This window comes from Saccostrea cucullata, unplaced genomic scaffold (genome assembly GCF_032062105.1).
Source record: "Saccostrea cucullata isolate Sc308-1 unplaced genomic scaffold, CSIRO_AGI_Scuc_v1 ctg4502, whole genome shotgun sequence".
Classification (NCBI taxonomy): domain Eukaryota; kingdom Metazoa; phylum Mollusca; class Bivalvia; order Ostreida; family Ostreidae; genus Saccostrea; species Saccostrea cuccullata.
Genome location: NW_026940682.1, coordinates 1 through 125,050, shown reverse-complemented (window position 1 = coordinate 125,050; position 125,050 = coordinate 1). Strand labels below are relative to the sequence as shown.

Sequence of the window (125,050 nt, the reverse complement as noted above, 5' to 3'; positions counted from 1 at the left end):
AGCTTTGTCGCCATCGAGAAACGAGAAAAGGTAATCACCTCTGAAATCTAGTTATTAGTAACTTTTTTATCTAAATTTTCAATTTTCCATCTAAATTTTATGGATCTCACGTCAAGAAAAACAACAGATTATGATAATCAAAATATTTTAAGATTATTGTACAACATTTCTTTGTTATGATTTTATAATCTGAAAGTCCTTTTGAGATTAACTTAAGTCTATACAATGTAATTAAAACTGAGAACATCAACATCTAAATGTAGGCACTTCCTTCTTAAAATATATATACTCCTTTGACTTTTAAATCTTTAAGTATCTAATATTTTAGCCATATACACGTACATGCATTATAGACACCATTTTGAAATTCACACTTCATGTTAATTTTTTAATGGACCCGTGGATTAATTAATTTGTAGGATGAGGTGATTCCAGAGGATGCTCCAGACGTCTGGGACCTCCTGGAAAACGAGGACGTGGATCAGCTGAAATATTTATCCTGGGAAGGAGAGGAGGTACATTTAATAGAATTCGCAGAAGAAAAAGTCACATGACCACTGATTTCTATTTGATATAGTAGAAATTTATCGCTGAATTTGCATCTCGCTAAAAGAAATACGCACGCTAACTCTCGATTCTCGCCTGCATTTGGAACCATTTAATTCAATATAAATAGCAATTTGGCCATAAAATTTTTGTTATTATACAAAGAACAGTTCAATGGTAATTAAATAATTGTCTTAATACCAGCGCTAAAGTAAATTATCCATAATTCCAGCTCTTGAGAAAGGGGGGGTAGACGATATTATTCACTAAAATCGGAGTTTCAAGCATCACCATATTTTGAAATAGTCTTGGAAATGATTAAATGTTCCTTATATCTTTTCAAATGTTCTAGACAAATAAATCTAACATAAATATATCAATAAGATATTATGTTTCAGATGTAAATCGCTTTGAAATTGGTGGAAAATACCGTAAAATCCCGAGTATTGGGCGCACTTTTTTTCGTCAGAAAAATGTTCAAAAGTAGGGATGCGCTCAATACATCGTAACAAAATTCATCCCCCTTTTTTTCAGGTCACTTTCTCAGTGCCGAGGACCATTTTCCTGATCCATTTGAATTGATTACCCTTTTGTAACCAATTACGTCAAAGTTAATCGAATTTTAGAGAGTTATATGCATAAGTCCTACCTGTTGTAGAAATATACATATACCCTAAGTATTGAAATAAAGAAAACCGTTTCAAAAATCAAATTCTGATGAAAAACGATCTTTGTTTATATTTTATTTCCATTGCATATTCCGCCATTTTGAACTACCGTCGCTTATATCATCAACGAACAGCATGTCGCTTAAGACATAGATGTATTGAATTAATACCTATAAATGAGTCAAAAATAGATTCCAAGTGCTAGAAGGATTAGAAAGTGTTGACGACATCTGGGAAAATATGATAAAAGGTTACAACGAGACAGCAGACAGCATACTTGGGGTAAAAGAAAAGGGACAAAAACCATGGATAAGCAGGGAGTCTTGGAAGGTAGTAGAAGAGAGGAAGCAGCTAAAACTCCAACTTACCAACAGCAGATCAGAAAGATTAAAAAGAAGTTTAAGAAATAAATATTCAGTTAAAGACAGAGAGGTAAAACGCAGTATGAGGAATAACAGGAGAAAGTTGACAGAAGACATGATTACAGAAGCAGAAAGAGCAGCAAGTAATGGGCACATGAAAACAGTGTATGAGATAACTTGAGTGCTAAGTAATGAGAAGAAAGGCATGACAACAGCAATAAAGGATAAAAGGGGAAGATCCTGAGCAGTCAAGATGAAAGAAAGAAAAGATGGAAGAAAAATTAAACCGCCAACAAATTAACCCATACGAGAAGTTGGAAGCGAATACATGTAACGAGTATTAGATGAGATGGATACAAGTCCCATAGGGAAAGAGGAAAATGTCAAGGCTATAAAGAAACTGGAGAATGGAAAAGCTGGAGGAGTAGATGGGATAACAGCTGAAATGTTAAAAGCAGACACAGAGACAACAGCAAGATATTTGGAAAAACTATTTTCAACAATCTGGAAACAAGAAACTATACCATCGGTTTGGAGTAAAGGCCTGATAGTGAAGATCCCAAAGAAAGGTGATAGATCGATATGCGATAATTATAGAGGTATAACACTTTTGTCTGTGCCAAGCAAAGTATTCTCCAGAATAGTAATACAAAGAATCCAAGATGGAGTGGAAAAACAGCTGCATGAGGAACAAGCTGGCTTCAGAAGAGGGAGGAGTACAACAGAACAACTATTTACACTCCGTAACATCATAGAGCAATGCACCGAATGGAATTCAACATTGTTTGTAAATAATGTTACTCTGAAAAGGCATTTGATTCCTTTCACAGAGAGAGCCTTTGGTTTATCATGAAGTTTATGGCATCCCAGACAAACTGATCAGAATGGTGAAACTCCTATATGAATCATTCCAATGTGCAATCCTAGAAGATGGGAAAAAACGGACTGGTTCCGGGTAACAACAGGAGTGAAGCAGGGTTGTACAATGTCTGGATTTCTATTTCTGTTGGTTACAGATTACGTAATGAAAAGAACTACAGAAAGAACACCAACATGTACAAGGTGGAACTTTACAACAAAACTCGAAGATCTAGATTTCGCAGATGATCTTGCCTTACTTTCCTGAAAACTTCCAGACATCGGCAAAAGACACAAAGAGGCTCAATGAAATTGTTAGACAAGATGGCTTCAGAATAAACATCGAGAAAACCAAAGTGATGAAGCTCAAGTCTGACATAAAAGAGGCAGTCAAGATTGATGGGCAAGACCTAGAGGGTGTAGAAACATTTACTTACCTTGAAGGTGTAATAACAACAAAGGGACGAGCTGACGAGGACATTAACACTGGGAAAAGCTAGGTCTCAATTTCGAAGGCTCAGAAAAATCTGGATCTCATCAAAATTTTCCATCCAAACAAAAGTAAAGTAATTTAACAGCTTAGTCCTGCCAGTCCTAATGTATGGAAGTGAAACATGGAAAAGAACAGAGAGGAAAAAAGGAAAATTGACACCTTCCATAATAGATGCCTTAGAAAGATCCCGCGAGTAAGATGGCCTGAGAAAGTGTCAAATGAAGAACTCCATCGTAGAACAAAGACAGCTAGAGGAAGTGAAATAATAACCCTCAGGAAGTGGAATTGGGATTGGCCATGTTGTAAGAATGGAAAACACCAGGATATGTACCACTGCATTAACATGGCATCCAGAAGGAAAGAGAAAAGTAGGCCGGTCAAAAACAACTTGGAGGAGGACCACGGAGCAAGAGAGATTACAACTGGGGTGGAAAAGCTGGGCGTCAGCGAGGGCAGCAGCCAAAGACAGAAACAGGTGGAGACAGTGTATTGGGGCCTTATGTGCCAGCGGGCACGAAGAGGACAGGTGAGGTGAGGTATAAATGAGTCAACAGCTATAATCTTTTTGATGTTTTCTGATTTATTCTTATTTCTATAACTTACTTTTATGTTTTTAATTTAAGATATGTGATTTGAGTTACAAATTGTTAGCAGTTCTATTGCTGCGTCATTGCAATATTTAACTTCAGTCTAAGTTGTGACGTAGGCCATGAGTGGCATGACCATTGTTTATATAAAAATTATCACTTCAACACCTGCGTTATTAAAACACTAAGCAGTGGAAGCACATATAAACATTTTTGTTAAAACGGTCAATTACAACCAAGAAAATTATCAATGGATACCAAGAGCTGTTTAATTACTAAAGCCAACTTTTCGACATTAATATCGCTTGGGTATGACCCAATTCATAACACGCTTGGATTGGAAATAATTAAAAAGAAAATAATCAAGTTTTATTACCTCTTGTTAGATAACTATTACAAAGATCAAATTAAAATGTTCATTCATGCACACTTGAATATATGTAAAGTGAAAAAAACTGACGTTCTACTCTCGTTTGTGATTCGTAAATTTTTTATTTTATTTTAAGTTAATGTACTAAAACAAGTAATGTCACATCCGATTTCTGCGTTTTTGGGATGCGCTTTTTATATAGGACCAGCGTTTTTTTCAGGATTTTTACCCCCAAAGTTGGAGGTGCGTCTTTTACAACAATGCGCACAATACTCGGGATTTTACGGTAAGCATTTCTATCGATTTTTGTCAATAAAAATATGTTCCCCCCTGTGTCACACAAAAAGTTTTCGTATGAATTTGTGAAATAACATTTCAAATTACCTGTAAAAAGGAATTTTTGTGACACGGAGGGGGGATGTTTTAAAAATATTTTCCGTTTTTCCGTTAATTTCTATATTGAAAAACACAAGTTTTACCAAAATTTTAGAGCTATCTCTCTTTGTTTTCCCAAATAAGTAATGTTTTATGAAAATCCATATAATTATCTAAAAAGAATATAAAAAATTAATCAAATATATTAACTTTTGAAAATTGACTTGGAGGTAGGCGGGAGAACAATACTATCGTTCGCAGTTCTTTCCACTTAATATACGGTAAACTGTAAACTTACTTTTTTCCATGGGTCAATCATTATTTCGCTAAAATTTTCACTTATACGATATACTGTAAACTTACTTTTTTCCATGGGTCATTATTCAACGGGATCTTAATTTGTGTTGAATCAGCGTGTAGAAAATCATGCAGATTTCTTAGACTGTTACTACATGTATATACTGTACAGTGGACCCTCATTTATCCGGATGCTTTGGTTCCCAGTCCTATTTGTCCGGATATGTGAAGCATCCGGATATCTGAATCACCCATTAAACAAGACAGAATAACATTTAAAAATTTCGTTCCGATAAAAAATCGTCTGGATACTGAAGCATCTGGATATCTGGCGTCCGGATATCTGAAGGTCCACTGTATTACCTTTCATTTATATTGAGTACGCTTGGACAAATTTATGCCGAAAATTTGTTACCACATACATAGTGTAGATTAATAATACCACACAGAAAAAAGTACTTCTACAGTATTTATTTTTTTTCTATTTAGGATGAGAGTTCAAGTGATGAAGAAGAGATGGAAGAAGAATATTCGTCCGCCGAGGTAAAATTCTTTTATTTTCATTAAAAACTAAAACTAAGTTAAACAATCAAGCATTTCTAACAATTTAGTCATAGTCAAGGAAAAGGTAAAGATGAAATTATTTGAAGGGGGTTAAATATTCAGAAAAGTTTATTTTTGGTGGGCGAGGCATTTATTCCATGCCTGTATATTATATTTACCCCACCTCTGATAATTTTTCCGTGAAATCCTGGCTTACGATTGGTTGAAGTATGTCACGTGAAGGCGGTGGATTTCTTATACCCGGTCAGTTGTAAATCCATACCCGGTCAGTTGTAATCTATACCCGGTCGATGTATTACGTCACAAACACAAACGTGACGTCATAAGAGGCATAGTATAAGCGTGATGAAGGATTTAGCAGAGAAAACCATTTATAAACTACAGATAAAACATAAATGTTACATCGGTGGGGTAAATTCGTTACACAGTCTTTTAGTGACAGGGTATGGGATGATACCTGGTTAGTAAATTTCATACCTGACTCGGCTCCGCCTCGCCAGGTATGAAATTTACTAACCAGGTAACATCCCATACCCTGTCACTAAAAGACTATGTAACTAATAATATCCTGTTCTTCCTGTATTGCAATCAAATATGGCTCCAATATATGAAGAAAAAATGCAGTAACTGTTTTAATTAATTAGATTTTGTGAGATACATGCATCAATAAAACAATTTTTCATTCACATTGTTAAGATGTAATACCCAGAAACAAAATTCTTAAATTTGCATCATGATAAAAACAAAACCAGTACAATTGGAATTATACCTGTTACATGTTCGAGAAAGAGAGAGAGAAAAAGAGTTAAAGGGAGTGGGTTAATGAATTATATTTAGACCAGCTTAGCAGTCAGTCATATAGGGCTGGGCAAAAATATCAATATTTCAATATATTGTGATACCATTATGACAAAAAATAACATATTGCAATACGATTTTGTAATATCCATATGAAATTGGCAATATGCTTAAATTAAGGAACTTTATCATTTATATAAAAATGGACTTTATGAAAGTTGGTTTTTAAGCCAAACAGTAAGACAGAAGTTGTTTTGTGGGAGCATTTCAGAGCATTACTTACTGTAAATCACTTTATTCGCGAGAACTTTATTTTCCCCTAATTACGTGAGACGGAATGCTCGCAAAAATTTCATGCTCGCGTATTATAGAATTCCTTAAAATTATATAGAGTAATGACCACAATTCGTGAAAATATTGTCTCGCTAAATAAAGAGGCAATGACTATCTCCCGAAAATAAGGTGTTGCGAAAAATGAAAATTATCTACAGTAATTGATATCAACCAGATTATTTTCAGGGTTGGTTTCATATCATAGGTATGTACATTCTGTATGTAAATTGAAGTAAATAAAGTGATAAAATGTCTTTTTAATTACTTTTAAAATATTGCAATACATATCACAAATATACACTCAGTTAAAAATATCGCAATATATCTCAATACCCGCCCTAGTTAGTCAGAAGTATCTCTGATTAAACATCAAAGCAGAATGAAGAATTTATATGCAGCATGCAAGTTCAGTAGTCCTTGAAAAGAAGTTGAAAGTGTGAAAAAGTATACAGATAACACATGACAGACAAACAGACAGGAAAACATACTATTAGGAAACTGAACAAAACAGCTCACTTATGAGCCTTAATTTATCTCAGTTGAGCAGATCAAAAGCCAAATCTTCAATTGTATAGAGCCTATTTGCAGCATGTACAGACATCATGAGGATTATATTGACTTTGACCTCTTGACCTCTTTACAGGAAGGATCGGGAACAGGAGAGGAAGAGGAAGAAATTTCGAGGAAGAAGGAGTAAAAATGAAATTTTATCGTCGCAGTGCAGAGGAGGAGGTTTTGTCCAGTGAGTTCTTATTACTGTATAAGCAGAATTTTTAGCAAGGAGTTAATTTTGGCACTATTAGTGAGGGTGCCAAGAATGCTAATATTGAATATTGCTAAATATTAATTGCATTTTATTTGTAATAGCCTCTTTTGTGAGCATTTTAAAATCGCTAAAATTACTTATTGCTAAAAATAAAACAACCATTTTTAAGGACAAATCGCTAAATTTGTGTCTCGCTAAAATTTCCACTGATACAGTAGGTATAACACCACTTGTTCCATGATAGAAGTTAACAAAATTTTCAACAGCTAAATTTACTTAAAAAGAAGTTATAGTTAACATCATGTTTGGCAAGATTTCGGAATACACAGCATCCAGATTAGATAAGTTTTACTGTATGTACAGTTGAGCCATATGAATGAATAGGCTTGTTTTTCTAGAGTGAATTGTTTGGTATTATAATGAACCATACCTTGTAGCTCACCTCAGCCAAAGGCTTATTAACGTGTTGCTGGAGCAAGAATCTGTACCTATTAATGTTAAAGCAAAGACCCCACCCCACCCTTAGGCTACCTAAAAAAATCTTCAGTAAAAATTCAAAATAAATTGACTTCAGTTAGTTATATAATAATGATGCTATATATACAGGAATATTTTGAAACTCTCCTGCTCAAATAAAAGTATTGAAGTATTTAAATACTGTAGCAGCACAAATTTTCTTGGGCAAAAATTTCATTATTTTGTCATCAAAAATATTTTTATGGGCATTTAATTTCATTGTTTTGAGACTAATCCTATTCAATATATAGTCATATAAAATTTCATGTGGGATTTAATTTCGTTAGATATTGTTAACAACGAAATAAATGAAATTTAATCCCCTACGAATATATGTGCTTTTACAGTAGATATATTCATGGGATCAATTTTGTTCAAATCAAGGCCACTGGACATTATAGGGTACATGTACAAGATTTTTAATATAACGCAAAACATTTTTTTTTTTGTATTTTTTATTATAAATAATAAAGAACAGTAAATCTAGATTTTCACATTGTGAAATACAGAAATCTGGCTAATTTTGGATTTCAATGGAGAAACTTGACCAACACTTTTCATATACAGGTTTGACTCTGCCAGAGTATAAACATCCAAGAAAATTGAACCCAAATCAATTTCTCTCGGTAAAATGTCTTAAATGAGAAGGATGGAGTTGTTTTTTAATCTCTCTGTTAGTATTTTATCTTTCTTTTCTTGTGTTTCTTTGAGTTCTGAAAAATGATTGACAGAATTTGTTCAATCAAAATACAATACTTGTATGATTTATTCAAATATGGAAGTTGCTTAGAAGTTTTCGGTTGTTACAAAAAGTTAATTTACCCAATGGCATATTTATTTTTATTTAATTTTCAGGATGATCTCGAGGTTTATGAAGAAGCATATGAAGCCTTTGAATGTGCAGAACCTGCTTCCGAAGTATGTTAAGTTAGAGTTATTCATTTCACTTTTCATGATTATCTGTGGAAACCTGAATATAAATGTAATTTAAATCAACTATTATTTGCGTAATATTTTTATTTGCGATTCATGAATATGAAACCAATTTGTAATTGTCACAATATATTTTCATGAATGATGAAACATACTAAATACCAAGCAAAATAAATGGTTCACAGCAAGTAATATTCTTGAGATTATAGTAGGATGCAACACTTGCTGAATAGATATTTCTTGCACACAAATAAAAATCGTTTACAGTAGAAAAATGTATGTTTGTAACAAGCAAAAATAATATGCTTTGAATAAGTACATACATGTATATTGTTCCTGGATCATACTGGTCAGTGCATATTCTGAAAGGATAGCTTAATATAGACGTTTTGACAACACAGTGGCAGTCATTTTTTTTTTTTCAAGATGAACATTATTTTAAAAATTATGTTAAGGATTTCACCATGATTTAATATTTATAAGACAATGTCTGAATGTTAAAATTATAATAAACGATCATTAGCTGTTAAAAACAGATAGGCCAAGGATACAGGGGTCACCTTCAGAACACTGTATACTGTAAATGTATTACATTTAGTGCGTACGATATTTGGTGGAAATTGATTTTTGAATGAGTTAGCATAGATTTGATTTAGTGCATATATAAATATATGAGCAAGACATTTAACGTTGTACTTTAATAAACGGAAGATCCTTTCCGCCAAAAACGCTAAGAAGAATACACAGCCAAAAGTAATATGTTTACAGTAATTATCATCATTTTGAAGAGGCAGGGGCTCAACAAAGAATTTACCATTACATACATGTATAACTTAAATCTTTAGAAATGATAAATGTCTCATAAGCCATTGAAAATAATTTGGCAAAGAAAAAATTTCATCAAACTTTTTACTTTTAAAATTTGATCCTTTAATATTGTTTATATCTTTAATATAGAGAGCTCTTCTTTTAAAGAGATCAATAAAGTCTGGTGGCCACATCCACCCAATCCTCTAAAAAACCCCAAAAGGTTCAATTAATTTTGTAAAATTCCTTTGACATATTTTTACCCCAAATACTGGCTTATAAAGGTTAGGTTTTCTGATACAAAAGCCTCTTTCATCTATATGTTTGTAACTGTGTAACATTAATTGTTAATCAGTCAACTTAGTGACACAAAATATGCACAGTGGGGAAGAATTAGTAGTTCCTACACACGGCAGGAAAAGTAATGAAGACACATGCAATTATTTCAACCATGACCAAGAAAAATCTACTCAATGACATATACTATTTGGGCTAGAGCATATTAGTGACAGCTTCATAATGTCTTTGAGATCTAATTTAATTGTTGAAAAATTGAATCCAGGGGACAGAATAAGGGTGAGGTATGATGTACAGTGGGAAAAGGTAATTCTTTTGAATCCTTTTTAGAACAGTCAAGGCAAAGTTGCACATTAATTAGGGCCCCGCTTGGCGGGCGCTCTATAATGATCAGTCTGTCCGTCCATCTAGCTGTCCATCCAATATCTCTTGTCTGGAGCATATCTTCTTCTTGGCCCAATCTGGCTCATACCTCACCCACAGAGTGCTTTTGGGTAACTGGTGTGCAGTGACTTTGAACCAGATATCTAGGTCAAAGGTCAAGGTCATAGCAGAATTTTATGAAAAATCCTTGTCAGGTGCATATTTTCTCTCTCTTGGCCCAATTTGGAAATTACTTCACTCACAGAGTTCCACTGGTCAATGGATGTGCAGTGAGCTTGGTTGAAGTGTCTAGGTCATGGTCAGAATTAGCCTCTCTGTTTAAAATCTTTGTTTGTTGCATAATTTTTCTCTCTAATTCCAGTAAATTTATATAACGGGGGATACAAGATAACTTTGATTAATATCTGTAAATACGCAATATCCGTGAAGTCGTACTAAATTACTTTTACTATATTACACAAATGTTCCTCTTCAAAATAAACCCTAAGGCTTTTAGTCTACCGGTACCTTACGTTTTCATGTTCATTGTTGAAAGCTGGGTCCTTTGAGATGGCCACCATCTCAATGATATCTAGTTTTCTTTGTTCTGCAGCATCAGATTGCTGAAATCTTGGCTCATGGGATTGGGATAGGTAAACACTTTTTAAAACAAAATTTTTAAACAAAATTTAGACATCCGTTGATAGAAACACATCTCAAATTTCACCTTTTGATGAACAAAATATTGGTATTTTCATTAAATGAATGTTCAAAATATGACATTTTTGATTAATGTTAATTAAAGACTGCTCTTTAAAAAATTTGTATATGTAACAGGTCAGAAGTGTTGCAATCTTCAACAAATAATATTTAAAAATTAGGTAAATTACAAACATTTGCCTTAAGTCAACGTCACCTATCTGCCAGTGGGATGTATGGTTCTTGGTTTAAAGTTGTAGATTTATAAGAAAAGTCACTTTAGCTTAAGAGGCAGTCCACCGAAAAACCAGGCAATAGGTGGCACATGGCATGCCATGGATTTTAATTATTTTTTGCATGTAGACTTCTTTAAGCAAGTGTTTACACATGACAACATCAAAAATTTTTTTAGTGATCCTCTAGTCCTATTATTGGTAAATGTCTAATTTTAAGTGCAAAAAGGTCAACATTAGGGTATAAAAAATACTACGTTTTTATTTTGTTTTATATGTAACAGATACTCAAAAGCTAAATGTGTCAATCAATATTATTTATAGGAAAGACTCTTATCTTTTATTTTATAATGAATAAGACTCCAAATTTTATTTCTTTAGAAAAAAATAATGTGGTCCAAAATTGAGTTTAACAAGTGACTTTTTGAATTCAGTATCCGATTTTTGATACTTTATAAAATCCAATACATTATTATGACAGAATTTTTTCCTCATGTTATTATGAATACAAAGTACAAACTTTTGAGTCACTTCATAAAATTGGTGGGAACAGGTATATTGAGGGAAATAAAGGGAGTCAAATTCACCTATTATGTATTATTTTTTCCCAAATTAAACCGATTCCGATCGGAATTATATAAAGAAGAAAATACTATAATTGTATTGTTAAATTTGGCTCTTTTGTTGTTACATACTTCAAAATTTACTAAATCTATTTTTATACATGTCTTATAGGTGGCAGTTGCCTTTAATTTGATAACTTTACAAATTTTGAATTATTTTCGATCGGGATCAGTTTTATTTCAATCGGGTGTGGTTTTTAGGAATATTTCCTAAACATGGTTTTTCATTTTAATTTACCAGAGAAATAATATGCTTATCTTTTGTTTCTTTTCAGTCAGTAAAATGTTTTAGAAGATTTTGTTATTATATTCAAATGTATATGTATATATCTAAATTCCTCATGTCTTTTACGTACGAGAATTGAAGATTACAGTGTGCATGTAAAACATCTTTGATTTCTTGATACTCTGTATTAAAAAAAGACATTAGTGTTTGTACATGCATTATGCAGCAGCTGAGAGATCATTAAATATCTTATTTCCAAGTAATTTTTTTTTCTTTCATTAATGTTTTCTCAGGAATTAATAAGGAGTTAAATTCTATTAGTGGGGCACGTACCTACAGTGTAAATACAGAAAATATTTTTATGTGTATAGTCTCGGGTTTATCCAAGTTTTTTCAACCCGTCATCTGTTAATCCTTTTCCCCTATATATTCTTTCACAAAATCTTATTTTATGTAAATAAAAAAAGTTCTTTTATACACATCATTATTTAAGAGCCCATAAATCGCAAGCAAAAAGCACGGGGGGGGGGATCATGGCATCATTTTTTCAAAAACTGGTTTCATGAATATAAAAAACGTTTTAGAATTGGTCAACATAGCCACATATTTTAACTCCATATTAAAAGTGAGTGTGTAATTATTTCGATCCCCTAATTATAAAAAAAAAATAATAAAAAAAAAACAGAAACGTTTCACTGAACCATCTTCCGTTTTAGTGTCAAATTGAAGTGGGGAGTTCAGCAGTAATCTTCCGTAATAAATATTATTGTAACTTAAATTATTTATCAGATTTTTTTTTTCATATTTTCCGCTGCTTGTTTATTTTTATTTGACTGCAAAGATAAATATATTAAAGATATTACAAAAAATGTATCATGATGTAAACATCTCAACTTCGTTAAATTAATTTTGCGTAAATCTAAAATATTCACGATTCCTTGATAATCAGGAAAAAAAAACTTTCACATCCCAATAACATAAGAAATATTTGGTATAAACACTATAAAAATTAACTAGCTTTGCGCATATCCTAGTATTAAAACATGTATATGAAGATATAAAAATATTATTTAACATTTTGGATAATGCACTGTGTAGAGTAATTGAACAGAAAAGGGGAAATTACTTATTTTTAATTATTTTTCTTAGCACTTTTACGCAGAGAATTTACAAACTTTTCTGGAAGTCTTGTAACTATTTGATTGTGACGCAGTATTAGTCAGGCATATGACGTCACTGATGCATCAATGGAAACGTGGATTCAACCTGAATAATACAACCCATTTTTATCCAAATATTACGTTTGAAGGCGTAAATGAGTTCTATTCTGAAAATAAAGTAGTTATTTTTTGTTTAATAATTTTCTTTAGTGTGTCGATTCTAAATATTTCTCTTGGATTCCGATAGTAAGGTGTGTTTCAGATTTACCGATTCCACGGGAGATAACTCTTGCACTGCAAAATTTCATAAAAACGTCTATATATTTTGCCAGAAAACTAATTCAAAAGTGTTTTTCCCACCGATTTTATTTTTGAAACAGAAAGATGAAATATTTCTAGATTTAGTTCAGCGTGAATTATAGTACTGTTAAAAATGTATTGGAAGTTACAGTTCTTTGTTTCTGACCTAAATTCAATGGTTTATATAGGGGAACCCAATAACACGAAAGAAACAGATATTTTACTAAATAAGTAATTTTCAAACAAATCTTCGATTACATTATTCCATTTGGACTACATTGATATTGTTTTCAATAAAATATCAAATATTCCTCACATTCGATGTGCCGCCTATCAATACAAAACTGCCTGGTTTTTCGGTGGACTGCCTCTTAAATGTTTTTTCATTCTCTTCCCAGGAAGAAGCTATGGACGTTGATGAATTGTGTGAGGAGTCTGTGGTATGTGTTAATTAAGATATATTTATTTAGTCCCATGATTACTACATGTAAGTGAGATTGAGAGTGTATAGAAACAAAATTTGTTCAATCAATTGAAACCAAAGGAATACTTTGCAGTATATATAGCTAAGTACTGTAGTTAATACCTGACAGATATTTGTTGCTTAAAAATGACTGAATTGCTACACAGTGAACATGCTGTAGGCCATATTTAAGGTGGACAAAGATTTGCTGAAAATATTATCATGCTTGTTTACGTAAGGGATAAATAAGGATGAAAAATAAATTTTTAAAAATAAATTTCTAAAGGTAAAACTGAAAATCAGATGGAATATTTGTTAACAATTGAAAAGAATAATTTCATTGAGTTGAATGATCAGCCTTTTTTTCAAAAGCTGATCATGATTGACAAGTTGACCTGTATAAAATCATATTTTACCTTTTTAATCAATAGACATAAACCGTACAAGTGGAATTTTTAGTGATGATTTTATTTTGGCATTATTAGTGAGGGTGCTGTTGATCACTAAAATTAAATATCGCTAAAAATTGATTGCATTTTATATGCATTAGCTTCTTTCGTGAGTAATTTAAAATCACCAACATTACATCTCGCTAAAAATTGAATGCCACCATTTGAGAACAAATCGCTAATTTGCGTCTCACTAAAAATTCCACTTATACCATAATTATATCTTAATGATATTTTGATGGATCAATTTGTATCTTACAATCATCTTAAGATTATTATTGATTTTAAGGTAGCTTACATGTAATTATAAAGAAACCTTTCTTCACTGCGCACTAAAGAGTTCTGATTCTATTGTATTTGTTCTGCAGTTTACTATAATTATAATGTTTTATTTTGAATCCATAAATTTCAGATTGACGATATCCACTCTAAAATGAAAGAAAATGTAGAAAAAGTACTAGAGAGGGGTGAAAAACTAGACAATTTAACTGAGAAATCACAAACACTTATGGTTAGTTGATTGCCTGTTTTATACCGTATAAGTAGAAATTTTAGCAAGGATTTAATTTTGGCATTATTAGCGAGGGTGCCGAGATCGCTAAAATTGAATGTCGCTAAAAATTAATTGCGTTTTATTTGTAATAGCTTCTTCAGTATGCAATTTAAAAACGCTAAAATAACATCTCGCTAAAAATAGATTACCAATTTTATAGGACAAATCGCTAAATTTGTGTCTCGCTAAAATTTCCACTTATACAGTATTTGCATGTTTGTTTTCCATTTAACTGGCCCAGGGTCTGTGCTTGTAAACATGAATTTGCCACTGTGGGATAACACTACTTTCATCAGAAAGCCCGATATTGTGGACAATGCAGAAAATATTCATTAGATGCAAAATAGTTGTCTTAATATTGGACTGATGAAGAATAAATTATTTAATAAGGATGCCTCCCCTGTTATCATGGACATGGGTTCACTGTTTATGAAGGCGGGGTTTGCTGGGGACGACGCCCCCCGAGCAGAATTTGAGACAACCGTTGGACGTCCTCGACATCAGGGCGTGATGGTCGGCATGGGACAGAAAGACTTGTACGTCGGAAAAGAGGTCACAGGTTAGGATTCTTGTAGCTTAGATATTAAATTTTTCTTATAATTGTATAGTAATCCGAATTCAATAATAATTATCATTTAAGACTATTTTTTTTATCATTTTGAAAAGCTCTATTAACTTATAAGTAGTATATGTATATACTTTTATTGAATTCTATTGCTCACTCAGTCTTATAGTTTTCAGGTTTTTTAATATTTTTTCCCTTGAAAATTTGCAAAATTAAAAAAACTTACTAATATAAGGAATTCAAAAATTACCCATGGCAAATTAAAGAACAAATGATATTTTATTTATGAATTCATCACACTTTCCACAACATAAATAAGAAAAGGTTTCCTGTCTTGAGGATTGATTACTTTTTTTATAGGAGCAAAACCTGTGTTAGGAAAAGTATTGGAAAAGCTTTCTTCATCTTTGGAAGGTAAGACTAGATGAGTAGTAACAAACCCATGTCACCATGCAGCAACAAAATTAATATTATGAACTTTCAAGTTATAACTTAAACAACAGGGATCATATATGAGAATGGATACAAGTGATTTTATGAACCTTGCAAATATTGGCCATGCACCTGAACAAGAAATGAATTAATATTAACAAGAACACAAATAATTTAATAATAATTTTTATGAATGTCAACAATTTAAACCTGAAAATAAAATGTTACCTAGTACACTATTTAAAAACAATTATTTACAATACCATACTGACTATAACATAAGCAAGAAATGAATTTGGCACCTGAAGAGTTATGCATCAAATACTGGGGATTTCTGCATCAGAATCGGGTGAATTCATAAGAATGCTATGACGAATTAAAATGGAAAATGTTTGCAAAGAAATGTGAACATCTATGATAATGAAGAAAGCTTAAATACATAGCACTTAATGTTAATTAGTTGAGTCCATTTCAAGTGGGATTATGATGGCTTTAGCCTGAGAAACCCTGGATACATGAGTCATTTTAAACCAGGCTCCAGGATCATGAAACGAACTTAGACTTAATTAATTCAAATTTTTATTCCCAAGTAAAATATTTATTTATTATTGAATTATTATACCCTATGCAACTATTTGCGTGAGGTATAATGTTTTTGACCAGTCCGTCAGTCAGTCCGTCCGTCCGTCAGTCAGTCAGTCAGTCAGTCAGTCCTTCCTTTTTGTCAGCGCAACTCCTCATAAACCACTGCACAGAATTTCGTCAAACTTTGCAGGTATATAGGACACAATGTGTAGATATGCATATTACCAGGAAATTCTGATACCATTATTTTTTTCACAGAATTTTTTGTCAGCGCAACTCCTCATAAACCGCTGCACAGATTTTTGTCAAACTTTGGAGATGTTTAGGACACCGTGTGTAGATGTGCATATTACCAGGGAATTCAAATCCCTTTTTTTCTGGGAATTTCGGCACTTTACAAGTTAGATTTTTGGGGATATCTTGAATGTAGTGGTGAACAGTTTGTCAGCGCAACTCCTCATAAACCGCTGCACAGAATTTCATCAAACTTTGCAAATATTTAGGACACAATTTGTAGATGTGCATATAACCCGAAAATTCTCCGATTCCTTTATTTTTTTTCCGGGATTTTCAGCACTTTGAGTTTTGGGGGAGCGTGGGGTATGTGAGCCTGCTCACTTTTTCTTTCATTCTCTTAAATTGTAGATAACAAAACATTTGTAAAGCAATATTGACAAATAGTATAGTTTTTGTCTGCTTGGCTTATAAAACATTTTAGAAAAAATGAAAGATTTAGACTTAAGCTTATAATGTTTCATGAATCATGATCCTGGGGCCAGACCTCTAGTGACTTTCTTAACATAAGATGTAGTATTAGTCTATGCAGAAATCTTTTCCGAGCAGGTCTGAGATTAAGTATACCAGTGCATGGGGAATAGGGGCTCCTAGGCAGCTATCAGTTTTTTTGGATTGTAAGATGAACATAGTTTCATTGATCATAAAAAAATGCTTTCATTGATAACAAAGGATAACTAGATCTCACAACTTGAAGATAATTTTTCCCTTTTTTGTCACTTGTTCAGTTAAAGAGAAATTCATGTATTAAATGATTATGAAGTATTGCATGATATTCTGATTACTTTAATCTAGAATCTGATGAAGAAGATGTAGACATGGGATTTAGTCTTTTTGATGATGATGATGAGTCATGTACGTATCACATAATATCACTGATACATTTAGTAAGTTTCAAAATTTTCTAAATTGTATTGGATAAAAATCTTTCAAAAGTTAAATTATTTTCATTATACAACTTTTTCTTTTCTCTACAGTTGAATTACCAAAGAAACAAGCACCACCAAAAGAAGTAAGTACTGTGTTTTAATTATGTTTTTATCAGAATTTCCTGGTAACAATTTATATTTACTCGCAATCAATAGAAACGCAACACCCTAATTTTAGGGTGAAAATTATATACAGGATAACTATGCACCAAAAACAAAAAAGTTATGACATCTTTTACTTTGCTAAAACTGTTTAACGGTTGAATGATTTTCATTCCATTATCATGATTATCGGAACCGAAGTTGCTTTTTAGCCCTCTTAACAAAAATCAAAATTTTGCAATTTTATTAAAAAAATTAAACAATATTTTGGGTTTTCAAGGTTTTCTATAGGCATTAACTTACAGATAAAATAAATTTAGTATTTATATACCCCCCCACAAACGAAGTTTAGGGGGGGGGTATATTGGAATCACCATGTCCGTCTAGCTGTCTGTCTGTCTGTCTGTGTGTAGATGAGATTTTGTCCGGACGATTTCTCAAAAACTGTTGGAAGGATTTGTCTGAAAATTTATACACATATCATTCACCATATGAAGGTGTGCACCTGCTTTTTTCATATTAATTGGATCATTATTTTGAATTTTGCGGGTGTTTTTTTTTTCATTTTTATTTTGTGGTCTTGTGCAGACCGTTTCTCACAAACTATTGCAAGGATTTATCTGAAAATTTGCACTCTTATTATTCACCATATAAAGGTGTGCACCTGGAATTTTAAACTTTATTTGTTAATTTTTCTGCATTTTACAGGTTTTACTTTTTATTTAAATTGACTTGTTCATTTTGGGCTCATTTATAAGGTTTGAGAGATAGAATCTAGAATATCTGTACAAAAATGTGAACTAGTATAGCTTAAAACAACTCATTAAAACTAAAAAAAAGAAACATCATCAAGTGTTTAAAACAGTTTTTACATTACATCGAAGATAATGTAAATTCATTTGTCTCTTGGGAATAATGACTGGACATGCATCCAGTTACAGATAAATTTATGAGTTTGGTGTTGGAGGTTGTTAAGGCATATCTCTTATCAAGCGTGTGTGTGTTATCAAATCTCCAGGGAATAAGGCACAAGAATTAAAGATCTCTCTTTTCTTATTCTTTTAATTGTAATTTATTGTCTGTCAAAGCACTTCATAACCGGATGACCAGCTTTTTATTTTCAAAATGAATTTGATATATCAAGATTAATTTGATTTTGTATAATGATTATTTTTTCAACAATTAGTTTGCAGAGTGTCATGACACATAATTGCAATATATTTCTTTAATGCAGAAATCAAAAGAAATGTTACGATTGAATTACAATGTATTAGTATTGATGTTTCATTTGGTTGCACTTTCACTTCACTCATTAAGAAACATAATGAGCATTAAGTCTTGTAAATTTTTGTAAGTAAATAGTGAACACCTCTAGATCCATAAGTATTTTTGAATTGGCACCTTCTCTGAAAAACCCAGCGGGGGGTATTTGTCCCTATTGGACAGTTCTAGTTTTTTTTTTACTTTTCTCTGTTTTATATCAGTCAGTGTGAATATTGAGGTATCTGCAATATTAATTAAGTTATTTGTAGTAATTTAAAATTTAAACAGTGCAAGATATTATAATCCCTGTTTTGTTAAACACAAGGGTTTTATCATACAAAAGTAGAAGTATCATCCTTTTAGTTCATTTAGGGATTGTTTCAAGGACACATTTGCAAAAGATATATTTTGATTTCATTTTATCATGAATTTATAAATATATAAATATTTATATATATCATAAAATAAAAGTTTCAGAAAAGAGGACCAACTGTTCGTCCTCCCCATCGACAGAATCTTACGAAGGTGTCACGACCACCACCCTCACTACCTGTATATCTTCCCAGAGAACAGGTGCTTGAGAGGAGACCACCCCCACCAAGGGGGGTTATGGATGACAAATTCTCAGAATCAGATGATGAAGATTATGAAAGTTTGTAATACTGCTTTTTACCATGAGATATTTTTCAAAATTATAACGATCGTTTAAGAATTCTTGAACTTTTTAAGCACTTCCATTGCACAACAAAATCTATGCTATAACTCATTTTAAAATTATTGTCTTTCTAAACAGAACCTGATGTTTTATCAGTTAAACCTGTCTATACCAGAGTTTCAATGGCGATGGCAGGAGGGATAGAAGGTATGTGTTATTTTGTGTGATTTATTATGGTAATTTTACTTTTTAAAGTAAAAATTCAAGGCAGATTAGTAGAAGTACCCGGTACACAGACATTTAATTTTGAATTTCTTACTAATTTCTTGGAAGAAATATAACATTTAATGTATTAGGAATTTCTTTGTCCCAAACACAATTTTAGGGGTAAATATGTTCCCCATATTAGGAATTACTTTGATTACAAAGTAAAACATGATGTCTTTAAAACTTTGTTTCAACTTTTTTGTGTGGAATCCTGTTTACAATCAAAATGTAGATTGATTTATTTTTATGATGGTAAAACTGTATAAAAAACATAAAAAATCTGTCTCAAATTATATACTGTAACCATGTTTTAGGTTTGTATGTTGTTTAAAATTCCTTGAGAATATTTTCAATCAAATTGAGATACCACCACTTGCCAGTGTAGAGCTGCAAATTTTGTCCTATACTGGGCACTCAGGGCCATTAAGCAGAGAGGGATCTTTTTTGTGCCAGCACGTACTGTGACACAGGACCTTGATTTATTGGGTCTCATCCAAAAGCTTCCTCACATCCCACAGTGGAATTCGAACTCTCGATGAAAAGATCAACTTCTTACCCTGCAACTCTAGAGCAGATGTTCTAATCCCTGCTTTACAGTTTGCAAATAATATGGAGTAGATTGTTCTTACAAAGTTATCTCTTTAAAGCTCTTTTGTCTTTGTTATTTAAAAGTGAGAAGTCTGTAATCTTATGTAGCTCACAAGGTTAAAATTTTCTTTCTCGTTACCAAATGATTTTTTTGATTTTGAATATACTTAAAAGCATATAAACAATGTTATTCATACAATGTAAGTAAACTAGCAACCTTTTTTGTCTTTGCCTGAACAAATGGTTCAATTTCTATTTTACTTTTACATTTTACTTTGATTGGTTTGAGTTGATCTTTTAGCATCTCAAGTTTGAATTTTTTTCACTGAAATTAGCTTTTAGTATATTTATAGCCATATAACCAACAGTGTTTTGTTTAACTCGATTTTTACATAAAAAAAACAACTAAGGAACATTCAAAAACAGCATGGAAATGTGTTTTTTCATTATATTTAGACTATAACTACCTGAATCCTTGAAAAGGGACAAAGATGTACAGTATCTGGTTATGCTCGCAGTCTAGTTTGAATAGTTTACTAAGAAACAAACATTTTCATCGATCACATAAATTTTTTCATAAAATTTTCAAAATGAAAAATGGGCAACTTAAGAACAAAATGGGGGTAATCTTTTGTATGACAATAAAGGATAAGTTGATGAAATAAGATCTTACTGTAATTATAGCAAGTTCATAGTTTACTTGCTTAGTTTGAGAAAAATATTGATTGTTCTGATTCAAATCTAGAATTTGAAGAAGAGGAAGACCTTTTCTTTGGGTGTTTTGGTGATGAGGGACCAATTATGTATCTATATAATTATATAGTACATACTCTGATAAGTTATTAAATTTTCTAAATAAGTAACTTTTAATTAAAATCTCCCAAAAACTGAATTTATTGATTCTCCCTAGGTGAATTGTCAAAGAAAGAACCATCACCTATAACAGTAAGTACTTATTTAGCTTAATTGTTATAATGAAACAAAATATACTACAAGCATGATAAGGAAAAAGATTTAGTGTGTGTTCTGATTAATTAATGTCTTCTAGGAATGCAGCTACAACTGTATTAATAACATCACTGGTTTGATTTTTTTTTTTTGCATAATGTTATATTTTCATGTGTACATATAAGCTATTTTCAAATTTACCCTACCTAGTATAATAATTTTCACTATATCATGCTATATGTTACACACATTTTATATATTAAATTTCATATAATCTTTATATGAATGATTTCTAATTTCTACACTGAAAAGTAATTATTGAACATTTCTGCTGATAATTAGAACTTAACAAATAGCATAAGATATGAATGGGTCATTATGAACAGTAAAAGAAATCATCTCGAAGCTCTCATCTTAAGTTTGATAATAAAAGTCATCTGGTAAGGATATAAGGTTCTTCAATTATTATAAAAAAAGAATTTGTTATTAAAAAAAAGGGTACATGTAACTTTCGAGAAAGCTCTTTTGACAATACTAGTGAGTGGGTTTTTCTCTTGCACGTTTGGATCAAAGATGTTATATTATTCAATCATTAATATTTTTATTTGAGATCATATAGTGTAATATACATTTATTGAATATATTGTATCAGTCAAAAGACCTGAATATTTTTCCCAAGGTACTTGAAGCAGCTAGATGTGTTATGACAACAGGGGATGCTTACTACTCCAAGACACCCAATCCCACCTGTTTCCAGGGGCCCCTGTTTTCAGCCCTCTTTATATTTGCATAACTGTATAAGTGGAAAATTTATCAAGAATCAAATTTAGCAATTTGTCCTTAAATAATTGGTATTTTATTTTTAGTGAGATGTAATTTTATTGATTTTTAAAACCTCACTTAAGAAGCTATTACAAATAAAGCGCAATTAATTTTTGATATTAATTATGCCAAAATTAAATCCTCGCTAAAACTTCTGCTTATAGGGTACTTATATACCGTAGAAGTACTTTTTCCCATGTAGTATTAATTTACCCTATGTACGCGGTCACAAATTTTCCGCGGAAATTGTCCAAGCGTACTTAATATAAATGTAAGGCATATAGTGACAAACTTAGAAATCCGCATAATTTCTACCCGTGGATTAAACAGAAATTGAGATTCCGCGGAATTATGACCCTGTGAAAAAAAGTATGTCTACAGTATTTATTTTAATATCAATTTTTTTAACAGTTGTAAAAATTAATGTTTACAGCAACCTTCTCCAAAACAGCAGGGACTTGTTCATCATGATGAATTGTTATTGAAATATTCTCATGTTTTGTGGACCAAAGTTCATTTTAAAACAATACCCATTTTGGCTAGGAAGTGGCCTCAATCATAGTTTTTCATCAGAGATAATTTGTTTTGGAAATTAGAGTAGGTTCTAGTTTAGCATTTTTGTCATTGGACTATTTAATCCTTAAATACATAGAAAATATTTTCTTGAGTTTTCACGAAGAGTATAAGAACATTCAAGAGCTTTGTATTTAAGATCAAAGACTCTAAAGACTCCGGTGAACAATTACTTGACTTGCAGAGTAGACAGCTCAGAGAACTCAATTACTGCGCTGAATGGATCTCTAATGTTTAAAAACACCGATTTAAACCTAAAGTTTACAAATGGACAGACAGCTAGACAGACAGACGGACAAAATGTGATCAGAAAAGCTCACTTGAGCTTTCAGCTTAGGTGAGCTAAAAAGTAAGATTATATGTTGAAAGAACTTTTTCTAAGCATGTCAGAATTTTTTTTAATTCAATCCCTAAATATTTAACTTACGGTGTCCAACTTCTTCCAATTTTCCAAAGAACTAGTATTTTATGTACGACATGCAGTTCTAATGAAATATAATTTCCCGTTCTTAGTGCACTTGCCAAGTGAATTTAATCTTGCTCCTTGCAGAATATCCATGCATTTTGTGATGTCAATTCCAAAAGTCTCCTCCAAATTCGCACCAAATTTCCATAAATTGTTCTGTTGAGGAAAAATGTATTTTGAAACTAAACACATTTAACATGTGTAAAACATTCACAGTCAAATATTAATGTTCATGTAGTCTAAATCTTTATTTCAATAATTAATAAAATGTTAAGAAAGATTCATAATGATTGTAAATTTTGCAAATGTATGAAATATTTTTCACCAAATGTACATGTACCTTACATACATAATTATGTACAAATGTTAAAGAAGTAAATTAAATAACAGGTACAGTCTGAAATACTGAAGAAATTCTTTTAAGTTCTTTATATTGAGGGTCAAGCTAATGGTCAAAGGGTGTGTACTTCAGAATACTTCTTGCATGGCTATACAATGTACAAGTTTTGTAAATATTCCTGTTTTAATATTGATTCTGACCTTTATTTGTTAATGCTTCTATACCATACCCCCACCCCCACCCCCCACCCCCACCCACCCCAAAAAAAACAACTTTGCATACATATAGCAGTGGAACTGCAATATACCATTATGATCAAAGAATGTTTTGTTAATTTATAATGTTAAATCTACACATATTATGAGTTACCTCTTGAATATTAAACATGGCTTGTAGTGAAGATATATTCAGTCATGGGGTCTCCTTTAGAACATTACTGACAGAAGATCCAATACCATAAGTGTTAACATCAAAAGCTGCCAATGAATACAAAAGATATTATCGTATAATTATCAGAATTAAACAGTCCTAAAATTTGATTGTAAATGATGCCATTACTTTGCTTTCTTTAAATGATTATCACCTTCAGTTGGTCATTTTTCTTAATAGTGTATATCACCTAGCTATCTTTTGACTACAGTAAGAGGCCTATTGGCCACAACATCCTCTTTACTAACACTAAACCCTATGTGATGATTAGACTATTCTACCTTTTTTTTACAAAAAATGTAAAAACTGAACTGCTGCAATCAAACTACCAGGATCAATATAAAGAGAACTGCTTTTCTTAAAAAAAGATTTTTAAAAAATTGTTTCCATGCACAACTAGAATGTAAAAGAGGACCATTTTAAGGTGTAACCAAGACATGAGAATTTAGCTGAATTGATATGATTACATGCTTATATAATTAGTTAAGAGCAAAATTATTCTGCACTACATTTATCAGAATTCTCTTAAAACACTTTCCATAATGGTCAGTTTTTGTTATATCTTTGCTGACCCCACGTATGTGGTGTCACAATATGAAAAATCAAACTCAATGTAGCTTTTTTAATGCCCCATCGCTCATTAATTGCTTTTTATATGACTTTTAAAAATTGTACGATAAAGATCCCTCCCTGCAAAAAAGGCCGTAAGTGCTGAGCAAAGGCCTAAATTTGCAGCCCCTCACCCTCAATGGTGACGTCTCCATATCAGTGAAATATTCTGGAGAGGGATGTTAAACAATAAACAATCAATCAATCTAAAATTTTTATTTTTAAAAGATTATTCACATTGAAAACAATTATGCATAAGAGCAAACTAAAGTAAGAGGCTTCCAAGTTACATGTATAGAATCTTCGTGCTTTTCAATTGAAGTTCAATTGAAGTGTAGTTTCAACAAAACATTAATTTTGCAAACGATTTTTGCTTTCATTTAATTATGAATATTAAATAAAATTTAAGTTTCAGAAAAGAGGACTAGCTCAACCTGCTCGCAGACTACCACCTGCTCGTACACTACCACTAAAAGGGAGGGCTCCACAAGCACCACCTCAACCACCTCGGAGGGAACCACCACCGCCACCACCACCACCAATGGAATCATCTGAGTCAGAACAGGAGGAATCATATGAAAGTTTGTAATACTGATTTTTACTGTGAGATTTTAATTATCATGATACTGTTAAACAACTTTTATTCGCAACGTTTGATTTTCACGACCAAACCTTTTTGGATCAGTTGTTAAAAGATACTGTAAATCACTTTTTATTCGCGAGAACTTTATTTTCGCGTAATTACGCGAGACAGTGTGCTCGCGAAAAATAAGTTCTCGCGTATAATAGTATTCCTTAAGATTATATAAAGCAATAACCACAATTCGTGAAAATTTTGTCTCGCGTATCAAGAGTCAATGACTCTCTCGCGAAAATAAGGTGTTGCGAAAATTTAGTGATCTACAGTATACACATTTTAAGGATCGGTTCGCGGCGAGAAATATTGGCATTGACAAGGCTCTCATGAAATTCGCGAATATTTTTTGCACGCGAATAAAAGTTGGTTTACAGTATAAATCTAGAATTCCTTTACTTTTTGATGCACTTGCTTTGCACACAAATTCTGTGCTATAACTTTTAAAATAAATGTCTTTTTTAATAGAACCTGATTTTCTATCAATTAACCCTGACTATGCATTACCACCAGATGTCCCATTGTTGAGGGCAGGAGGAGATAAGGGTATGTATTATTTTCTTCATTACAGTTACTTTACTTTCAAGTAAAAACTCAAGACGGATTAGTAGAAGTACACTGACTTTCAATTTTCGTGATAATTTCCTGAAAGAAAAGTAATAGATCTGATGTATTAGGAATTTCTTTGTTCCAAACACAAATTTAGGGGTAGATATGTTCCCCATAAAAGTATTAGGAATTTCTTTGATTACAAAGTAAAACACAAGGTCTTAAAAACTTCGTTTCAACTTTCTTTTGGTGTTGAATCCTTCTGTTTACGTTGTAAAATAAAAATAAAAATTGACTTAAGCTTGCATGTATATTTACACCATGGTAAAATTGTATGAAGTACATGAACATTCCTACTGATGATTATTCAATCATGTTACTTACTCACTTAAAGTAAAAGATAAAGAATGAGGCTGATTACAGTTTAAGATGTGACCAAAAGTAGTAAGCTGTAACCATGTTTTACGATTTGTTGTTACTTAACATTCTTTGAGAATATTTTCACTCGTATTGAGATGCCACTTCTTGCTGGTGGAGAGCTGCAAATTTTGTTTTATACTTGGCACTTAATTAGGGCCATGGAGCAGTGAGGGATATTTTTAGTGCCAGCACCTACTGTGACACAGTACCTCAATTGGTTTAGATAAGTTATCATAATGATTTATTTGGTATCATCCGAAAGACAGGTCTCCACATCCCCCAGTGGGATCTGAACCCGGGACATGAGGATCAACTCCTTACCTCATGACTCTTGTGCAGACACTCTTATTCATGTCTTACAGATTTCACGTAGTATAGAGTAGCTTGTTCTTTCAATGTTATCCTTTTAAATCTCTTTTTTCTTTAAATGTGAGCAGTCTGTCTGTAATCGTATGTAGCTCACAAGGTTAAACTTTTCTTGCTCTTTACCATATGATTTTTATTGCAGCCCGGAGGACCGGGCTGCCCTGTACAAATAAGTTTTAAGTGTTGGTGTATGGGGATTGGGGTTTGAGTAGTTATTTATAGAAACAAAGGTTTTCTAAACATTGAAAAGATTGTTAATTAGAAGTTCTTTCCATTTATAAATTACGAGATACATAATATTTTACTTCCATAAAGTGAATCTGTAAAAATATATTTGTTTTAGCTCACCTGAACTGAAAGCTCGTGAGCTTTTCCGATCACATTTTGTCCGTCGTCTGTCTGTCTTACTGTCCGTCCATCTGTAAATTATTCACATTTTTGACTTTTTCTCAAGAACCACTGGGCCAATTTTAACATAACTTGGTACAACACATTTGTTTTACTTGTTTTAAGAGGCCACCTTTGGGAAGTCTGAAAACTGGCCACTTAAGACAGGTGGCCTCTTATTCCAGTTTGCCCTCGAAAAGGACATTTGGTCAATAAATAAACAACATTAAGCACTACAGTTAAATTGATTCATCATAATTAAACAGGTCAATTTCAAAAAAGCTTTTTCATGTATATATATAATAACCCAAGCTCATTTAAAAAGAATATTAAAGAATTCGAAATGTTAAAGGTTTTGTGTATGTGTCTGTTCCTACATATTAGTTAAAAATCTTGCATTCATCAGTGTGCTTTGGTAACATTGAAATATTAAATAAATTCTTTTAATTTTTATTTGAAGAAATACCGACAGTGCCTGACTATTATTCTTTTTTTATAAAGAAAAAAATACACAAAAATACAGTTTTATGGTAAATAAAATAAAGCATAGAAATTTAAGTAAGAATATATTCACTTTCATATGTTAAAAAGTGGTCAGCAGTGAAACACCACACCCCCCTCCCAACTTTATAAATAGGTAATTAACCTACTTGCTAATGTTTTTAAAGTCTGGTTAATTTTATTGTTTATAAAGCTGTCAGAATTTCTATGTAACATACACAGACACACAAGTAAAATTAACCAGTTGACCAGAGAGGTGTATTTACGCAGTTGAAAATCATTCCATATCACAGGTGTCACGTGCAGTAGAGCGTCACTAATCCCTATCGATCGTCTCTTGATAGTGAAATTCACTAGATAATCATGGCACATGAAGCACTTTGTTTTCACAAGAGTAACAATTAGGGCTTCTTCATGGAATCAAAATCTAAAAGGTGTGAAGCTAGAGGAAAGTATCAATTGTAGTTAAATTCTTTTAATTTTTCAATCGGCGATCTTGAAAAATAATTACAAATTGGTCCAACAGGAGAAATATTTTTTTTCATGAACAGAGTTCAGCGTATCTAAAAGCATTTTTTTTAAAATTGCATTAATAGATTAAATTTACTATCATTATCATAATATCAGCCAATGCGTTTAAAAGATGTAATAGGACCGCAACAAGTGATGAAATGGCCGCCTATTACAGTGTCAATATGGCTGTTGGGGGAGGATTTGGGTGGCTGCTGGCCGCGTTACACAGGTGGCCGTTTATTCCAGTTAAAATATATAGGAAAAATCGTCGGGGGGAACTGAAAGTGGCCGCTGACCGCGAGTGGCCGTTGATTTCGGGTTGCCGCTAAGACAAGTTTGACTGTACAAAAATAGGGTGGGTTTATTAAAAAATCTTCTCAAGAACAACTGGGCCAGAAAAGCTGAAACTTATGTGGAAGCATGCTGGGGTAGTGTAAATTCTAAATTGTAAAAATTATGATCCCGGAAGGGGGGACCCGGGGGGTAGGGGGACCACAATAGGGAATCAAAGTTTTACATTGAAATATATAGGAAAAATCTTCTCAGGATCCACTGAGGCAGAAAAGCTGAAAATTATGTGGAAGCATCCTGGGGTAGTGTAGATTCTAAATTGTTCAATCATGACCCCCTGGGGTTGGGCGGGGCCACAACAGGGAATCAAAGTTTTACAAAGAAATATATGGGATTTCTTTTTAAAAAAATGTTCTTTTGAAGAACCACTGGGCCAGGAAGCTGAAACTTATAAATGTGGAAGCATGCTGGGGTAGTGAAAATTTTAAATTATAAAGGTTATGACCCCTGGGGCAGGGCGGGACCACAATAGGGAAACAAATTTTTTACATAGAAATATATAGGAAAAATCTTTAAAATCTTCTTCTCAGCATCCACTTGGCCAGAGAAACTGAAACTTATGTGGAAGCATGCTGGGGTAGTGCAGATTTTAAATTGTTCAAATCATGACCCCGGGCCGGGGTAGGGCAGGGCTTCAGTAGGGAATCAAAGTTTAACCTGAGCCAAAGACTCAAGTGATCAAATTTCTGATCAAACCTGAGCAGTTGTCTTAAAATGAGTATTCTGAGCAGTTGTCTTTAAACGAGCAGTTTTCTTTAACTAAGCAGTTGTCTTAAAACGAGCAGTTCTCTTTACCGTAGCATTTGTCTTAAAATGAGCATTAGTCTTATCCTGAGCAGTTGTCGTAAAATGAGCATTGGTCTTATTCTTTGCAGTTGCCTATATATCGATATTAGAAAAACATTGCAATAGGATATTTTTAGTCAGTTTACCGCAATATACCAAAATATCGATATAATTGCCCTGCCCTAGTCTTTTGTTATAAGTAGAAAACAAATATAATTGAGTATTTTAGCACCTCCATAACAGTAATTGTAATGAATTCATGACCCTGTCACTACAATATATTATTATTTTGGCTGTTATCTTTTCTGGACAGAACCATTGATTTTCCTCAGGCATTTAAAGACGTACAACACACTGGGGAGATAACTCTTGCGATTTCAATCGAACGTTTGACGTGACGTGAAATTAACGTCAAAAATAAAGCGTCAAAATGACGAGTAAAACGATCTCGATGTATATCAATCATGAAAGAAAAATGGGATATGGGGCTTGGCTGTGATTATGCATACCATACTCAATCAATAATTATTTTTTTAATTAACCCGATTAAACTCCGTAAAAAGCAAGACATAAAATACCATCCCTTAATGTTTATTTCATTTTATTTTATATACAATCAATTGTAATCATGATCAAGGCGTAGCATTTTTTTTTAATTCTGAAAATTTTATTTTACATTGCCGAAATTCTTATTATGTACAATTGGCTATATAACATTCCGATTAATGGTCTTCATTACAATTTGTGCATTTACGATATAAATATTGTTTTTCTTCTTAATTAAATAAAACAACAATAAACAAACAAAAACACTTTTAACAATGTAAAAATCGATGTTGTTCTCGAACCCTTACTGATCAAAAAGGAACAACTCTGAAAATGTAGGGGATGTTTATTTTCCTCCCTTTATTCATGGTTTTCCACAAAATCAGATACATTTACAGCAAGACCTGATAAATCCGAGAATTGAATATATACTATAGACCTCATATACACAATGTAAGTATAGAATTGAAAAGAATTGTTCACTAGTACTGAAATTATCTGCAAATGTGAATATCCTATTGCAGCAAATCGTTTGACTTTTTGTCCTGTCAACAATGTCGGTTCGCATTTCCTCGAATCAAAACAAAATGTTGCCTATAAGCATGATAAGATTTTTATCAAATGAATGTGCGATTTGATACGAATTGAAATAGACGAAGAGTTTAATGTTTGATATTTTGAAGTTAATGTGGATGAATACAGAATTTTCATTTTAACTTTAGAAGCAACGAAATTGAAAGAATGCGTACAATATGAGGGGTGTACATCTATGCAAATGTCGATGTATCCCCGGCCCACAGTCACATACTGTCTCGTTTGAAATAATGACATGAAAGAAACTACAATTATTCCATTTATATCACAGGAGAGTTGAACATACACCATTTTTTTTATAAATAGAATTAAAGAAATAAAATTAAAAATCAACATATTCAAGTTCAACATAACTTGAATTCGTATCCAGGTTTCATGTGATATGGAATGCATAACGCATACATATATGGACTAAACACTAAAATCCTTGATGTGTAATTTTTTCCTGATAAATATAAAAACAGTAGTCAGTATTTATTCTGCATTCATGAATTAAAAAAATTATGCATACCTCCGGGATTCAAATGACGAAATACTAGTTTATTTGCACTGTAAACGACATTTCGTCAAAAGCTAATGGTCTGCGACGCAAAAAAGGAAGGGGTGGGGGTGGTAGGGGTATTCAAAAATTGCCTTAAAATCTACATTTAAATACGCTTTACATATGAGAACTTTTAAATTTGTAAGTTGATATATTTTTGAAGCAAAAGCAATATTCCAAATTGATTTTTTTTTACATGTGTATTTGTAGATTCATAGCAAAGTGATCGACCCCCGTCTGAAAGACGCGCGGGAACGCGATTTTTTGAGAAAGGGGGAGGGGGTAATTTTCCGCTATTAAATCAAAACTGGTCGAACAAAAATTCTACAAAAATTATGAAGATTATTTTTACTACCAGCTACCTAAAGAAAGTTTTTTAACAAAATTAAACGACAGGTTTTTTCACAAAAAAAATTTGAATTTGAAAAATACACAATTTTCAAGGCTTAGATAATACATAGTATTTCAGTTTAAGGTCTTTAAAAGTTGTTTTGATGATATGTATATTAAAAAGATGACTATGTTTTTGTCTTAAATGGTTAAAGGAATAAGACAGTGAAATTTGACATTTACCGGTATATCTATTCTGGCTTTTTTGAAAATCAAGGTTTAAGTAGTTCATTGACTAAAAATTTTCTCTCTTTGTAAACAACTAAAGGGGGGTAACTTTTGGAAGTTCCTGTCCAAAAACCACTCGAACGATTTTGTCCAAAATGTGCATACATCAGTAAATATATTCATGTACTAAATATACAAAAATAGCGAAAATTAAACGACAGGAATTTTTTGGGGTGGGTGTGTTGTACATCCTTAAATAAAGAATTAACCCTTCATTTCATTTAATGTATCAAGAGACTAGAGTGCTGGCTTCTGACAACTTACAGACTTTTGTATAAATGAGGTGAGATTCATCTGAGCATCGTGTAGAATTAAGGTTTAGGTTTTTGGCTATATGTATAGGGAATATGTATATTGGACTTGGTGGCTAAGTGGTTAGAGCACCTTACTGGTAGAAGGATATGGAGATAATGAACAGTATTCAATCTCAAAGTCCATAAAACAATACAAATTAGGAGCAGAGCAAACACAGACCTCCAAAACATCAGAAGTGGGATCAGGTGCCATGGACTGGTGTAGGTGTCCTACCAGGTTTGTTTCCAGGTCCAGCCATCAGTTTTACCCTTTCCTATTTCATGAGGTGCCATTGACCACTTCCCAATAAAAGCCCTACCTGACTAAAGAATATTTGGCTTTGTGTCTTTAGTGATGAAGACAAAATAAGGAAAGTAATGACTCTTTGGACCGTGGATATTATGGTCTGGGTAGCTGTTAGAACACTTAACTAGTAATACAGGGGTCCAGGGTAAAATTCCGAGTCCAACCATAAATTTTCTCTTTTCCTGTTACAATTAAGTGTAAACCAACTTTGTGTACCTTCCCATCACAATGTTCACAGTCATATAGAAAAATAAAAAAGTAATTTACTTAATATATGTTTGTAATGAATGCAAATTGTTGTTTGGAAATGCCGGGTTACAAAAGTAATTCATTGTGTTTGCATGTGTTCAAATGAATACAAATATATAAGAGTTTATTTACAGTGGACACATTGAAATACTTGAGACTTGCTAGTTTTTGCAATATGAGTTTAAATAGAGATGATAACATTTTAATTAAAGAATTTTCCTAGTTTTTTTATTACCCAAAACAAGGAATGTTTACCAAACAAGAAATCTATGAATGTACCAATCTCACGTTGATTACTTCCTGCTTAAATTTAATGTTTACATTTAGAAGACAAACCTGAACCTCCCCCAGAACAAGCTGAGTTGGAGATGGATGATCTCTTTGAGGAACTCCCCGAGGAACCAGTACCACCCCCCTCAATACCAGCCAGAGGGAGACCACCTCCACCATCAACACAGGCTCACAGTAAATTTCATTCTTAAACAACTTATTGTTAAGTTTGTGTTTAAAAAAAATCTTAAGAGGTACATGATATGAAAAGTATTGAATGGATGATTTTCATGTTTGATGTTACATATTTAAGAGAAAAAGTGCTAATTTTAAAGATCTTAAAGTTTATCTTTGCTGTGCCTTGTAACAATGATTTGTTCATGATTTTTAGCTCACCTGAGCTGAAAGTTCAAGTGAGCTTTTCTTGTCACATTTTGTCTGTAGTCCGTCTAGCTGTTCGTTCATCCATCTGTCTGTAAACTTTCTACATTTTTGACTTTTTCTCAAGAACTATTTAGCCAATTTTAATCAAACTTGCCTCAAATCATCCTTGTATGAAGAGGATTCAAGTTTGTTCAAATGATGGGCACATTCATTCAGTGGGAGATAATTCATAATAAGTGAACATTTTTGGCATGATTTAATAAAATTCTTCTCAAAAACCAATGACTATGCCAGGAAAGATGAAACTAATGTGAAAACATTCATTAGTACTGTAGATTCAAAGTTGTTCAAATCATGACCCCCGGGGGTAGGGTAGGGTAGGGCCACAAAGGACGCCACAAAGGACGATCAAGGTTTTACGTAGATTAATTAAATATATTGGAAAAATCTTTAAAGATCTTCTCAAGTACAGCAAAGTCATTATTGCTCATTTTTAGACATACTCTGATAAGTTTTCTTTAATTTTCTAAATATAAGAATTTAATTAAAATCTCCCAATATTGATTTTTTTTGATTGACTTTTTCTTTTTTTCCGTAGTTTTTCGGTCAAAGAAAAAAGCATCACCTAAAGAAGTAAGTAAATGGTTTAATAATTACTATGTTTTAATGAAACAAAATATACTGTAAGGAAAATAGATTTAGTGTGTGCGTGTACTCTCTTTATTACTGTATTTGGAATGCATTTTCTATTTAAGTAATGGCATCACTGTTGTTGTTGTTAGGTCTTTCCACCTTTCTGTGGAAAGACCTGTTGATTTTCTTCTGTTTCTTCTTTTCCTTTTTTTTAGCTCACCTGAGCCAAAGCTCAAGTGAGCTTTTCTGATCAAAATTTGTCTGTTGTCTGTCGTTGTTGTAGTCGTTGTCGTCGTTGTTGTTGTCGTCATAAACTTTTCACATTTTCATCTCCTCAAGAACCACTGGACCAATTTCAACCAAACTTGCCACAAAGTATCCTTGGGTAAAGGGGATTTAAGTTTGTTCAAATAATGGGCCACACCCTTCTCCAAGGGGAGATAATTATGAATTAGAGAAAAATTAATGGCATTTTGAAAAAATCTTCTCAAGAACCACAGGACCAGGAAAGATGAAACTCAAGTGGAATCAGCCTCAGGTAGTGTAGATTCAAGTTTTTTTCAAATCATGACCCCCCGGGGTTAAAATTCAAGCTTCCCCCCCCCCCCCCCCAGACTCAGTAAACTTTTAGTTTTGATCTGATATGTGCTTTTTCCTAGCCGATGTGCTCAGGTGAGCGCTGTAGCCCCTGGGCCTCTTGTATTATTTTTCCGCCGTGTGATTTTGCGTTTCAAGATTTATCGAAAAGATTTTAAGATCATAAGTATGTACTCCGTAAAAGATTATCACATTTGACCCTGTGTAAATGAACCTTGACCCCTTTTTCGTGGTTATTGCCCCTTTCGCAAGAAATGCTTGTTATCGCTACTCCTCCAAAACCATAAATCACAGAGATATAAAACTTTTACAAATGTCTTCAAGTAATTGAGGGGACTCTCCAATCTATGCATTGTGAAAGTATTCGGTGACCCCTTCAATGAGTTATTGCCCCTCAAACTTTTTGAATTTTACAAATAATTAAAAATTTTCAAAACAACAAGTCGTAGAGACATGGGACTAACTGCATAAGATTCATTGACCTTCGACCTTAAAAATTCATGGAAAGGTCAAAGGTCAAGGTCATTCCAATAATGAGAAATTTAGCATTTTATATATCTCTTTTGTCTCTCAATATATACTTAATGTCTATGCATCATTAATATGTACTCTTAAAACTGTTTCAAAGATTTCATTCTTGTCCCCTAACATTAACCCTTTTAAAAGTTATTGCCCCTTGAGCGAAAAACCTTGTTATCACTACTCCTCTGAAACGGTAGAGACATCAATCTTTCATTAATGTCTTAAGGGTCTTTGGAACTAACTTCACTGTATAAGTGTGAAAGGATCAGATGACACCTTATATGAGTTATTGCCCTTTAACTTCTTTGTACTTACTATTAAACCTTATAATTTGGAAACTTAAAGTCATAGAAGAATGGGGTCAATTGCATTGTACATGTAACCCTTGACCTTGAACATTTTACAAGGTCAAAGGTCAAGGTCATTCCATTTTTTTTTTTATTTTTTTTCTATGCTTTGAGACATTTTTGGTTTCTTTTTCATGGAATTTAATTTTAAGAAGTCAGATATAAAACAAATTTGAAATTCATGTGTACATGTATCAACTACTTACACTGTAAATCAGATTTACATTTACTAACTGGTATAATAATTTCTGCTAAATTTTGCACACATTATAATGTTTATATGAATTATTTCTAAATTATACATTGAGGAGTATTTTTTTAACAAACACTTCCACCCATAATTAGAACTTAACAATCAGTATAAGATATGAAAGCATCATATATAAGGAACAGAAAAAGAAATCATGTCTTTGTAATACATCCATCCATCTGTACACATATTCTCTTGTTTTTAAAAGATAATTCTATTATTATGTAGAGATTTGATATTTTGATTCTGTTGACAGTAAGCCTGAGTCAGGCATTTATTATCTTAATTAATTAGTTTGTTTCTTTATGTCATCTGTTTAGGATATAGGGTTGATAGGAAAATACCACTTTTTAAATGTGAATTTCTGGATGTGATTGATAGACACATCTTGCACTTTCAAAAATTTTCACTTTTTTCCTTAATACTTCAGAAAAGTAACAATTATGCTGTGTATTAATGAAAAATATTTTAAAAATAATTAAAAAATAATGTAATCCAGAAAGTTCAGAGTAGAAATGTGAAAGGAACCCTTTCACTGGTATTGTCAGTCTGTATGTGCTCAGTGATGTGTTTAGTGTTTAACACTTGAATACATCCTGGGAAACGTAAACTTTAACAACAACAGAGCTCGTGCCCTGTTTACAAAAACAGTGTACACTTCAACAGACAGGTGTTTTCAATTTGTGAAACTCTGTACACAACACTGAGCACAGGCTGACCAAACCAGTGAGTGGGTTTTTCTATCGCAATTTTTTTTACTTTAAAATTTCTGGATTATTGATGTAATATAATTTATTAATATTTTTATAAGAATTCATTTAGTGTGATAATATACACTGATGTGATATTTTATAAATCAAAAGACCTAAATATTTTTCCCAATTAAGGTGCTTGAAACAGCTAAATGACTATGTTTTAATGCCAAAAACTAACGGCCAATAGCAGTAGAGCACATCAATCTGTTTGGCACATGTTCATGTGATAATAGTCCACTATATCACGTGCTTATGGTGTTTATGTCCAGTTTATCACTATTTTGTTAAAGAGACAAAGACTATTCTCTGTAAGTTTACTTTACAGGGATTTCAATAGCCTCATTTAAAGTCAGAGTTTCTCAAAGTTCATGGTAGTTTTAATAACCTTGTATGCAAATATGATTCTTAATAGTTGACCTCATTTGGCTACCGATACATGTATCATGTTTCATACTTATTGTTTAGACTTTTTATATTGAATTTGACTATGGAAACCTCTGTCTACCTGAACAAAACATAGGTCTCACAATGGATGTGACTGGTCAACAGGGGGTGTTTACTCATCCAGGGCACCTGATCCCACTTTTTTCTAGGGGCCTCTGTTTTTATCATCTCTTCTTAGTCCTATTTATATTATTTATTTTATTATTTTTTTTTATATCGATTTCTGTAACATTTGTAATATGTTTACAGCAACATTCCCCAAAGCAGTGGGGTCTTGTTCATCATAATGAATTGTTAAAAGTTTAAAGTCATCATTTCTTAAATTCTATGGTCGATACAATGACCTTGTCAGCAAATACAATTTATCATTGAATGAAATGCTGACTGACGTTTTTCATACCAATTGTTAGTCCATTATTTATACACTGAATTTACTAAGGATTTTTTCTGTTATTTCCTGATTATGACAACGGGCACACGGCGGGTGTGACCGATCGGCAGGGGATGCTCACTCCTCCATGGCACCTGATCCCACCTCTGATGTTTCGGAGGTCCGTGTTTGCTCTGCTCTTATTTTGTATATTGCTTCATGGACGTTGAGATTGAATACTGTTCGTTATTTCCATATCCTTCATTGAAATATTCTCATGTGTTGTGGATCAAAGTTCATTTGTAAATAAAGTGAATCCAAAATATATTACAACCACTAGAAAGAGCGACGTATTCATGGTTATTTTAGCTAGAACATATGTACAAAAGCAATGCCTTGTTGCCATGAATCAAAGTTGAAATAACGATACATTAGTGTCGTCTTCCGGAATTTTACATGTACCCGGAGTAGTGTTTAGGTCGCGCTATCAATATTAATAGGAGGCGGGACTATCGATCAGTGTCATTGTTGATATTTCTCTCTCTCTCTCTCTCCATATCTCTCTCTCTCCATCTCTCTCTCTAGAAATTCGAATACGTGTTTTGAATTTTACAGGGATGTCATTATGATTTTAAAAAAAACTAGATAATTACCCGCGCAAGCACGGGAAATTGAATTTATACATAGAACTTTACCATTTACAACAGAAAATTAAATATAATGTAGTTGGAAGTTGTAGATTTTACTGACAGACTACAGACTTATAGAGGGAAGAAATTCTTTGTTCAAAACAATCATGAAGGATAAAAGCAACGAATATACATAATATACAAATAAATTGATTTTAATTTAATTTAAACAATATTTTATTATGAATGAACATAATTGGACTGGACAGCAGGCACTGCCTATATAAGTCCTTTCCACAATACAAGGTCAAAATCATACATGTACAAGTAAACATTATTAATATAACATTGAACATTATAAATATATACATGCATTTATTCAGTAGAAATGTATATGACAAGGCAAATTAAGGAGAACAAAAAAAAAAGAGAAATATATGAGCTGATAATATAATCTAAGTTTATATTTTAACATATATGACTGGCAATTATATTAATAATTGTATAAATTAAAAAAAAAATGAATAAAAAAACATAAATAGGTTTTATATGTATAGTTCTGTGATTTGACAATTGAAAAAAAAACAGATAGAATATCATGCAAATCGCTTTGTAGTTGCAATAAATTCTTGAACAAGTTTAAATATTGCAATATTTTGGTTGTATGTAAGATTATTGTTTTTTGATTTTGGGGAGTTGGGGGAGGGGTAAAAATTCACAGGAACTTGGGTCTTGGTTTATAATTATATATGTACCCTTATCGATACGTAAAAAGGCTCCCCCCCACTTTTTCCCCTACCAATACTTTTGGAAATGTTCAATGAAAGGCTGGTTGCCCCCCCCCCCCCCCCCCTTAATACTACAGGAATTCATATAAGGGAAATATAGTGTTGAATACCAATAATTTGGTTCTGAAAGAAGTTGGCATTGGAGAAAAACTTTTTTTTAGAGAGAAAAAAAACTGAAATGTCTTTATTAAAGCACGAAACTTTATAGCTGTAATTAATTGCATTTGAACAATACCTTATTCGTAAGTTTTCTCTCTTATTGAACGCAATTTAAGTTGATTACAAATTGTACGTCGGGTTAGTTACCACGATGCTCCCAGTACGGAAAATACATTTTTTACCGATAAACTCATAACAAAGACATATATATGCACTACATATCTATTTTAGTCTTTCGATATATGTATTTCCTGTATTTAAATTATTTTCAATTGTCATTCACTCGTCATCGACTTTTGATACTTCTCTATCGGATTGCCATGAATTGAAATCGTATACTTTTACTACCCAAAGTTTGACCATTTGTGTACTTATATAATCCTTTCATCAATAAATATTAGTGTTTTTTCTGGCAATAATATGTTTCTGATAAATTTCAAGCATATTTTGCTCGTTTTTACAAAACTATTGTTTTTATTGTATTTTAATTTATATAACACCATTTGTTGTAAAACTATTTAATCAAATAACCCGATAATTACAATATTTATAATTATTTCTTAATTAAAACAATGTAGCAAAAGGGACGTGATGTTCTAGAAGCTTCTGTCAATATTGAGATCGGTGATTGACGAAAACAATTTACACTTTTCACTTTTTAATTGGTTACCACAACTTATTTCTTTTATATCAATTAAATCAAGTGGTGATTGCATAATTCAGTGATGACATTTTATGAAATAAATAATAGATTGTTTGTTGTCATTTTCATTAAAATTGGTCAGTAGCTTAGATCCGCCAACCAGAAACGCCACAATACTCATGTTGATGCTATTTCATGGCTGTTTTCAGAAAATTGAAGTAATTACTTTTAATTTTATGTACGATACTTACTATCTGAGTGAAATCTAAATATAGTTTACGGACATCATCTTGTATGTAGTGTAGTATTAGAGGGGTAAGTAAGAACTCTTGTGCACCCGTTTCGAAGTTTATTTGCAAAATTTATTAATTTATAAGTATAGATGAGGACACGCAAAATTACAACATTTATTGTGCTAAATTCTGAAAACGACACCAAACATAGTGATTTTCATCTAGGTCAGGTTGAAGAATACAATGTAACTGTTTCGACGAGTACATTAGCAGGTGGACATCACATGATGAATTGTAATATTTAACAAGAGGCCCCTGGGCCTTATAGGACACCTGAGCATTATTCAACAACTTCCCAGTGACTGAATTTGATCCATGTTTAAAGCCAGATGCTATAGCATTTACAATCTGGTCATCATACCTATACACTTAGCAGTTCTTTAGTTTGTTACTTTATACCCATAGGCAGGGTAGGGGAACAAAAAATGTATTTCAACTAATCAGTAATATTCAGCAATAATCAGTAGTGCCGCTACCACACATGAACCCTTGACTCTTAGGCCTAGATCCACACATTGCACTATTTTCGGAAAGGCATACTTGCTTTTCAAAAATATTTGATTAATACCAAGGAGCACATTTCAAACAATTCATTCCCCGTGGGGATCCGGGTTAGAATAGGTCCTCAGTACCCCTTGCTCGTCGTAAAAGGCGACTAAATGGGGCGGTCCCTCGAATGAGACCGAATAAACCGAGGCCCCGTGTCACAGCAGGTGTGGCACGATAAAGATCCCTCCCTGCTCAATGGCCCTGAGTGCCGAGCATAAGCCTAAATTTGCAGCCCTTCACCGGCTATGGTGACGTCTCCATATCAGTGAAATATTCTGGAGAGGGACGTTAAACACTATACAATCAATCAATCAATCAAACAATTCGTTCATTTTCAGTACATAAGTACAGCCTCCCCCCCCCCCCCCCCCACTATGGTACAACTGACCCTGGGGCCTTGAAATTTACAATTCTTGAAGATTAGGGATTGCTCATAACTATATAGGTAATTCATCTGCTTAAAACCTAGGAGCAAAGAAGAAAATATTCAAAGATTTAATGTTTTTTCACTAATCATGTCAGTTGTATAATCAATACAGCCCCGCCCTAACACCAGAATCCCTGACCCTGGGGCCATAAAATTCACAATTTTGGCAGAGGCACTCTTGTTCATCATAACTATGTACTTAGTTAGTTTATATAGTTATAGTTATAGTGTGTAACCTAGGAGCAGAAAAAAAGTTTATTTAATACCCAGGAGTAAAGAAGAAGATTTTCAAAGAATTCATGTATAATTCCTCTATATAATCAATAGAGCCCCACCCTGACACCAGAACCCCTGACCCTGGGGCCATAAAATTCACAATTTTGGTAGTCGCACTCTTGCTCATCATAACTATGTACTTAGTTAGTTTATATAAAACCTAGGAGCAGAGAAGAAGATTTTCAAAGAATTCATGTATTTTCACTACATAATCAATAGAGCCCCACCCTAACAACAGAACCCCTGACCCTGGGGCCATAAAATTCACAATTTTGGTAGAGGCACTCTTGCTCATCATAACTATATACTTAGTTAGTTTATCTAATACCCAGGAGTAAAGAAGAAGATTTTCAAAGAATTCATGTATTTCCTCTATATAATCAATAGAGCCCTGCCCTGACACCAGAACCCCTGACCCTGGGGCCATAAAATTCACAATTTTGGTAGAGGCACTCTTGCTCTTCATAACTATGTACTTAGTTAGTTTATTTGATACCCAGGAGCAGAGAAGAAGATTTTCAAAGAAATAATGCATTTTCACTATATACTTATTTAGCCCCGCCCTAGTACAAGAACCCCTGACCCCAGGGCCATGAATTTCACAATTTTGGTAAAGGACTCAATGCTGATTGCAATCATGCAAACAGTTTGACTGCTTGATGTCCAGGAGTAAAGAAGAAGATTTTGAAGAATGCATTAATTTTAGTGGTTTTGGCCCCACCCCCCAGGCCCCAGGGGGCAGGGATCATGAAATTCACAATTATTGTTCCCCTTCACCCATAGATGCTTTGTGCCAAATTTGGTTGAAATTGGTTCGGTGGTTGCAGAGAAGAAGCTGAAAATGTTCAAAAGTTTACGACCGATTGATGACGAACGACGTACGACGAACGACGTACGACGGACGACGACGGACAAAAACAGATAGCAATAGGTCACCTGAGTGACTCAGGTGACCTAAAAAGTCAATCGAAGTCGTAACAATGGAAGCGAGAAGTTTGTTAAATTAAGTGTCAGCGCACGTTTGTCGGCTCATCTCCTTTTAATATGACATTATTTTGTTCAATATACAACTACAGTTTTCGTAAGAACAGCAGACAAACATGCGCTGACTATGTATTCAGACGATGGAAAAATGCGTGACCCTGATTATCTATTGATATTCAACAAATCTTCAGACACCATGGCTCCGATATTTATTTAGTTTACCTCGAAAAGAGCATTTTAAATTCACATCCGTTCCATAAATACACAGTTAAGATATTGGCGGTTTATATGATGGAAAAAATTAACATTTTATGGAACATAAATTTGCGGCATTTTTTTCTGGCCAGTTAAGTCCACCCATTCTTTAGATCGTATGAAATATTCTTAAAACTATGAACCATTTAAGATTGTTTAAACGATGAATATTTAATTATTCTAAAGTCTAAAATTTATATCAATTTACATTACCCATTTTGCTAGGAAGCATGGCCTCAATCAAAGTTTTTTTTTTTTTATCATAGATAATCTGTTCTGGAAATTTACGAAATTAGATTACTAGTATAGCATTCTTGTCCCTGGACAATTTTTATGCTTGAATACATAGAAAATATTTGCTTGAGTTTTCACAAAGAGTATAAGAACATTCAAGAGCTTTGTATTTAAGATCAAAGACTCTAAAGACTCCGGTGAACAATTACTTGACCGGCAAAGTAGACAGCTTAGGGAACTTACTGCGCTGAATGGATCTCTTATGTTTAGAAACACTGATGTTACGTAAGTAGAAAATGTGAAAAATTAATAAAGATAATAGAAATGAAGTATAAAAATATGATCATTTTTAGCTCTACTGGTCAGAGACCAGAACAGCTTATGCGATAGTAATGCGTCCGGCGTCCGTCCGTCTGTCTAGCTGTCCGTCTGTCTGTAAACAATTTTTCAAAACGCTACTCCTCCTATAATTTTAATCTGATTTCAATATTACTTGGCACACAAGTAGACTACACTAAAATACATAGAATAGTGCATCGGTTTTTGATTTCGATGAACTTTGTTACCATGGTTACTAAAAATAGAATTTTCTGTGAAATTCCTTTAAAACACTACTCCTTCTACAGTTTTGGTCTGATTTCAATATAACTTGGCACACAAATAGACTACACTAAGATACATAGAATAGCGCATCCGTTTTTGATTTTGATGAACGGTGTTGCCATGGTAACTAAAAATTGAATTCTCTGTGAAATTCTTTAAAACGCTACTCCTCCTACAGTTTTGGTCTGATTTCAATATAACTTAACACACAAGTAGACTACACTAAGATACATAGAATAGTGCATCTGTTTTTGATTTCGAGGAACGGTGTTACCATGGTAACTAAAAATAGAATTTTCTGTGAAATTCATTTAAAACACTACTCCTTCTACAGTTTTAGTTTGATTTCAAAATAAGTTGGCACACAAGCAGACTACACAAAGATACATAAAATAGTGCAATGGTTTTTGATAAGTACAAACCAGTAGAGCTACAGTCTCAACAGAGACTTCTGGTTTATAACAAATTAATATTTGACAGGCACAAAACATAATTATAACTTAATTAACATATAAATACCTTGTTATATACCAAAGGGCAAAAAATCGAAATAAAGTGTAAAAAGAAATATATATATATATATATTGTTTTGGCTAGTTAAAAAGACATACATGTATTCAGATGAACACAGAACCTGAAACGTGCTAACTAATCCCGTGAAAAAAAATGTATGCTGTTCTGCTTCGTGCAGACCATAGCTGCAGCATTTCAAATAAATGATATAAATATTTCAATAAACCAAGCAGCTTTTCTTGTTAGCTTTAAAGCATTTTGTGCTAGGCATGAAGCATGCATTAAGCAAGTATTACATTGTAATTGTGAGAATATTGTTTGGATTTGAATGTTGACTTTTCAACGTTTTATACAACCAGTGTTGTACGTATGAGTACTTGGAAGTTGATATCATAAACTTTTGAGATATGCCAAACTTATCTATCAGCAAAACAACTATTTCATGCCGAAAAATTTATGTCAACTGCACTGTATCTTACAGCTTGTTTTGGGGGTTATAGTTGCATTTTTCACGTCTCTAAGACTTGAAATCTCGGAATGACTAGAAAATTTGATATTTTAGACGTGATCCCTCTTTCTCTAAGAAGGCTGCAATGGATGATGAGGTAATACTATAATATACATTATTGTAATTTCTCTATGTTGATTAGGCCTTGGTGTTATGATATATTCAATTGACAAGGTTATTGATAAGAACTGTTAGAATATCCAGCCAGTGTGTGCTGATCAAGTAAGGTGGAGATTTGGTGTCAATTCAAATAAGTTAAGAGAAATACCTGACTCATTGTATTGGTTGGTTTGAAAGAATCATTTTTGCTCCTGTTGTGTTTTTTTTAGTTAATTTGTAGTTTGTTTGTTTTTTGTTTTTTTTTTGTAATCAAAATATGAATGCAGATAATTTTCAAATACTTGTATAGTTTACTGAAAGGAAGCATGCATTCCTAATTATGGAGAAAAATTGGTTGTTTTGGGCAATTATGTTTCTTGAACAATCTTCATTGTATCAGTAACAATAGTACCTGGACTAGTATAGACTGTAAACAGTGTCTATAACTAGTGAAATCACACCCCATGTTGAAAGTGTTTGTGCTTTCAAATTACTTTAGGAAACAGACAATATATATTGAGCTCATAATACATGAAGCGCAAAATAAATTAAACTGCAAACTTGCAATCCCATGTAGTGTGATTATATCTTCTCTCTCTCTCTCTCTCTCTCTCTCTCTCTCTCTCTCTCTCTCTCTCTCTCTCTCTTACATACAAACTGCAAACAGAACAAGTATATACTGACAAAACGTCAGAAATACTCAAGCTGTAGAAAGTCAAATAGGAAGTATCATTATATCCTAAAATGGTTTTAAGATGAGGGCTATATATTGAGTTCAATCCTCTGTTGAATAAACTACATGACTGTATACATGAAACAACATTCATATATTGAATTTTATTAGAAAAAAAAAACATTATTAATCGTAATTACTTTTTAAGATGAATTTACGTGACACACTTTCAGGAATATTTTATAGAGCATAGTAACGTTTCTGTTTCTTAATGAAATATTTTATGTAGACATTTAGTATACATGTACTTCAAATTATATACGTTTTTGTATTTTTTGCAATTTCTCATTCAATACATACATCAATTAAGATAGCTTGCAAAAGCCTGTAGAAAAGTTTTTCAAAGTGAAAGGGGAGGGGGATGGGGTTCTTGGTCAAAAAATCCACGTGACTTGGGTTCATCCATCGTTGCAAACCACGGACAAAATGTACGATCCTCTCCTACTTCGGACCGTGGCTTGAGACGATGGGGTTCATCTTATCTGAGCGGCATGTCCAATGCATATTCGGTATGAACCAAAAGAAGTATATAATTTCCGGTACCAAAGCTTAATACGAGAATTTAACATTGATTTTGTGCTTTTATTTTACTGTCTCTCAAATTACACATCATTTGCAGGCCCGTCAAAAGCAATTTCACTTGGGGGGTACAGCCATACATTCCTAATTATGGCCAAAAATTGTAGAATTTGTTGACGATGGGGTAACCTGCGTCACCTTTCAGAGTCTGCAGTGGACTCGTCCAAGGATGCTTTGTCGGCGACTGTAAAAAGTTACCTGAGATTCATACGCAAAGGAAAGCGTGAAATCTCTGTTGAAACTGTTGCGGCTGCGACGCTTCACTCATTGTTCATTCGTCATAGAAAATAATCCGCTATTTAACACTTAATATCTTTGAATATACAACGTTTTTAAGAAAGCTTCATTTTTGTTTCTAGAAATATTTTTATCTCTCTCTCTCTCTCTCTCTCTCTCTCTCTCTCTCTCTCTCTCTTTTAATACTCAAGCCCCTCTAAACTTGAGAAAAATGGGGTTACATGGGGACATAGGGCAGAGTATATGGTTGGGATAAATGGAATATATATAGGGCAAAACCTCTCCAGAACATCTTATTGGTCATTTTGATAGCAAAGAAGTCTGATGTCTATGTGCATTATACCCTGCAAGACAAGTGTATACCACAGGGTTGTGTCTAAACAGAGCAGACCACAAGGTTGTGTCAAAACATGTAAAAGAGAGGGTTATTTTTAATTTATTGAACATTTTTGTCAATCAACAGCTAGGACCAAAGTGATTCAATTTAGCTCTTTTGCAATGGAAGTCTTCACATTTTTTTTATTTTTAATTTTTTTTTTCAGTGATTCAATTGAGCTTTTTTACAAGGGAAGTCTTCACATGTTTTTTTTTTTTTAATTTTCATTTTTTTTTTCAGTACGAGTCTTTGATGGCTGAGATAGGAAAGGATCAACTGAAGAGTCAGGTACAGCCTATCTTTAACATGTTTAAGCTTTTTTAAGATTTCTTTCTTAAAATAAAAATATATATATAATTCCTGCATGCTCCAAGGTACAAGTGAGCTTCTTTGTTAAAAAGTGTCCCCAAAAAGCTCTAAAAAGGAGCCTTTCCTTTCATGGATAATATTTTGTGATTTTAAGAGCATGAAACAATGCATTTGCATGACTGTTATTTTTCCTGGAGTTAATGAATGTGATGAGCAGTTCGCCTAAGTTTAGAGAATGTCATTTGGATAAGCTGCCGTGCTGAATAGCATATCCCTCATAATTTAACTTGTTTATTTTATAATTTCTAAATATGCAAAGAAATAGCAGAAATATAACTGAAAAATTAATATAAACATGATCATGATGGTATTTTAACATTTACTGTACTTTTTAAAGTGTGGAGCTGTATCTAATATGATTTTTTAGCTCTACTGGTCAGAGACCTGGCCTGGGGGCCATAAAACTTAGACGAGCTCACTTTTGATCTCAGTCTCACTTTTTCCAAAGGAATATATAGTGGAAAAGTGAGACTGAGATCAAAAGTAAGCTCGTCTAAGTTTTATGGCCCCCAGGCCAGAAGAGCTTATGCGATAGTAATGCGTCCGTCGTCTGTCCGTCTGTCTAGCTGTCCGTCTGTCTGTCTGTAAACAATTTTTCAAAATGCTATTCCTATTAGAGTTTTGGTCTGATTTCAATATAACTTGGCCCACAAGTACCGTATATACTCGCCTATAAGTCGGTCCGCCTATAAGTCGGTTGTATTTTTTGACGTTATTTTGAAGGGATTTGCTATTGGCCCGCTTATAAGTCGGTACAATTTTTTGCCAAAATCTGGTGACAATTTCAAGTAAATCCATTGATGTTTTAACCTGGTTTCAATTTATATTTTTCGAAATGACACTTATATCTAATCTTACATTATTCAAAAAAGACATTGCTTACTTAAGATACAAATAAAACTATTAAAATATGAAAATACTTGTACTTTCCAGACATTTTCTTTAAAAATTGTCGGAGATGCAAATGAGATACATCATACTACATTTTAGCCTCCAGAAAAATACCAATCTCTTTATGACTCGCGTATAAGTCGGACATAGAGTTTTAGACCAATATTTTACTCCCAAAATACCGACTTATAGGCGAGTATATACGGTAGACTACACTAAGATACATAATTTTTTGCATCGGTTTTTGTTTTCCATGAACAGTATTGCCATGGTTACTAAAAATTGAAATTTCTGTGAACATTCAAAATGCTACTCCTCTTATAATTTTGGTCCAATTTCAATATAACTTGGCACACAAGTAGACTACACTAAGATACATAATTCTGTGCATTGGGTTTTGATTTCGATGTACATGTATGGTTTTGCCATGGTTACTAAAAATAGAAATTTCTGTGAAATTCTTTCAAATGCTACTCCTCTTACAGTTTTGGTCGGATTTCAATATAACGTGGCACACAAGTAAACTACACTAAGATACATAATTCTGTGCACCGGTTTTTGATTTCGATGAAAGATGTTGCCATGGTTACTAAAAATAGAAATTTCCGTGAAATTTTATTTTAAATACTACTCGCCCACCATTTTTGTTCTGATTTCAATATAATGTGGCATCCAAGTAGACTACACTAAGATACATAATTCTGTGCATCGGTTTTTGATTTTGATGAACAGTGTTGCCATTGTTACTAAAAATAGAAATTTCTGTGAAATTCTTTCAAATGCTACTCCTCCTTTAGTTTTGGTCTGATTTTAATATAACACGGCAAACAAGTAAACTACACTAAGATACATAATTCTGTGCATCAGTTTTTATTTTGTTGAGTGTCAAGGATCATTTTTCTATTGATTCCTGTTTTGGAGTCTCAAGTCACAACTGCTACTTTTCTCTTCCTTTTTTTTAAGTATAAACCAGTAGAGCTACAGTCTCAACAGAGACTTCTGGTTTCTTTTTTAAATTCGAAAAAGAACTGTTGCCTAATGAAATTATCTTTTAATTATTAATTTATTGATCTTATTTGAAAACAGAAGTTACAATTTCCAATTTCAATTTTAAATGTTGTTTACACACATATCAAGAAAACTCTATCCATTCAGACTGTTGTTAATGTTAATTAGAAATGTTAATGTTAACAGCTCATTCTTTGACATCAGATCATCAGTGAAAAGATTTGATATACTCAGGTTTACAATTGTCATGATCACTAAATTAAGTTAATATTCATAATAATAATGAGGACTATTTACATGGTAAACAATTAAACCTAAGGGCAGGCTAAAGTTGAGACATACAAAGTTATAAAATTGTTTCACTTCTTTATTAAGGAGTAGTTTTTAACATAAGCAAACAATAATAAATGAAACTAAAAATTTCAGTTTAGAGAACCACCTCCAATACCATCTCGAGATCGACCACCTTCTTGTGCACTTACTGGGGCTCCACCACCCCGTGCTCCAGCACGACTGGCACGCGGGGGTGAGGAAAGACCAGCACCACGAGCACTGGCGAGAGAAAGCGGGGGTGAGGAAAGAGGAGGAGGAGGAGAAGATGGAGGGGACCTTATGATGTTCTCAGCAAAAGCCATGCCCCCGAGGAAAGCCAGATATCAGCAGCATGATAAGCCTTCTACAGGGGAAGATCTACTGATGATGGAGGTCTCTCCACAGCGAGGCAGTCTTCAGCTAGTAAGTTCTGCAGAAGTAGTTAATATTTTTTACCATTTTTTTATTATTATTATTTCCATTTATTAATCATTTATTCTCCACAATAATTTCATCCTATTTTGTTACATGGGATGTGTTATGCACGACATTTATGTCTGTCCATCTATCTGTTTGTTAGCTATTTCATGCCTGGTTCATATGGTCCACATTAAAGTAGGTCACTGTGACCTTTATTTAAGATGATATAATAACCAAAAAATATGACAAAATTATGTCCAGCTCTTAAAAGGATAACTATTAGACCTAGAATTATCAAACTTAACAATTAATGATTCTTATTTACTAGTACATGTAGAAGGTATTGCACCTTACCTATAGGTCATCACATAAATCTTTGATTAACATGATTAAAATGAAATTTTTACATAACACTGTATTGCAGTCACCAGGTACTTTATCAGAAATATTATTTCAAGAAAATAAATGTTTTCTCAAAATATTTTGTACAGCAATCTGACTAATGTACTGTTTCTTTTGAAAAATTAAGAATAGGGTATTGTTACAGTACTCTTATTGATGCTCACTTTCATTGAGATTTGATCATCAGAAGTAAAAAAAAAAACTTTGAATATGGTGGATCATCATTTAAAGTATTGTTAAAGAACAACAGATTTAGACAAAATTACTATAAGATATTTTTTTTTCAAAATATTCCACAGGAGTAGGATGGGCATAACATATTACATGTAATATGAGTAACATGAGTAAATCATCTTCAAATGTTTTAAAAAAAACATTATTTGATGAATATAATATTCACAAAGCACAGATTCAAGTTTGATCAAGATAAAAAAAAACATCAACAAAAGATTTTTGCTGTGATATGACTATGAATAAATAAAATAAAAATTTCAGGAAAAATCTCAATCACCACCACCACCACCACCACCAGCGAGGGGGGGTATAGTGAAGAGCAGAGGAGGTGGGGGAGTAGGTTGGGGAGGGGGAGGAGATCGACAGTCTCTATTGCAGTCCATAACTACAGGACAGTCATTAAAGAAAATCCCACCTCGGCCTGAAAAGCCCACTGTAGAAGGTCGCCAGGATCTTTTGTCTTCAGCGTCCTTCAGCGTAGAGCTTGTATTCAGACTGTAAGTATTTCAGTAAAAGATTACCATCTTTTTTACTCCATTATTTAAATTTTAAAAATAAATTAATATTTTAAGTGAACAAACATGGAAGAGAGTATTTTTGACTTATTGAATGATGTCTTTGTCCAAGAAGAGATCAAACAAGAAACTTAATTAAAGAAATTTTCATCAAATCACATACACTTATTCAGTCTTTCATGATAAATAACTAGTGAGCCAGGTTAGAACATGATATGTCCTATGGTCATTATTATACCCCCGCTCCGAAGGAGAGGGGGGTATACTGTTTTACCCTTGTGTGTCTGTCTGTCTGTCCGTCCGTCTGTCTGTCTGTCTGTGTGTCCGTCCGAAACAAATTTTCGTCGCAGTTTTCTCAGCAACTACTCCTCGTAGATGCTTGAAATTTTAACACAATCTTCTCTAAGGCATGCCATATGGTGGGATACATTTTCGTTCAAATCCCATGTCAACTTCCTGTTTGTCTGTGCGTCTGTCCATTTCATACATAACAAATTTTTGTCGCAGTTTTCTCAGCAACTACTCATCATAGATGCTTGAAATTTTAACACAACCTTCTCTGAGGAATGTCATATGGTGGGATACATTTTCGTTCAAATCCGATGTCAACTTCCTGTTTGTCTGTGTGTCTGTCCATTTCATACATAACAAATTTTTGTCGCAGTTTTCTCAGCAACTACTCATCATAGATGCTTGAAATTTTAACACAACCTTCTCTGAGGAATGTCATATGGTGGGATGCATTTTTGCTCAAATGCGATGTCAACTTCCTGTTTGTCTGTGCGTCTGTCCATTTCATACATAACAAATTTTTGTCGCAGTTTTCTCAGCAACTACTCATCATAGATGCTTGAAATTTTAACACAACCTTCTCTGAGGAATGTCATATGGTGGGATACATTTTCGTTCAAATCCCATGTCAACTTCCTGTTTGTCTGTGCGTCTGTCCATTTCATACATAACAAATTTTTGTCGCAGTTTTCTCAGCAACTACTCATCATAGATGCTTGAAATTTTAACACAATCTTCTCTGAGGCATGCCATATGGTGGGATATATTTTCGCTAATCTCGGATATCAATATCCTGTTTGCCTGTGCGTCTGTCTGTTTCATACATTACAAATCTTTGTCGCAGTTTTCTCATTAGCTATTTATAGCGGATGCTTGAAATTTTATTACACTCTTTGTTGAGGCATGCCATATGGTGGGATTTATTTTGATATGAATCTGATGTCAACTTCATATTTTTCTGTGCATCTGCCTGTAATTGAACTTGTGTATTTTAACATGATAGTGCTTATTTACATCAGAGCGGGGGTATTACTAGTGAGCATTGGCTCACAGATTTCTTGTTCTACTTGAAAGGTTTTCTTAATTTCTTAATGGAAAACTTATTTTATTTGTCCAGCAATAGTTCTATTTGTCCATTTCAACTGATACTTAAGTTTTAGGACAACTGAACAACATTTATTAGTGATTAATATATTCCTTCATGTTTAATGAAATAAGAATGTTCAGTCAGTAAAAACAAGATTTTTTTTTCTATTTACAATTTTTTATCTATAAATAAAATCAATAAAAGCAATATTTACAACATATTTTTTTACAAAATTATCTACAATAAATTTCACTTAAAGTCTTTATATATCCATATCAATTCCTGTGTACCACGCGACCGCGTCCTGACTCTCCCCGTTTCACGACGGACTCCCGCCAACTGGCTCCCAGTGGGTTTCCGGTCCAGGTAACGCTGGTACCACGTGTCCACACAAAATAGCCCTTATAGATAGAATATGGCTGGAATATCTCTGGAATATCTCTGGAACCTTTAAATTAAATAATATTTTAAGTCGCAAGTTACGTATACTAAAAATAACATGTCAACATTGACTACAGTTGCACTTATGGCACACCATACAAAACAGTAGCGGTAATTCTAACCGAACACTATTATAATAAGAAAAACGTTAAGAATACACAACATCTTAACAAAAGTGGTTTTAACTATTAAACCCACAACACCGACTTTATAAGCCGCAAAACAAAATAGCCTACGTGCGTACATAACTTAGTACATTGCACAAAAATAGAACTATACACGCATGAGTAACTCTACCCAGCAAAACCTGTATACGTAAACAGTGACAAAAACATTACTTAACTCAAATTTGTACATAGCTTTCCGTCTTAAATGTAGTACTCAAAAATTATATAATAAAAAACAAACTTACCCCTTATGGAGAAATGGTTACCGTTGATAACTTACTTAGCTACACATCTTGTGGTACCTCAAGCATGGCATGTAAAAAATCTATCAAAACGTGGACCCCGGCTACTTGGTCAGCTATGCAGCGATTTAAATACCCTCTATACAATAGGTCGTAACTGACCAATGCCTGCAAAACTTAACTTTAGGTTCAATAAAGGTAACAATAAGAAGAGGTCCAGTAAAGGGTAAATAAAATAAAAACCATAACCGTTATGTAAATAAAATTATAATTAAATTTTGATTGTGACAGAAATGTCATCAAAATGTGTATATTATAAATTTTTAATGTAACGTAAAGCGGATACATACATTTTTTATGCAAGTTATAGTGATGTAGGCAGCACAGGCTAAACAATATAGATTAATTTTTTATCCAATCAAATGAGGCATAAAAACTGAAAAAAACTGTAAGAAATGTGTGAATAAGGAAGATTAATCATGAAAAAGACAGGCAGTGGTGAAGACGTTCCCTCTTCTTTATTTAACAGGAGGAGGACGACAAATCGTTGAGTGACTCGGATGAGGAAGCGTTTGAAGAGGAAGCAAACAAGCGCAGAGAGAGAGGAGAAGTTATAGCACTATGTTCAATGAACATGAAGAAGGTACTTTTTACAGTGACTGTCTGTCTCTAGGTTATACCAGTATAAAGAAATGTTTTAGATTAACAAGTTCATGTAATCCTACTTTTTTGTCTAATCTGCTAAAGGAAACTCGTTGCTGAGATAGTACAGAGTCCCATTTCAGAAAAGTTACTTATTGCTGTGTCATACTTTCAAATGGTACAATTTCGTTTGTTTGTTGTTAACCGTTTCTCCTTAGAATTTTTTATTCATAAGGGGATGCCACCACTTGCAGGTGGAGGGCTACAGATTTATACCTATAATTGGTACTCAGAGACATGGAATAATTAGAGATTGTTTTCAATACAACAATAAGTGCAACATGTGACCTGTATTCATAAGGTCTGAAACAAATTACACGTATGACCAATTAGCTTTGGGGTGTTTACACTGGTTCGAACCTACAACCCTCAAATATAAAATCCAACTTTCTACGGACTGAGCTATAGGGTTTACCCACTAGCTAGTGCTAGTGCTATTAGGAGCATGGGCCCACATTAGGTGCCAAAACAGCCAGAGAGCTATAGATTTTCGCATTGTTAAAACCTTTGATTAATGGAGATATTGTGTTACATACATCTCAATGCACTTTTAAAAGTAGTGGCTTCTCAATTTTGAGTGAAAAAATTTCGATCGAGACATTAAAAACAACATACAACCAAACAAAAAAGAAAGTTTTATATATGCCAAGGAAAATTAACACGATTAAGCAACTGATTAATGTCAGCATGATATTTTGATTAACCAAAGTATCGGCAAGAAAATACATTTTTCAAACGTTTTACTTTTGAAATATGGTTTACATTTCTGATAAGTTATGAACATTGTTGATCTTTTTCGAATTCAAAGTAAAATTTTTATATTACAGAGTAGTGGATACATCAAGGAAAGACGAGAAATGAAAGATAAACCGGTTCCTGCACCACCATCGCCTCCACCATCCGTTTCTGAAAAATTCACGCTTTTTGGAAACCAATTAGAACAACAAAGTTTGGAAGACTTTGCGTCACCTAGAAGTAGAGGCCCACCTCAATCAGCAGGATTTGCGTGCAGTCCATTCGGAAGTGCGCAACGTTTTGGGTCTTCTGCTGCCTTTGGGGCACCCGTACCATCCACTGTAAACACTGCAAATCAATCTGCATTAGTTTCCGGAAAAAGTGAAACTTTTGGATTTAGTTTTGGACAACCATTTGGGGGACAGACACAGCAAATGTCTTTAAACAGTGCGTTTGGAGGTCCAATCACTCAACCCGTAATGCACCAACAACAAATGTTTGGAGGTCCAATCACTCAACACTTAATGCCCCAAAAACAAATTTTTGGAGGTCCAGTCACTCAACCCCCAATGCCCCAACAACAAATGTTTGGAGGTTTCGGATTTGAAATGCACGCTATGGATGCAGCTCCTCCTGGGGGACCTCAACCACAACCATCAAAGAAAACACACGGAAATGTTGTCCCTCCACCCCCTCCTACATCCATTAAACCGATTTTGCGGCCATCAAAATTTGGAGCAAGTTTGGCTCCCCCATCACCCCCACCACCCCCTATGGCAGCAACACTTACAGGGGCTCCCCCTCCACCCCCTATGGCAGTACCACCTGTAGTGGCTCCCCCACCACCACCTATGGCATTACCATCTGCAGGGAGACCACAACCTCCCCTTCCACCTCCTACCCAGATGTATATGGCAGCACCACAAGATGGGGCTCCACCTTCTCAATGTCCACCTGGGCACGAAATAGGAGCGCCCCCCAAACCTGATTTAGCCCCTCTCAGACGTAATAGGTCAAGGAGAAGTAAGTTTTAAAACAGATTACATTCTTCACTTTAAATGAGGCACCAGTGTTACATACTCATTGCTAAAAGAAGTAAAGTCTAGCTAACAAAAATTGAAATTTTAATTTGTACTGAATTGTCAAATTTTGTGTTGCCACGTTCAATTATTCATAATATATATTTAAATGAGTTCAAAATAAATTCAAGGAGGATATAGAGATAACGAACAGTATTCAATATCAAAGTCCATAAAACCATACAAAATGATCAGAGCAAACATGGACCTCTGAAACATCAGAGGGGGGATCAGGTGCCACTGAGGGGAGAGCATCCCCTGCTGACCGTCACACCCGCTGTTTGCTTATTGTCATGATTGGGAAATAATGGAAAAATCTGTATATTAAATAATGGAATAACAATTAGTAAGAAGAAGTATTCAATCTAGTCACACACTTGTTTTATGTATAAGGTTTTGTAGTTAAGGTCTTTGAGCTACATGCACCATACTGTAATTCTTACTTAATTTCTTTTATTTATTTTTTAGATCAGAATTTCTTTCAAGTCATTTTTTTCTTGATTAATAGTCAAGAAAATAAAATCATTAACCAATTTACCTTACTTCATTTTAATTTTTGTAATTACAACATTTCACTTGTCGACATCACGTCATCTCGGTAAAAATGACACATTGTATGTGCTGTGAAAGGCAGATTAAGTATATTTTTTACAGTGTACAAATGCATTTTATTATTAAAGAGATTATTATTTACAGATTTCAGATAGGCTAGTGTAAAACCTTTGTTTAGTGTGATGATTCAATGATTAGCGAGAGAATGTTTGTAATTAATTTTACAGTGTTTATGTGTACAGATTTGACATAATTAACATTGAGGTGGCTAATTAAATCACATTTTCGCAACGGCATACACTCAATAGATATTAGTCATTTTAAGAATATAAATAAAGGATGGTTAATTCCTTGACTTGAAAAGTGCTGATGCTTTCTTTAAATCAAGAGTGTGAATTAATATTAAGGACATAAAATACTTGGTTATTATAAGGTCAAACATGTTTCGACATGGGCATATTTTTTACTTGAAATTTTAACAAATATAAAATGGAAATTCTATTTAAAGCAGTTGTACTTTCCAAAAAGTACAAAGTATGCAGAAACAAATGCCATTGGTTAGTACTTCATATTTTAATTTCAACTAGGGTATGCCCTTGCGATATTGAAATTTGTTTATGACCTCCATTCAGCACACATACAATGCATTTATCAGGTAGCTGTCCATTGATGGAACCAAGTGTAGTTTAGAACAGAGTGGAGTATACTGTGTTTTTAATAAGTATTTAAGTTATGTAATAATAAAACAGCCTTATAAATATAAATTCAGTTTTAAAAAGTTCTTGTTTTTTGCAATCTACGTATATTCCATTGATTTCGTTATAGGAAGCAGTAGCAGTGCTGCGGTGCCTTTTCAGCAAGAAAATTTGCGTCAGAGTTTTTTAAAACAAAAGGAAATTGGAGATGAAATGTCTGACAAAAAAATGAAAAAAAGACACAAAAAGGTGACACAAGAGGACATTGAAGCACTAAAGGAAGCACTACTGTTGGAATGTTCACAAGACATATCGCATTCAAGTTTAATGGAAAGGTCTTCTTCAAGAAAGCAAATGGAACTGGTGAGACATCTTAGTCAATTAACTGTTACGTTAGATTGTGTTAATTGTTCAAGTTTTACAAACATGTTGTTATTATATAAATACTGTGCGTTATTTTTTCCCACTTTAAACGGGTGTATTTCACGTACATTATCAGTTTTTAATCCAATGTGGTATTAATTCTTAGCTTTTCAGTCGAGATTGTTGATGAAAGAATTGTTATATATGTTGTATTATTCCTGAATATGCATTAATACAAAAAACTCCTTCCAAAAGATTTTAATGACATATATAACATAGTTTGATCTTTATTAGCTCACCTGAGCCAAAGGCTCAAGTGAGCTTTTCTGATCACAATTTGTGATTGTCTGTCGTTGTTGTTTACTTTTCACATTTTCATCTTCTTCTCAAAAACCGCTGGCCCAATTTCAACCGAACTTGCCACAAAGTATCCTTGGGTGAAGGGGATTCAAGTTTGTTCAAATGAAGGGCCATGCCCTTTTCGAAGGGGAGATAATCATGAATTAGAGAAAAATTATTGGCATTTTAAAAAAATCTTCTTCTCAAGAACCACTGGGCCAGGAAAGATGAAAGTCATGTGGAATCATCTTCGGGTAGTGTAGATTCAAGTTTGTTCAAGTCATGACCCCCGGGGGTAGGGTAGGGCCAAAATGGCCGATTAAAGTTTTACATATGAATATATTGGAAAAATCTTTAAAAATCTTCTTCTCAAGAACCACTAGGCCAGGAAAGATGAAACTCATGTGGAATCATCCTCAGGTAGTGTAGATTTAAGGTTGTTCAAATCATGACCCCCGGGGGTAGGGCGGGGCCAAAATGGCCGATCAAAGTTTTACATAGGAATATATAGGAAAAATCTTCAAAAATCTTTTTCACAAGAACCACTGGGCCAGGAAAGATGAAACTCATGTGGAATCATCCTCAGGTAGTGTAGATTCAACTTTGTTCAAGTCATGACCCCCGGGGGTAGGTCAGGGCCAAAATGGCCGATCAAAGTTTAACATAGGAATATATAGGAAAAATCTTCTTCTCAAGAACCACTGGACCAGGAAATATGAAACTCATATAGAATCATCCTCAGGTAGAGTAGATTTAAGTTTTACATGGGAATATATAGGAAAACCTTTTTAAATCTTCTTTTCAAGTACTTCAAAGCCATGATTAGTAATATTTTTATGGAATCATCCTCAGGTAATATAGATTCTAGTCCGTTCAAATTATGGTCCCCTTGGGGGTTAAAATTCAAGCCCCCCCCCCCCCCCCCCAACTTAAGTTAACTTTCAGTTCTGATCTGATATGTGTTTTTTCCTAGCTGATGTGCTCAGGTGAGTGCTGTGGCCCCTGGGCCTCTTATTGTCTTATCCCCTGGAGTTGAAGAGATCCAATACTTAAAGTAACCGTACGCTACAAATAAATGTCTAGTAATTATATGCTGTCCTATACTTCTTTTAAAACAAAAGTGGATTAACAACACATCTAGAATATATGTTATGTCTTTTTGATACGTGTTTTTTTGAATTAATGTACAAAAATTTTTATCAATTGATATCTTTTCGAAATTCATGTTTATGCATGCAAGTTTCTTTTTGTCTAAGAACACCTGATGGCACTATAATCATTATCTTAAATTAAGAATATCTTCAAAAATTATCAGTGGTGAATGTATGCTCTTAGGAAAAATATTTAAAGCCAGATATTTTATTTGTTTTCCCATGGGTTTTCCACATGACATAATATGATTGATTAGGAGACTAAGCACCTTGTGTATTCCGTGTATTTATAGCAATTTACAGTAATTGTTCTTGACTTTCTTTGTATTATCAATTTATGTACTATATATTTAGGAGTCTCATTCGCTATTGCTGTTGGATGTCACTCCACTTTCTATAGGGGTAGAGGATGCAGAGGGAAATCTCTGTGTCATTGTTGCCAGAAACACCACAATTCCTTGTCGGAAAGAACAGGTTTAATTCTTGAAATCTATTTGAAGAAGTAAGATGTCAAGAAAATAGTTTATACATAAGAAGTTTGCTTATATAATGCTTCTCAAATAACCTTATTTTACAAAATGCTTCAATTTTTCTTGTCACAAAAACCTATTTTCTTATTTGTATTAGTATATCTATTGTAATAGATGTTTAAAATATTTATGTTTTTTTTTTTTTTTTAGAATTTTACGTGTTCTAATGACAAACAAAACAGAGTAGATGTCAGGGTTTATGAAGGGTGCATGAATGAGGCCAAGAAGAACCATTTTCTGGGACAGCTTCAGATTGTAAGTCAAGATAAGCTTGATAATACATGTATGTAAAAGATGAACCGGTTTTGAATTTTAAGCTTACATCATGATGATCCCTTGATATTAGAAATATTATGTAAATAGTAATAATTACTTACTAGTGGATTGTAAATTTTAAGTTTTGAAGAGATTTTTTTTTATCCAATGTATTTTTGTAACTTTGATTTAAGTAATCAATATGGAAGAATATTACATATCTTTCTAATTAAATAACTTTTTTTTCTAGAAAAATATTTTGACTTCTTCTCCTGGCAGCCCATGGATCAGGGTCACTGTAGAAATTGACGCCAACGGAATAACAACTGTAAAAGTAACAGACATCAGGTCTCTGCGCTCAGAGTCGTGTAAGCATTATTCACATACAGTGTTCTGACTTCTATATTAATTGTGTTTCTTTCTGGTGATATTTAAAAATGAAATATATTGACTCAGAGATAAATGCAGTTTTCAAGGTCAAATGTCCATAAAACAATACAAAATAGGAGAAGAACAAACACAGACCTCCAAAGCATCAAAGTGTGATTAGGTGCCTTGGAGGAGTGAGCAGCCCCTGCTGTAGGTCTAAAAAAAGTACATTTTAGTGGGCAGTCGACCTTCTAGCTAGTAACAATGAAGCTGCATGGACAATCTTTATCTGATTTTGAGATACGCGGGTATGTTAAGGAAGCATATATTAAGTCATTTCTCGGAAAATTTAAAAGAAAAATAAAGTTGGATACATTACCAAAACCGCTGATAAAGATAAAATGTTATTAACTATTGCATACAGATAAAAGAGTGTCTAACGCAAAGACGTGCACCACCGCCACGGCATCTCGTGACTTCTTTTTATAGCGAAATTTTCCTTAATAAAAAAAGCTAACAGAACATCAATACCCCGGAGTGGAATAATTTCTTTGAGTTAATAATATAGTTGAAAAACATATATTTTTCCTAAAAAGTCCTGCTAGCTAGAATCCCACTGTCCTTTCAGTAAAATAATTTTTCCACACATTCGTACGAAACCTTACCCTATGTTTTGAATTTTATACATATGAACCAAGATTTTTCGTAAAACCACGCTTAACTCGGGATTCTAGCAGCACTGTCCAAGTTTGTCAGAAGGCAAACTTTCCATCTGTATAAATCTTGTGTTTTGAAATATTCAGCTTATTGTTGTTCTGTTGCATTATTTTTGTCACGAATGACAGAATATTTTGTATGCTTCCTTATTACCCCTGTGTAGTCAGATTAGCTTAACATAGTCGTTTTTCATTAGACTCCATGCTTATTGTGTAGCATTGATCATCTTACTACAAGTACTTTCAATATTACAAATATTTATTAATATGTGAGATGTTCCCTAAAGATATGTGATTGGGTTGCAATTAGATCAGACAAAACTTTTGAACAATATCATCATTTATGTAGCAGTAATTCCTTAAAAGTATCTTTATATTCCTTTGATTTATTGGCAGATAGATTTGTAGATTGTTTTATACTGCATAGAGACCTATATTTTATGTAAATTGGTCATCCTGAGGACATGGTTCAATGAACAAGACTGACATGATTTGTCCTAGATTCTCATCACTGTTTGTTGATTGTCAAATTTTTTGGGTCTGTTTTAGTGATAAGCAACATATCTATCCTTAACATTTTTATAAGAATCTTAAACTAAATGTTGCTTCTTTATTTTTTACATCTTTAGATTATCAAACCTTACATAAAATATCAAGGTAATTATTATTTTCTGAATGAAAATATTGTTGATTTTTTTTTTTAGTTAATGCGAAAGACTTCACAACTGCCTGCCTTGCCAGCAGGATATGCAGAAAAAGGTAATTTTGTGCACTCTTTATGATAAAAGTTAAACAGACATTACTTATTTTTTTCTTGATGATTATATTTTCCTGACTTTACAACCTGCTTAAAAAAAAGCCTACCTGCCGCATTGAATTTCAAATTTTTTGACCTGAGAAACTATTCATTAATTTTTTTTGGTCTCAGTGTTATTTTTTTTTTCATATTGTGACACCACATACAATGGGTCACGAAAGATACAACAAAACTGACCATTATGGAAAGTGCTTTAAAAGAATTCTGATAAATGTACTACAGAAAAATTTTGCTCTAAACTAATTATATAAGCATGTAATCATATAAATACAGTGAAATTCTATGTCTTGGTGACACCTAATTAATAGTGACATTTTCATATCTTGTTCATGGAAACTTTTTTTTTAATGTTTTTTAAAGAAAAGCAGTTCTTTTTGATCCCGATAGTTTGATTGCGGCTAAAACAGAGGTTAAGTTTTAACATTTTATAAAAAAAACGTAGAATAGTGTTCATCATATAGGGTTTAGTGTTAGAAGATTAAAGAGGATGTTGTGGCCAAAAAGCCTCTTGAAACTGTAGTTAAGAGATAGGTAGGTGATATACCTTATTAAGAAAAGTGACCAAGGTGATAATCATTTATAGAAAGCAAAATAACAGCTTCATTTACATATACAATGAAATTTTGTGAATGTTTGATTCTGATATACCATAAGAATATCTTTTGTATTCATCAGCTTTTGATGTCAACACTTATGGTATTGGTTCATCTGTCAGCAGTGTTCTTAAGGAGACCCTGCCACTGAATATATCTTCACTACAAGCCATGTTTAATATTCAAGAGGTAATGTTTTACTCAGAATATTTGAAGCTTTAACATTATAAATTAATACAGCATTCTTTGTTCATAATGGTATATTCAGTTCCTCTACTATGTGAAGTTTTTTTTTTTTTTTGGAGTGGAGGGGGGGGGGGGTTAGAAGCATTAATTAATAGAGGTCAAAATCAGAATTTAAACAGAAATATTCTCTAAACTTGTAAAGCCATGTGAAAAAAATTCTTTCACCATTAGGTTGACCCTCAATATAAAATACTTTCAAGAATTTTTCAATACACTGTATTTCAGACTACGCATGTATATATAACTTTCTTTAACATGTGTGCATAATATGTGTGGGTTTAATATTTTAAAATTTATTAATACAGCTTTCTTTGAACTTAAAACATAATATAGGTATATTTATATACATATGTTATGAGTATTTGACTGCCAGTGTTTTGCATATAATAAATGTGCTTAGATTTAAATAAATGTTTTCATCACCAGAACAATTTATGGAAACTTGGTGCGAATTTGGAGAAGACTTTTGGAATTGACATCACAAAATGCATGGATATTTTGCAAGGAGCAGGATTAAATTCACTTGGTATGTGCACTAAGAATGAGAAATTATGTTTTGTTGGAAAATCATGTACGTTGTACATGAAAAAAACTAATTATTTGAAAAATGGGAAAAGTAGGACACCATAAATTAAATATTTAGTGATAGGTTTAAATAAATTCTGACATGCTAAGAAAGAATTCTTTCAATATATATTCTTGCTTTTTATGGAACATACAGGCCAATTTTTTTTTCAAATTTCTTACTTTAATAAAATATTCTGTTCTTTTTATTTAATTTTAGGAAAAAGTTCTTTACTCATGTATGATAAGGCTAACCACGATTTTTTTTTATTTCTCTTTCTGTATCAGGTAAGAAGGTTGGCGATGAGGTCCTAGAATTGATATCATCAGCCTTGGCACTGCTCCTTATCCATAAAATAATTGTTCCAGAGTTATTTCCCTTAGACTTTTCTAATCAGCTCAGTCTTTTGAATGCCTTTGTGAAAGCAGTAAATAAACTCCAGAAAATGAAGATTAATGGTGGGTTTTTAGAGGAAAGGCTAAAGGTCTCGATGGACACATACATTGCCAAGAGACAGAAGTACGACTGGGTGTGTGATATGTTGGAATTAGGTCATACGTACGAAGAGGTGGCCAGTAAAATGCTGGGGTATACGTCATCTCTGGAAACAAAGGCCCCTCTTTATATAGAGGTCAAACTCTGAAGGAAGACTGAGATTACTGCTAATTTGAAAAAAAAAATTATTCTATCCTGCCAAATGCCAATCAAAAGCGCCCTCGTTCTTTGTGTGCTGTATACAATGAAATTTACCTTTTTGTGATCAGCATTCACAAAATATAAAGTAGACAATTGATTACACCATAACCTTTAAAAAATGTACACCGATGAATGACAATGATTAAAAAATTGACGAGAGAAAACTTTGACGAGCTACAGTTATTCATCAAAATCCTCAATGTTTCCTCCTTGTAAAACTTTCCACTTTTATAGTATTTTTGCTACACGCAAGATACTGAACACAGTATTATTTTAATTTTTTTATTTTATTATAAACATTCCATGAAATTCATGATATTTTTTTAATTTTAGATCGAAGAAGTAGTTCTTATTCTATCAATTACACTTTATTCAATGATTGTATTGAAAATAAGCCATGATTATGCTCTCGTCTCTTACTCTGTCAATTTTTTGCATTGATAATAAGCTGCAATTTGAAAATAAGCCAGTTTGAAAATAAGCCCCCACTTTCTTACCAAAAAAAAGCCTCGGCTTATTTTCAAGGCTTTAGGGTATTCAAGAAGTGGATTTCATCAGATGTGGATACTCAAAAGTTCCAAAGAACTTTTGGACAATTTGATTTCACAAGATTTTACCATAATCAACAGCATAAAAACTTACGACTTTTCAACTTTATACACAACCATTCCCAACGATAAAATTACAGTCAACTGTTTTTTATATCATTGACAGCTTCTTTTCCAATAAATATGTGATTTTACTGACCTGGTCATTGGTCATTTGCAAAATTATTGTTTAAACACATTCTGATTGCACATACAAGAACTCTGAAGTTAACATCAAAAACATGCTTGGGTTTCTGATGAACAGTATAAATGTGTTTTTGGAGACCAGGTCTTCCAACAATCTATTGGAATTCCAACGGGTACAAATTTCCCACCTTAAGGAGAGGGTGTACATATAGGCCTTGCCTGTTGACCAAACCTTATTGTATTATTCAATAAAATATGCCTAAAGTAAATTTCCCTCCGTTTTTAACAGACCTATTTTTGTATTTATATGAAGCAGAATTTGTGCAAAATCTTATGCATGCATCCTTCAACTGGCGTCGGAATTTTATAAATATTATGGATTCTGTGGAAAATTACGCCAGACGATGGGCAAGATATGAAAAAGAAGACGTTGACACCTTGTCAGAATGGATTAAATGTATCAGATCCATGTTAAAGTCCCGTATTAAAAGATTGAGGGGCAATATGAAAACCATATATCCTTCTGTGTTCAATAAACCAGAAGTGAAAAAGGAGTTCGATAGATTGCACGATCAGTACGTATAGGTTCCTGCCGACGAAGCAGGTAACACATTGTCTTCGTTTGTAAGGCTCATTTAATATAAATTGCATTCTAGAAGAACTTGGATTTAATTCTGCAAATGGTAATCCTACTTATACTCACACTTCCCTTTCTAAGGAAGAAATTCTTCAAAATCATCTGTCAGTTTTGAATACTTTCAATATTTTGAACCATATATATTGAATTCCAAAACTTCATAAGAATCCTTACATGCAAAGATACATAGAGCCAAAATGAATTTGAACTACCTTATATATATTGAATTCCAAAACTTCATAAGAATCCTTACATGCAAAGATACATTGCAGGTTCCAGTAAATGTTCAACTAAGCCTCTTTCGTTACTCTTCACTAAGATATTGACAGTAGTGAAGGAAAAACTTTAAGAGTACTGTGCAACTATATATTCAAGAAGTGGTGTGAATCAGATGAGGATACTAAAAAATTCTAAAGAACTTTTGGACACTAGCTTTTGAATCACAAGACTTTACAAAAATCAACAGCTTTAAAACTTACGACTTTTTAACTTTATACACAGCGATTCCCTACGACAAATTAAAGTTCAGGCTTTTGGATATCACTGACAGCTGCTTCTTCAATAAAAATGGGACTCGTAAATTTACTTACCTCGTCATTGGTCATTTGCAAAATTATTTTGCTAAAAGAGATTCTGATTGCACACATAATTACTCTGAAGTTGACATCAAGAAGATGCTTGAGTTTTTGATTGACAACATCTATGTGGTTTTTGGAAACAAGGTATTCCAATAGTCTATTGGAATTCCCATGGGTATAAATTGCGCTCCGTTATTAGCAGACTTATTTTTATATTCATATGAAGCAGAATTTATGCAAAATCTTATGCGTGAAAAGAAGAAAATACTTGCTGTGGCCTTCAACTCTAAATTTAGATACTAGTATATCGACGACGTATTGTCAATTAATAATGGTAATTTCCATTCCTACGTCGATACGATATATCCAGGTGAGCTTAAGATAAAAGATACCACAGAGTCCGACACTTCTGTTTCATACTTGGATATTGTACTTGAAAAAGACACTAATGGTAATCTAAAAACCGAACTATATGATGAACGTGATGACTTTAACTTTTTTATCGTCAACTTTCCTTTCTTATGTAGCAATATACCTTCATCACCTGCATACGGAGTATATACTGTATACAGGGAAATTTTCGCCCCCGTTTTATTTTCGCCCCTTTCGCCTTTCCCTCATTTGGGCGAATTTAAAACGGGGCGAAATGAAATAATACAGTATAATTTTTTTAATAAAACTATAATTGGGCGAATTTAAAACGGGGCAAAATTGTTTGCAAGTGTGAAAGGGCGAAAATTAAACGGGGCAAAAATAACCCTGTATACAGTATATCTCAGTTGATTCGATACGCAAGAGCATGCTCTACGTATGAACAATTTCTAAAACTTGGTAAATTATTGACAAGCAAGTTGACGAAACAAGAATATCAGCAGTCTCGTTTAAAGTCATCATTTCGCATGTTCTATGGTCGATACAATGACCTTGTTGGCAAATACAATTTATCATTGAGTCAAATGCTGACTGACGTTTTTCATACCAATTGTTAGTCCATTATTTATACACTGAATTGACGACGGATTTATTCCGTTATTTCCTGATCATGACAAGGAGCACACGGCGGGTGTGACCGGTCGGCAGAGGATGCTCACTCATCCATGGCACCTGATCCCACCTCTGATGTTTCGGGGGTCCTTGTTTGCTCTACTCTAATTTTGTATTGTTTTATGGACTTTGAGATTGAATACTCAATACTCTCCATATCCTTCATGAAAAGAAGAAAACACTGTCTTGCTTTGGCCCTAAACTCGATTTCAGATATATCGACGACGTACTGTCAATTAACAATGGTTATTTCTATTCCTACGTCGATAATATGTCCTGGAGAGGTCGAGATAAAAGATACCACAGTCTGACATATCTGTTTCATACTTGGATATTTTACGTGAAAAAGACGTTAATGGTTATCTAACAACAGAGCTATATGATAAACGTGATGACTTTAACTTTTCTATTGTCAACTTCCATTACTTACCAGGTATGCAGCAATATACCTTCATCATTTGCATACGGAGTGTAATTTACTCATTTGATTCGATACGCAAAAGCATGCTCTATGTATGAGCAATTTCTTAAACGAGGTAAATTAATGACAAGCAAGTTGATGAAACAAGAATATCAGCAGTCTCCTTTAACGTCAGCATTTCGTAAGTTCTATGGTCGATACAATGACCTTGTCGGCAAATACAATTTATCATTGATGAGTCAAATGCTGACTGACGTTTTTCATACCAATTGTGAGTCCATTATTTATACACTGTATTGCGAAGTGATTTTTTCGTTATTTCTCGATCAAGGCAAGGAGCTCACGGCGGGTGTGACCGGTCAGTAGTGGATGCTCATTCCTCCATGGCACATGATACCATCTGTGTCCTTAATGATAGTGGATGATCCATAAGTTAGGACACCACATGAGAGGGCTGCAGTGGTACATCATATTATAGACTGGCCTTTAGAGCATCTGTCAGCTCCATCCCTATAGTTGTAGTTCTATAATGTACCTCTTCTCAAGGCTCCATTTAGCAGATATAAAATGTTCTATATTCTCTTTTATCTTGACGCCATGAGTCCACATAAACAGGAATACCTATTCAAAAAATATACATATTTGTATACATCTGAGGAGCATTCATTGATTTCTCATGTTTATTCTTAGTATACATGTACATGAATTTTTTTGTAAGGCATCTTCGCTGGCCTCATGAGGAGAGTAGCGTATCGGAAACCTTGGCTAGCGAAGATGTTTGTAATGAAATATGTGGTATTCTTAAATCTGCATTGATATTTTATTAAATATTAAATAATTGCTTAATATGCGCAAAACATTTTGAGCTATATTAACTAGTCTAAAGAGTAACATGACTATTTCCACATTCAAGTATTGTCTACATAATTATGTACTTTTGCGAAAAGCACTGACTTTTACATTTGATGGTTTACTTTGAGATTTAAACCTATGCCATGTACGGATGTACAGAATTTATAAAAAAAACAAGGAAACATTTCTAGTGGTTATAGATAGTGTTTGGGGCACTAACATGTGAAGGACAATATTTGAGGGTAGAGTGGTTGTCAGATTCTATATATGTGCTTTAATTTCTGCCGGTTATTTTTGTTCGATAATAAATGTTGACCTAAATATTTTTATTTCAAAACAGCTTGCCTACATTGTCGGATTTGTCCTAGTTTAAAAATAAGCCGTCAAGTGTAAAAGTTAGTGGTCCTCACAAAAGTCCATAGTATATTAAATATCACATGGACTTGAGACAGTCTTAGTTCCCCTATTATACTGTATAGTGTATACCCGATTTTGCTAAGACTGCCTCAAATATGTAACTATTTCTGCTATTATACATGACAGATACAACTACATATATGTACATAAAAATGCAGGCTTCATATTTTAGCAACTTAGGCACAAACATTGATGCAATAATTCATGAATACCCCTGTTTTATGCAGAAGAATTTTAGGTGTGAAGTATATGTGCATTACTTTTGTTGTAGTGTAGACTAGTGAAATGTTGAACTGTATGTTGATGGAAAAAATTCTATAGAGTGTTCAACACCTTGCATGATGTTGCATCACAGGATAGTTACTTGTTTGGGTTACATGTATAACAGTGTCTCAAATGATATATCTATAGACATGATAGAATATAACTGAAGTAGGTGAAGATCAACTGATAGTGATACACGTATACACAATCACTGCGGTATTGTATTTATCCTCTGACTCTAACCCCTGCTTTTACATTGTTAGAGTCGGAGGAATCTCGGATTAATAGCTATAGTGCCCTTTACCCCTTTTTGAATATTTATATAAAAAAGAATTGCCATGCTTACGGAAGAAAAAATAGAAGGTTGAATTTAGAGACAAACCTGGGCAGATCAGACGAGAGTTGAGGGCATGGTGGGGTTGGGTGATCATGGTGATGCGATCGTGATTCCTTCGTTCGAGTGATTGTTGGCAGAGTAATTTCAGTATGACACAGCTCACCATCGCCTTCTTTCAGTCAAGGAAGCCTTGTTGTACCGCTAAATAGATTTGATAGACGAAAACCCGAGATTTCTTTGCATTTCATGCTTTCCGAAACATCCGCTTTGGGGTGCGTCGATTTACCCAAATGGACCCAAATGGACCCAAATGCGACCCAAATGGACCCAAATGGACCCAAATGGCGACCCAAATGGACCCAAATGGACCCAAATGGCGACCCAAATGGACCCAAATGGCGACCCAAATGGACCCAAATGGCGATCCAAATGGATTAATTGAAGTCTCAGAGAAGCCCTGAATCATTTTTAAGTAAAATAGATTACGTGCAAAAAATTTAACCGAAAAGAAAAGGGTTGTTAGCCGTTATTTAAACAGACACGTTGTAATGTGAAATATTTCGAACATGTCTTTTTAAATAACGTTGCCCAGCTCTTGCCACGTGGAGGCCACACATACAAAGAGCCATAATTTATGTTTTGGAAAAAAAGCCAAAGTTCCGAAAAGGAAAATGTATAATACATTAAACCATATTCCTTTTAAAAAAGAAATTCTGTTTTAGGCATGTTTAAAATCTAAAATATAAAATTGAAGATTATAAAAGAAAAAAAATAATCCATACTGAGAAAGTAAAACATTACATATAATCTATGAATATGCTAGACACTATGTACAAGCACTAGAACTAAAAAAAAATCAACAAGTATATACATATATATAAGAAGAACAACTAATTATACTCAAAGCTAATAGGTTCCAAACTGAAGAGTATTGTCTTGGACGTGCACAATGTTTTAATGCTGTGTCGTAGGTTGGAGATAGAGCATGGAAACTCCCCCGGTCTTTGTGGTCTTGGATTTTGTCTCTGTTAACGTACATTTCCAAGCAGGTCTTGTACCGTAATTCCACTGCTAGCGACTCATCCCCGACCAAAAGAATCGACACTGAATTGAACAAACAATCGCCATCCCCCGTTGATTTGATTGCACTTTGCCCTATCTGGAAATGGCATTGTTGGAGTATCCTGTCTGCAATGGGATCGATTTCCATATTGGTAAGAGTAGCTGGTACTACGTTGACGTGTCTTTCGGCGTCCGAAAGGAATGCTGCCTCGCGACGTAGAACGGATTTTAACTTTAAGCCCTTCGGCAGTTAAAACTTTTTCAACCTGAAAGTGTCTGTGTATGTTTAGGTGGAAATGACATCAGTGTAGAGTCCAGTCCTAAGAAAACCTATGAAGATATTGTTGCTGTTGTGAATTGTCTTAAGAAAAGTGGCATTAAAATGGTGTATGTGTGTGAGATTTTGACCAGGGGACAATTTCTAAAAACTCCAGGACTAAATAAGAAGACCTTTGACCGGAAAAGAAAACTAATCAACAAACATCTACGAAAGACTTATAAACAGTGTTTTGTGACCTTCTCCGACATTCACTACCCAGACCATTACGACGCTGATGCAGTGCACATAAGTTCGTCAATTTCCATGGGAACTGATAGACCAGCTGCATCAGCATCAGGCATGAAGAAATTTCAGTGTCGTTTGGCCAGAGTTTTGTGCAGACATTAAGAACCTAATGTGTCGTATTGTCTTTTTAATTTTGAATTCATATCAATAACATTTAATGAGAACACGTTTGGAATATTTGAACTTATGTTGAACTGATCCTTAATACCATTCCATGTCACTACTATATATATATATATACATATATTCATATTATTTTCATATTCCTTTAGACTTCACTTATGCAAGATGTGTAACAATGTACATTTATAAAGAAATTAAATACTAATTTTGAAAAATATTAGTTTGATTTGATTTGAAACACTAAGGTTTTCAGAGCCAGGTTTAATAAAAAGTGCAACATTCAATAATACCCTCAAATCTTAATAATAATCTTAATAATAATACACAATACATAATCTACAAACTATAACTATATATACATATGGTGAGGAAATGATACGATTATATTTCATGCAGTCATTCTACTCAACAAAGACCATATCGTATATTTAAGATAAAAGTAATAATAATATTACTAGGCCAGAATACATGGAATATATACTCAAATAAGCATTAAATGGTAAAAACAACATGATTTCATTTGATATCGTTTCAATAATGTACTCAAAAACATTTTAAATTTCATCATTGCCTTATCTATTTAATGTGGCTAGGTGGAAATTTGAAATTTAAGTTGACCTTTTAAAACGTACTTTTATTTTTTTTTTTAACCTGGAATGTCTTTTAAACACTTTTACGACGTACATGTAACATGAAAAATTTAATATTTGCAAATTAAATAATATTTAATTATGTAATACCACATAATATTACGCACCGGTCGAGTATACAGGAAGATCGATAAAGGTTCATTGAGATTCGAAGTCTGTGTATACACAGTAAACATAAATTAGACGTCCATATCATCGTAATACAATACACGAAAAAAAAATTAATAATCCCAAGAGGCAGGTTAGAAATATTTAATAAATCGTTTCTACCCGATGCAGTTAAAAAATGGAATTTATTGAATACAGATACAAGGGAAGCCATCTCAGTCAATTCTTTTCGTAAGATTATATAAGTGATAATAATTCTAAAGCACCATAAGATTTTTTGTTCGGTAAACGTATTACTTACAATATTCATACAACAATATATTCATAAATCAATGTTGGCTAGGTGGGAATAAACCATTAAACATATTTAAGGTACATTGATACTACGATAAGAGATAAGTCTTCATAACACAAATGTCTATTATTCCTTTATAAATTTGTCGAGTTTAAGTGCATTTTTTTGTAAAATTTTGCCCCGCAAGCCATGCTATAAATGTTTGTATTTTATACATTTCCTTCGGAGAATAATAAGAGTTAAAGAAATTCATACGAGTGAGCAGAGGGTTTATGAACCTTATTAAAGGGGTAATAACTACTACCGTATATAGGGGTGTGTATATATAGCGGCTACTGAAAGATATTGGCGCGTGGTCGGGTAATAGGTTATCAAAACAGCATGGGAATCTCAATTAATTTGAGAAGCTAATTTACCAATCAGATCAGTAGTTATTTTTTCTTTCTATAATGAGACATTTCATTTTATGCTTAACCGAGCTTATAACTTTACTTATTTAAGTCACAAAAAGAACTTCACAACCGAGATAAAATAAAGAAAACGAAAAAAATTTATATGGTCTTGTTTTTGTAGAATGACTGTTAACATTCACTATAACACTTAAATGCTAAATAACTCTATAGTAAAATAAACCTACCTTTTTGATCCGCTCCATCCCCATAAGAAAATCGAACTTCCCGTCATCGGAACGACACAAAACACAAACATAGTCCTCAGGAATTTCCAAGAATAATTTTAAGTCATCAGCTGATAAGTTTTCACAAGCACTATGAAACCATCGGTCACACACTACACAAAACAAACAAGAATTGACACAGTTTTTTCGACAACCACCACATGGCCACTCGTTTTTCTTCTTCTGCGCTTGTTTACGCACCATTTTTGGTACTGTAATACACAAATTCAAAATGTTAAAAAACATAATATAAACGATACAGTGCATATATATATATTTAATTTTTTTTTGATAATGTATATGAATTAGATTTAAATTTTACGCAATTTTTATATATGCAGATACCAATACAATTATTAAGACAATTGATGCTTATGATATAAGTGTGTATTATAGTATTATTGTGTTAAATGATGATACACAAATTATTAACGTGAAACAAATACCGGAATATAGTAAAAATCTGTTTGATAAAACTTTATTCAAAGGACGAACAGAGAGGTAAAAAAGGGCTCAAACACGATGAGCTTTGGCTTATATTTAAATAAAAATTTAGATAATCATTTAAATAAATAAATTTAGATAATCATTTATTTTTTTTTATTTTGATGGAATATAATGATATAATTACACATTAAGTAATTATGACACTTACCTTTAAACAGCAACTTCATTAGCTGGAAATGCAGCAATTGAAAAATACTGTGTTTATATAATCATTGGATCTCATCATTAAGTTCTCAATTGTATCGAAATATCTGAATGGTCCATCCATTCTAAAGAAGGTCATTGGTTAATAAATTAATTATTTACTCAACAAAAAAATAAGTCTGTGAAACTCTTTCTGATTGGGAAACGTATTTTTTTTTTATTTCATATTTGGAATATCTGAATAAAAAAAAACACACACACACTCATATACATTTTTTTTTAATTTTATTCAACAATATTTATATTACAATAAAAATATTTAATTCTATATATGTTTGAAGTGTATGTATGTCCATTTGGATCGCCATTTGGGTCCATTTGGGTCGCCATTTGGGTCCATTTGGGTCGCCATTTGGGTCCATTTGGGTCCATTTGGGTCCATTTGGGTCGCCATTTGGGTCCATTTGGGTCCATTTGGGTCGCATTTGGGTCCATTTGGGTCCATTTGGGTCCATTTGGGTAAATCGACGTGCCGTCCGCTTTGTTTACATTGCCGAAAACGGCAATAAGCAAGATAAGTCGTAAAATTACACTGAGTTGTATTTGGTTCGATTCTAATGATATTTAAGCCACAATTAATAATATTTTATGTCAAAAAATCTATACAATAAGTTGCTTGGTAAAATTTAATCAAAAATCATCGAAAGATTTGAACGACATACACAAACGTAAAATTCATTTACGTCACTTGGAGTTGCGCGGTGGATTCAAAATCGTCAGTTCCATACTCCCTTAATTGTTTCTTCTCGTGGATCCGGGTTAGAATATGTCCTCAGTACCCCCTTGCTTGTCGTAAAAGGCAACTAAATGGGGCGGTCCTTCGGATGAGACCGTATAAACCGAGGCCCCGTGTCACAGCAGGTGTGGCACAATAAAGATCCCTCCCTGCTCAAAGGCCGTAAGTGCCGAGCATAGGCCTAAATTTGCAGCCCTTCACCGGCAATGATGACGTCTTTATATCAGTGAAATATTCTTGAGAGGGACGTTAAACAGTATACAATCAATCTATTCATGGAATACTTAAAACATACATGTATTTAATCTAAAAGATCAAATCAAGTACCTTGTAATAAGAAGGTGGTACTGATAAAAGCTGATGGGAAAAAGTTAGTGTAATAAATGAAAATCATGAATTGGCATTGCTTCTGTTGAATCTTAATTCTCAATATAATAATTGTTTAACAATTTTAAATCCGTCTTAAAACAAGCTTATGAGCACCACAAAGCCGTTAATCATCCCTTTCAAAAAGTGTATCTATAAATCAAGACGGCATGCATTCGGAATTGACATCAATCCCGAAACAAATTATGTCAGTTCATTTTTGCACATGACTAACCTACAAACCAACATACACATTTGTGTTACTATTTGCCCCTTCAACTTTGTTGCAAGTGATAAAACAGATTATTTGACCTCAATTTGTGATATGGTATAAATTTTAGTGATAAATACATGTACACACGAGATTATAACTCTTTCATTGCATGTTTTAAGTATTATATATACACTTTATACACGTCATTATAATATACATTCTAGTACTTAAGTAGTACTACTACACTAAATTGAATTGATAATGATGTAAGTAAGGTCATTAGGAATTTGGTATTTAAGAAATTTAAAGTTTGATAGACCTACTGCAAATAATCACACTATTTTATTACAGAATGAGTATCACTTTTAATACTTGAACACTGTAAGTTTTTTGCTGTAGTATTGTCCAACATAGACATAATTGTTCTCGTCATCCACACACACACTACGGGGATACCTCACTCCTTGTTGTTGTGTCAGTAATAGAGACAGGAACTGACCGTCCTGATCAAGGAGGTGAACAGTGTTACTGTATACATCACACACCAGGATGTGACCGAGGACATCAGTACAGATTCCATAGGGATAGAACTCTGACTTCTGACCCGTTTAGGAGAATCTGTGTTGTCCTGATTTACACACCACCACTACTCCATTATAATAGTCCGATGTGCAGATATCCCCATTGGTGTTTTCTGTGATGTAGTATGGTGAAATATACAGTCCCTGTCCTTTGTTATCCCTCTGTATGTTCTGTAGTTTCGTTTTTGTCTTGTTGTACCTGGCGACTTTACCAGCCATCCCCACCAGTAAATCTCCGTTGATGTGGGAGCAGTGTATGCTGAGTGGTTCCCAATCTCCAGTTTAAATAAATTCAGTGATATTATTGTCCTGTTTTATCCTATTGATGACTTTCAACTTTCTATCTGTAAAGATCAGATCCACGCCCTGTATCACCGTGTGATAACCTTGCACTCCACCACTGGTTTTTATTTTCTGGATCTCACTTCCCTGTAGATCTATTTGAATAAGATTACCCTTATTGTCACTGATCCAGAGTCTGTCTGATTGATCTAGTGATGTATGGTATACATAATCAACACCTGGTACAGTGAACTCCCTGACCTTGGTGACAGAGGAAGATAGACACAATTTTTGTTTTTTATCAGATTTCTTTCTGTCTTCTTTCAGCTGTTCATGTGTAGATTTCATTAATGTATTGTAGACACTTTTAATTTTAATGGGCCTTATTTCTCTCTTTTCATCCTTAGTGTTGGGGATATGTATTTTACCAAGTAATGTGGTGATATCGTCTTTGCTGTATTGACCAACAGTAAATTTTGATGTGACTGTTTTCGTTGCCTCAGGTATGGAGCGGATCTTTGGCTTCTAAGATATTAATTTCTGAGGTTCTGTAGAAGACAGGCATCTGTGTAGCTCTTTGACGAGGTTATTAAGATAAGCGATGTAGTCATGTAGTCATCCATGGTCTTGTCTTGGGTATTTAGATTTTCTAAAAGGGATTGCTCCATCTGGTCTAGCTGCTTCATATTCTCAGATATGACTGTGTCCACCAGACTTTTCAAGGACTCATCTGCCGTCTTCATGGATGTTCTGATATTGTCCATGATGTGTTTGATTTCAACTGCATCTTGTTTAATTTCCTTCAGAAAATCTTGTGATATTGGGAGAAAATACTCATGGATTTTTGAGATTTCTTTTTGGCAAAACACAGACTTTTCTGCATAGATTGTTTCCAGATCAAGAAAAGTATGTATATGATGGTTTCCATGCATTTATTGCACATTTGGAACATAATGGAACCTGACATTTATTACAGAACATGTCTATATCTTTAATGGGGTGGATCTTGCATTTCTCCACAGGAAGTTGTCGTTTACGTAGCTGGTAAAGGACAACCTCATGATCCTTGTTTTCTAGAGTTTTCAGATGTTCATCTCTGCATTGTGTGCATAATCTTTGATGACATGGGTTGCAGTAGAACTCACAGTTTCTTTCACATTCTTCAGTGCCACACTCTAAAAGGTGTTGGGCTCTGGGAGGAATACCAGTTTTTGATAAAGCCATCTGAAAATAACAAAGTTTTAATATACTTAAGTGGACGAATAAATGGGCATACCTCGGTACTGGCATCTCAGAAAATGTGACTTACAAAGTATTAAAAATAGCTTGCTTAGTATTAAAACAAGTTAGAAGTTAAATTGTTAAACATCTAGTGGCAAACATGTCTGATTCGATATTTATATGAAAAAATGTAAGATAAACTATGCTAAAATGTATTACTGCTCTAGAATTTAAATGGAAAGAATTCTTAGCTTGTTTTATTCATGTTATTTTATTTATCAAATATTTTTTGTATAATGAAGCTGGATTTAACAGTCCATAAATGTTTTCCAGTCCCTTAGTAACTGGTCATGTAAGTATTTAAGTATTATATAAACTAATTCATACATGCCTGGTAAAAAGATAAAAAATCATATATTATTTAATACTTACAATATTTACATGTATAATGACATAGAAACATGCCCTTGTCTAACAGCCTTTAGATTTTCAGAGAGAGACGTACCAGTCAATAGTTTTAAAACACGGCCTGTTATTTACTTTCTGGTTAGAGATATAAATATCAGAGGTGAATATTGACATACTGAATACCTGACACTTTGATGGCCCTTGACTGTCCTGACGTGAGGCCAAGCTGGCTAATATATATACGTTTTTAACTATTCTATAGATACACGTTGAAAGTAAAAAAAAAATTATTTAATTTTGGTAACAAAAACATTTTTCGGCATTTTAATCATATGCTACAGAAAATAGATAATCAAATTTCAGGAGAATATCAATGATTACTTCATTGAATTATTTTGTTCATGTAAGGTTAGCATTTGACCTCAAAATGTTAAAATTTCTTAGAGAGAATCGTGAGAATATGAAGAAAACTAATTGAAATTTAATAACTGTATGTGCTTTTCATTGTAGGTTGATTTATAGAAGATTATTAAAAATAATATCTAAGAATTGAAGGAATAAAATCAGTGCAAAAAACATTGAATTTCAGTTAGATTTAGTATTCCCTCCAAAACCTCAAAAAATATTGGAGGAATAAAAATATCACAAGCTTTTGTGCATTTGTGTACAAATAGTACAAGGAGTAAGTAAGTGACAGAATATGTACATGTATTGGATGAGGAGGAAAATTTGTAAAGAAATTAAAACTTTAACAAAGGAAATTATACAGTGAGAGCAATTCTCAAAAACAATAAATGTAAAGTATTAGGAAAAGGATTAAATGAGTAGGCGTTGGATTATACCGTGTGAAATGTATAGGGATAGTATAGGTAGAAATTCTTGACGTTACCTCGCCGTTAAGTGTGCCCGCGGGTACAAAACATGTTGATATTAGGTCTCACACAAGGAAATAATTTCACTATATATTACTATATAGCTTGAATTAAATTATTTAATTTATTAGACTCTCAGCAGAAAATTCATGAAAGAGAAAATAAGGATTAATGCTTAAACAAAAATTTGAGATCAGAAAAAATGTGCCTTATGACGCTTTTATCGAATAATTTTTAATAAAAATATCGACAGTAAACTTCCCTACCCCGAAATGCACGTGGGATTCACATGTTGACAAACAGCCTACACACCATCCAGGAAGTTGCATCATGCGCACCTGAAAAAAAGAGTTCCTTTTAATTCAGTGGGATAATTCTGCTAAAGAAATGATATTCCTATACATGAGTCCAATTTTAATACTGTTGGCCTAATAGAAATAGCCAAAAATGAAAAAAGAAAAAAAATTGTTTCTATATATATGGAACTTCAATTGACTAAGTTCATTTTGATTGGCTATTTCCTTGCGTAAGACCTAAAATGAAGTACATGTATATTGATTTCAGTTAAACGGAATTAAATGGAACGTCAGACACCAACAAAACAAATATTTTTACATATTATACTGTGTTTATTTTAAATTTCTAGTGAGTAATATAACGAAAATGGACATGGTTCACAAACTTTTCGAAAAAAAACGTATTTATTCCAATAAAATTAGTGATCCAGACTTTGCAATTTTCTGTAAATCGGTTTTTGATTTCGATGAACAGTGTTGTCGTTGTAAGTGAAAATAGAAATTCTGTGAAATTCGTTCAAAATGCTACTCGTTTTGCAGTTTTGACCAAATTTCAGTATAACTTGAACACAGGAGACTAAACTAAGATACATTACTCTGTTTATGGTTTTTTGATTTTGATGAATGGTTACTAAAATAGAAATATCTTTGAAATACTTTAAAATGTTTCTCCAAATACAGTTTTAGTATGATAATATCATAATGTGGCTTCTAATTAGACTACACTGAGATTAATAATTATCTTTCTTTAAATTTTGATGAATGACGATTCCATGGTAAATAAAATTAAATATTCTGTAAAATTTATTTAAAAGCTAATCCTACAGTTTGCCACACAAAAGAGACTTAATCAAGGATCATTATTCTATTTATTGCTGTTGTATAGTTTCTCAAGTCCCAACTTCTGTTTTTCTATTCCTTTGTTTTAAGTTCAAAATAGTAGAGCTACCGTTTCGATAGACACTTACAAATGTATAATTATTTAATGAAAATAGGGAACAATCTGGAAATTCAAGGAATGTAGACTTGATAAAACTTGTCATATCATCTTGCAATATTCTTCTGAAAGATACTTTGAAACAAAGTTTTGTGCATACATGGTAGTTTTATGATTGAGATTATGAATCCCATTGATGAAAAAAAATATTTGATTGTTTCCAATTCCCTGGAATCCCTTTATTTCAGAGATGTTCTAAAAAATATGTGCAACAGAAACTCTTTGAGAGAACCAACAGATTTTGACTAGAGGAGGTGCCTTAGATGTTACTTTCATCCCGTTGATAAGGCTTCGATCACTTCATTATTATATAATGAGAAATTAATTTTGAAAGTACGTAAGTGGGTTTATCTTTACTCTCTGTAAAAAAATTATTTAATATTTAATTTCAAATAAATGATTTTTGTTTTTGAGGTTAAAGATTATAGTATTTTACACAATTATTGCACAGGCACTGCTACTATATGTACATAATCAGGTTGTAATTTGATAACGTTTGTTTGAGTCATTGAAGATCTCATGTTTCTAAAGAAAAATCATTAAATTTTATAGTGAAACATATGGAGATAACAAACATTATTGCAGATCAAAAAACCATAAAATAATGCAAAATAGGATCAGAGCGAACACGGACCTCCGAACAGTAGAGGTGGGATCATGTGCCATCGAGAAATGAGCATCCCCTGCTGACCAGTCACACCCGCCGTGTGCTCCTTGTCATGATCGGGAAATACGGAAAAATCCGTCGTCAATTCGGTGCATATATAATGGACTAACAATAAGCATAATAAACGTAAGTCAGCATTTAACTCAATGATAAATTTTGTTTGCTGACAAGGTCATTGTATTAACCTTAAAACTTCCAAAATGATGACTTTAAAGGAGTCTGCTGAAATTCTTGTTTCATCAAACTTGTCAAAAATTTACCTCGGTTTAAAAATTGTTAATACGTAGAACATGCTTTTGCGCATCTCATCAACAGAAATATGTAAATTCAGTATGTGAGTGATGAAGGTATATTGCTGCACAAGTAAGTACAGATGACGATAAAAAAGTTAAAATAATCACATTTATCATAGAACTTGGTTGTTAGATGACCATGAACGTGTTTTTCAGATAAAATATCTAAATATGAAACAGATGTGTCAGACTCTGTGATATCTTTGACTTTCATCTCAAGCTCACTTGAATGTATTGTATCGACATAAGGATGGAAATTGCCATTGTTAATTGACAATACGTCGCTAATATATCTAAATGTCGAGTTGAAGGCCACGGTATAAAATATTGCACAAATTGTGCTTCATTTGAATACAAAAACAAGTCTGTTTTAAAGGGGCAGAGTTGATACTTATGGTAATTTCAATAGATTGTTGGATGACCTTGTCTTCATAAACAACACATACATGACTGTATAGATATTGTCAATGGAAAACTCAAGCATCTTTTTAGATGTCGACTTCAGAAAACGTGTGTACAATCACACTGCTTTTCAACAAAATAATTTTGCAAATGACCGATGACAAGGTACCAGGTAGGTAAATTTTTGAGTTCCATTTTTATTGAAAAAGCAGCTGTCATTGATATCTGGACTTTAATTTATCGTGGGGAATGGTTGTGTAAAAAGTTGAAAAGTCTTAACCCAACAGGCACACAACGTTGTTCAAACGTTGAATATTAGTTGAAGTAGGGTTTAGACGTTGATAAATCTAGATACAATATTGATTCAACGTTGACTTTTCAACGTTGAAAATTTAACGTTGAATCAACATTGAATTCAAATTGAGTTAAATTGCCAACATTGATTCAACATCGGATCTTCGCTGAGCGGGCCAATATCCTATTTTTCGCTGAAAGATAATTTGGACTATGATGGTGTCAGACTATAACACTGTCGGACCATAACGAGGTCGGAATTGCGAAGACGCACAACCGTATATCATTACTAACTATTATAACTAACAAGGATGGTAAATATACAAATTTTACACAATCAATGATAAATATGAATTCAGAACGAATTTGCCAAAGTACGAATGAAGAGGATACGCAGGAGGACATCCGGAAAATATTCAAAAAGACGGCATAATACAACCCTCAGGACTCAACACCAAGATTTAATAATAAAAGAAAATACTCTTTAAAGAAAACATTTCGGCATGTCAGAGTACTAGTATCATTGAAGAGACATATTTTGTCGAAATGCATATTTGGTGCATCAAAAGTGGTACCGTATAAGATTTGCATCTTACCTTGAAATGGTTTCATGTTCTGGACTATTTCATGACCACGTGTGAAAATACAAAACGTTTGTAAATTCTCGGGTTTTGTAACATGATTAATTTATAAAATGTATTATGGTGAAAATTATTGTAACACAATTAAATATTGATAGGAAATTAAACACTTACTGTTTACAATATAGTTATTTTTTTTTCATATAGTGATATTTAGGGGTCCTGACCCTCTGCTAAAAATTTCACCTTAGAAAGTTTTAAATTTGTAATATTGATTTTCACGAACAACAATAACATGACCCACAAGGAAAATAGTTTGAAGTACATGTATAAAGCGCTGGTTATTTTTTCAGAAATGATTTTTATGTGCAGATCATGATATGAAGAAATTGAACACAGAGAATAGAAAGAGTAACGATTTATTACCACAACATTAAATATTATATATGAGGTGCATATGAAAATAAAACTTACTATTATACCTATTTAAATCATGTTCTAAAACATCATGGAGCGATGTTTCCTAGGTCAGAAAATCACATTGTTGTTTGTGGTTGTATAAGAAAAAAATATATCTGTGATGAGGATCTTTCTTGTAAATATTTCTTCATGTGAAAAAAAGTCATTCTAATTAAAATACTGTATTAAGTACTTGAAATATTAAACCATTTTTAAAATGGTACTTAAAAAAATACAATTAATTCAATTCATAATGCATTTGATGTTGGATTTAAATGTTTTATTGTTAAAAATAATTAAAAAAAAACTACAAAGAAACTTGCAAAAGAAATAGAAAGTAATGTTTCAATCCTGCGATTGGTCTCATCAGAGTGACTACTCAGAGGTCTCAAAAATTGATTAAGTGAACTGTGAGAAGTATTACTATATTGCACTTTGAAAGTTATCTGTCTTTACAGAGGGTAGCTATCCCTTCAACAGTTACGCAGGCATCTTAGCAACCGTGCAATAAAACGGTTGACATTTTAAGAAAGTATATTATTACTATATGACACCCTCGTTTCCAAAATATATAATTGAATAAATGTTGAATCATCTGTTGTTCCAACATATAATCAACGTTGAATATCAATGTTGATTCAATGTTAAGACTTCAACGTTGATACACATTTTCAAAATCTAACATAAAACCAATGTTGAATCAACATAGAAAAACAACGTTGATTCAAAGTTTATTCAATTTTGTGTGCCTGCTGGGAAGATTTTAAGCTGTTGATTTTGATAAAATCATGTGATTTCAAATTGCCAAAAGTCCCTTGGAATTTTTAAGTATCCACATCTGATTTACATTACTGCTTGAATATATTGTTGCACAGATGAAATAAAATTTAGGGAAAAAAGTAATATATTATAAATAGATTTCTTTATTTATAAAATAAACATGTTATGAAGTTTGACAATTGTTGAAAAGAAATCTGACTTTTTACTCGTTGAATTAATCAGCTAACGATGTAGATAACGAGTCGGTAGATAATACGGTAGCGATTTTGAATGACCTCTCAATTCGGAAGTAGCATTATTATGGTAAAAAAAGAAATGGTGCTGGTCGATCAAAATTATTTCTTTGCTTTTTTATTTCACCTTTTCAAAGTACCCTCAGTTATTAAAGTGAATTCTATTACTTTTTTTTCTTTTACATTTTATTACTTTTTTGTGTAATATAAATTTGACATAAGGATGTCAAAGTGATATAATTTTCAATAGTATTAATTTTAATATAATTTCAGATTTTGTATACGGATACAGAATCTAACTTACCGTTTTTGAGCTCAATTTATTTACAGAAATTTATTTATTTAATTATTTCAAAGGTAAACCTAACAATGGTAAAATACAGCAACATGGATTTAAACACATTTTACGTTTCAGGTAACTGCGCTATATATAAACACAGGTAACCCGGATATTTAAAACTACGATGGCCGATAGCGGCCGTCGATTTGCACTAATGTTATGTGTGTAACGTGTATAGCATTTTCAACGAAACCCAATGACAACTTACACTTGAAACAAAAAGTGTACAAAGTGTACAGCGTCACTGCAAATTTCCATGTACACTCTACACCAACTTTTGTGTAAAGTGTACATGGAAAGTTTCATGTACACTCTACATCTAAAGGTGGTATCAAGTAACAAAATAAAGAAAAATTCTTGTCTTTTCCCTTTTTTTTCTTCCCCCACATTGGTACCCATCTCCTATTTTAATTGGTTCGTATAATTTACTCACGTGTTTCTTAGATTCGCATTAAGCTTTTGCGGCAAACTTGAAGATTCTGGAGGAAACTCCGAAAAGGCAACGTGTAATTTATAATAAATGATAAAATTCAATCAATATAATATTCAAATTTATGCAGAATTGAAAGGAGAGAAATAAATTGTCTTTTTGTTGTTAGTAGGTCTTTGTGCATTCCAATACGTAATTCGGGGATGATGATGAAACAAGTATTTTTTTAATAAAAGTATTGGTGACTTGCTTAATTACAAATGCTATTTTGCCACAATAGAAATTACGGCGGGATCCCTGATGAAGGCAAGGCCGTGATTCAGATTTTCAATACACCAATACGATATAAAACCGCCGAAACACACTGCTGTAAAAACAATAATGTCAATAAGAAATATATAACTTATTCAAAACAACGTCAAAATCAAAGAGAAATAAGAAATATCACAACGCTGTGTCGGGTCCTATGAATTTAAAATTGTGTGGCTGATGATTGTTGTCTATATATGCTCTTGCAGGTACCAATGTGGGGGAAGAAAAAAGGGAAAAGACAAGAATTTTTCTCTTTATTTTGTTACTTGATACCACCTTTAGATGTAGAGTGTACATGAAACTTTCCATGTACACTTTACACAAAAGTTGGTGTAGAGTGTACATGGAAATTTGCAATGACGCTGTACACTTTGTACACTTTTTGTTTCAAGTGTAAGTTGTCATTGGGTTTCGTTGAAAATGCTGTACACTTTACACACATAACATTAGTGTAAATCGACGGCCGCTATCGGCCATCGTATAAAACCAGGTGACGGTTACCTCAGACACATTCAATTTGAATCGTAAGGGAAGGAAAAACTCATCTTATGTGGAATTATGAAAAGCTATATCTTTGGTTTAGTGGCAGAAGGATGATTTTGTAAGGTAATTTTAATTAAGTGTATTACTTATATATGATATTAAACTACATACATAAATCTTCTACTTTAATATTAGTTCTACTTTCGTTTTAGGTTCATGTAATTTGTCCTTCTTCATGTTCCTTAAACTTACGCGATTAAACATGTGGAACATGTTTTCATTTCATATTTTTTTGTATAACATGCCTCTAACATACAATTTACAAAATGAAAGCATTAAAACCATTTTATATTTGGCAGAGACACTGGTACCTGAAGACACTATAAACCCAATTCCACATTCACCTTTCGCTTCTTCCCATCGAATCTATAATCCAGGCTTAAAGAGATATCTATAATTTACTGTTCTCGAAAATTCAACTATTTGATACAATGATATGAATATAGGAAATGATTCTCCATTCTTAGCTTAGTGACAAAGTGTAATATTGTTCGGGCTTTTCTTTATTTTCTTCTCAAGTTTCAATTTTTTCCCAGGAGAAATGGAAACGTATGTGGATTCCTGTCCCCAGAACATCACAGAGGTATTAGAATCCTCCGTCAGGCTGGGGTGTGGTCAGGACAAGTATGGGAACGATCAGTATCTATGTGTCCCTAACACAGACAAAACAGGACTTATAGAACTGTGTTACAATGGAACCATGGGATTAATAAAAAGAGGTTAGAAATAAAAATAACCTTAAAACTATTATATTTTATGTTTGAAATTTCAAACGAAAATTGCAATCATCACACAATGAATACTAAGACGATCCGATAAAATCTGCAATAATACAAAGTTCTGTTCAGTTTCATTGTTAATATTACGTATGTAATTCTGAAAAATAAAAATAAAATAAATAAAATATTTAGGAAAACGGAAATGAATTACAATGCATTTTGTTTGTAACATACCTAAAACTTTCCGAAATGTACAAAGTTACAAAATGCTAGTTTAAAATAAAAGAAAATTACTGTCTTTAACATAAGCATCATGTTCTTTTTAAATGCATAATTTTATAGGAAAACTGAAAGAAAGCATCAAACCTTTTTTTCACTAAAGAGAACATGACAGCACATGAAGCTGTATACTGTGAATTTTCCAGCATAGATCTGAGGTTTCCTTGCATACGAAATCATGATATGATAACAATCTGTGAAAAATCTTACTGAAGTCTTTGTTTAATAAAATTCAAATAAAATTTCGATTACAGTTAAGTGACATGCCAATTGAAAAATCTAATGTGGCTTCTTTCATACACCCACAAGAGTATTCTTTTATTACTAATCATTTATATTTATGATTCTTACACATGTATATCTACACTTATAAATTGAAGGCAACTGTTTGGAAACCGATGGAGAAAATCTTTACTGGAACAACTGTCTTGGATTTTTATCAGGTTGTCCTGAAAAGGAGTACCGCAGCAATGAAATATACCAATGTAAGATCCTTGAACAATAACAATATTAAGAAGATAAAAATGTTTAAATTAAAACCGTCATGCTATCGTTTGTTTTGAATCTGATTTATCAAATCTTTTGTTTCATTAAATGATGATTTATGATTTAGATTCTGCATGTCAAAGCATCAATACACAGTACAATTGCTATCTTGCTGAATCATCATGTCCTAATATGTAAGTAAATAAGAATGAAGTAATTTCAATTGTAGATATTTTTTTTTTACATATGTTTTAATTTTGTCTTTAAAAACTTGATTTATTAGCTAAATATTTCTATATGAAACTTAAGTTTACTTTAATCAATACCATGGTAATGTACAAAGTAAACCTAACTTGAAAGAAAGCAGTTTCAGTCCTGGAGCAGTCCTAAAATTTGATAAATGGTATTGCATAGCTTTCCTAGAAAACACCTTCTGGAAGATCTAAGAAGAGTTCATAAATTAAATTGAAAGACCTCACTCCTAAATGAGATTATCAATAGAAGTTTTCAGTTTTATACAGGCAGGTTAAAAGATGCCTACCTAACACGCATATTTTGAGAAGTAAATGAGTACTGTATTTATTGTACATTGCTTTTATATCTTGACTATTGTTTTATTCATAAAGAGGCCTCATCTTATACCTGAAAATGGACCTTAATTTAGACCTGTACTATCACCCAGTGTAACTAGACAGTGATATTCTTTATCGTGAAAATGCTTTCTGGTATAGAGAATCTCAGTTTTAAGATTTCATCAGAGAGACACTTTATCTTCACTTCTAGTGTCGGGCTGTGTCGTTATGGTATACTATACCCTTATTTATTTATTTTTTTTTATTTTCAAATTATTTGGGACAAGATATTCTGGAGATTTTAACAAATGTGTAATGAATGCAGACATCTTTTAAATGATATTGTAATATATACAGTAAAATAATTACAGTAATTTACTTATATAACCCATTTTAAGTATTTGGAACCCTCAAAACAATTGTACACGTACAATTGTAGTTTAGCATTCATTTTCTCTCTATTGGTTCAAGCGTAGCCATAATTCAAGAAAATGATTTGTATGGCCTCAATGGTTCAAATAAGAGATCCATGGGAAACATCGCTCACCTGAGCACGTTTGATAAGAGATAGCTGAACTCACTTCAGTATTTAAAACTCTAAATTAATAATTATATACGTCTACCAAAATTTGATCCAAAGGATATTTCGAAACGAGTATGACTAATCATGATTTTGTTGTTCTGTTACCAACCTATACCCATAGGATGCATATTTGATTTAACTTGATTCCACAATACCTAATGACGCAACCAAAAATATGACAAATCATGACATTCCTATTATTGAGAGTAGAAGTTAAAATGATTTTTATGCATTCCTATGTATAAATTTGAGCCCTTATAATGACCCCACTCTACCCAAGGCCACAATGCATCGAAATTAAATGTGCGCTACCTGATAATGCTTCCATACTTCTGGTGTTTCGGAAGTCCATGTTTATTCTGCTTCTGCTTGTACATTTATGCAGCATTGTTAAGGCTTGAAAAAGTAGGCGGGGCCTAATTTATACGGGAAAAGTTTACTGTGACGTCACACAAAAAACGACTTTTATGTATTCCTCATAATACCAGAAAATGAAATAATTTGCAACGTTATATTGTATTAGCATAATGAACAACAATTTAACTTATCAATGCATGAAAAAAAAAAGTTGCTAGTTATATCCCATACCGTTGGCATAAACAAATCACTGATCTCGATGAATTTATCAATCATGACGTCATTTTGGTAAAAATGACGTATTTCTTGTGCTGTGAGAGGCAGATTGAGGAATTATTTAACAATAAAAAATATGTTTCATTATAAAACAGAATATTATTTACAGGTTTTAAACAGGCTATAAATAACAATGTATCCTTTGTTTAGTGCAATTATTCATTATCTATCGAGAGAATGTATTTAGATAATTTTGTGCATGTTTTTATGTTCAGGTTAGGTATATTATACTCATCGAGGTGCTTCATAAAATCGTTCTTTCGCAAGAACATACACAAGTAAATCTTAACCATTTTTTAAATATAAATAAAGGATATGTTCCTTAACTTGGAAAGTGCTAATGCTTTCTTTAAATCAAGAGCGTGAATTTATAAGTACACAAAATATTCTGTAAAAGTCAAACATATTTCGACATAGGCCTATTTACTTGAAATTTTAACTATAAAAACGCGAATTCTATTAAAAAAAAAGCAGCACTGTTAAGGAAGTACAAAGAATACAGAAACAATTAATGGCTTGAATTTTTAATTTGAAGTAGGGTATGCCCTTGCGATATTGAAATTTGTTAATGACCTACATTCAGAACACATATTATGCTTTTATCACGTGACTGTCCATCGATGGGACCAAACTTCATTCAGTACAGAGAAGGTTACATTATGCTATTTCCATAATTATTTACGTTCTGTGATAATAAAACAGCTGGTAAATTTAAAAGGTAGTTTAGATTTTAAATCATTAAGAACATGGACCCTAGCAGGTAGAATCGAGCTATAATAGAGAATTAAAGTTTTACATTGATAAATAACGGGAAAAACACATTAAAACTCTTTTTCTAAAGATTAACTAGATTAGCAAATCTTGAACTATGGGTCAGATGGAGCAACAATAGGGTTTTATTAATCTGTGAGTATATTTGAACACATAACATTTAAAAAAATTAATACAATTATAACTGTAAGTTTCGGGGGGAGGATTAATGGTTATAATTTATATAATTATATTTAATTTCACATTTTATCTTATTCCAATATTAATCAATATAATGGATTGATTGATTGATTGATTGTATATTGTTTAACGTCCCTCTTGAGAATTTTTCACTCATATGGAGACGTCACCGTATGCCGGTGAAGGGCTTCAAATTTAGACCTATACTCGGCACTCAGGGCCATTGAGCAGTGAGGGTTCTTTATCGTGCCAGCGCCTACCATGACACGGGACCTACGTTTTTAAGGTCATATCCGAAAGACCCGTGACTTTCACTTCTAGTGCCGAGCGCTTGGCGAAGGAACAGTCACTACCTTTGTTTACGTCTTAGGTATGACGCGGCGCCGCGATCGAGAATCGAACCCGGGCCTCCCGATCACGAAGCGAACGCTCTACCACTAGGCTACCGTGACCGGTATATAATGGATTGAACTACAGGCACAAATGCCTATGATCGTTTCTCTTTATAGGTGTAATGGATACCGTATAGCATGTTATTTTTGCGAGAGTCTAATTTGGCATACTTTAGCGTCCATGTGCAAAGAGCTTAAACAACGCATCCACTAATATAAATTACGTCAAAATTTTTTGCATAGCTAAGAGAAGACTTAACGTCAAGTTTTACACCCGCCATGAAAACCCTCTATATGGTATAACACTTTCTCCGTCATAACAGCTCAAGTTTGCAGTGGCTTTGAGTCATTTCGTATTATGTTGCCATGTGGTAAATGTTCAGGGTGTTGAAGCCGAATTTTACGCTGTACCACATGTATTGTATGTGAAGCCTTCACCTATTCGTATTCCAAGCTCAAGTCCTTTTTTAGCCAAGCAATGGCACATACTGACAAGTTAAATAGAGTACAGTTTTGACCTGTAACCAAGCTATTTCGTGATCCCTAATCCTTCACGATACTCCTATTTCTATTGTTCTTCTAGACTACTTTAAAGATATTTTATCGTAGAGATAATAAATAATACAATCTTTTTTTTGGACTCATTACATGTTTGTAAGTATTTGTTGTACCTATCACATGTATTATATAAAGGTAATCTACATGGCCTGTAAACCTCCATTTTTACTTTGCGTGCGTAAACATGATTTATTTTTTAACTATAGCACATGGAACATTGCTACAAGTAACACCACACAGAACTTGGAATCAACAACATCCTCTCCAGAAACATCATCCAATGTAGCAGAGATTTTGTGCGGTCTAGCTGCTTTCCTGTTAATACTTGCTGTTATTTTTACACTTGCTATTGTGTTTTGGAGAAGAAAAAAGAGTCAGAAAAATGGGACACATGAACTTCGTATTTATTTTGAAGATTGTCCGTATAGTCTGTATTTTTAATACTATATCATTCTTTTAATTTGATTTTTCATCTTCTTTTATTTTTGTTTAAGATGAAGTTAAAAAATTGGTTGCTCGAAAAGGGGGATGAAACCATAGGGGGTAATTCATTTCTAGAATTTTATTCTGTGATGCCTGTTTTTGATTTGAATTGAAGGGAATGAAATACTTTTATATTTAAGGGATCACGCTTAAATGTTAGGATGTAATCAAAACACTAAGGGAAAATGACAACACTACCAACAGTACGCGAGAACTGAAGGAGTGACACTATAAATGAAATATCCAATGTTCCTGAACAATTAGAACCACTTATTCTTAATTATGTTCCCAAACGAAATTGGGGAACATATTGTTTTTACTCTGTTTCTTATTCTTATGACGTCCCGAACGAAGTCGGGGGCGACATATTGCGATGGTACGTATGCTTTAGTTCTACAAGCTGTTTCTCGGAGATAGTTTGGATAATCTTCCTGAAACTTTCCTCAAAGGACGATCACTGGTTGTAATTGTGTTGTGTGGTCATTTAGTTTCAAAATGGGTACAGTTGCCATGGAAAGCTGCAAAAAGCGACGAATTTTGTACGAGGGCGTTCTCTCTGTTCCATTGGACATTCGTCATGAAACTTTATTGATTTAATGATTAGTATCTTGTAATTGTGCGTGTTGCAATTAAAAATTGCAAATTGTCAATAGTTTCCATGGAAACAGGGGAAAAATGAAAATTCTTTTACTTTGATTTTTAAATCAAAGTACCGAAAGGTCTAATACGAGTTGATGGTTGTCCAAGCTAAGCTTATGTTTAAGTTGTCCAGTTCCGGGCGACATACGCTATTGCTTGCAATAGCAGACTTTCTTGTTATCATTCTTCTTCCTTGGTACTTTTTTTCAAGAAATGATACCGTAAACTACACATCCAGTGAAGGTGAAACCTTTTCAGGGTCAGTAGGCATGTTATGTAGATTTGCGGAACGAAGGTCATTTTGCGCACACGTGCTTGCAAGAGCGCGTACGTGCAACACCAAAAATGACCAATATGATTGATATATGTGTTAACTATTTAAATTATGGATGATTATTTTTAAACTTATAATATAAGGATATAGTAGTAGTGTAGACAAAATGACATGGTCTAAATAGTAAGATATCACGCGCAAGCACATGCGCTTCGCTCTGATTGGCTGAAACTAAAGTCTCATTATCTTTCTTGTATTTTGACAAAACCCTTTTAAATTTTGAACATACTCATACACTATGAAGACGAACAGCATGAATTTTTTTTATTGATTTTTTAGTATAAAAAGATACGTTAATGGTTTAGACAACATGCCATGATAATCTTTAAAAAGCGTGCGCGTGCAATGCTTTAAAGCATAAAAAAGTGAGTTGGGGAGCGTTTGGAGAACATCTGTAACGGTACCCGTTATAATTAAAACTAGTTTAAGCAGATTCTGTCTCTTTCTCTCTCTCTTTCTCTGAAAAAAGGGGAATAATATTTGATAAAGCTTACTGCATTGATTGAGGATGTTTTTATAACAATTAATTACTACAATTTATACTGATTGAAACCAAGATCATTACATAATTAAACAGCTTAAGTGAGGATTCTTACAGCAGCAAATCTCCTGCACGTACTATGCTGTCCTACATTAAAGGTAAAATTATGATAAAAAAAAGGTGTGAAATTTGCTTCATTTAATAATTCTAAGAATTAGGGGCATTGTTAGGTCACATGATTCCTATCTGCTTTCATTCGCCGTCATGCATCGTGTGTAGTTCGACATATATGTGTCTTAACATTTGAACACTTTCATTTTCTTATTGAGATAATTGAGATATTTTTTTTACATTCACTTTTACAACACCGCGCCCCCCATTGCATACGTCGTACTTTCATACATGTAATTCACGAGTGTATTCATTGTGAGAAGACCTTTCACAGGGGATACATTTTTTGTTTTTTTTAACCTTGAACTGACTGTTTGACCCTATTTTGAAAACTTTAACCATTGCCATAACTTTTTTAGTTGAGGTTGTACGTACTAGTGCTTTCGTATGTCACAGTTGTACAGTTGTATTTCTGGTGACAACATTTTACTTTGCAAACCAACAATTTTGACCTTTTAACCTTGACCTTGGAGTTTGACTTGCCTTTGAGAAACTTCAATATTCGCTATAAGCTGCCATACAGGAGCATTAGTGTTTCACAAACACTTCTTGTTAATGTCTCTTTTTATTCGAGGGGTATATTTCTTGTGTTTATGGTTATAGTTAAAAGAATGAGTTTTTTAAATCAAGCAGATAGACGAAAGTAACTTTTTTTTTAGAAATACATGTAAAAGATGATTTATTAGGCAGCCCAAAGTTAATTCTAAGTTTGACGGGTTTTAGAGAATTTTGCATTTCGGGGAAAAAATAACAAATCGGAATATTTTGAGTTTGTACCCTAGTCTCCTTTTTTAGCAAGTAAACTTACATTTAATATGCAGAATTAACATTTGAACACTGTTAAAGGGAAATTTTACTATATCTCTCAGACTAACAGATTAACTAATAAAACATCAACAAAAAGCCTTCATGATACACAAAAAATATTTTAATGTACGTAAATAAGTAAATACTACTTTGATTTAAATTTTTGTTTGTTAACTTTTTTTCTCAGTCATTCGTATATTTTGTCGTTTTTGGACGACGTTATTTAAATGTAGTATTTACATCAGCCAGTCTAAATTCTTTCCTTGTGAACAGCCACTGGGATTTTACGTCCAAATGCTCGAACACAGTCATAGGTCATTATTTATCTTCATTTCAAGAATCCGATTAAAATGTTTTTTTCTATTCAAAATATTACATGTACAACGTCAGAAATTATACAGTGTTATTATATTGATATTGACCTTTGTGACCTTTGTGAAGATCACGGAACATTACAGGTCGAATTCGTATCTGGGGATATGCATTTTATTTGTTTATGTTCATTGTTGTTTTACATATCCACGTGTTTTGCACTGTGACACTCGGAGCGATGCGTATATCATTCTGTTTTCCCTAACCTTTGCAATACAATACATGTACACAGTATTTACGGTAAGTTTGAACTAGCATCCTTGCACACTAACCCTCGGGAGTTTGGAAAATTGTGCGTGGATTGCCATTGGAGAATATTTTGATATTTTGAGCTTGTATACTGATATAATCATGCATTAATAATTTTTTACAGAGGTACATGTACAAATTCACAATGACATACTGCCATAGAACTTTTTGATTTGTCTAAGGAATCACGGTCTAGTTTGTATAGTATGCCAGGGCATCAACGGTAGTGGGAAACATAGTATAACTTGCAAAAGGGTCGAAGCCCATTATGCATAAATTATCCCATGTTTCCCCCTATCTTTGATGTCCCTGACATACTATACTAAGTAGAAAATGATTCCTCATATTTCTATTTCATTGTGAAATAAAATTGTTGATTTTGACTTAAAAATAAAAACATAGATTTAAATTGCACAAGGACTACCATGCCGATTTCAATAGTACTCACCTCAAACACAAAGGCAGCTGTACGAGATTTACATGCATATTTGGCTTCCTTAGCTTCAGACACAGAGAAAGATGCGCACGAGATTTGCATGCATATTAGGCTTCCTCAGTTCCTGAACTATTGACCTGCCTAATTTACATTCCGGTAGAATTATCAAGAAATCGACAACGCTAACTTTCAAAGATTTATCACGGAGAAAAAAAATAGAAATGGAAATATATATATATATATATATATATATATATATATATATATATATATATATATATATATATATATATATATATATACATGTACAACTTTAAATAGAAATGGTAAACTGAGTTTAATATCTAGCGGGGACTATATTTTTGGCGGAACTGTGGCGTATGAAAATATCTCCTTTTCTGCCTCTCAAAATTATGATAGAACAATGAATTTAGATATAATTTTTACACAATCGAAGAAATTTTCAAACGTAAGTTAAATTAATACTGGGGGACTAAACTTTCAAAATATCTCAAATACAAGTCTAAATATGGTTTTTCAAATAAACTAGAATTATATTAGCTTTTAAATGCTTCCTATCAAAGTGCATATTTGAGCCGAAAATCCATAAAAAGTATTTTTTCTCTCATAGTAAACGGTCAAAACGTTTTGTTTTTGTATCGTTTTGTACATTTTTAAGACTACTTTATTATATGTGAAAATAAGAAAACGTTAAATATAGGAAGCATGTGAAAATAACTTATATTATCTTTAAAAAATTAAGAAAAACAGAAAAATTCGGATTTGCTAATATCCAGTTTAGTTAAATTATTTATGTAAATTTGGTAATATCATACTATTGACCCAATATAGGTATATGTTTTTTATGCAAAAAGAAGAATCTTTAAACTTCTGAAATAAAAGTAGGTATCAGATGATTGGCAACAGTATTTTTTAGTTCTTAATGTCAAGGAAAAAGATAATGACCTTGACCTGACCTTGCCTCTAATTTAAAACGGTTAAATTTAATCTCATTGATACTATCACTTACTGATATTGTCTTTTTGATTCTGTGAAAATTTCCTTAATTTTTAAATTTTAAAATATGAGAAGAATCCTACTTTAACATACATCTTTAAAAAATCGTTCACTTTAGTTGAATTTTACCATCGGGGCATTCAAATGTAACTGTTTTAAGACAATAGTGTAAAAGTATTACATTGGGCGATGTATTCTTATAAGCGCATTTGGCGGAAAAATACTTCCGCTAATTCGAGTACATCTCTTATTGTCTTACATATTGATACATGAATTAGATACATAAAATGCATTTCCAAAATAAAAACAGAAAATCTCTCTTTCTGTTTTAAGCTTTTTGTCCTCAGGTATTGACGAAATCAAACAAAAACAGAATTTTATATGATATTTATAAAAGAGTTCAGCATGTTTCTAGTATATAAACGATCTAGAGTCAAAACCAAACTGATTTGAAAAAAAAAATGGAGGGAAGATGGACAATGCATAATTACATAAAACGAGCGCCAGATTTTACTGGGTAAATTTCCCCTTAAAGACAATAACTGATACAGCATTTATGACTTGAAACATCTTAAAGATACATTTAGAAAAATTTACAGGGTAAAATTACTCTCAGAAATGTCATTGATACAGTTTATACACAGTAAATCAAAGCCAAAGCAACAACACTGACGATAGTGAGATTTTACGGGGTAACCCCCCCCCCAATGAAAATCTTCGAAACAGTATTATAAACTTGCAATATTTTAAAAGCCTACAGTTGAGAGGAACTTTCTTCTCAAAAATGGCAATGATACAGTTCATATATACAGTAATTCAAAGCTGAAGCAAAATTTCGATGATAGCAGTACTTAACAGGGTAAATTTCCCCCATGAAATTCAATAAATACAGAATATATGACTAGCAACATTTAAAGATAGCAAAAATCTACGAAGCAAATTTCCTTTCATGAATAAAATGGATACAGTCGGTATACAGTAATTCAAAGCAAAAACAATTATTTTGATGATGGCAATACTTTACGGGATAAATTTCCCCCCAAAGAAAATTATTGAGACAATATTACTAACTTGCAACATCTTAAAAACCCACAGTCGAGAGTAAATTCCCTCTCAAAAACGACATTGACACAATTCATGTACAGTAATTCGACGCAAAAGCAAAAATCTTGAAGATAGCAGGATGATTTTACAGAGTAAATTTCCCCCAAGAAAAGAACTATAGCAGCATTAATGACTATCAACAATTTTAGATAGCAAAAATCTACAGAGTAAATTTCCTCTCAAAAATGACATAGATACAGTTAGTATACAGTAATTCAAAGCAAATACTATTATCTTGATGGCGGCTAGACTATACCGGGTAAATTTCCCCCAAAGAAAACAAATGAAACAATATACACCACTCTTTGATTGAGTGAATATTACAATTTGAAAATAGCCGAACTCTGCAGAATTAACTTCCTTCAAAATGACAGTGAAGCAAAAGCAACCATCCTAATAGTAAGTCTTTACAGGATAAATTTCTCCCCCAAAGAAAACTATTCACTAAAACATGTACAGTATTCATGATTTTCAAACATTTCGAAGATAGCAACAATCCATAGAGGCAATATCCTCTCCAAAAACGATACTGGCACAGGTCATGAGTTTTTTTTTTTAAAAAGACTCCCATCTTCAAATATCATGATTTTAGAAGGTAAATTTTCCCCCAAAATATCACTGATATACAGAATTTATTACTTGAAACATCTTACAGATAACAAAAATCTACAGGGTAAGTTTCCTCTCAAAGAAACATTGATAGAGTCTATACTCAGTAATGCAAAGCTAAAGCATCTGCATTGATGATATTGAGACTATACGGGCTAAATCCCCCCCCCCCCCCAAAGAAAATTATTGAGACAGTATTGATAACTTACAACATCTTAAGAAACCACAGAGTAAATTTTCTCTCAAAGACGACTTTGACACAATTCATGAACACTATTTCAAAGCTAAAGTAAAAATCTTGATGATAGCAGGTCGATGAATTTACAGGGTAATTTTCTCTTCAAGAAAATCAATAGTACAGTATAAATGACAAGCAACATTTTTAGATAGCAAAAATCTACAGAGTAAATTTCCTCTCAAAATGACACATACTATAATGTTTGCTTTTTCGGAGATGGTTGAATACTGTTTATTTAATTTCTTTTGGGGAAATTAACCTCGTTAAGACTTGCTTTATGCAGCGTGGTTGCTTTTGTTTAGAATTACTGTTTATAGTGTGTATAAACTGTATCTATGTGTCATTTTTGAAAGAGAATTTACTCTGTAGATTTTTGCTATCTTAAAATGTTGCTAGTCATACATGTATATACTGTAGTATTGATTTTCTTGGGGGGGGGGGGGGAATTTACCCAGTAAAATTTTTTTTACTTAAGCTTTGAAATAGCTTTGGCTTACTGTGTATAAACTGTATCAATGACATTTTTGAGAGGAATTTTACCCTGTAGATTTTTCTAAATGTATCTTTAAGATGTTTCAAGTCATATATGCTGTATCAGTTATTGTCTTTGAGGGAAAATTTACCCCGTAAAATCTGGCTCTCGTTTTATGTAAATATGCATTGTCCATCTTCTCTCCAAATGGTTTTAGATCAGTTTGGTTTTGACGCTAGATCGTCTATATACTAGAAACATGCTGAACATTCTAGTAAATATCGTATAAAATTCTTTTTTTTTGTTCGATTTTGTCAATACCTATGGGCAAAATGCTTAAAAGAGAAAAAGAGATTTTCTGTTTTGATTTTTGAATGCGTTAAAATGAAATGCGCTCATTCAAATTTACGCTAACTTGTTTAAAATCACTTTCCGATAAATATCGTACACGCCAAATGTACATGTTATACATTTACAGTTTTTTTTTCTACAGTGAACATTCCAATGAATAATGTTATGAGCAACAAAGATAAACGAGAAGAATTTCTAAACGATCTAAAAAAGGCAGGGGAATCTTTAAACAGCACGAAACAAACACGTAACAGTGTAGATCACGTGACGTGGCTCTGGATATACTCGGATTACGCTAGACCTGACATCGTGAGATCCTGTATAGGTCTACATCCACACAATGACATTTACATCATCGACAACAAACCTTACAGAAAACCAAGTAAGAAGGAAACAAGATTATCTTTCCAGAAATTTAAATGTTACCTCTGTGGCTTCAATATTATTAGAGAATTTAAGAAAAAAACTATTTTTATCAGTATTGACCTGTTTAACATTTCCTAATACTTTAGAGAATATATCATTTAAAGCGTGAGGAGTCCGAGCTTCATAACATTATTACACCAATAATTTCTGCAATGCGATTCAATTCCACTGCTTTTAAAAAAGATTGAGTAAATGAGAAAAAAACATGCATAAATAGTTTAAATACATGTAACAGTCCAAAAAATTAACGGGTAACCCCATCGCCCCTACAAAAAATTTTCATAATTATAAAAAAAAGATTTAGATATTCGATTTCCAGGATAACTTATTCATTGGAGCTTGTGGAGGTACTGGGATAACTCAATCCGCTATCCCTTTTGTTATATAATTCCTTGACATTTTATTTCCAAAGGATCTTCCGGACCTGAGCGGCTAACAGGTGTTGGGGAGTAGCGATCTTACCCATCCTGTATAAAGTAAACCAAGACAGTCAAGATTCAGCTTTCCACTCTTTATTAAAGTAAACAATCTATTTAATATTGATATTTACAATAAATAATTTCACACAATATAATAAACATTCTAATACTTTTATTAGATAATACTACTTTTAAAATAAAATATTTTACCCTGTAAATAAAATAATCCATGTGAAACTTTAATAATTTGACAAAAACCGCGCAAGTCTAGAAAATTATATCACTGTATGAAATGCAGTTTTCCACTGAAATCCTGTCGTGAAGATCGTCTCGCAGTGGATTCGATTTTGCCCTCGATTTAAGACATATTTTAGAATGACGTAACAGGTTGTAAATGAAAACTTGTCGTCACCTCTGTCACAAACTGAGTGTCGGTTCTAAGCTATGGGATTCACAGAGGTCACTTATAGGTAAGAAGAATATCTGTATTATCTCATTTTTACGCAACTTTTCACCGAATTTACAGCACATTTTGGCTCAGAAAAAATAAAGCAAAAGCTTGTCTATCTGCCAGATTTATACATTCATATACTAGTGTCAGTATTTGACTTATTTTATGTATAAAAATCTCAGATAGGGAAGCACGTGCTCTACGTATATTTTTCCAAAGAATATCTCAAATATAATGAAATTCCATCAGAATCGGAAAACGCCTACATCTGCACCCTCTTTTGGCCTCAGAGTAAACATTGAATCAAACTTAATGCTGGTTTTAAAACAGTCATCAATTTAAGTTCTTAACCACAAACAATCGCAATTTTATATCAATGTTCTAAATTTAACATCAATCAAGGGTTCTTAACCACACACAATCGCAATTTCATCAATGTTCTGATTTAAACATCAATTATGGGGTCAGATTCGGCTTCTACTACACCCTATCTTTTCTTAAATTTGTATTTCTTCATATTAGTGTTTTAATGACATATGTTCAACCAAGTGAGATGTTAACAGATGGTCGGCTCTTTCAGAAAACGTCAAATCTGTTGTCGCGATCATTCGACGAACTTGGGCTGATTCTGTCGCCTTTGTTATGTATGTAGATAATAGATATATCGGGTCGGAAAATCCCGAAAAGTTGCGATTGGTGTTCCAGTTGTTATCGAAAATAGAAAGGCAGTAAAATCATATCGAAACAGAATACATACAAGCTGAAAAGCTTGAGCGATATGAAGATCAATTATTTTAATAATAAAAATATTTAATTTTTTTTTTTAATTTATATATATAAATAAAAAAAAAAAAAAAAAAAAAAAAAAAAAAAAAAAACAGCTTATAGTTTCGAATTATTACTTGCCAATTCCACTGTTTGTTTAGTCATAAATTTTACGAATCAATTGGAAATCTTCAAGAAAAATATTAAGTCGTTCGAAAAAAAACATAACCAATTATCATTCTTGGCCCTGAAAAGCGTTTTAACCAATAAAATAATTGAAAATTTTCTCAGCATGCAACTTCTACCTATCTCAAAAGAGAGGAAGGGTATAGTCCGAAGACTTTAAAAAACTTGTTCTAAGGTAGACGGTTATAATTACAAATGCAGAGATCAAATAATCTTTTTATTTTAGATTTATTACATTCTTATTTTAGAAATACGTAATAAACTGTAAGTCGGATCCTCATCCCTTCTATTAATCGGAGTATTTCATCGTTGATTAAAGTAGTAATTGAAAAGGGTTGTCCTGTCCTTATACACCTATGTACAATAGAACTCTATACATAATTAAGAAATGTATGTCAATCTTTCATTTATTTTACGTATTTCTTTCTCTTCATTTTAGCTCACCCGAGCTGAAGGCTCAAGTGAGCTTTTCTGATTGCATTTTGTCCGTCGTCCGTCTGCCTAGCTGTACATCCAGCTTCTCCGTCCTTCTGTCCGTCTGTAAACTTTTCACATTTTAGACTTCTTCTCAAGAAACACTGGGCAAATTTTAATGAAACTTGGTGCAAATCATCCTTTGGTACCGGGGAGTTTAAATTGTTAAAATAAAGGGTCAAGACTCTTCACAAGGGGAGATAATCAAGAAAGGACAAAAATAGGGTGGGACTATTAAAAATGATATTCTTTTCAAGAAGCACTTGGACAGAAAATCCGAATTTTATGTGCAAGCATCCTGGGGTAGTGTAGATTCTAATTCGTATAAATCATGACCCCCGGGGAATCGGTTGGGTCAAAGTTTTACAAAGAAATATGTAGGAAAAAAAATTAAAATATTCTTCCTAAGTACCACTTGATCAGAAAATCTGAGACTTATGTGGAAGCATCCTGGGGTAGTGTAGATTTAAAATTGTTAAAATTATGAATCCGAGGATAGGACGGGCCGGGCCACAATAGGGAGTCAAAGTTTAACATGGAAATATATAGAAAAACACTAAAAATTTTCTCCTCAAGAACCACTTGGACAGAAAAGCTGAAACTTATGTAGAAGCATCCTGGAGTAGTGTAGATTTTCAATTGTCTAAATTATAACCCATCTGGCAGGGTGGGGTCACAATATGTACAGTGTATTACAAGGGGTAAATTTGGTAATGCACAACGTAGTCGAAGCTACTCAGGTGAGCGATGTGGCTCATGCCTCTATGCTTTGTAATTTATTTTTATCTATTAGCTTGGTGTTTTACTTATTCATGTTTTTTTTCGTTTCAGGTAAATACCATGGCTATCAGCCGGAAGTCAGATGTCTTTTGTACTGCTTACTGTTAACTGAGAAATATCAGCTGAATCTTAATGAACAATCACACGAAATCATAAGGAACAAAATCAGAGAAAGATATTTCCCCACGGTTACTTCAGAAAGCTCATTAGATATACCACAGGAAGTCACAGAAACACGTGACGGTGTGATAACCTTTATATTAGACGACATCAGACATGACGTCATGTACGCCTTTGTTACGGAGTGCCTGGTTGGTGACGATGATCTGGAGTTTTTCCTGACCACGGCGTCACAGGACGTGATATCAGAATACTGCCGGTCCTGGGATTATAAGAGGAGTGAGGGAGAGAGATGTCTGTATGTACCGTCCAGTCCCGAGAAGATGTACGACCTCTTCATAGACAAACTACAGCTATACATCATCACACACAGTACCATGTCTGACAGGGGGATTCATAACAGGATCAGTCAACGTTGTAAGTATTTTTAATTTTGAATAATGCTTTCCCCTAGCAACTAGTTTCAAAAATTTACATAAAAATAACTTATGTATTGAACATCAAAGTGAATCAGGAATTTAAGTACATATTCAGCTCATGCGATATTTGTATTTCTTCATCTGTGTTACTTATTTAGTATTACAAACAATACATTTTTCAAAAAAAAAAAACCCATCATAATTACTTTACCTTTTTATATCTACATCAATACCCTAAAATACCTTATTAAGGTAAGTTATAAACGACACAAACCATTGAACTGGAAATCACTTTGACTGGTCGCAGGCATATTCCGGGGTTCGTTGTTTTAGTAATAATAGTCCTTCCGTTAAAAACATATATTTGTTGATAAATGTGCTTTTATATACTTGGCTGACAGGTCGACACATTATTAATATAAAAATTCGATATTATACATATAGTTCATAGATCGACAGGTTTACATTTTCGTAAATGTGTATTTCGAAGTTTGCCTTTATTATTTTGTACATATATTTATATTAAAATATAGTTTAATAATGATATGAATATTTATAATCTTTCAAAAAAAAATTAAAAACAAAACCCATGCAGATTATGTGGATGGTACTATTTTCGGCTTACCTTGTACTCAAGTAAGTTATGCAACTACTTATCTGTGCTACATTGCTTACTCAATTTTTTTTGCAAATAAAATTGTATTTTTAAAAACCCAAAAATTAAATATTTTTATAATATATAAATATAAATATTAGAATATTTCAAGCATCAAGTTATAGAAATGCCTTAAATGACAACGTTTAATATAATATGTAAAATAAGCTCTCTCAATTCAAAGTAAACTTGCAAAATAAATCACATTTTTTTGGTTTAGAATTATAAACTGAATATTTTTTTGCAGTTAAAAATATGCAAAAATAATCAATACTTTTATGAAGTCGAATTTCCCAATAATACTTATGTCAACGTGTCGACCTGTCAGCCAGTTATAAAAGGACGTTTATCAACGAATGTACTTTAATGACTTCAAACTTCACTGTGATATTGATATCAATCTGTCGTTTTGTCTACTTGTCAACCACACAGACATTGTAGCATGTTTATGAATAAATGTTCTTTTATGACTTTTAAATACACATTTTTAATAATATCACCCTGTCGTACTGTCGGAATTGTAGTATTCAAATACGATAATATGAAAAATAACGTAGACAATAACTAGTGCACAAATATACAATATTCCAAAATTTTAAAACGTTATAAAATTTAAAGTTTAATATTTTGAACACTTAATGAAATAGTACCGGTACTTCATATTTGCTTAATACGGGTGACTATTTTTTGTCATTCAGGAGAATATTAACTGTGACATTTATTTGCATCATTTAGTGAATATACCTGAAGAGGTATTAAGATGGGATATCCATGGTAGAGAAAGGTTTGTGAAGAACTCCAAGCTAGGAAGCGTACAAATATTTCGTGCCAGAGGCATGATAGTTGGATGCACAGGGGCCGGAAAAACATCGCTTCTTAGAAAGCTTCACGGAAGAGAGAGAACAGATAAGGATAAGCCACCTGAGACAACCATAGGTCTTGAGGTCCATGAAGATTTATTTGCTATTAAGGAAAACAAGTTAACAGGTGATATCTTCTTTTCTTCAAACAGTGTATACTTGTATGATGTGATTTTAGTATACATGTATATGTTTATTAAAGTAAACTGAAGTTCTAGTTTACAATCCTTTCGAATAATCCCGCTTAAGTTTCTCATTTGTTGAAAACTTCCAATATCAGAATAGATTAGGTGAAATTCTTCGGAAAATCGTCTAGCATGACTATTTAGAACTAATGTATAGGAAGTTAAGAGATGACTAGTTGACTACCATAAATATAGCAAACGCATTGCATTTCACCACCATCTAGGTGACCAAGGTATTGAAATGTTAACATATAATGTTAAGTCTAATGAAATGTTGAGGAAAGATTTTTGTCAGGAATTCTCTTTTAGTGCTACTATACATTTGTTGTCTATGTTCGAGGGCAACATGCGTTTTGTCGGACCCAAGAATCAATCTGTCAGACAGTTTGGTTCCAGGGTCGACAAAACGCATTTTTCCCGAGAACATATTCAATAAATGTTTTGCTATACTTTTCACATTAATTTTTTTTACATACATGTATTTTGTACTGTCTTTCGTGAGGTAACATCAGGTCTGTCACTTTTAAACACCTACGAATGATAATAAGATTAAGATCCGCCCACTCCGTGACGTAGCCGGTCCAACATCTCATCGAGCGGTACAACATCTCACTCAGCGGTCTAACATCGATTTTTTATGCCCGCTCAGCGAAACATTAGAAATGTTAAACTTTTTCCGTATAGATTTAAGAGATGAATGTAATATTTTTTTTTCATTGATCGAAGTATCAAAATTAAAAATTTGACGGAAAACGTCATCAATGCGCTACGCGCATTGATGAATACATTTTATTTTTTTCTATGATACTTCGAATAAAGAAAAAAATATTACATTCATTTCTTATCATTTAATATGATTTTGAATTAATAAAATGAAACTTTCTTTCACTTTACTATGAAATTTAGGCATCATAAACAGTGCGTGTGAATATATTACAACAGCGTTAACGTTGCTGAAATTCAAAATGGCTTAGCCTATACTTCCTTGGCCTAACGAAAAAACAAGTTCTCAAATATTGTTGTGTCATTACCATCCTTCTCAAAAAAATATTAACAGTTATTAAACACAAAAAACTTAGATGTTGTGTTATTATATTTTGCTATATCCCAATTGGCATATTTCCCCCTGTAAGTTCGTAAATGTATAGGGAAGCTACTCAAATATCCTAACAGTTGTACTTCTAGGTCACAGAAATTTTGGATTTCCTATTCGCTCCTTTTTATCTGAGTTTCAATTCGAACATATAAATACGTATTACAACCTGTCAATGCTGTAGAATCTGAAAGAATCTGTTGCCGACTGTAAAAAAAAAATCGGTCCTCATTCATGCGATGTCGTTTTTCTCGATCTTTTGTTTCCTAAGAATTAACACATTAACGTCATTTTTCCAGCTTTAGTAGCATGAAAATATTTCTTCACTGTTTTATTGTTCATACCAGTTATCCCAAAGACATTCATTTAACATAAGTATGCTGATTTCCTTCATTCTTTCCAATAACTGTATTGTTGTCATGCAGACGATGTTGGTTTGTTTAGCAAAGGGGGATAATTCTAAAAAGAAAGGAAAGTAGGAAATAAGTCAGAAACGTAACGGACAGATTTCGAAATATCTATTAAAGTAAAGCTGTTTAATTATTCCTTCAAGAAGTAATCTGGAAGCGGGAAATATACGTGTATAAAGACTAAAGACAGCCAAAGTAGTTCCGGCTGCTTAGTGCAAGCGAACTCAAGATTTTTTTGATGCAGTTATCAAAACATTTTTTTATCTAATGGCAATCAAGTATTTTATAGAAATTAAATGATTTGTATAGGAACAAATTTCTAAAGGTATAACAAATTATTTTCCTCATTTCCATACTCAAACAGGTTTTAGAAATGCAAACAACAGTACAAATCCATACCTGGACAACAACGTAATAAGCATGACCGACTTTGCAGGACAAGTAGCGTACTATGCATGTCACCAGGTTTACCTCTCAAGAAGAGCATTTTATATCGTGGTCATTGACGTGTCCAAAAACCTTGATGAAGAAAGCCGATGGTATGACACAGATCGTCATGACCCAACAGGATCCTTATTTCAATCATGGACTTACAGAGGTGATATTATCGATACTAAATATATCTGCCCCCAGTCTTAATAAAAACAATCATATATTTTATTATATTTAATCAGAATCAGATTCTCTAAGACCAATTTTTTCTTTACATTTGTGAAATCATGAGCTTCTTCTCCTAGGTATACTTTTTATATGTCGGTCTTTTGTATTTATGAAATAAGTGTTTTGCAGATCTAGAGGGTCTATAAATAAGCTTTGTTATTGAGGTTTATTGTAAATATTGAAAGACAAAAATCATCCAGACACTCCCAAGCAATACCAATGAATAGTAGGAGAAGCACCAATAACATTGTATTTTTAACATGTATTTTTTTTACCTATATTTACATAATAGTAATTCAATGTAAAGGGTGATGAACTTGCACACCAAAGTTAACACCGAAGTGGGAAAAAAAAGCAGTGTGCATTATTATCTTTCAAAAGAAACATAAAAAAATATCTTGATAAATAAAAAGAAGAAAATACAGTGGACCCTCATTTATCCGGACGCTTTGGTTCCCAGTCAATTTGTCCGGATATGTGAAGCATCCGGATATCTGAATCACCAGTTAAACAAGACAAAATAACATTTGAAAATTTCGTTCCGATGAAAAATCGTCCGGATACTGAAGCAACCGAATATCTGGCGTCCGGATATCTGAAGGTTCACTGTATCAAATATAATGCAAATGAAACTTTTACCCGATTGACCACATTTTTAGATTGGGCATAATTCAAAAGGATAAAAAAAGATCATTACTGTAAAATCACACATTTTCATGGGGTCAAATTTTCGTTGGTGAAACGAGTATTATTCCTCTTATATAAATTATTATCACTGTATGTTTTACATGTATCTTTCACATTAAATTTTATATTTGTCCATTTCAAAATAACAAACTCTTGTGATTATACTTTTAAATGTGATCATGTGAATGGTAACAAGCAAATATTTAAAATCTGATGATTGCTTGTCTTCTTCATATCAACCCAGAAAGAGAACCTAACTTTATAAATGTGATTTTTTTTTCAAATAAAAATATTCATATTAAATTCATTGCAAGTTCGTATCCATATTTCCATGTATTTTTATCTGTAGAATACTTCCAATTTTGGTTACAAACTATAAATACATACTGCAATGATGGAATAACACAAAGTGATCCAAAAGACACGGCAGCAATCAGAGACTCCAGGGCGAATGTCAATTTACACCCGGTAATTCTTATTGCCTCCCATAAAGACCAGATGGTAAGAACAAAGTGCACCCTGTTAAAAAAAACTGTTCATGCGTGTAGCGTTATTTGCTTTTGAACCAACTTGATGAAGGAAACTTCATTTGCAGCTGATAAATGTATATTACTATAAAAATAAGAAATTCAAACCTGATGATGGAAAAGTTGAAGTCACCTTTTTTTATTATCAAGAATTGTTTTAGGTTACATGTACTATTGATCTCTTTTTTTACTGTACTAGTTACATGTTAAAAAAAATAAAACAAAAATTCTAAAGTAAATTTTAACATTTATACCAATTTCGCTAGGTTATATTTACTCGACGTACATGTATGAACGAAAATTTCTATAATCGTTAATTGATAGTACTACAATACACCTAAATATCGAGTTGAAAAACACACCTAATTACTAAATTTTAAGCGACTTATTTTCTAAAAACAGAATGGAAACACACATATTATACCAATATTGAAAATTATGTGTCACTCTGACTCGAAAGAGCTATTTTAATGATTTATCGACTCTTTACGTGTATCTGGGGCTTGTTATTATAGTATTCTAAGCAAATGACTCATTTGCAGTGTTTTCTTATGAAGAAGGATTTTGAGATAACGAACAGAGCAGACATTATCTTCCTTTTCTCTTTCATTTTTTATTTATTTATAAATAAATCAAAAATAAATAAAAAAAATGTTTTTTATTATTATTTTATGATTAAATTGTAAGCCTCAATAAAACTTCAACTTGTATTTATTCAATTATTTGAGTATTACTACTAACAAGAGTATTATTTGTTATTACATGTATAGAGTGTAGATAGTGATTCATTTAAAAACAAACAAATGGAAATGAAAGGGAAAACTAATTTTTAACATCCGATAATCATAGAGGCTACATTGTACGTAATTCATGTTTATTTATATTTATATATAATCTCAAAAGTTAACATTATAAAATAAACTTTGCTGGTTTTTAACACATTTAGTCATTTCCTTATTATTAAGCAGGTCGGAAATTTTAACACGTCAGAAACATTTTACAGCCAATTGGAAGCGTGTTTATCGAAAGAACAAACCCTTAAACGGCTTATATCTCCTTATCGATATTTTGAAGTAGAATGTCCACCTGAAGCATTGACTCAAAAGCAACAAATGACAATTGACCGTGTTAAGAAATGTATCGTAGAAACTGTAACAAATCTACCACATTGGGGGGAAGAAGTCCCTTTGAAATGGTTTGAACTTGAAAAAATTCTGAATAATGAAAAAGCAAATGGGAAAAAAATCATAAAGAGGTCACAATTAAAAGAAACAGCAAAACACTTTTCAATAGACGAAGATGACCGCAAGGATGTTCTCCATTTCTTGCATGAAATAGGAAAAATCTTATACTTTTCTGTGGATAAACTCAAGGATACAATTATCATAGATGTTCAGTGGTTTGTTGATGCATTCAAGTACATCATAACTAGGCCTGGGTATTGGCCTGAGATTTCGTATTGCGATATATTGCGATATTTGAAACTGTATTGCGATATGTATTGCAATATTTTTTTGTAATTTAAATGGCATTTTCTTACTACATTTACTTTAATTTAAATGCAGAATGGATATAAATTTGATAAGTTAACAACATGGAAAAAAATCTTGTTCATTTCATTTAAGTTATGCTATGAAATGTTCCCACAAAACAACTTCTGTCTTACTGCTTGGGTTAATTACAAACTTTGATAAGTCCATTTTTATATTTAATGACAAAATTCCTTAATCTAAGCATATTGCCAATATACCGATATTACAAAATCGTATTGCGATACGATATTTTTTGTCACTGTATTGCAATATATTGAAATATCGATCTTATTGCCCAGCCCTAATCATAACTGACGAAAAGCATTTTGCTCGGAAAGACCACTTAAATGCACTTGTTAATACAGGGAAAATTACTGGACAGTACATTAAAGATATATGGAAAAATATACATGGCAATCGAGATGTACCTTGTGCTGATACGAAAGTTAGTGTTGAGACTGATAGACATTATAATTCCTTGTCGCAATCTTACTTAAATCACAAAAATGAAATTTTACAATACATGGACAAACTTGGCCTGATGACAAGAATTGAAGGGCATCTAGGCGCTCACAATAATGAGGACATGTATTACATTCCAAGCATGAACCGAACCGACCTTTCTGATGACAGTAATGATGAAATCAGAGGACAACAAAAATCAGTAATGATGGTGTACTTTTTCAAGTCTTATTTACCCCATTTTTTCTTCTTTCGATTGGTGGTAAAGTGTTTGGGGAAATGGAAAGTTTGCGATGAAAATTCATTTTTTAAAAATGCTGCACTTTACATGGCAGAAGAAGCTGGTCATTATTTTGCGATCGCCGTTAGTAAAACATCAATCCAGTTACAAATATTTACACGTGATGAAACCGTGAAACTTGATGAAAAATGCGTCAAGAAGATCAGACAAACAGTGGAAGACTTTATTAAGGAAATAACGGAAACTTTTCACAGGGGAATATTTTATGATATTGGTTTTTCATGTAGCGACATAAAAATTACAGATGAAGATGAAGAATTCTTTTTGAAAGGGACAAACATTAAACGAAAAATTGGAAATTCGAATGAAATAACTTGTCCAAAACATTTTCGTGGGAAATTCAAACACAAAATAGATACATGTAAAATAAGTATGTGTTTATTGGAGAGAAAGTCAACTAGTGACAACTTAAACGTTTTTTCAGACCTTCAAAACTTTTATCGTATTTTTAAAAAAAAAATTGTGCTTCTGTACATAATTCCCAAGGGACAAAAAGGCAAAAAGACACACAATTAAAACTTAGTAAAGTATATCCTTACATTATACCTCTCTTAATCTTAAAAATTTGTCTTTAACATATTATTTTATATTTTTATCATGTATGCGATAAGCACCCTCCCTTATTTATAAATGTTTTTCTTTTGTTGTTTTCCATTTTGTTAGGATATATTGGCATGTTAACCGTTACACACAGAAATAAAATTATCTTTACCCGGTCTATGTTTACGGCTTTAGATCCTATAATCTGAACGAGTTTTAAAATATTTATGACTGTGTCTATTGGTTGCATTAACTTCTATGAGTGCATATGTTAGTGATCAATTCATTACAGAGAGTTGCATTACAGTCATATACGTAAATGAATTTGTAATTCAATGGTGTTATCTAAATTGGTAAGGCCATGCTCTATATATATTATTTCACTACTAGCAAGCAACTCTAATTTATCACTTTTAGAATATATATAATAATTAATAAATTAAAGACATCCACTTTAAATTCACTTTTCTTTGGAAAAAAACATTTTTGAAGAGAAACTGTAAAAAAAAAAATTACTACTGTGAAAATTTAATTTTGATCGACACATACATAAAAAAGTATACAACTGCAAAACATTAAATTTTGATCAATACATACATAAAAAAGTTTACTACTGTGAAAACATTTTGATCACCATATACATGTTATACTGTAAAACATTTTGAAAAATATATTTATTTTTAAAAACAGTATTTCAAAATAATTTTCTTTGAAAAGTTTGTATAGGGCAATTGTTTAAAAGATACATTATATCCTATTTTTCATGTACTTATATGTGCTTCACATGCATTATATTTTTTTTTATATTTCAAATCGATCTAGAAAGACATGTATGTGTACAGGGATATATTGCTGTGTTGTGATTTTATATTATCTTTAAATTCAAACTTGCTTTTTTTAAATTCATGATTTATAAATGTAATACAGTGGCGAATCATAGTATTATGAACAAAATGGCTTACTAATCCGGTATTATAACAACGATCTCGGGATAATTTATAGACAAGTATAAATGAATCTAACTTATATTTTGTGACGTTTTTATCTGATGTACATGTAATTTTCTTGTTCATTCGTTGTAGAAGTGATTTGTTAAGGTTCAGTAAACAATGAATGGGGATGGTGGTCCAATTTCTTTGAATTTCTAGTTTAAGGTGCTGTGTTGTTATTTTTGTTCGCACATTTCCTCAGTTATTTTTACAACAATAATTACAATTCTTAATAATGATAGCACTTGAGGATTTGGGAATGCAACAACATTGTTTGAACATGATTTAATTGTAATTGTAATTTAGGACAATCCTAGCACGATACACTGTCCCATTGTGGTTTTTTTTTAAATAAAGTCATTCTGTAGGAAATGCTGTGCAACAGCTGACTATAGTGCATTATCAATGATTTTTTAGTATTTTAAAACAATAATTTTGTCATTGACACTTCAGCAAATACATGTACAGCCGAATTAATTAGAATAACCCCTTAGCCACGACCCGAACTAATATATTGCGACATACCCTCATCTCTGCGTCTCTACAACACATATACAAGTTTACATTATTTACTCCAATTCTCACTTCTTCACTTATAACATATTTATATAAGAACAATTCCCGTACAAATTAGGCCATGCCTCCTTACTGTAACTTTAACTGTGCTGCGTGGATCTTGTTCATAGGCGTCGGAGCCGGCTTAGCCCCCCACTTATTTTTCCAAATATATACTAAGTATAAACATTGAACATTGCTTCGTACAAAAATGTAGGTCTAACCCCCCCCCCCCCACTTTCCACAGATCCGTCGCAGTGTATGTTAAAAAAGGGAAAAGGTGCGGTGTTTTGAAACAAAATGTTGGTACTGAAGTTCGAACATAACACCCCCCCCCCGAAATAGGATATTCGTGTTTGGGAAATGGACATTTTCTCTTTTGCTTGTCGGTTTTTTTTAAAGGTGTACTTTTTTATACTGAGCCCCTAACCCACTTTTCTAGCCCCTAACCCAATTTGCTTCCTACTCCAATATTGTTTAAAAGCAATGATTCATATCCCCGATATCTACTCTATCATAAGAAACAACTACTCATTTTTATGCAAAGACTAGGCTTGATGGCTATCGGCAACAAATCGCACTATGTTCCGTGCATGAACAGGAAAGAAATAGAGAATGCTATTCCTGATCTGATTCAGAGATCGAACAGTAAAACATCTGTCCTGATCTACAGGTTTAGCTTCTTGCCATTTTTCCTCTTTTTTCGTCTCGTTGTGTGTTGCATGCAGTTAAAAGACTGGAGAGTGTTAATAACTGAGGGAACATCCTGTCTGTATAGAAATGCGGCTTTGTTTTCTGTAAAACATTATAATATTGTTCTTTCTGTTACGGAGACATCAATGCAACTACAGATTCTTCACCCTGTTCCAGGATGTTCTTTAGAAAAAGAGAAAACATACAAAATTCAAAAAATTATAGAGGCTTTTCACACAAGCCTATTGTATGAAAGAAGCTTTAAATGTCGAGAAGATGGGGAACAGGTTATGTCTGTGGAATACGAAGGACAATTTGTGCAGGACAAATATATTTGTGAAAAAGATGGTGATATTATTTGTCCACTGCATCCAATTAAAGATCAGCATTTTATAAACACCACAGAAATATCAGAATTCTTGAACATAATCAAACCGTGACAGACCATCATTCGATAATACTGTTTTCATTTATTTGTATTAGACTTTTCGGTCGGTTAAAGACATTTTTTTCGAAAAAAAAAAAAAAACTCAGGTTGTTAAAATTAAAGAAATCCTATGAATGTTGATGAATTTACGTCAATTACATGTATGCTTGCTGTCAGACCTGGGGTCAATTACTTTGAAATGTAATGCATTACATTACAATTACTTTGGAATTTTTATCATTACAATTACAATTACCATTACTCTCATTTAGAAAAGTAATTAATTAAATTACAATTACTTTGTTAAAGTAATTAATTACATTACACATTACATTTTATAAGAGAAAAAGACAAAACGTATCACCACACAATTTATACCTAAAAATTAACTTTCACACTTTTTGCTCGATAATATGCTTTCCCTCAGATCTATAAATCAGAGCGGTATTTGGTTTTTGTATTCAAGTATCATGTTCATGTGAGTTTACCAATCCAATCTACAGTTCACAAAGAAAGTGGATCAGAACACTTTCAATGTTGTATTTTTGTTCAGTATCTGATGCTAGTTTCTCTGTTGTTTTTTGAATAAATGATTTATTGAACATTTCCTACTAGATATCATTACCGCTACATTTTAAAAATTTTCATTACCGCTACATTGTCATTACCGCTACAAAAAACCTTACGTTACCGGTACATAAAAAAGTGTACATTACCGCTACATTGCCTCTTTCGTTAGCCAGCCACTTTATGCGTGTACAGTACAACCTATAGATGTACATGTATGCAGAAGACCCAATCCTCCTGCTCACCACGGGGAGGTGAAAGTAGGACGTTGAACAGGATGGGTTTTTTTAAATTAAAATCAACAAGTAATTCGTCGAGGTCTGTTTTGCAGCTGCTTTTGCAACTCTTTTCAACGCATCTCCACAATTTTGAGTTTTTCAAAGTCTTATTTTTTTTCTAAATTTATTTTAAAAAATCAATAAGTAAGCCGGCATTCCCTCAATTTGTAACAAACTTCTCAATGGTGGCCATAATGTTCAGATGACGCTAAAATATATATTCTCATTCTCATAACTCATTCTGATTAGATAGTAAGTGAATTCTGTTGATTAGAACTCATGTAAACCGAACTATACCTGGCTAAATCGATATGTAGCGGTAATGAGTTGTTTTTGGCTGATTCAGTATGTAGCGGTAATGAGTTGTTTTTTGCCGGAAAAATGTAGCAGTAATGATCGGTCGAAAATCTGACAAAATGTAGCGGTAATGAGTTGAAATTTTTGGCAATGTAGCGGTAATGTTGACCTCCCGTTTTATGTAAACTAATATTTAATTTACAGATAATGCTATAAATGTATAAGGAGTATTAAAAACTTAATGAATTAATTAGCACTTCTAATTAGCTTCACAGGTATAATCAATGAAGCCATAAATTAAACACAACCAAAGGTGATAATTACAAGTACTTGGAAGCAGGGTTTAAATTTTGAGGCCTTAAGCTACACAAAAATGAATGATGGTAAATACATCAGTCTATATTTATATTTGGCCTTAGTTTCTCTTTGTGTCTACAATAAATCATACTGATCTTGTATCATGTTAACCAGGTCCATTTTACCAGATTGAAAAGGGAAAAAAATAAGAAAAATATAACTTGTATCTTTCTTTAAAATCTGATGATTTCTTTTAATATTTTTCTTTGGTTCTCTTCAATTTATTTTTACAATTGTCTTAATTGTCAAAAAGATTTCTATTAATTAAAAAGAATTATTTAGTTTGTCTATAAATTACCATTTAATAATATAAAAAATATTGTAGGATATAGGATTTTAATTTTAAGTTTCTAACATTATTAATAAAAAAAAATAACTTCTCAGTGATATTTATTTGTTTCAGATTCAAAAATAAAATGAGACTAATATATAAAATGTAATTGAAATGTAATTGAAAAGTAATTGGTCATTACAGACATTTTTTTAAAGTAATGCATTACATTACAATTACTTGTAATTGAAAGATGGATCCATTACACATTACACCCCATTACTTTGGAAAAATGTAATGATTACAATGCATTACCATTACACATTACCATTACCCCAGGTCTGCTTGCTGTCCAATTAGACTCTGGCCCTTGAACTAAATTTTTGTGAATTGTGAGAGGTCTAAGGATTTAAGGCCTAATTTTTAATTTAGTTCTTTTTTGTTTGCAATCTTTGTTCAGAAATTTACTTATAAAGCATTGCTTTTTTAATGTTATTTTTTATTTTACACCATTTAACCTCAAGATGCGCTTATCACTGATAGAAATTTTCAAGTAAAGTGCATGTACATGCAGATATGTAAAATTTGATGATATTATTACAGTACTGTAGTTATTTAGAGTAATAAATCGTACGAATTAAGTGATGACTATTGCTTACAAAAAATAATTTAACAAAGTATTTTCATACTCAATAACATATTTAGGTTACTAGTACTTTCCGGCAATCTTTGTCAATACATTCCCAAATGGCATTAAACCGCTCATGTGGTTTTTTTTAATAATACCAACTATAATTTAGCAATAAAGCGTCATGTTTTAAATTGATGTATTTAAACGTTCGAAATCTGTCAAAATGCTTCTGAAATCCCTTCCTTATTTCATAGATTTTATTTTTGGATGAACTATAATTAGGGTTTTTTCCATCGCCGCAAGTAAAAAATGTTACCGACTTTTTTAACGTCACTAGTACTTTTCGGCATTTATTATGAATTTATCTACATATCTCATTAAACCTCTCGGTGTCTCATTTAAATAAACTAGCTAAATTACGCTATATAGTGTCTTGTTTTTCATAATGACATTAAAAAAATTAAACTCTGAAAAAATGTTAATTATATATTCATTCATTTTTGCGTAAATATTAGTTGCAGGTGAACTGATAATGAGTGTTGAAGACAACTGTCATATATCCAAGTCAGTATCATTCTTGACGTACCACAGTAGAAAATCATTTCTGTAGAAATTTAATTAACAATTTACAATAAACAATTTACAGGTACCTCTTGGCTATTAAAATGATTTTTTGACAGACCCCTCAATATTATAAATATATATTGGGGACACTGTGCTCATGATCGAAGAATTTGTTAAATTTATTGTAAACAACAAAAAAAAAATCTTATGAGTCTTTGCTAGGTAATGGGTATATTAACTAGGTAGCATTAGTAAATTTAGATTTTATAACTAACTTTCACTAGGTATCTACGTATTTTTCCCTACCTTAGCTAGTAAACGAAATGTTTACTAACGGAGTTTTTGTGAAAAGCACCGACTTTAACAGTTGACGGTTTATTCAAACTTTTAACGAAATCCGTTTTAACTACAAAGGTAAATAAATGATTATGAATAGTAAAACCGGTCATAGATGTTATGTTTTGGGGCACCAGCATGTGAAGAGCGCTATTTTAGGATTAAGCGGTTGTCGGATCCTTTAAAGGCCACTTATATATCTATACTTATAAATTAATAAATTTTGCAAATAAACTCCGGGTGCACAGGAGTTCTTACTTACCCCTCTAATACTACCCTACATACAAGATGATGTCCGTAAACTATATTTAGATTTCACTCGGATAGTAAGTATCGTACATAAAATTTAAAGTCTACCTCAGTTTTCTGAAAACAGCCATGAAATAGCATCAACGTGAGTATTGTGGCGTTTCCGGTTGGCGGATCTAAGCTACCGACAAATTTTAATGAAACTGACAACAAACAATCTATTATTTATTTCATAAAATGTCATCACTAAATTATTCAATCAAAACTTGATTTAACTGATATAAAAGAAATAAGTTGTGGTAACCAATTAAAAAGCGAAAAGTGTAAATTATTTTCGTCAATCACCGATCTCAATATTGACGGAAGCTTCTAGAACATCACGTCCCTTTTGCTACAATGTTTTAATCAAGAAATAATTATAAATATTGTAATTAACGGGTTACAGTGTATTTGATTAAATAGTTTTACAACAAATGATGTTATATAAATTAAAATACAATAAAAACAATAGTTTTGTTAAAACGAGCAAAATATGCTTGGAATTTATAAGAAACGTATTGTTGCCTGGAAAAAAAACTAATATTTATTGATACAAGGATTATATAACTAGACAAATGGTACATGGCAGTACATCGTTGGATAGTTTTAGTATTCAGTTTGGAAACCTTGGAAGCCGACAACGAGGTATCAGAAGTGAATGACATATAAAAATATAATAAATACAGGAAATACATGTATCGTAAGACTAAAATAGATATGTAGTATATATATATATGATTTTTTACGAGTTTATCGGTAAAAACTATATTTTCCGTACTGAGAGCATCGTGGTAAAGAACCCGACGTACAAACTTAATTATGTTAATTGCGATCAATAAGAGAGAAAACTTACGAATAAGGTATTGTTCAAATACAATTAATTACAGCTATAAAGTTTTGTGCTTTAATAAAGACATTTCAGGTTTTTTTTTTCTCTTAAAAAATTTTTTTCTCCAATGCCAACTTCTTTCAGAACCAATTTTAATATTCAACACTATATTTCCCTTATATGATTTTCCTGCAGTATTAAGGGAAGGGGGGGGGGGGGGGCAACCAGCCTTTCGCTGAACATTTCTAATAGTAAAAGTATTGGTGGGAAAAAAGTGGGGGAGCCTTTTTACGTATCGATAAGGGTACATATATAATTAGAAACCAAGACCCAAGTACCTGTGAATTTTCACCCCTCCCCCAACTCCCCAAAATCAATTTATTTGTATATTATGTATATTCGTTGCTTTTATCCTTCATGAAAATGAAATAAGAACATTTAAAGTGCAATATCCATAACATTGTATGATTTTTGAAGACATAAACGTTAATTAAAGCATTTTTTTTATTTTTCAAGTTTTCACAAAAAGTGGGTGATATAGTGACGTACATTTCTTTCATGCGGACTTTTCAAGAAAGTATTTCTTCCCTCTATAAGTCTGTAGTCTGTCAGTAAAATCTACAACTTCCAACTACAATATAATTTTAATTTTCTGTTGTAAATGGTAAAGTTCTATGTATAAATTCAATTTCCCGCGCTTGCGCGGGTAATTATCTAGTGTGCTTTAATTCAGCGTGTTATTTTCTTTTTAATTAAAGGTTGAGCTAAAAATCTTATTTAAAAAGGCTTCCGTATATTTTCTAAGTGTAAAAGTAAGACGTCGACTGTAAAAGTCAACGCTCTTCGCAAAAGTAAAATCCTGACAAATGCTTTTTAAGAGGTACACTAGTTAAATTGACTAGTTATTTCTTTCAATGTATTTATTGAAATTATCTTATATTTTAGAAATAGCCCTCAGAACTTTTTTTCTAAAAATCATACTAATTGCTACACATTTCAAAACTTTTTTGTCGAAGTGCATAGCTTTGAAAGTTTTTATTATTTTTAAAGAGTCTATACAGGAAAAATGTCCACATGTTTTAAACATGTATTAAACATATGTTAAACATGTGTTTAACATATCTTTTTACACATGTAAAACACATAAAAAGAGCACACGTGTATAGGGTGTTTATTTTTAAAGATGTTAAACATATGTTTAACATGTGTTAAACATGTGTAAAAATAAACACATGGTGCATTTATACACACGAAACATGTGTTAAACATGTTTTATATATGTTATACTTATATGTGAATTATATCATACTTTTATCATGTCTTTTAAAATAGTTTTGTGATAACTGAAATATGGATAATATTATACAGGCAACTTCGCCACATATGATCAACATATGTGTATCATATGTGGATCTACATATGTGAATCATATGATTGGTTTCATATGTTAATTATATGAAGCAAATCAGATGATTTACATATGATCCACATATATAAAATACATATTTATTTGAAATAGTCCTACATATTCTTGTACACATTCAAAAATCAAATATTTCTGCTTTAGATGAAATTCATTACATTCCAATGATCTATCTTCAAGCGTTAAATATTTGAATATCAATATCTTATAATGCTTATACAACTTTTTTGATAAATTATTTTCATCAAGAGAAATATCTTATTTTTCACAATGTACATTCTAAACAAGAAAGTATACGAACAAGTCAGTAGCATTTGTCGATACATGTATTTGACATATTCTAAATTGAGTACAAATTTCAAGATTTCGGCAAAATGATTAAGTAGGTAAACAAGTACACATGTACAAATGAATAAAATAATTAGGTCATGTACTTGTATAAAAATACCATATGACAGGAAAGTGTCCAAAGCAAAATTGACATATCAGCAATAACATTTGTCATGTATTCTCTATTGTAGATTTATCAAAAATCAAATTATTTGATATTTCAGCATACAAATAAGAATGGGAATTAAATCTTTACAGGTCAAATGTAGGCAAGATTGTGTACTTCCTCCTAATTTCATAATTATTCCATATATTTTCTTGTAATTTTTCTTTCTGTATCTTTCAATATTTTCTAATCCACCAGTTTTCCCCTTTCTGAACAATTTCTTTGTGGCATAATGGTCTCTACAAAAAATTTAAAAGTAAAATTAAAATAATTCTTAAAGTACAAAATCAATTTTACAAGTTATTAAAGTTCAGTAAACAATAATGTATGTCCAAATAAGACACCAACACAGATATGATATGAGATAAAGCTGATGTTATATAATATATGTTATACTAGGTGTTTTACGGAATCCTATGATGTAATTTGCAAGACAATTACACTATTGGAAGATATGCTTCATAATAAAGTCATAAAAAGCAATTTTTTTTTATTTTGACAATTGAATTTGGAAAGTATAAATAGTATATACTAATTCAGATTGCCAAAAATTAAGAAGATTCTGACACAATTATATTATTTTGGACAAAAAATATCACAGACAAGTAGACAGCCAGAAAAACAGACATTATGATTTCAGAATATCCAAAACTTTGTTGGGAAGAAAAAACAAATTTTATTATTTATTAAACAGTGTGTAGTTACTTTATCTTTGAAGCAAGCCTTGGATCTGGGGATTTGTCCTCATGAGAGAGGCTGACAGTATATTGAACCTGTAAAACATTAATATCCACACAGTAGATATTTTCTAAGCATAATTAACTAAAATTTAAACTACAAAATAAGGGAGTACAAGTTTGTAGGTTCTCAGTAGTCTTAAATATCTTACATTTTACCCGAAACTATGTTCTCTAGTGTTGGAAAAAATTATAAATGTCAGTTAATAGATACATAATGACATAGATGTAAATAATACCCAATAGTTGATGTACTTTCAACACAAGTACCTTGAAATTTGGATGTCAGTGTTGTTACTATTAATTTTAGCTCATATAAATATGTATTTTATATATGTGGATCATATGTAAATCATCTAATTTGCTTCATATAATTAACATATGAAACCAATCATATGATTCACATATGTGGATCAACATATGATACACATATGTTGATCATATGTGGCGAAGTTGCCTGTATAATATTATCCATATTTCAGTTACCACAAAACTATTTTGAAAGACATGATAAAAGTATGATATAATTCACATATAAAGTATAACATATATAAAACACATCTTTAACACATGTTTCATGTGTATAAATACACCATGTGTTTATTTTTACACATGTTTAACACATGTAAAACATATGTTAACATGTGTAAAAATAAACACCCTATACACTTGTGCTCTTTTTATGTGTTTTACATGTGTAAAAAATATATGTTAAACACATGTTTAACATATGTTTAACACATGTGGACATTTTTCCTGTGATATATACAGTACCCGCATCGTTATTCTTTACAATTCTATCGTGTTCTATCGTGCGTGTATCCTATCGTATCGTGCGTGTATCCTATCGTATCGTGCGTGTATCCTATCGTATCCTATCGTATCGTGTTTTCCGTTTATCAGGTTTTGCGTTTTCTATCGTGTTTTCCGTTTATCGTGTTTTGCGTTTATCGTGTAGATCGTTTATCAGGTTCTATCGTGTATCGTGTTTTGCGTTTATCGTGTATATTCGGAAACCCTCGCTTTTTATCTTTACTATGTAAAGAAACTACTGAGCTATTCCGAGTTTTTTTTTCGTTTTGTTTATAAAAATAAGATTAATTCAACCGAAAAAGAGAAAATAAAGATTTATCCCTTTCTTTTTCATCAATATAAGAAATATTAAAGCGTAGAAGGAAAAAATAATTAATCGCGTATTTCATGAATGAATAAATTAATTTATTAATGAATAATTAATAAATAAATAAAATAATTATATCATGGTAAAGCAGAGAGTAATTGTCAAAATTTAAACAGTAACTCTATTTTTCGGAAATGAAATTATAAGTAGATCGATCAACTGGTCTATTTCTTTAAAAATAATTTATCGAATTGTATGATTTATTTTGTCAAAATTAAATACTATTAATATGATTTTCTCAAATGAATCGGAGTTACCGGAGAAAGATTTTTGGTAAGCTACGATGTTCGCGTAGACAAAAAGCAAATAAATAAATAATAAGCAGCATATTGAAATGTATCTTTTTTTCATGCAATATTCTGTTTTTCCTTGTTTATCGTCTGATAACGTTAGAAATATGTTTACGCGTCTGACCTGCATGTATGTACAATTATTTAAAGTCTTGATGTTACAAATATAATATAACATAAAACAATGATCCAGATGATTTTTAACAACGATTTTGGCCGTATACGTTCAAATTTTAAATTAATTTTTTTAAAGCTAATTATAAATTCCTCGACATATGTCTAAATTAATAAAAGAAATCAAAATTATAAAAAATAATCAATGAAAATATTCTACCCAATTTATCACACCATGGCTGTTACTATAAAATACAAGATTTTCATTGATTTTATCTGGCATTAGATAACATAAAAATGATATATACATGTACAGGGGAAAACATGAAGTTTTTTAACAGCTTACCTTTTCGGCGTGGAAAAAAACTCAAAATATAATCCATCGGGATGCCAAAAATCAAAATAAATCGAAGACCTTTCCTTACAAGAAAACTGACACGTATGTGTAGCTCTCTAATTAGCACACTGTCTTCCTGTGCGGTCAACCGCCCCCTCCCCCGTCTCCCCAAACTGACACCGCGGCCCGTGTGTGTGTGATCACCGTCAACATACCGGTACTGATTTCTCACCGGGGGTCAATTAGTAACCTCGAATACTACCTGGTTCTAATGAAAAGGATCTACTTATTTTCGGGATTTTGTTCCTAACTTGTTTGAACAATTTTATCAAAGATTTAATTCAAAATACATTAAATAATTGTACGATTTATCGATTAAAAAATCATCTTGAATGTTAAATAAAAATTCAAATAAATCAATTTAATGAAATGAAGTCCCTAAACTCACTCCGTTGATTCTTTTTCATTTCGTACAATGTTTCCATTATGTTTTTGTAAATAAGTCTTTTAATAAACATAAAAAAAATATACTGCACATATGGTACGTGCACTTTCGGGTCATCAGGTTTTCTACGTAAAACGGACAAAATTAATTCTAGGAAACAATTTCATTGATCGTAGAAACGAATGAAATAGTTCTAACATTCTAAACTATGAAAACTAGCTCACAATAATTTTTTAACGGTATCTTACTATAAAAATAAAACAAAAGGAGTCGTCTGATCCGCCGTGACCATGCAAGACTAATAAATACACGGAATCAATTTATTGTATTAATCGATTTTATTCCATACGTATCTAACTTTATTTAAGAATATTATTTTTGGCTATTTGGTTAGATCTTGTTTATCTAATTTTAAATTGGTTGCGGACATTTAAAATACCGCCCTTCGAATATGCCTAATATGAGATTACCGGGTCAGTGTAAAATGATTTTTAAGGTTTAATAATTCATTTGCCGAATTAAACTTATTTTTTGTTATTATTAGAAACAGTACACACAGAGTTTAATAGCAATGATTTATAATTATTTAGTCGGAAAAGTCGCATTTCACTCTTTACACATTTGTTAATTAATTTTTCTGTTTTGTATTGTAAAGAAGAAAGTATTTAACCATTCAATGTTCGTTAATAAATACGAGGTTTTAAGTATCTGTAATGTAAAATGTTTACATGTACATAAGTCAGAGCTTAGCGTAAACGTACATGTGCGTTGTAGCATATTCTCATGACACAGTTTACATGTATTAATGCAGATCGCCATTATTTTAATAATTATTTAGATTTTTATTCAGAATATTTAATTTTCTTGAACCGTTTTGTTCTTGATAGATCTATCATGTTAAATTTATTAATTTTGTTAAAGCCGTTTTCTTTAAACCTTTCTTTCGGCCAGTCCTCTACTTGTATTATTTTCTAAGATATTAATATTTAATTGCGATTTTTGGATACATCGCAGATTGTAAGCTTTAGACATTAAATACAAATAATTATTTAATTTATTGCGTAAATTTCTTCCGTGAAATAACTTGGTACTTGTAGATAAATTTATTAGATAGAAAATTAAAATGTATATTTTTTATAAAAAATAAATCTGTTTATAGAGTTTCAAAATTCACACACTTGAGAAGAAATTTTAAAAAAAAAATAAAAAATACAGTGTCCATTTCATAAACATCCATTTAATCACTGTCATTTTTTTAATATATATAAATAAACAACTTTTGTAAAATTAATACAGAGATCTCAGGTTCTTTTTATAATAATTAAATGTACTTTATAGTTTAGATTTGAAGCTCTGCGAGTATTTAAATTAAAATATAATCTAATTTAAATAATCTTTAATCTTTAAATTTAATTCAAAATAATCTTTTCGTCTTGTCAAAAAACGTTCCGCATTTTGAAACAATCCTATCAGGTTTTGCGTTTATCCTATCGTGTATATCGTTTATCAGGTCTATCGTGTTTTGCGTTTATCGTGTTTTGCGTTTATCGTGTTTTGGGTTTATCCTATCGTGCGTGTATCCTTTCCTATCGTGCGTGTATCCTATCGTATCGTGCGTGTATCCTATCGTATCGTGCGTGTATCCTATCGTATCGTGTATCCTGTAAAGAATAACGATGCGGGTACTGTAACAGGTTAAAATAAGCTTCATTCCGGCAATGTGCAAGTGTGTCTTCTCAGAACTTATACAGTAAAATCTTTATTATATGTCAAAGAAGTCTTTGTCACGTAATTTTCATTTTTTAAATGAGTCATTAGCACTCGCTCATTAATCATTTAACATTACATGACACTTTGATGAAACGCAGTCAGTGCATTTTGAAATGCATAATAATTATTCACTGCAACTAAAATTTTAAGCCATTTTAAGCCATTTTAAGGTACATCCCTGCTTTTGACTATATCTGAGCAATTCAGTTAAATCTGTTTTTAATCTACAAACAAACATCTCATTAAACAGAAAAACACAAGAAAACTTGATGTAATCAAATTATTTTTACTGTTACAGTCCAACATACAAGCATACCCCATAACTTCAATTTACGTCTCTTGCTGCTTTAAGCATACATTTACATTTAGATTCACAAAATATGTATTAATTTAAAAACATTGTCCATACTTTGCTAAATCATATCAATATGTATCCTTATGATAAAAATTGTTTATCTTAATGGAAGAGATGCAGTGGAGAATATTCTTTTTTTTACTATTTATACAACATACCCACAAAAAAAATTCAACACGCCATGACAGAAAGAAATACTTAACTGCATTTTTCTTAATTTTCCTCTAAGCCAAACTTTTAAAATAAATTTAAAAATAAAGAAAGATATCTACTGAACAGATTAAAGAGATAAAATTCATATGTCATCACATTAAATCTTGAGCCACGCCCAAAAAACTATGGGTACCCCATTAAAACATCATACAGGAAACCTGGCAAATCACATATGTGTCAACATATAAACAAATTACCAGCCTTTATATGTTCAAATCTCTCCAAATAAGAGTGAAATACAACAAATGTATAGAGTTTTACATATTTCACATACCAGATAGTTCATGGTAAAACTCTCCATTATGGTGACGTTCAACTGAGTGTACATTTATTGCGTGAAGTAAAAGTTGCCAAGTTCCATCAAATCATGCTGTGAGATTGCCATCACTCCTGTAATTAATCATATAAAAATCAAACTTATTACACTGAAATTTATTATTTCATTAATCTAAGATGCAACTTATTAGTAAAATATATTCTCTTAAGATTGTGTAGGGGTATATTTACTATATATATGTATTATTTCTTATAAGTGATAGACGGTTTTAATTACTGACAAGCTGATTTCTCCATTGAGATGTTTATTACAACTGTCCTCTGCCATTTTGTTGAGATGAGGTAATTTCCCTTCTCTGGACTTCAAGCTAGTTAAGGTTGCCTGCATTATTGTAGGAATGTTCAAAGCAGATAACAATCCATTGATATGGTTCTCACCGAAACCTCCATTTACCATACCTGTAAAATAAATTATTTAATGTCTTTATGCTCAGTATTTCTAAAACAAAAATGGAAAGATTCAAGATACTTTGGTTATAATTTCAGGAAGATTTACCTGTAGCTAATTTTGTGTTAACATCCCATGCACTTGCACGGTTGCTTGTCTTATGCTTGCTTCCTGAGGGAACATAATTCACCAGCCCACATTCTATATAGCTACACCTCACCAACAAAACGTGTGCCAATCCAAATTTCTTTTCATCCACACAATCTTTCAGATGGAGAGGGTGGCCACATAACTGACAAGCTTTTAACCCGTCAGCAAGAACCCCTAAAACACATGAAAATAAATAATAATTTTCTTTATTTCCTTGTTTACCTACACAGATTAATAGTTTGTGGTTCATCATTTCTCATGTAAAGTTGGACAGTAAATCACAGGTACTTGGGTCTTGATTAATAAATATGCATGCCTTCTGAATATGTAAAAAAAAATGTACATATTTTTAAATCAAGAATCAAGTACCTGTGAAAAAGGGATTTGACATTGGCCTTATTTTTCCAATAAAAAAATCAAAAATGATATATTTTATTTGTAGTTTCTTACCTAGCTCTACAATTCGTCGACCACAACGCCACCCAAATTCAGTTGCTTTTGCATCATGTACCTCCTCTTGTTGACCCACAATACTCCCCTTTGGCGGCTTCGCCACTCGGCTGAGCGCACGTATACGCAGGTCAGCATATGGAATAGATTTATCCGTAATGGGTGTAGACTGCTGGGCTGCGAATGATGTTCTTGTCCATCGTGCTACCCTTGCCTTCGCTAAACGTTCTAATCGCTCCGCCTTCGTGGCTTTACAAAACTTTCCTTTTATACGAGGCATTATTTTTCATCACCGGATATTAAGCTTGCCGTCTAAAAGTCAAGCCAAAAACGGTCAATACGGAACGATAAGCTATACCGATATCGGTTCTGTTATTTACAAATACTTATGACGTATGAGTACTAGGGAATTACTTTAAGGGATTCTTAAGAAGGATACAATTAAAAAAAATTAATCACAGGAATAGTTTTTCAAACATCATATCTTTAATAGTTTACTTTATTTATTGAACGAAAGTTAGAAAATTATAGTACTGTTATTTAAATTAAATTACACATTTTATTCAAATTAAATTACACATGTACATTTTCTTTAATTGATTTAGATTCGCATTACATTAAGTATAAGCAATTGCGCTCAACATTTGTCAACAACCTAAAATTTATAAATATCTATAAATAGTATTTGTCAGATGTCAAGCAGATGTCAAATTAAAGAAATGGACGGTTAGGATCACAGGAAATTAAAGGTGAAATTTTTTTTATGCAGTTGAATAGCTCTTATAATCTACTATTACATATCGGAAGATTAAATTTGAAAAAAAATGTTTCGATTTAAAACGGAGCTTAGTTCTTATTTTAGAAAAGATAGGTCAAGATCAAGGGACCTTTGGACAACTTATTTTAACTGTGACTTAACAAATTGTTTATATAAAAAGTCAGTCAACATTTGACTTATTGATTTTGCTATCAATGTCAGTTTATCTTGCACAGAATTTGCAACATTTGACTTTTAACGAGACTGTTGATATCATTGTATCACCTTATTTGCCAATAACTTGCCTCATTTAGTAAATATTCATTCACGAACGTAGAGCATGCAGTCTTGCACATCTTATCAATAAAGTTGAAGACATGAACTCGATATGCAGGTGACAATAGTAAATTGCTTCATAAATAAGGGATGATATACTCTGTACTATCTTATATCTCAAA

General features: G+C 32.4%; 3 protein-coding genes and 2 pseudogenes across 3 annotated transcripts; 3 read left to right on the top strand and 2 right to left on the bottom strand.

The window, feature by feature from the left end:
• Window positions 1-8,387: 8,387 nt before the first annotated feature.
• Window positions 8,388-53,633, top strand: LOC134256004 (histone-lysine N-methyltransferase 2B-like). The gene is made up of 21 exons (XM_062738600.1): window positions 8,388-8,451; window positions 13,573-13,614; window positions 14,499-14,597; window positions 15,030-15,198; window positions 15,565-15,618; window positions 17,311-17,370; window positions 17,493-17,527; window positions 19,281-19,461; window positions 19,603-19,671; window positions 21,230-21,264; window positions 24,916-25,087; window positions 25,609-25,686; window positions 32,489-32,626; window positions 33,414-33,448; window positions 42,146-42,255; window positions 43,649-43,691; window positions 45,859-45,906; window positions 48,313-48,621; window positions 49,516-49,751; window positions 52,527-52,640; window positions 53,527-53,633. Exons 2-20 carry the CDS (start codon window positions 13,582-13,584, stop codon window positions 52,546-52,548), a joined length of 1,926 nt encoding a protein of 641 aa, XP_062594584.1. The 5' UTR covers window positions 8,388-8,451; window positions 13,573-13,581; the 3' UTR covers window positions 52,549-52,640; window positions 53,527-53,633.
• A 2,340-nt stretch (window positions 53,634-55,973) lies between these two features.
• Window positions 55,974-63,144, top strand: LOC134256003 (heat shock 70 kDa protein 1-like). The gene is made up of 8 exons (XM_062738599.1): window positions 55,974-56,123; window positions 57,968-58,087; window positions 58,294-58,398; window positions 58,649-58,732; window positions 60,188-60,242; window positions 60,976-61,082; window positions 61,566-61,665; window positions 61,992-63,144. Exons 1-8 carry the CDS (start codon window positions 55,974-55,976, stop codon window positions 62,345-62,347), a joined length of 1,077 nt encoding a protein of 358 aa, XP_062594583.1. The 3' UTR covers window positions 62,348-63,144.
• A 10,411-nt stretch (window positions 63,145-73,555) lies between these two features.
• LOC134256002 (uncharacterized) lies at window positions 73,556-75,277 on the bottom strand (annotated as a pseudogene).
• A 7,862-nt stretch (window positions 75,278-83,139) lies between these two features.
• Window positions 83,140-110,746, top strand: LOC134256001 (uncharacterized). Its single transcript, XM_062738597.1, has 12 exons — window positions 83,140-83,244; window positions 83,718-83,900; window positions 84,560-84,664; window positions 84,793-84,859; window positions 88,561-88,754; window positions 96,260-96,499; window positions 99,670-100,155; window positions 101,548-101,799; window positions 103,725-103,958; window positions 105,057-105,208; window positions 106,203-106,672; window positions 110,161-110,746. The coding sequence occupies exons 2-12, from the start codon at window positions 83,723-83,725 to the stop codon at window positions 110,744-110,746; spliced, it is 2,964 nt and encodes a 987-aa protein (XP_062594581.1). The 5' UTR covers window positions 83,140-83,244; window positions 83,718-83,722.
• Window positions 110,747-122,634: 11,888 nt separating this feature from the next.
• LOC134256000 (uncharacterized) lies at window positions 122,635-124,115 on the bottom strand (annotated as a pseudogene).
• Between the last annotated feature and the right edge of the window lie 935 nt (window positions 124,116-125,050).

Coding starts and splice junctions, on each gene's coding strand:
- LOC134256004 (XM_062738600.1), top strand. CDS start 13,582: ATGGACGTTGATGAATTGTGTGAGGAGTCTGTG. Junction 19,672..21,229: donor GATGGCAGGAGGGATAGAAG/GTATGTGTTATT, acceptor GATTCTCCCTAG/GTGAATTGTCAAAGAAAGAA. Junction 42,256..43,648: donor TTTAGAAACACTGATGTTAC/GTAAGTAGAAAA, acceptor TTGATATTTTAG/ACGTGATCCCTCTTTCTCTA.
- LOC134256003 (XM_062738599.1), top strand. CDS start 55,974: ATGTCTGACAAAAAAATGAAAAAAAGACACAAAAAGGTGACACAAGAG. Junction 58,088..58,293: donor TTCCTTGTCGGAAAGAACAG/GTTTAATTCTTG, acceptor TTTTTTTTTTAG/AATTTTACGTGTTCTAATGA. Junction 61,083..61,565: donor CCATGTTTAATATTCAAGAG/GTAATGTTTTAC, acceptor TTTCATCACCAG/AACAATTTATGGAAACTTGG.
- LOC134256001 (XM_062738597.1), top strand. CDS start 83,723: ATGGAAACGTATGTGGATTCCTGTCCCCAGAACATCACAGAGGTATTA. Junction 88,755..96,259: donor AAATGGGACACATGAACTTC/GTATTTATTTTG, acceptor TTTTTTCTACAG/TGAACATTCCAATGAATAAT. Junction 101,800..103,724: donor TAAGGAAAACAAGTTAACAG/GTGATATCTTCT, acceptor ATACTCAAACAG/GTTTTAGAAATGCAAACAAC.